This window comes from Hippopotamus amphibius, chromosome 13, assembly GCF_030028045.1.
Source record: "Hippopotamus amphibius kiboko isolate mHipAmp2 chromosome 13, mHipAmp2.hap2, whole genome shotgun sequence".
NCBI lineage: Eukaryota > Metazoa > Chordata > Mammalia > Artiodactyla > Hippopotamidae > Hippopotamus > Hippopotamus amphibius.
The window spans coordinates 1,623,662-1,740,459 of NC_080198.1; the positions used below are offsets into that span (position 1 = coordinate 1,623,662).

General features: G+C 49.5%; 1 protein-coding gene and 1 long non-coding RNA gene across 3 annotated transcripts; one reads left to right on the forward strand and one right to left on the reverse strand.

The window, feature by feature from the left end:
- Nucleotides 1-25,455: 25,455 nt before the first annotated feature.
- Nucleotides 25,456-87,155, forward strand: RAB7A (RAB7A, member RAS oncogene family). Of its 2 annotated transcripts, none has more exons than XM_057705564.1 (6): nt 25,456-25,673; nt 71,965-72,025; nt 74,101-74,227; nt 82,048-82,266; nt 83,168-83,296; nt 85,754-87,155. In XM_057705564.1, the coding sequence occupies exons 2-6, from the start codon at nt 71,973-71,975 to the stop codon at nt 85,847-85,849; spliced, it is 624 nt and encodes a 207-aa protein (XP_057561547.1). In that variant the 5' UTR covers nt 25,456-25,673; nt 71,965-71,972; the 3' UTR covers nt 85,850-87,155. The 2 variants fall into 2 exon arrangements, with proteins under 2 accessions (XP_057561547.1, XP_057561549.1); XM_057705566.1 differs by lacking the exon at nt 25,456-25,673 and adding an exon at nt 64,556-65,984.
- On the reverse strand, nt 86,231-109,491 carry LOC130834784 (uncharacterized). The gene is made up of 4 exons (XR_009048763.1): nt 107,102-109,491; nt 104,922-105,145; nt 103,678-103,988; nt 86,231-87,113 (listed from the first exon to the last, which is right to left on the reverse strand). It is a non-coding gene; the product is annotated as an uncharacterized LOC130834784 (long non-coding RNA).
- Between the last annotated feature and the right edge of the window lie 7,307 nt (nt 109,492-116,798).

Sequence of the window (116,798 nt, forward strand, 5' to 3'; positions counted from 1 at the left end):
TTAGTACTGTATATATGGCAATCCCAATCTCCCAATTCAGTCCCCCCCAACCGCTCCCCCCACTGCTTTCCCCCCTTGGTGTCCATATGTTTGTTCTCTACATCTTGTGTCTCTATTTCTGCCTTGCAAACTGGTTGATCTGTACCATTTTTCTAGATACCACATGTATGTGTTAATATACGATATTTGTTTTTCTCTTTCTGACTCACTTCACTCTGTATGACAGTCTCTAAGTCCATCCATGTCTCTACAAATGTCCCACTTTTGTTCCTTTTCACGGCTGAGTAATATTCCATTGTATATATGTACCACATCTTTTTTATCCATTCATCTGTTGATGGACATTTAGGTTGCTTCCATGTCCTGGCTATTGTAAATCGTGCTGCAGTGAACGTTGGGGTGCATGTGTCTTTTTGAATTATGGTTTTCTCCCTCTTGGCCATCCGTATGTCATCTTTGGAGAAATGCCTATTTAGGTCTTCTGCCCATTTTTTGATTGGGTTGCTTGTTTTTTTGATATTGAGCTGGATAAACTGTTTATATATTTTGGAGATTAGTCCTTTGTCTGCTGATTCGTTTGCAAATACTTTCTCCCATTCTGAGGGTTGTCTTTTCGTCTTATAGTTTCCTTTGCTGTGCAGAAGCTTTTAAGTTTCCTGAGGTCCCACTTGTTTATTTTTGTTTTTATTTCCATTACTCTTGGAAGTAGGCAGTATTATTATTTTTTAACCCTATGCATATATTGCTTTGGTTAAACAAAAACTTAAAAACTATCTTAAAAATCAAATTGTAGAGTAACATGTAATCTATGACCCCATTTTTTTAAAAAAGAGATAAAACCCCAGAAAACCAGAGAAATAGGTGAAAGATCATGCTTGTGTCTGGGAGGTGGCAGCAGAGAGTGTGGGAGAGACCTCCATGCTCTCTTGTCTGACTTGACCATGGATTATTTAGCTATGTTTTTGTCTTTGAAAACATCTTGGTATTTAACGTTAAACTTCAGGGTTTATTTCCTAAGATCAGAGACATTGTGGTACGAAACCAGAGTACAACTATCAAAATCTGGAAGTTCAGCATTGATACAATCCTGTTATCTAATTCACAGCCCATCTTCAGGCTCTTCCTTGGTCCCAGTCATGTCCTCTTTATGTTTGCTGCTGCTGTCATTGTTTTTTGCTGGTCCAAGATCCATTCCAGGACCATGCATTGCATTTTGTTTTCATGTTCCTTAAGTCTCTTAATCTGGAACCGTTTCTTAGCCTTTCTTTGTCTTTTTTGACCTTGATATTTTTTAAGAGCATATGCTAGTATTTTGTAGACTGTCCCTCAGTTTGGGTCTGCCTGATGTTTCCTTCTTATTACATGCAGGCTTTGCATTTTTGACAGTAATACTGTATGTGATATTGGGTCCGTGTCAGTTCATCTCGTCAGGAGGTCCATGGTGTTACTTTATCCCCATGTTGCTAGTGTTAGGTGGGACCATTCGGTCACAGTGGCATCCACTCGCTATTTCCATGGTCAAGTTACTGTTTGGTAATCAGCGAGTAATTGTGGGGAGATACTTTGAGACCAACTTGTATTTTTTTTAAGTCCTTTAAGTTACTTTATTGATGTATTTTTTATTGAAGTGTAGTTGATTTACGTGTTAATTTCTGCTATTCAGCAAAGTGATTCAGTTATACGTTCTTCTTTTTTTAAAAATAAATTCCTTTCCATCATGGTTTATCACAGGATACGGAACATAGTTCTCTGCTGTACAGCAGGACCTCGTTGCTTATCCATTCCATGTACAAAAGCTTGCATCTGCTCACCCCAACCTCCCACTCCATCCCGCCCCCTTGGCAACCACCAGTCTGTTCTCTGTGTCCATGATTCTGTTTCTGTTTCATAGATAGGTTCATTTGTGTCATATTTTAGATTCCACATATAAGTGATATCATGTGCTATTTGTCTTTCACTTTGTGACTTATTTCACTTAGTATGATTATGTCTAGTTGCATCCACATTGCTACAAATGGCATTATTCTGTTTGTTTTTATGGCTGAGTAGTATTCCATTGTCTGTATGTACCACATCTTTTATTTATTGATTGACTGATTGATTTAGCCCCGCTGTGCGGCATGTGGGACCTTAGTTCCCCCACCAAGGATCGAACCCATGCCCCCTGCAGTGGAAGTGTGGAGTCTTAACCACTGGACTGCCAGGGAAATCCTGACCACATCTTTATTCATTCATCTGTCGATAGGCATTTAGGTTGTTTATAAATATTAATTAATTAATTATTTAAATTATTTTTTGCACCCGGACAGGGACTTGAACCCTGGGCCCTCAGATTAAAAGTCTGCTGCTCTAGGGGACTTCCCTGGTGGTCCACGGGCTAAGACTCCATTCTCCCAATGCAGGGGGCCTGGGTTCGATCCCTGGTCAGGGAACTAGATCCCACATGCTGCAACTAAGAGTTCACATGCCACAACTAAAAAAAAGATCCCACACGTGGCTGTGAAGATCCCGCATGCTGCAACAAAGACCCAGCGCAGCCAAATTAATTAGTTTAAAAAAAAATGTCTGATGCTCTTAAGGGAGTTCCCTGGTGGTCCAGTCGTTAGGACTCAGTGCTTTCACTGCTGTGGCCCCAGGTTCAGTCCCTGATCAGGAAACAGATCCCACAAGCCACGCGGCCAGCCAGAAAAAAAAAGTCTGATGCTTTACCCAGGCATTCTCCCAGTGTGTATTTTTTTAAGCTAGGCAGGAGTGACAAGGAAGCACTTTAGAAGAGGATTTGGTAAAGGCCAGTGTCTGGAACCGACTGTCCTTCCTGCTCACCTGGTTCCCCAGACCCCTTGGTCATCACTCACCATCACTCCTCATCCCTCCCATCCATTTCCGCCCTGGGTATCTTCAGAGGTAGCAGAGGCCTACACACAGTTCTTCAAACCCGAGGCCTAGGAAATGCTATGGCAGTGGTTCTCAAACTGTTGGTTTTTCTTTAATGCTTTTAGGCCGTGCTGTGCAGTTTGCAGGATCTTAGTTCCCCCCACCAAGGATGGAACCTGTGCCCCCTGCGGTGGAAGCACAGAGTCCCAACCACTGGACCACCGGGGAAGTACCCCTCAAACTGTTTTTAGAATCTGAAACAGATGAAATGGAAGTTGTTTGGGTTGGAGAAGAGCATTGAGCTTCAGCCGTGCCTGGCAGACCTGCTTCCTTGCTGATTGGATTCTGAGGGCCCCCTGCTGGCATCCTGAGACAGCATTGAAACCTCTGGTACAGGAGGCACACTGATGGTCACTGGCCCCTCAGGAGGGCTGGCTCTAACAGCTCTGACCCTGGAACTGGGCCACACAAATCATTGGCTTTTGAGAAGGGACCCCATCAGCCTGTGCCCAGGCAGCATCTCATCCCCCCACACCATCCCAACTGTACTTTCTCTTTGGTTTTCCTGGGATCTTGACTAGAGCCCAGAAAGGAGACTAAGAAGAAGCAGCAGAGACCCAGACAGGCCTTTCCCTCCTCTCTGCCCCTGAACCTGAAGGTGGCTGCTTCCTTCCAGCCTGCACCCTGGGGGAGGCGGCCAGCTTGGATGTCCAAGCCACATCTCCTGAGCTCTCTCTGCAACACACCAGCCCCATCAGAGGGGAACCAGGATCTGTGGATGACTGTAGCCACCAGGAGGAAGTGGAATGGAAGAGTTTTTCACTTCTCCAAAGTTATTCTTACTGGTGGCATTTGGAGTCTGTATGTGACAAAAAAGGTGGGGGTGGGAGTGGGGCGAAGACCACACCAGCCAGGAGTGAGTCCTGACTTCGTCACTGACCACGAGCAGCCATGTGACACGGACGGGTCACTGCAGTCTTCTGACCCTCACTCTCCACTCTACAGTGGGGCAAACATTCGGCAACCCCCGCATTTGTCACAAGGACCAGATGTCACCTTGTAGTGCGGTTTCCAAGTCTTGGGAATTAGCATGCCACCTGCATGATTTTGGCCATATCTTCATGCCAATTCTACTGTTACTTACTTAATAATCCCCCCTAATTGGTTTGCCTTTTAAACATGTCCTGAAGAGGGTTTGTTTCACATGAAACTGGGTTTGTTTCACATATTATATTTTCCTACTCTACCTTAAAATAAGTAGACAGTGATTAAAATTTAAAATGTTCCTGTGTGTACCACAGCTGGGTGATGGTTGCAGAGTGATGGCCCCTCCTCCCTGCTTCCACACCACCACCAGCCCCCCTCCCCAACCCTCTGCCCAGAATCTCCGATTTAACCTCATGGCTTTGTTTGTAGCGAAATGAAAGAGGACCCAAATCTCTGTGATGATAGGTATTTTAGCTCATTCCATGTGTTGTGGCAGACACTCAATTGGCCTGAGTGATGGCCAGGATTGTACAGCCCCTGCCTCTGGCTATGGAAGGAGGACAGATCGGTCAAAAACAGGATCCCTTGCTCTAAGCCACTCTCAGAAGTGGCCTGTTCTCCACTGAGGCAGGCCAGGCCAGGGGAGCTTTTTGGTGGGGGGTGTCCATGCTGCTTCTTGGGCATAAGAGCAAGAGGCTCTCCAAAATGTAAGCCAGAGCCTGGACTTGAGCCACATTTTAGGTGGAATGCAGCTGAATGGTCAGTTCTAACTGCAAGCCTCTGCATTAATCAAAGTTCAGTTAGAGGGAACAGAAGACATTCTAGCAATTTTAATCAGAAAGGGATTTAATCCAGGGTGTTAGATGCTTACAAAGTCATTGGAGGGCCTCCAGGAATGTCTCTGAGTGGGCGTCCAAGAGTGCATCCAGAACAACACAGCAGAACTGGCCTACTAGGGGAGCTGCAGCCTCTCCCACAATCAAGAAAAGGAGGCATCACTGGAGCTGTGATCCAGATATAAGGGAGCCTCTGCCATGGCTGCAACTTTCTCACTTTCTTAGCTCCCACAAAGCTGACTTGCTGCTGAAACCTAGTGTTTCCCTGGCCATGGTACCCAGCAGTAGCAACCATGGAAGCAAAAAGATGGCCCCAACCTCACTCCTAGCTGCATCAGTGCACTTAACTGGTGGAGCTAACTCATCCAGAATTCTAGCTGTAAGGAAGACAGTGGAAGGTAGTTTTCAGCTTTCTCACTTCTGCAGCTTGTGCAGGCATGCAAGGAAGTGGAATGGATGATAAGAGCCAGTTCACATACCCATCACAGTTGGACAGATGCGGTGTCTTCCCCTCCAAGACCTGGGCCCAGCCTCATCTGTAGCCACCATCCACCCTGTGTTCAGTTGCTGGGGTGCCTCCAACATGCAGTGCCTTTGCTCAAGGTGTTCCCTCTGTCTAGAAGGCTCTTTCTTGTTTTTTTCTGGATGAATTTGGATTTCCTTTTCCTAGGAGCTTTCTCTTACTTCCTGGGAAAAGTCTTGTTCTAAACTCCTGTAGCTTTTTTGTGTATTCCCATGTAATGATTTATTTACATATTTGTCTCCCACAGCAGACCTAGAAAGCAGAGACTAGGCTCATCTGTCTTTGTTTACACAGCTGAGCAAGGTCTGGGCCAATTCCTTTTAGCTCCCGGCACCTAAGAAGAAGACGAGTGAAACAGGGTAGCAGATTTTCTGGTATAGTGTAAAGGTTTCAATTTACCAACCTAATGCTTTTATCATAAAGATGATGATGCAGTATAACTGGGATATTTTCAAAGTAAGTACAGAAAAAATTAAATATATAAATCTGTAGAACATAAAAAGTATTAATTCATTTAAAAAATATATTGGAAACTGTAGGAGAGAATGCTAATTTTGCCCCAGATCAGTTCTCCTCTGCTATATGGGCAACCAGATCAAATGCTACGTTTCCCAGACTCCCTTGCCGCTATGTGAGCCATATAATTAATCCTGGCTTACAGGTTGTGGGACCAAGTGACACGTGCACTTCAAGTGCTCAAACAGGAAAGAGGCTTTTTCCCAATAGGCAGTCAGCCACATGGGTCACACAGACCAGGGCGCACCAGGGACAGTTGAGCAACAGTATATTTGGATCCTGGCTTCCTGATACTGCAAAGCTGGGCTATTAATAGATGAGAAAGAAACTTCTGTCAAGTGTACAAGTGTTTTGGTTCTATTAGAGTAGCTGAAGGTACATCCTGGTTATTCCTGTTTCAGAACTGTGCAGTTATGTGATGAGCACCACTGTCTTGCAGATACAACTTAATCTGGAGACAGCATTAAAATCCTAAATGTAGCACCTATTTGTGAATGGGTGGTGCAGGTGTGTTCTTCCGGAGTCCCTGTAATACGGAGCTGGACCCAGAAAAGACATTCACTGTGTAAAAGAGTTAATGATCTAGGAGGTCATGTGTGTTTTTTACTCTGTCTTAGGTGTTCTTTTGGCACGGTAGCCTGTTCCCAGCTTTAAAGGAGTTTCAACAAGATACAGAAAGCTCTTTACGTAGAGACATTCATTGCCATGAACTGTAGGCAGTGACCTAATAATAAATCCACATGGGCGGGATTAAAGAAATAATTGTTCATTTAGTCAAAGGAAAATTGCAGCCATTAACATAATGACAATTAAGTATCGATGTATAACATGCTTTGAAGTCATGCTAAGTCAAAAAAGATTATAAAATAAGGCTCAGGTTGGGAATCCACTTATGTGGGGGTTCCCTGGAAGCCCTTAGTTGCAAGGCTGCCTTGGAGCTCACTCAGTGTGAAAAGTCTTCTCTCTAGGGAACATTTTTAAAAAACAATTACAGGCATGTGTTTTAACCGTGTGATCGTTAGAGGCAGCGGATAGGAGTTGGGTCAAACAATAGACCTAAAACAAGAAAAAAGAAAAGAAACGATTACGGGATAGAGATCCGCAAGGACTTTGGAAGCTTTGACATGTTCCGGGAAGTCTCGGTGGTCGTGCACACGTGTGGGTCTGTGTGCCCAGGGATGTACACTTGCTCAGAAGAGAACTGAGAAGGACCTAAGCTCTCACCTTTGGTTGACCTTGAAGCATTGCATACGCAGGAAATGAAGTCTAAGGCAGAGTTGTAAACTGCTTGTCTGCACCCTGAAAGCCTGTGCTAATACACGCTCAGAGCCCCTTGGCAAGGACTGGGAGATTTATTTGTTCCAGGCATTTAAAGAAATCTCTATCCTATCATTAGCTGACCACTAACCTAACTGAATAATTGAGACTTCAGTGCCCTTATGTGGCAAAGAATACAAAGACTGTAGAATTAGTTCAGGTTAGTTACTTAACAAACAACTACTACAAGAAGCAGTGATGACTGATGCTATGAATCCAACACCCAAATTTTATTTTATTTTATTTTTTTCCTTATTGGAAATTTGCATTATTTTCATCCATAGCATTTCTGTTTATATACTTTGCTAATTTTTGTTAGGCTTCTTTCTTGTACTTTTCAAAATAAATTTTGCATACTGACTAAAAAAAAAAAAGCAGTGATGACAACAGACCTCGGGCATGGAGAAAATCTTATTTCTCGAGCTGTAATTCAATTATTTAAAATGTCCAGTTTTCAACAAAAAAATATGAGAACATTTCCCAACTCATTTTCTGAAGTCAGGATTACCCTGACACCAAAACCATACAAAGACATCACAAGAAAACTACAAACCGCTGTCTTTTGTGATTGTAGATACAGAAATCCTGAGCAAAATACTAGCAAACTGAATCCAGTAGCACATAAAAAGGATTATACACCATAACCAACTGGGATTTATCTCAGGATGCAAAGCTGGTTCAACATATGAAAATCAATTAATGTAATATACCACATTAATTGAACAAAATGGGGGAAAAATACACGAGCATCTCAATAGATGCAGAAAAAGCATTTTACAAAATCCAATACTCTATGATATTTTTTTAAAACCACTTAACCAAATAAGAATAGAACTTCCTTAAGGGGATAAAGAACATCTAAGAAAAACATTTTCCCTGAAATTAGGAATAAGACAAGGATGTCGGCTTTTGTTACTTCCTTTCAACATTGTTCTGAAAGCTCCTGCCAGGGAAATTAGGCAAGAAAAGGAAATAAAAGGCATGCCGATTGGAAAGAAAGATGACATGATCTCACATATAGAAACTCCGAAGGAATGAATATACAGACACAACACATACAGAATTAGAGCTAACAAACAAGCTTAGCAAGGTTGCAAGATGCAAGATAAATACACAAAAAAGTTCTATATCTGTACACTAGCAATGAAGAATCTGAAAATGAAATTAAGAAAATTCCATTTGTAATACATTTTAAAGGATAAAATAATTAGAAATACATTTAACAAAAGAAGTGCAAGATTTATACACTGAAAAGTTAAAAATATTGTTGCAAGAAATTAAAGAAGTTGTAAATAAATGGAAAGACACTTTGCATTCATAGATTGGAAGACATAATATTGTTAAGATGACAATCCAGGGACTTCCCCGGCGGTCCAGTGGTTAAGACATGGTGCTTCCACTGCAGGGGGTGCAGGTTCAATCCCTGGTTGGGGATGCAGCCAAAAAACAAACAGAAAACAAAAGGTGAGGAACTGCTCCAAGTTGATCTACAGATACAATGCAATTTGTATCAAAATCCAACTGCCCTTTTTTTTTTTGTAGACACTGGCAAGCTGATCCTAATATTCAAATGGAAATGCAGGGGACCCAGAACAGTCAAAGCAATCTTGGAAAATAAGGACAAAGTTAGAGGACCTCACATTCCCCAATTTCAGAACTTCCTGCAAAATAATAGTAAGGCAGACAGTGTGGTTACTAGCATCAGGATAGATGGGTGGATTAATGGAACAGATTAGTGAGTCTGGAAGTAAACCCACACATCTGTAGGCAACTGATTTCAAGAAAGGTACCAAGCCCATTCAATGGGATCAAAATAGGCTTTTCAACAAATGGTACTGGGACCACTGCAAAAGAATGAAGTTGGATCCCTAACCATACCGTATACAAAAGTTAATTCAAATTGACCAAAAGCCCAAATGTAACTGCTAAAACTGTAAAACTTTTAGAAGAAAACATGGGAATTCCCTGGCAGTCCAGTGGTTGGGACTGTGTGCTTTTGCCGCTGAGGGCCCAGGTTCCCGAAAGCTGCACAGCACAGCCAACAAAACAAAACAAACAAGATAAAAAAAAAGAAGTAAATGTAGATGTAAATATTTATGACCTTAGAGTGCACAATGGTTTCTTAGCTATGACATCTAAATCACAAGCAAGCAAGGAAAAAATTAATGGGAGTTCATCAAAGTTTAAAACTTTCATATGTCAAAGAACACTGTCAAGAAAGTGAAAAAATCCACAGAATGGAAGCAAACATTTGCAAATCATATATATATATCTACTAAGGATATATTACCTGGAATATATAAAGAACACTTACAACTCAACAATAAGAAGACAACCCGATTGAAGAATGGACAAAAGATTTGAATGGACATTTCTCCAAAGAAGATATACAAAAGTTCAATAAGCACATGAGAATATACAGAACCTCATTGGTCACTAGGAAAATGCAAATCAAAAGCACAAGAAGCCACTTCACACCCACTAGGGTGAGTACAGAAAAAATAAAATGGATAATAACAAGTTTTGTCCAGGACATCAAGGAGTCGGAATTCTCATATGTTGCCGGTGGGAACGTAAAATGATGCAGCAGTTTTGGAAACCAGTTTGGCAGTCCCTAAAGAAATTAAACCTAGGGTTACCATGTGATCAGCCAGGTTTATACCCAAGAGAGTTGAAAACATATGTTCACAAAAACGTGTCCATGGATATTAACAGCAGCGTGATTCCTAACAGCCAAAAAAGAGAACAGATATCCATCACCTGATAAGTGGGTAAACAAAACACGTCTGCCCACACAGTGCCGTCTTTCTCCCCAGCCAAAAGGAAGGAGTGCTGATGACACACCACCACATGGTGACCTTGGAAACATTGTTACTCAGAAGCCGAAAGCAAGAGGCCGCATAACGTATGCATACATCTGTGTGATGCGCAGATAGAGCATCTGTGCGTTTGTATGCAGTATTCAGAACAGGCAAGCCCATCGAGAGAGAAAGGAAGCCAGTGGTCCCAGGGGCTGGGAGGGGGGGATGGGGAGTGGCGCAGAGTTTCTCGATGGGGTCACGGAAGTGTCCTGGAGAAAGTGGTGGCGTTTCCACAACCCTGCGAACATGCTAAAAACCACGGAGTTGTACACTTTAAAAGTGAATGGTTAAGTTTTGTGGAATATGAACTATATCTCAAATAAAAAAACAAGTACGTTACAAAATAATGTTTCATATCAGCAGTAGGAAGGCAGCCTCTGAAATGACTCCCAGTGATTTTCACCCCTTGTGTCTCCCTTGCCCTTTGATGTGGGCCAGGTTTAGCGATTCACCTGTAACCAAACACAGCAGCAGTGCTGGAATGTCGCTTTTCCCTCCTTTGTTTTTTTTTGGCACACGGGCTTAGTTGCTCCATGGCATGTGGGATCTTCCTGGAGCTGGGATCGAACCCGTGACCTCTGCATTGTCAGGCGGATTCTTAACCACTGCGCCACCTAGGAAGCCCCTGGAATGTCGCTTTTGATGTGAAGTTGTAGAAGGATGGAGAGGCTCTCTCCGTTGCCCTTGGTCTCATGCATCTCCCTCGCTCTGCTCTGGGGAAGCTGCTCCCGGTCCTGAGCAGCTCTGTGGAGCTCCCAGGTTGGGGGGCAGCTGCTGGCTCAGACCTACCGTCTGCCAACCGCCACGGGAGTCAGCGTCCAGGTGGGTCCTTCCCCAGTCAAGCCTTGAGGTGACCATGGCTTTGGCCAGCACATCAGCTGCAGCCAGATACACACAGCCAAGTTACTCCTGGATTCCTGACCTTCAGAAACCATGAGATAATAAGTGCTTGTCGTTTTTAACTGCTAAGTTTTCACGTGATTTTGATATTTTCTCAAGGTAACTAATGCAGTGTGTTCGATCAAACATAGACAAAACACGTAAATGATGTGCACCACATATTGTTTTACGAGTTATCTCTAGATGGGACGACTGTTGGTCCCTCATTTTCCTATTGCCTGATTTTTCTAAAATGTTCAATACTGAACATATGTTGTTTACATAATCAGGGAGAGAGTGAAAGGGATAGCTAATTTTAGAATGCTTAGGGACTATTTGGTAACATAAGCGCATTTGGTATAACATTAGGTAAGACAGGCAGTATAAAAATGCTCTGTAGGGAATTCCCTGGCGGTCCCATGGTTAGGACTCCACGATGTCATTGCCAAAGGCTCGGATTCGATCCCTGGTTGGGGAACTAAAATCTCACAAGCCACGTGGTATGGCCAAAAAAAAAAAAAAAAAAAAAAGAAGATCTGTGGACTTCCTAGGTGGCGCAGCGAGTAAGAATCCGCCTGCCAATGCAGGGGACATGCGTTCGAGCCCTGCCCTGGGAAGATTCCACATGCCACGAAGCAACTAAGCCTGTGCACCACAACTGCTAAGCCTGTGCTCTAGAGCCCGTGAGCCACAGCTACTGAGCCCATGTGCCACAACTATTGAAGCTCACGCGCCTAGGGCCCGTGCTCCACAACAAGAGAAGCCACTACAATGAGGAGCCTGCGCACCACAATGAAGAGTAGCCCCTGCTCTCAGCAACTAGAGAAAGCCTGTGTGCAGCAACGAAGACCCAACACAGCCAATAAATAAATAAAATAAATAAATAAATTTATTTAAAAAAAAAAGATCTGTATACTATTATTATTGCATAAAAATTCCATCTGCGTTTGGACAAGGCCTGGAAAGGAAAACTCAAAACAGTTCTTTGGAGTTTTGAATACCAAATTCATTTTTATCGCAATGTTCAATTATTGAGTTCCATTTGGCCAGAACATTGAAAGTAAAGTAAGATCCTTCTGGCAGAGTGGAGGCCAGGCCCCGGGAGGAGTGTGGAATGGTGGTGCCCTACAGGATGCAAAGGTCAGGGGTTGGAATGGAACAAAGGATGAACCCAGGAGAGGAATAGGAGGTCAGATGGGTGGATCCTGGTGCCTGGTTTAGTGAAGGGCAGAGAGATGGTCCAGATAACTGTCCCACACCTGAGATACCTCCAGAGAGCAGCACTATTAAAACACCTTTCCCCACTATCCCAAAGTAAAGCGTTCCTAAGAAACCCTTCATAAGCCAAGTGGCGTAAAGCGAAGAAGCCGTTACCTTAGGACTCATCTTGCTCATGGATGCACAGACTACATCAGGGTAAGATGCTCACAGACACAGTTTAGAGCTCTGGCGGCTTGACGCTGAGATGCTGAGTGTGGTTCCCGGGGAAGGAGATTGGCGGGGCCCCTCCCGCTGCTCAGAGTGTGCACTGCCTCTGTAACAGCTCCCTGCAAAACACATGCTGAACGCTATTTCCGCTTTTTGCCTTTTTTTGTAAAAGTGAAAATCCTCTTTGGATTTCTTTTGGTTAGTGAAATCAGGTACTAATGTAGGTCTTTCGTAAAAGTGAAGTGGCACAAAGCGAACTTTCAAAAAGTGGGGAATACCTGTTAGGTTATTTTGAAAGTTGTACGTAACTGTGTTCTATTTGCCTTGTTTATTTTTTAATTTTTTTTCTTATTATTAGAATCAGACACTAATTTCTGTACTTGGCAGAATTTCAGGCAGTCACAATGATGAAAGGGCTTGAAAAGGAAAGGAAATTGGCTTCACTAGGTTTACACAAGTTTGAACGTCTCCATAAGTACTGGAGAGGGGCTTCGTGGATTAGGAGACTGCAAAGGGAGATCTCAGAAAGGGAGGTTGGGGTGGAGCTTCTGCAACTCTTGACTGAGGGAGCAATGGAACCTCTCCTTTGGGAAAAAGCTAGATGCCTGTGGAGAAGAGGCCGGTTGCTTCTCCGTGCTTTTTTGCTTCCTAGGACTCTTGTGACCGGGCACTCTGTCCTTTGCTGAGGGCAGTGTCCCCCAGACCCTTTGCAGCGCACCCCGCCTTGTTTCTTATAAGAATGGATTAGAGACCTGGCACTACGGTTCTCACCAGTGCACTCCATGGGAGAGAAGTGTGTAAGCGCTGTGATAGTGGTCATCAGTATCCAGATACTGTCTGAATATTCACTGCCGTCCGTTAACGCTCAGATTCTCTCCTTTCAGGGACATAGTGAGATCATGCTTCCCTGCCTCGTGGCCATGGTTGTGAGCAGGTGACTGGAGGCATCACGTTCCCGTGTGGGTGGAGGCCTTGAAGGGGCGCGGCGGGAGTTCCTACAGCCTCATCCTGGGACGCAGCAGTAGGTGGTCTGCCGCGGTGGAGGCTGGTGCCGTCGGCCTGGGTTTCTGAGTGAGGAGGGTGTTAAAAAGCAGTCTGGGGCGTCCCTGGGGGCGCAGGGGTTGAGAACCCGCCCGCCAGTGCAGGGGACATGGGTTCGAGCCCTGGTGCGGGAGGATCCCACATGCCGCGGAGCAGCTAAGCCCGTGCGCCACAACGACTGAGTCCACACGCCACAACTACTGAAGCCTGGGCACCTAGAGCCTGTGCTCCGCAACAAGAGAAGCCACTGCAGTGAGAAACTCGTGTGCCACAATGAAGAACAGCCCCCACTCTCCACAGCTAGAGAAAGCCTGTGTGCAGCAAAGAAGACCCAATGCAGCCAAAAAAAAAAAAAAGCAGTCTGGGGGTGGATACACAGACCTACACGGTAGGATCCAGTTATACAGCATGTAGCACGCACAGGACTACAAGAAAGACTGAGCAGCTCCGAACACAATCAATGTCGGGGTCCTCGCAGTGATGCGCTGTAGCTTGGGGGACGTTCAGTAAAGTGTTCAAGCCATCTCCCTGGGTTATTTCTTTTCTTTTTAAAAATTATTTATTTATTTATTTATTTATTGGCTGCGTTGGGTCTTCATTGCTGTGCACAGGCTTTCTGTAGCTGTGGAGAGCAGGGGCTACTCTTTGTTGCAGGGCAGTGGCTTCTCTTGTTGGGGAGCATGGGCTCTAGGTGCCCAGCTTCAGTAGTTGCAGTGTGTGGGCTCAGTAGTTGTGGCTCACGGGCTCTAGAGCACAGGCTCAGTAGTTGTGGCGCACGAGCTTAGTTGCTCCACAGCATGTGGGATCTTCCTGGAGCAGGGCTCGAACCCATGTCCCCTGCACTGGCAGGCAGATTCCTAACCACTGCGCCACCAGGGAACCCCTGGGTTATTTCTTAGATCTGCATGTGGATCTACAATTAGCTCTTTTAAAAAATAGAGACACAATTATTCCTTTTCCAGTTATTTTCCAGTCTTTCTGATGACCCCAAGGAGAAGTTCTAGGTATGGTGGCAGTGTGTATGTTGCATTTCTCTGACACTTGCAAATACTCATTTTGAACAAAGAAAGAGCAGGCTTCCTTCTCGAGGCTTTCAGCAGACAGTGCCCAGCTATAATTCAACAATGCTTATTGTCATTATGCTTATTTTGCCAGCTATCTTCTATGTATTTTGAAAGGGACTCATTATCCCCTTATGATGGTGACACAAAGTTTTCCTTAGAAAAAAAGTTTAAAAATGTAAAATATCAACTCCCTTTCAGTAAAGAGCAGTACTGATGGCGTGGGAATATGGTGTGCAAACAATGGAATCTGAGGGAACAGAGACACCCTGGGAAAAAAGGTAAAATTAAAAAAAAATTTAGTGTTATTTGGTTGAAGGATCTCAGTGTCTTGTAGTAGAAATATGAAATATGCTCTGGGTAGCAGATTTCTTAATGACAGTAAATATTTTTGAAGTGTAATATACATAGGAGAAAGCATTCAAGTAAGTGTACAACTCAATAAAATTCTCCCCAAGTGAGTTATAAATGCCACACAATTCCAGTCTATATTCCAGCAGAATTTTTTGTGTGTGGAAATTAAGTTGATTCTAAAATTTATATGGAAATACAGAAGGCCAACGATAGCCACGGCCATCTGGGAGAGGAGGAAGAAATCTGGAGGACTTATTCTGCCAGGTACCAGGACCTATAAGGTAAGTGTAGTGATTCATCTGGTGTGGTATTGGCATAGAGATGGGCAAACAGATCAGTGGAGCAGGATGGGCTAGAAATAGACCCGTAAGTGTACAGGCATCCGATTTATGGCAAAGGTGACACTGGAGAACAGTGGGGAAAGGGCCATCTTGTGAACAGAGCTTTCAGGTCGAGGCTGCTTCTCTGGCTGTGCTCTGTGAGCACCGACATCTCCGTGGGGCCTGCATTCCACTCAGGGCAGGCGGCAGTGATCCGCAGAGCCCCTGGGGCCGTCCCACAGCTCAGGTCCATGACGAGGGAGAGCTGACTCAGGCTTGAACTCTTCCTGCCCCTCTGGCTCATCCTCCTCAGGCGCCCCGTCCCTGGGCAGCCCTCCTGGCTGTGCAGCCAGCGAGAGAGCTGTGGTCACCAGCCTCCACCCTGGCCCCCGTGGTCCTTACCACCGGGGGTGCGTGTCCTTCCATGGTCCCCTCTCGCACCGAAGGGGAGCCGCCCCGTGCGCCCAGCCGAGTTCTGTGGAGGTGGTGACCGAGGGCTTCTCAGGCTCGGTCATGTCCGATGTTACAGCGTCTCCCTCAGGCCTTTGGATCGTTTCCTTAGGTGGAAGCCAGCTGTCGTGTCGTGTGGACACAAACAGGCCTGTGGAGACAAGCTCATCGGTCAGCATCCATTGGCCAGCGTGTGAGCGAGCCCCAGGCGGGCCTTCAGATCACCCTAGTGCCCAGCCTTTGGGGCTCAGCCGAGGCCCCAGACGGCGAGGGCACAGAGTAGACGTCAGTCTGACCTCCTGGCTGGCCCACGGGGATCATGAGATAAGAAAGGAGCACAGGTTTATGGCACTCGGGTTTGGGTTGTTCGTTTTGCAGCAGTAGACGACTGAGACAGTGACTCAAGCCTGCTGCCCTTTGGACCAACCGCTTGCCTCTGGGAAGACCTGCCCAGTGGCTTCACGTAGGCAGGTCTGCAGGCAGCTGCCCGCAGGCTTCTCTTAGAGCCCCTTTCCTGTCCCTGCCAGGGGGCGGAGGGCCGGATCCACACATCTGCTACCGACGCAGAGCTTCCCTTGGGAAATGAGATGCCCATTGGTCCTGCTTCCCCCCCCCAGCTTTCCGTCTCATAGAACCCCCCTTCCCCTTGGCAACGGGGGGGGGTGTCCAGTACTCCCCAGACCCTGTGTGACCTTTGAGTTCCCTCTGCCGCCTCTCCCCACGCCTCTGCTGCTGCTGCTTCTGCTCAGTGGGGGTGGGGGGGGAGCGAGCCGCTGTGGCAGGGCCCGTCCTGCCACTTCTTCGTGCGTGTGTGCCGAGGCAGGGCCAGTTCTTGTCCCAGTCTTCGCCGATGCCCTAGTCATCCTAAATGTCAGGTCTTCCACGCTCTCTGCCCTCAATTCTGGGTCTTGGCTGTGCATACCAGGAAAATGGGAAGAGGCCCGTGGACACCTGGCTCACAGGTACTCACGCCACGCCATGGCCTGCTCTTTGCGCGTGGGTTTCCGTGCTGCTCCCCCTTCCTTCCCTTGAACTCTGTTCTCCAGGGACACTGACCCGTCAGCAGTTTCTGGAATGAGTGAGGTCGTGCTCTGTCTCTTCTCTAAACCTTGGCACACAGCTGTCCCTCAGGGCAGCCACCGTCCTCTTGGCCCAGCGGGTTCTTAATTATCCTTCATGAGTCACCTCAGCACCGCCTCCTCTGGGAAGCCCTCCTTGACGACTCTGTCTCCCGGGCTACCTCTGCTGTTTCTCCTGGGCCACCCTCACTCCTTAGCTTCCTGAATCAGGGGCATAGGCAGACAGCTCCCCAGCGAAGTTTTCGCTCCCTCTTCCAGAGCACACAGCTGTTGCCGTGCCTGGGCCCCTGTTCTGCAGGTCCTCTTGAATCCAGGTGTGCAGCATGACTAGCTCTTGCCAAAGGAACATGAGCAGAGGTGGCATGTGTCACTTCCGCACCCAGGCGTCAAGAAGCAGATGTGCCACCTCCACAGAGTTCTGCCCCTGCTACCAGCTCCACTGAGATGATGACGAGCCCTTTGGGGGTGTTCGAGCAAGCCTCGTCCCCACATCAGTGTGTGGAGGAAAGCCGCCTGCTTCTGTTTTGCTTGAGATCTGACTCATTTGGAGGCTTCTTTGTTACAGCAGGTAGGGTTACCTTCTGAAATACAGTACTGTGAGGGTGTGCTTACTAATATATTCTCGCTGGCCTAGTCTTAAAGGAAAGGGGGCAGGTCTTTACATGAAAGGAGAGGAGTAGGGGATGGGAGAGCAATGACTTTATCAGTCGCTCGGTGAAGATTCGCTGAGGATCTGTCATGTCTCACGCACTCTTCCAGGCATTGGAATCACAGCAGCAAACCAGGTAGACAAGGTCCTTGCTCTCAGGAAGTGGGAACTCTAGGACGGGTGAGAATATCCCCCTAAAACAAGGAAACAGATGACAGTGCATCTTTGCTCAGAGAGGTGCTGTGGAGAACATGTTACAATGTAGCAAGGTTATATCACAGGGACGGCCTCCCTGTAGTGTCGAGTTAATACTCAGTGGTAAGAACCATCCGACCCCAGGAAGATGTTTGGAATGGGGGCGGAGGACTGTCCAGGACAGAGGAGCTGGCGGGTAGTGGCAGGAACCAGCGTGCTGTATTTGGGAGCAGGAAGAAGCCTGTGCAGCAGGAGTGGCCTGACCCCAGGAGACGGGGCGGCCGGGGCCGTGTTCCCTCGCCACCCAGAGCCCTGCTTTCTCTCTCTCTGTCACACTTATCACCATCTAATATTCTACGAGGGTGAGTCAAAAATTATCCTCACTCGGGCTGTAGAATTTTATTAACTTTTAGGAAAGACAAATACATCATTTTTTGACATAATCTCCTTGCTTTTCAATACACTTTGTCCATCTGTCAACAAGCTTTCCTACTCCCTCATTAAAAAATGTTTTAGGCTGAGCTGCGAGCCACGAATGCACACTGTCTTCACTTCTTCATTGGAAGTGAATCTTTGTCCTTGCAGGGCTGCTTTCAGGGGACCAAACAGGTGAAAGTCTGATGGAGCAACTTCTCTATCCATTCATACACAATTCTTCTCAACAAAACACTTTCACCATACCGCACACAAAGTCTTCAGTAAATAACGGCACCAGGTACACCCTCAGACCACAAAAAATAAATCACTGCACGCTGCTCTTTTTTCATTCAGATCATGAGTGGGGCATCCATTTTTGCTCCCACTGCACTTACAAATGAACTGATGTAACACGTTCACACCTGCACAGCAGTGACTGGGGAGACAGTAGCCTTGAACGGAAAGTGCTGATAAAACAGTGCGGCCAGCAGAAGTTTTAATATAACTGGAGTGCGGATAATTTTTGACTCACCCTTGTATGTGTTCTGCTTATTTACACGGTTCATGTTCTGTGTCTGCCACTGGCATGTAGGTTCCACGAGGACAGGGACTTTTGTCTGTTTTGCTCTAGGCTCTCTCTCCAGTGCCCGCCATGCAGTAAGTGCTCAAGTTACATTTGTTTAATGAATAAATAGATGAAAGGTACAAAGGCCAGGTGATGTGGGTCCTTGAAGCCATTGCAGGGGGATGGAAGGAGCATGCAGGGCTTGTGCTGACAGGCACGTGCTGGTCAGGTAAAGGCAGGACGGAGTGCCCATGGCATTGTCAGAATGGAGCCCCAGGGGTAGCGGGGTAGCGGGCAGCTCTCTAGCGGTGGCAGCAGTGACCTGTTGGCTCTGGCCTGGCCACCTTGCCCTTCCTAAGGTCACTTGACCTGCTCATCAGTCCTGGGCTGTGAGTGGGGCAGGAGTTGTCATCCTCACGCCACAGAAGAAGAAGCTGAGGCTGAGTTGTCACCAGGGTTGTTTTGGATGCAGGTGATAAACATCTGCTGGAACTGCCTTGTCTTACCTCAGCGCCCCAGAAAACAGAGCCTGAGACCCAGCTTCACATGCTGCCACTCTATCATGGGTTCAGGGCCCAGCAGCCAGGGGACGGAGAAAGGACGGCGCGGGAGGTGAGTGCTACCACGCCGGGCCCCAGCTGACACAGGGCGCCATTATGTGTGTGTTCCGATGCACACAGATGCTGTTTAGTACGAGTATTTTATTTGCTAATTCCGACAAGCTTCATCGCATGAGCCATCTGCAGGGAGGCCGTGCGGAGCAGCTACTGGGGAAGGTGAAAGCAGACTCTACTCCCAGCTCCTCCACACACAGACACACACACACACCCAGTGGCACCTGCTGGGGACCAGGGACTTGGGCTGGTTCATTTCTGTGCCCCTGTGGTCGTCCTGGAAGCTGATTTTTTTCTTTTTCGGCTGTGCCACATGTCATGAGGGATCTTAGTTCCCTGACCAGGGATCAAACCCGTGCCCCCTGCAGAGGACGTGCGGAGTCCTAACCACTGGACCACCAGGGAAGTCCTGATTACTTTTGAACGAATGAGTGAATGAATGGATGAACACATCTTGAAGAAATGTGCCTGAGGCCACCCCCCAGAAATCGACACGTAGCTCCAGTCTCCCAGCTGCATGTGATGGGCCACTTTGTAAGTTACTTTCACATCAAGTCCCACAGTGATGCAGCGAGGCAGCGTTATCAGCACCATTTCAGAATGAGGAAACTGAGGCCTGGGGGCTCAGCAGGGCAGCTCAAAGGCACAGGGGCCCAGGCTGGGTGCTGGGGGTCAGGGGCAGTACCAAGGAGGGAAACCAGAGCAGGGTTGGAGGCCAGCCAGCCTGAGGTCTGGGCCAGTGAAAACTGCCACGGGTGGAGCCCTGGAGCCACACTAGCCACGCTTCAGCAGAAAACCTCAGAGAACTTTAGAAATCACACACAGATGCGTCAGATAGAAAAATTCAACATTTTGACCCTGCGTTGAATTGGTCAGTCAGGTGTCCGGTGAGTGCTGGCCCTCGAAGAGCCCCCCAGGCTGGACGAGGAGGGAATGAATGGGCAGAAATCCAGTGAAGAGTGTCCCGAGGCGGTGGCAGGGGCCTGCCAGGGCCATGGGTTGCCGTGGGAACAGGGGAAGGGCAGGTGGCGGGCAGGAAGGGCTGCAGTGAAGCAGCCGGCAAAGGGAGACACACCTCACACGCAGACACGCACACGCCCTGCTTCAAGCCGTCCACGGGCTTTTCCTCACATGTGACTCGCATGTCAGAGGCCTTCCCACCGCCCACGACACCCCACGTGAGCTGGCTCTGCCCACCTCCCCACCCCTCTTTCCACCCTCCCTCCCTCTGCTCCAGCCAGCGGTTGAACAGGGCACTTTGTCTCTGCACACAGCTCGTGCCTCTGCCATGCCCTTTTCCTGCAGCATCTGTCCAGGTGGGCTCAGCAGGATTGCTCCATCTTGTCAGCAGGTCTCTGCTCAAACGTCGCCTCCTTAGAAAGCCTTGCTCAGCACCTCCCCTCCAGCTCCCGTCACTGTCCTCGAAGCCCATCTTGTCACCTGCGTCCCACTTATCACTCTATGGATTTCTTTTTTACTTTTAATATTTTTTAATTAAAAAAAATATTTATGTAGGCTGCACCAGGTCTTAGTGTCAGCACACGGGATCTTCGTTGCCGCGTGTGGGATCTTTAGTTGTGTTATGCGGGCTCTAGTTCCCTGACCAGGGATGGAACCCGTGGCCCCTGCATGGGGAGCGCAGTCTTAACCGCTGGGCCACCAGGGAAGTCCCTAATTTAAATATTTGGTAGTTAATACAGTCTCATGGTTAAAACCTAAAGATCATGTATACACACTAAGAATCTAGCCCCCGTGTCTCCCAGTCATCAGCTGTGCTGGCTTTGTTGGACACCAGCCATGCTGGAACTACATTTCCCAGAATTCTCTTCCCTCTATGGATCTCTATTCACGTCGGTCGTGTGAGACGTTTGCCTGAGATTCGGGAGGCTAAAGTGAAACAGCAGTCCCATCGCTCATGCTCTGAAAACCACGCAGGGCCCCAGACACTGGGGCCGCCCGTGCGTGGTGCCCCTGGCGTGCTGGTCGTGGTGCTTTGGGGTAACCCCCAGACCCACAGCTCCTCCAGCCCCCATCAGACGTGTCCCTTCAGCTTCTCTGAATCGTGGGCTGAGCGTGGGCGCGACTCTGTGGCACAGGGCACCGCGATCCACACAGGTCACTCACATGCGGCACCAACGCTGCAGGTCATGAGACACAGACACGGGTTCCAGTGGGTCCTTGTGGGTTCCGGTTCTCCTCACAGAGTCCCACGTGGCTTTGTTTTCCTGCCCGCTCTTCCTGACTGCTGGTCTCGCTGACTCGTGGCTAACGCTGGGCTCCACGCTGGGACAGAAGCGACAGCCTGCACAGACTTTCTACCGACTATGACAACAAGGTCTCAGCCTTGCCGTGAGTTCCCGAGGCTGCCTTCGCTGATTAAATCGTAATTCATACACCAGATACCATATTTTATTTGCTGATGTCTGTTCTTATTCCACTCTCACTTTTTTTTCGAAAAACAGAACATATAGTACATACTTTTCTGTATCTTGCTTTATCACTTGATATTTCTTGGAGGTCTTTCCACATCAATATATGGAGAATTCTCATTCTTTCTTTAGAGTTGAGTAGTATTTCACTGATGGGTGTATCATGCTTTAGTCCCCCAGCTCTGTCTTGATGGGAATTTGAGCGAAATGCTCATTTCTCTGTGTGTGTATGTTTTGCTTACTTATGCATTGTTTCCTGCACAAAATCATAAGGACCCTGACAGCAGAGGCCTTGTTTTTCTTGTGTCCTCAGCACCTAACAAGGCCTCGCACATAATAGATTCTCAGTACATAGTTTACTAAAAGAATGAAACCCTTCTGCACTTTCTCGATGGGCTATCTTATTGACATCCATACCCATCACTACTCTCAAGTCTCTATTTTCAGCCCAGGTTACTCTGAGGGACCCAGATACCCAACGGCCCCATTTCTGCCTCAGCCCAGCATACCAAGCTGCCTCCTCCACTTGGATGTCCCGCCGAGGTCCTCTGAATCAGCTTCCAGAACTGAACTCCTCACTCCCAGCCTCCTCCAGCCTGCCCTCCTCCTAGGCTCCAATCCTCTCTCTCCCTCGGACCCCTCGGCTCATCCAGATATTGCCAGATCCCATCCCCGTCCCATCGCTGGGGCACGTTTCCTGGAGTAAATTGTATTCATGGGCCACTGAGTCGCAGTCCCTGCCATTCGCTTCCCACCCAGCCACACATACAGCCTCAGCTCGGGTTTCCTCCCCTCTCCCCTTCAGCAGGACTCGGAGTTACTAGAGCACTCTTAGAAAGCTGTGATCACGTCATTCCCTTGACTATCTTTTCTGTGAGATCTATCCCCCCCACCCACCACACCTATTTTACCAAACGTCTTTTACATCCCTCTTCCTTTCACGTTCATTTTATACAGGCTCTATCCTTTTTATCGATTGCTGTGTAACAGAGCAGCCCAAAAACGTATGGCTGAAAACAAAAATTTATTAGTATCTCTTAGTTCTGTAGATTAGCTGGGCTCAATTGGGCAGTCCTCACTCGGGCCTCTTGTATGATTGCAATCAGTTTTTACTGGGGCTGCAGTCAGTTTCATGTGAAGTTTAATATGGCTGGACACTTCAGATGACTCTGTTACGTGGCCGGCAGTGGGTGCTGGCTACCTACCAGGGGCTCAGCTGGAGCCCTTGATAAGAATACCTATACGTGATCTGGGATTCTCACAGCATGGAGGCTCGTTTCTCAGCCTTCTGCTGCCTGAGCATTTCAAGAGTGCTGGGTGAGAGTGGTAAGGCTTCCGGTGGTCTAGCCGTGGAAGTCACAGGATATCACTTCTGCTACATTCTGTTGGTCAATCAAGTCAGTAAGGCCAACCCAAATTCAAAAAGAAGGGAAGTAGCTTCCACAACTCAAAGGAAGGAGGAGCCAAGAACTTACCACCTTCTTTAATCTACCATTGTCTATCTTCAGGACACAGGTTATGTCTACTTCTCCTCTGCGCCACATATACTCACCTCCTCCCAAAGGCCCGGAAAGTCTCATCCCAATACATCATTGGCTCATACTGGATCTTGTCGTGTCAGTCAGGTCTAGGTGCAGATGAAGCTCCTCAGAAGATGAAGTTCCTGTGATTCCTCAAGAACAGCTTCTGGAGTATGTTCCTCCTGATCTGAAGACCTGTGAGCTACGCACATGTTTTCTGCCCTCCACAGACTCAACAAATAGTTGACAAGCATAAGACAACCAGAGCAGACACTCCTGTTCAAAAGGGGAAAAATGGGAGTGACGTAGCTACCACCGGGTCACGGCAATTCTTTTTTTTAATTAATTAATTAATGTATTTATTTTTGGCTGTGTTGGGTCTTTGTTGCTGGGCGTGGGCTTTCTTTCATGGTGGTGAGTGGGGGTTACTCTTCATTGTGGTGCGTGGGTTTCTCATTGTGGAGGCTTCTCTTGTGGAGCACTGGCTGTAGGCGTGCGGGCTTCAGTAGTTGTGGCTTGTGGGCGCAGCAGTTGTGGCTCGCAGGCTCTAGAGCACAGGCTTAGTTGCTGTGGCACAGGGGCTTAGTTGCTCTGCACATCCCGATTCTGAAATCCAGTTAGGCACATGTTATCAGTTTCCTGATGAGGGTCCAACCCTGCTTCTTGAGAATGATGCTCTGTGGCTCTTGACTCCACCTTCTTGGCTGATGGCTTTCTTCTGAGTAGTCCTTCCTTTTTCATGAGAAATAGCCATGTTTGCATTTGAATAGCCTTCTTAGTCTGCTTCTTAGAAAGCTGGGGGTTCACAGGTTTCTTTTTATTTCTGTGCTCTGCCTTTTTCTGTGTTCTCTAGTTGTTTATCTTTAAACCTAGCATTTTGAATGGCTGCAGAATGGGATGGAATTACCATAATTCTTGGCCTGTGAGTCCATTTCTGATTTCCATTCCCCTGCATATTTTATAAATGGTACTCACTGAGGATCTATTGTGCCCCAGCACTGTTCTTATCAAGGATATGGCAATGAATGAAACAGAAAAAAATCCCTACCCCTCCGGAACCGCCATTCCAGTGGGGGAGATGGACAGTAAGCAAATACGAAAGCAATATGAAGAAATAAAAAAGCAGGAAGGGAGATAGCAAGTGGATGTTTTATGCCTAGTGTGATAGGAAGGGGAACTTCGGTGTTATTTAGGGAAGGCCATTCTCACTAAGATAACATTTCACTCGAAACATGAAGAAAGTGAGGGAGTGGCCGTACAGATATCCGAGGGAAGAGCTGTCCAGATCGAAAGAAGTACAACTGCAAAGGCTTTCGTGACACGTGTGCCTTCTCTTTTCTTAAACTAGTGTAGTCTGAGTAGACTGATCAGAGGGGATGTTAGAAGGAGATGAGGTCCGAGAAGTATCTAAGGGTCAGGACTATTTGTTTTGGCGGCTTGTGGCATCTTAGTTCCCCAAGCAGAGATGCACCCTGGGCCCTGGGCAATGCAGCAGAGTCGTAAGTGCTGGACCACCAGGGAATTCCCAGGATAGGATCTTTCGTCTGTAAAGCCTTTCGTTCTTCCTCTGACCTATGGGAATAGTTTGAGCAGGAGAAGGACATGGCCTGACATTTTTATAGAATCGCTCTGGCTGCTGTGTTAAGACAAGATAGGGAACGGGGTGGGAGCAGGAGACCAAGGTTGTTGCCATAATCTAGGTGAGAAATGATGGCGGTGCAGACCAGGTGGGAGGGGCAGCGGTAGGAAGGTGTCCCGTCCTGGGTATCCTTCCAAGGCTGTGAATGAAGGGTCCCCGAGGTAGAGAGGGGGGTTGAGCTAGTTTCCTCGAACTGCTGTCGCAAGTCACCACAAGCCTGGTGGCTTAAAGCAAGAGACGGATGTCGGCTCACATCCTAAAGGCCGAAGGCGGCAGCCGCGTCCCCCTGCCGTCGGCGCTCCTTGGGTTGTGGCTCTGCGCTCCCGCCTCGCACGCCGTCCCCACGTGGCGCCGGGCAGTCCGGGACGCGCTGCTCTCCAGACCCTCAATCACACCTTCAGACACCCCTCCTCCCAGTCAGGTCGCGTCCGCAGGGTCCAGGACGTGGACATATCTTTTTGGGGGTCACTATTCAGCCCGCTACGGGAATCAAGAACGACAACAACGTTTTTGCACCCAGAAACCAAAAGAATGAAGTCTGCGTGAACCGGCACAGGAAAAGGCCAGGAGAGGAGCGTGCTGTGGGGACGCTGCCAGAGTTCTGAGCAGGTCCTAACGTGCGCAGGCGGCGCTGGAGCTGGAGAGGGTGCCCCACAGAGGGTTCCATCTCTTGGCTTCTCTTCCGACGCTAAGCTCAGGGGCCGAGGCATCGGTGGGTGGCTCCATCATGGCGTCACCCTGCTCCCGTCAGGGCCTCAAAGATGGCCGCAGCCACTGGGGGCAGACATGGTTGCGCCACGTGACCCAGGTCCGGGCCGGAGGCCGCGGAACGTGACGCACGGTTGAGGCGGGGCTCCTCCCCCGCAGCCCTGGCGTGGGGCGTCTCGTGACAGGTACTTCCGCTCGGGGCGGCGGCGCTGGCGGAAGTGGGAGCGGAGCCGGAGTCTTGGCCATAAAGCCCGAGGCGGCGGCGGCGGCGGCGACGTTGGAGGCTCGGACAGGCCGCGGAGCCCGGCGGAGTCAGGACTCGGACTCTCCTGCGCCCTCGTCGTCCCCGCGTCCCCTCCTCGGTGGAGCCCTCGCCACGCGCCCGGCCCGGAGCCCAGCGGAGCGGCCGCGGTAATGGGCGGCCCGGCCCCATCCCCCTCCCGGCCCTCGGTCGCCGGCGCGCGCCGCCCGCGTCTCGGGCAGGCCCGGCGCGGCCTCGCGGGCAGCTCAGCGTCCCGGGGCCCGGCGGCAGGCCGGCCGCGCGCCCGCGGGGGTCGGAGGTCGCCGGGTGGGACCCCGGCCGGCGCCGCGCACGCCCGCTTCCCGGGGCGGCCGGGCCCGGGCTCCCCGGCGCTGGGGCGGCGGCCGGCGGGACCCCGCCCCGGAGCCAGGCCGCGCCGCGTGCCCGCCGTGCGGTCCGGCCGAGGGACCGCGGCGCCGGGGGTCCGCGGGGCGCCGGTCACGTGCCCCGGGCGCCCTCGGGCAAGGCGACGGGGAGGTTTTTGCCACAGACGCGTCACGGTGAAGCCTGGGAGAAGTTTCCAAACTTGCTGGGGGGCAGACGGCGCCGGGCCAGAGCTGTGTTTGGTTCGGGCCGCGCCGGGCCCGCTGAAGGCGTGCGGTGCGGGCTCCTCCGCGAGCGGTGGTTCGCGAAACTGGGGAAATTGGGAATAGCGATGGCAAACGATGGAGCGCTTCCTGTGCGCGGGGCAGCGTGGTGATGTCTCTGCAGCACTTATTATATTTAGTTCTTGGAAAAAACCTTCTTAAGCACGGTTATCGTGCCCATTTATAGACAGGGAAATCGGAGATCGGAGAGCTTAAGTCGTTTGCCCAAGGTCGCAGAGCTCGTCGGTTGTGGAGCGGAGATTCGAGTCCAGGCGCTCAGACCCCACACCACTGCTCAGCCTCGGGGTTGCACTGCTTTGTGAGGCCCCTGAAGCCTGTGATTTATCTTTTGCCACCTGGTATCTCCCGCTCTCCGCCTCCTTTCTTTCTAGTGATATCATTTTGGAAGCTTTTTCTGGTAGCATTAGTTCTGCCTTGAAACCGTAACAGGTTCCGTTTGCAGTTGTGACTTTTAACTTTTTTTTTTTTTTTTTTTTTTTGGTCATGTAGCGCCAGTAAATTAGGAGCTCTAGAATTATAGCAAAGTGCTTAACTGAGGTTCGAAGATTTTTGTTACCTGCGTCTTTTGTCAAATGAGTTGGGCTGGCACTCCTGCCATGTGGACCCTCCCTGAAGCCTGAGTGCATGGGTGTGCAGCCAGTGGTTCTTTCCTGTTGAAAATACTATATCTTCTCTTTGGATTCCAAGAGAACAGGCTCTTGTCTCTTCCTTGTGACTGAAGCAGCTGATTACCCGCATGACTTCTCATCCATGGATTAATAAAGTCTCCTATTAGTGTGCTGCTCTCTTCAGACTTAAGAGAGTTTGTTCAGATTTGAGTCTAAGAACTAGAAAGTGAGTCGTGAGTACTTCTCCTGAAGATCCTATCCAGGCTAAAATTTGGTGCCTACTACCCTGTTGTAGTCTGATTTCTCTCTCTTTTTTTTTAAACTTTGTTACCCAGCCTGATATATTTGAGTAATAAGTGTGGTGGCGTTAAATAATGTTTACTTTTAGAGGTGAGCAATGATGAGTGGCTGTTCTTCCATTCATCAGATGTTTCAAATATCTACTATGTATCAGGCATTGCCGAGTATTGACTCAGGGAGATAGGCCTGGTTCCTGTCCTCAAGGAATTTTTTAATTAATTAATTAAGTGAATTGGCTGTGTTGGGTCTTTTTTTTGTTGTGTGCGGGCTTTCTTTAGTTGCAGTGAGTGGGGGCTACTCTCTGTTGTGGTGCGCGGGCTCCTCGTTGCCGTGGCTTCTTTTGTTGCGGAGCACGGGCTCTGGGTGCGTGGGCTTCAGTAGTTGCAGCACATGGGCTCAGTAGTTGTGGCGCACGGGCTTAGTTGCTCCGCGGCATGTGGGATCTTCCGGGACCAGGGATCGAACCTGTGTCCCCTGCATTGGCAGGCCGATTCGTAACCACTGCGCCACCTAGGAAGCTACCTCAAGGAATTTAAAAATGGTGAGTGATCATGGCCAGGAATGTTCTTGTGGAATGGCTTGGCGGTAGAACTTGAAGTTTTTTGTGAAAAGGAGTTATTTTTCATCTCAGCAAGTGCATCCGTAGTAATCCAGACAGCATGGTGTTCGGGGTAACTTGAAGGCTTTGTTAATTTTAACAATGGCATTTGGTTTGGTTTGCTCTTGAGGAGAGTATATAGAAGATAATATCACAGTTTCTAATAGATGGTGTTTTTGAAAGAGTAACTTTCAAGTCTAAAATTGTTTCTCCTTTTGCCTTTGGGCACCATCGTCTTACAGTGGGTGTGTTGGCTGTTGGGGGCTTTCTGAGCAGAGGCTTACTTCTCAGGCTGGGGCTGCTTCTTCAGCTGACAAGGAAAGTTTCACGTGGCGCCTACCAGTCTCAGTACCAGTATCAACCTCGGGAAAACCCTCTGCCACCCTGTCTCCCACAAGTCTTCTTTAAGAGTGGATGTGAGTTTTGCATTTGTGGTAGAATTACATGAGTAAACAAACAGAAGGGGGAGTGGAATGAAGACGATGATCTAAAAATAACCTTATTAGTATGGTTTTCCAGGTAATTGTTAGTGACCTGCTGGGGCAGAAATAATTTTTGGTGCCAGCCGGGCCTAACACCCCGCCCCAAACCTCAGAGTCAAGGAGCATTGCTTTGTAGTCAAGTGTGGCTTTGAATCCGATTCCTGACCCCACCACCGAGTGAAGCAAAAAGGTTTTGGTTATTTGATTAGCTTTTAATAAATTTCCAAAGGGACTTGTGCTGAGAACATCTTTGCCCTTACCTTTTGTGTTAGTTTTTCTGTGCAAAGGTGTGGCAAACCCAGACCACACACATGGGACAGTCGTCTTGTGCACTGTTCCTCTCCGAGATTTGACATAAATATGTACCATCATTCCTGTCATGAGCTGTCTAGTTCTCCATCTACGTAATTCACATATGGCTGAGGAGAACTTGAGCAGCTACTGGACTGGAAGTTACAGACAAGGTGTTCCAGGCAAGTTGGGAGGAGTCCTCCTGCATGAGGCCCAGAGGGTGGTTCCCCCGGCACTGATATCATCCTTGAAGGAGGCTGGAGCTCTGGAAATTAGCTCCCCCCGCCTTTGCAGCTCCCGGCTTTCTGCTGCCTCCTGTCTCCCCTGTAAGGGCACTGTTGTCTTCCTGGCATCCGTTCCTCTGTGATGGAGCGTGCGTCTGTGAATGTCGTCTCCTAGAGCTCTGTGCTTCTCTGTCTGCAGTTTGCTGCAGTGTGTTGGTCTCTTTAGTTGTTTGCCCTCTTACCTTCCCTCTATTTTCTGCTTTTTGCTTCCCACATGTGACATTAAACGCAGAAAAATGGTTTGCATTTATGTTTTAAAACTTCTTACTGGTGGTTATGGTCAGTGTGATTTGTGAATCAAAGGTAAAAGTGACGTGGTGGGGGAAATCAGAACAGGCTTTTTAGCACTGTCTCCAACTAGTTTCAATTTTAGTACTCCAGACTGTGATTTCAAAAACAAATTTAAGAATAGCTGCTTGCAAAATGTCTCCGTGGGGGAGGAAGAGAGCTTGGGAGTTAGTTCCAGTGGTGACATGCAGTATTGGCCTCGTTCGTTTGCCTGAAGATGCAGTACTTAATGCAGGGGATCTCAGGCCTCCCCCGGGGCTCTCTGTTTTGGTGATGTCATCACCGCGGTGCAGATCTGTCTCACTGAATCTGTTGGCCATTTCCTGGTCACCCAGGCCTGCTGGCTGTCTGGACAGAGCAGATCTGAGCAAGCCTGTGAAGGGAGGTGGGGACCTGGCTTGCCTCTCAGGTGGGCTTGTGTGGGTGCCCACCGCCAGGTGCAGGGAAGCACGGAATCGGCTTCTCTGGTCTCCCCACCCTCTCAGGTGTAAGGTGGCTTGCTTCTTACTACTGGCTTTCCTGGACTTACCCTGTCCAGTTAGAGAATACTTTAAAAATTATATTTCGAAGTAAACAGTTACATCATTGGTTTCCAGTCTTGGTATGCAGTTTTAATTTTTTTAAAGAACGTTTATTGAGATAAAATTGACATGCAATAAACTGCATATATTTAAAGTGTACAATTTGATTTTTTTTTCCTTATTAGTAATGTGTATATTGGCAGCCCCAATCTCCCAATTCATTTTCACCCAACCCCCAACCCCCCGCCCCACTTTCCCCCCTTGGTGTCCATATGTTTGTTCTCTACATCTGTGTCTCTATTTCTGCCTTGCAAAGCGGTTGATGTGTACCATTTTTCAATTTTAATTTTAAAAATTTATTTCCATTTGAGTTTGAGAGTACTACTATGAATTAACCTTTAAAAAACCCGAACGTAACAGCAGAGACTTTATGAAAAATAGTGCCTCTTACATGTGGCATTCAGGACTGGGGGCCACAGAAATAACTCTGGGGGGCCCTGAGCCGTTTGGGCAGCCCACAGGTTAAGAGCTGCACTAAAATCCTCTGGCTTGTGCCATTCAGTTGATGGTTGGTAAAGAGCATTCGTGAACAGCGTGTGTAAGAGCCTTCCTGCACAAGTATTTGTCTCTAAGTGTTTTTGTTCATATTTGTATAGTGCTTACGGTGCACGTAGGGTTTCAGTCGGTGCTCACAGCAGCCCTGCAGGCTGAGAGGGTGGTCGAGCCTGGGGCCCAGGTGGCCCGGCTACTCTAGTGCTAGTCTCCTGGGATACAGCTGAGGCTCTTTCTGATGCATTCGTGATTGCTGTAAAGCCCTCAGCATTTGACTCCTTATAAAAATATATCTTTTTTCTACTACCTTTTATTTAAAATGACATTTCTCTTTTGCTGATTATTAAACGAGTCATTTCTTTAGAGGAAAAAAAAAAAGGCTAGGAAAATACAGAAGTGAAAAGAAGAAAAATTCAATTCAATTGACCTGTGGGACCTCTGAATAAACACCCGGTAGTAGGAAGCTGGGGTCAGGAGACGAGCTGTATTTTTCAAATGTTTAATGGCAACAGGCGAGGAGCCTGATGCATCAGTGCCATGATGAGGTTTATTTGCCGTGGTGACAGTGGGTCAGTAAGGTGTTGCAGTTGTCATTTCTATATTTTAGTAAACTCTGAATTTGCAGTGGGACATTTGAGAATTGTACAGGTAAGTGAACAGTTTGGAGAGTTTTCATAAACTTAGAAGTCCCCTTGTGCTTCCTTCAAGTCCTTGTCATCCTCTCCTGCTATTTTTTAACACCGTAGGTTAATTTCGTCTGATTTGGACTTTGTGTAAATCATATACTAAGTACCCTTTTGTATCTGTTTCTTTGAGTCAGTGTTGCCTGAGAGATTTTCTGTTGGGTGCAGTGGTAACTCCATTTTCATTGCTTAGTAGTATTTCATTATGTGGTATACCCTAATGTATTTATTAATTTATTGATGGGCATTTGGGTAGTTTGTAGTTTGTGGCTGCTAAAAACAATGCTGCACCAGGACTTCCCTGGTGGCTTAGTGGGGAAGACTCTGTGTGCCCACTGCGGGGGTGCGGCTTCCATCCCTGGTCAGAGAACTAGATCCCACATGCATGCTGCAACTAAGGAGCCCGCCTGCCACACTTAAGGAGCCAGTGAGTCTCAACCAAAACCCAGTGCAACCAGAAATAAATAAACGAATGCATAAATCAATAAAATTTTAAAGAGTAAAATAAAATTATGCTGGTTCGGGATTTCCCTGGTGGTCTAGTGCTTAAGACTCTGTGCTCCTGCTGCATAGGGTGCAGGTTCAATTCCTGGTCAGATTGCCACACTGCGTGGCAAGTTCCACATGCCACGCAGTGTGGCCAAAGAGAAAACAATGCTGTATGAGCATTCTTGGGTTTGTCTTCTGAGGAATACATCCACGCGTTTCTGTGGTGTCAGCACTGAGGCGTGGAAAGGCTGGGTTTTTAGCCTGTGTAACTGTATATTGCTAGGGCTGCCATAACACACACGGCAGCCTGGATGGCTTAAACAGCAGAGACTTATTTACCCTTAATTCTGAAGCCTAGAAGTCCGAGATTGAGGTGTTAACAGGGTCGGTTTCTTTAGAAGCCTCTTTTCTTGGCTTGTAGGTGACCGTCTTTTCCCCGTGTCCTCACGTGGTCTTTCCTCTGTGCGGGTCTGTGTCCTAACCTCCTCTTATAAGGACACCACTCAGATCGATTAGGGTCCACCCTCATGACTTCATTTAACCTTAGTTACCCCTTTAAAGGCCCTATCTCCAAATACAGTAACATTGTGACATTTTTGAGGTTACGACTTCAGCGTGGATGCACAGAGGGACCACAATTCAGGCCGTAGCAAAATGTGCTGCACTTTGGTGGACACTCCTGATTTTCCAAAGCTGTATCACTTTACACTCCCACTAGCAGTATGTGAGAGTTGCAGATGTTCCACATCTTTTTCTTTTTTAAAATATTTATTTACTTATTTGGCTGCAGCAGTTCTTCGTTGTGGCACGTGGAATCTTTAGTTGCATCTTAGTCGCGGCACCTGTGATCTTTAATTGCGGCATGCAGCACCTTTGGATGCTGCATGCGACCTCTTCGTTGCGGCATGCGTGTGGGATCTGGGTCCCTGACCAGGGATGGAACCCGGGCCCACGTCTTTGGGAGCGTGGAGTCTTAGCCACTGGACCACCAGGGACGTTCCCAGGTGCTCTACATCTTTGCTGACACTTATTTTCATTTTACCCCGTGGTACTAGCGTCGTACTCTCATCCAGAACCAGCACGGGCAGCCTTGAGAGGGTGGGGAGGCTGTTTCTGGAGCAGAATGTGTCATGATTTGAGGCTGCCTCTTGTGAATACTTCTTAAATCCGTTGGGGCTCGAGATGCAGAATGACTTCAGTCTGGTGAGCAGTTAGCCCCCCCATGGTTGCCCTTATGGGTCAGTTTTTTGCATGTATAATCTGGGCTCATTCCTGGGGGTGGAACTGGCTTTAAAGTGCCACCGGTAGGATATAAATCTAGCTATGGTAGAGAGTGCTTTCATTGAGATTCTTCTTTGGTTTGACACTTGCATCCTTAAAATAGTGGATTCCCTCATACACATGCTAGGAATAGGTCTGTTTTGTGTGTTCTGACGGACCATTTAGATATTAGTTGGCGTTGGACCAGCAGCTTCATGGCTGAGTGATCTTGAGCTCTGTACATCCACTGTAGACCTTGGTTTGATTGGAATAATATTACATGCCCCTGCCCCTCCCCCACTCTAATCTCCTTGAGGGCAGGGATGAATCTTTATTCTAGAATGGTTCTGGAAATATTACTCAGTAAACTTAAAAATATTTTTCCAGTTCTTACTTTGTGCACTAAGTTCCTATCTGTAGAATATACGTTTTGTTTCTGGGCCAGTGATTAACATGGATCGCCTTCCTGAATGATAAATTATGTGTTCTGTGTTCATTTGACGCTGTTTTATTGTCTACCCACAGAAAATACTGCTGGCAGCTGTGGGGCGTATCAAATAAAAAGCACTGGAGGTTTAGGAATAACTGTTAAAACAAGGCAGATGAGAGTCACAAAAATGCTAGACGTGTTCAGTGCACTGGGTTAGGTAGTGCTGAGAAGATTTTGGGTAAATTGACATGGGAGACTTGGGAAAGCCATTGCAGTTGGAGAGACTGGCATAAGCAAACGAAAGCAGGGGGGAGACGTAAGGCAGATCCTCGAATTTGGGAACGGCTGTATGTGTGGGGGCCAGGCTGGGGTGGGGAGGCGAGGAACTCCAGTGCCACGTGGAAGGGTTTACATTGAACAGAGTGGTCCCCCACTGGGTGGTGCTGGGATGGGGCATGATCCTTTCACTGGAACCTCACAACCCTGTTGGGTAAGACTGATAACGTCCCAGCTGTGGATGAGGACTTTGATTTATAGTTTACCTAAAGAAACACCTGTTAAGAGGTGGGTGGGGTCAGGACTGAAGTACAGATGGCATGCCTAAACCTTCAAAGAGGTACTTCCTCAGAAATGCCTTTAACACAGGTTAAAAGCAGGAGCTGGTTTGGGGGGATGGGATGGAGAAAGAGCAGTTAGTCTGGTTTTCTTCTTGAGCCAGCCAGCCGCCCATGTGGGCTTTTCTTACCAGTTTATGGGCAGTGTTTTATTGGGTAAGTGCCTGAGATAATCAAGGGTTGATATCAAGCTTCAAGCTATTGAAAAACATTTGTCTCTCTCTCTTGTTTTCCAGTCTGTCTTACCAAAAAGGGGGGGAAAAAGGCACTGTCATCCTGGTCTCTTAATAAAGACTCTTAGCTCTTGGTTTGGCACCTCCGTTTAGAAGAGTGGGAACATCATATTCAGGAATCTAGTGGTCAGGACTGCAGAGTCCTCGTAACAAGAATGGCTTTCCAAGGAACCTGGTTCTTTGTGGAAGTGACCTTAGTTTTTCCCCTCTTCACATGTGAATGTGATACCTTGAACAAAGTATATATATACACGTAAACATAAAACAATCTCTTTACATTTTATAGAGCTTAACGGTTACTTTGTTGGTGCTTCACTTCAAAATTCAAACTAAGCAGCATTTGAGTTGTCAGCATTTTTTTCAGATGTGAGACCCGCCTGAAAGAGCATGCTCAGGGTCGCAGAGGCCCGGGACTAGCGCTCCGTGGTTCAGGGCAGCACATGTGTCTTTAACCCCAAGAGTGGTGAGAAGAATAGCACCTTCTGTGGAAGGTGCCTTTGTGAATTTTAGTGTTTGGTTTTATTTTTATTTTATTTATTTAAAAAAAATAAATTTTATTAATTTATTGGCTGCATTGGGTCTTTGTTGCTGCACATGGGCTTTCTCTAGTTGTGGCGAGTGGGGGTTACTCTTCGTTGTGGTGTGTGCGGGCTCCTCATTGTGGTGGCTCCTCATTGTGGTGGCTCCTCTTGTTGCGAAGCATGGGCTCTAGGCTTCAGTAGTTGTGGCACATGGTCTCGATACTTGTGGCTCATGGGCTTAGTTGCTCCGTGGCATGTGGGATCTTGCTGGAGCAGGGATCGAACCTGCATCCCCTGCATTGGCAGGCAGATTCCTAACCACTGCGCCACCAGGGAAGTTCCAGTGATGGGTTTTATAACAGTGTTTTTGAAAAGAGGGGTGCTTTGACTGTTCTGTTTGTTTTGAAATGTAAATTTCCAGGCAGCATTGTCCAGCGGCCTGTGACTGAATTGGCTGGGTTATTCTGTCGTGACAAATAACCTCAAAATGGCTGAAAACAAGCGAGGTTTATTTTCTGCTTGTGCAGCATGTTCAGTATGGATTTTCCAGGGGCTCCGCGTCGCTCTTACTCCAGCTGAGGAAGCAGCCACAGCCGTACGGGGTGCTGTTGGCTGTCTTGGCAAAGTAAAGAGCCGTTGCAGGGTCTTGCTCCTGTTAAGGGTTCCTGCTCAGAAATGACGAGTCACTTCTACTCGCAGCTCACTGGCTGGAGTGAGTCACAGTGCACAAGGGATGGAGAGGCACTCGACTTGGAAAGCACAGAGTTGGAAATACTGGGGAAATGGTGCTCGTTTTACACTGGCTGGCCTCTGTGGGTGATAGCTGTTGGGGAAAGAGCCTCATTTGTACATTCTTGTTCCATCAGCTGGTAATTTAAATGCAAAAAAGGATACCAAGTTGACCATAATCTTCACTCACAAATCACCTTCCTATGGTAAGAAGTCTATTTCTTTTAAATGATAAGTGGGGTAACCTCAATTCTGGTGCCTTGCAGTATCCCCCTCAGGAAGTAGGTGTGAAAGAAACGTTTGAGTCCGAGCCCTCCCTTGCCTTCCACATTTTCAGTGCCTCTCCCCTTCCCCCCATCCTTTGGTGTGAAGTAGTATCGGAGAGGCTTGAAATGGTCCTTAGGTCCTGTTCCTTCCCTGGCCACAGAACCCTGTTTCTCCTGTGCCCTTCTCTGTGGCCCTGCACAGACTGTGTCCAGCTTGTCTTCCTGGGTTTGTCCTTTTGATGCAGACCCCACGTTGCCCTGACTTGATGTACTTACCTTTCCTGGCCGCACTTTGTTCCCTGCTTCCTTCAGTTTGTTTCCTGCTGCTCCCCTCATCTCTGTACTCTGTCTCTGGGCGTTGTGCCTCGCTCAGGTAACGCTAGCTTCATTTCTTAAGCTTTTCCTGGCCACTTCCCCCCATAGTATTGCCATTGTTCACTGAATTCCTGGGACCTGTATTTTATATATATATGTCTTAAACGTGTTTAATAGATGTTTTACTTGTCCTAGGAGAGGGTCTTAGGGTAGATCCTAGATTGATTGATTGATTGATTGAAACCAGTATGCCTTTGGAGGGGTGGGGGGTGGGGAGGCGGTGCGCCGCGCAGCTTGCGGGATCTTAGTTCCCTGACCAGGGACTGAATTCGGGCCATGACAGTGAAAGCCCTGAATCGTAACCACTGGCCACCAGGGAACTCCCCTCCCAGATCCTAGACTAATTTATGTTTTCCCCCAAAAGGTAACCATATGAAAGAAAGAACTAGAAGTACCTTCCCCAAGTGGCTTTTGATAGGTACATATACATGCACATCTGTTGTGCTGCCTGGCTGAACATCAAGACATCTCTGTAAATCCCTCACCTTGTGTGAAATGGGTGGACCAGAAGCTGGAGGATTGTGGAGGCTTCCTTAGCAGGGCCACAGGATGGCTCTCAAGGGAGCTGCTAAGCTTCAGTTTCCACTGCTGGAAAATGAGAGTGCAGTGGTCCCCCCGTATCCCCAGTTTCACTTTCTGCTGTTTCAGTTACCTACAGTCACCATGGTCCAAAAATGTTAAATGTGGAATTCCATAAATAAACAATTTGTCATTTTAAATTGCCTGCTGTTCTGAGTCGTGTGATGAAATCTCATGCTGTCCTGCTCCTCCCCACCGTCCACTTCCTGTGCTCCAGACGTCCAGGCCCCGACACGGTCACGGCCCCACCATGCAGGGTCACTCCCAACGATGGTCCTCCCTTTGATGTAGAGTCGGAGGGTCGGCAGTGGCATGAGGCCATGTTATCCTCTCACGGCACAGGGAGAGGCAGAGTGAGTACAGTGCAGGAAGATATTCTGAGAGAGACCACATTCGCATACTTTATTACAGCGTATCGTTGTAATTGTTGTGTTCTACTCTTAGTTACTGTTGTTCATCTCTTTCTATGCCTCACTTGAAATTAAACGTTACCGTAGGTGTGTATGTGCATGGGAAGCATGGTGTATACAGGGGTGGGCGCTGTGTGTGGTTCCCGGCACCTGCTGGGGTCTGCCCGAACCTCCCGTGGGTGAGAGGAGTAACTGTCCACAGCATCCTTCATCTTCCGACTTTCTTTGGGTCTTGCTCAGACTGCAGTGGCTTTTGCAGTATCCTAACTGGCACGACAACATCACTGAAACATGAAGGACCCTTTCAGTCATTTGAAAGGCTGTCACCTATGTGGAGCCCTGCTCATTCACTTTATGAGGGGCAAGGGTGACCTTGCTGCTAGGTGGTTAGATTTTTCCTAGAATAACTTGTTTCTAAATTACAGAAGCAGTATAGCAGTCTTAAAGTGAATGGTTCTGTCATCCTTCTAGATAATTTGGTGACTGTACTTGCAGACTTACATTTTTCTAGTTGTGGGGGATCGCACAGGACACACTCTGTGTACTTGAAGACGTTGCTTGTGAAAGACGTCACTCGGCGCCTTCCCTTGTCATCCATACTGTTGATCGTGGCTGTGTAATCCTGCTTCTGCCATAGTTTAACCATCCTCTCAATGGACATTTCAGTTACTTCCACCTTTTCTCCTTAACAGAATTATTTAGTGTTTATCTTTGTCCACTTACCTGATGATTTCCCTAAGATATAGTGGTCTTCATTACTGTACTGCCTCCAGGAAGCTTGTGTACTTGGTATTTGTAGTTGGAGAATTCTATTTATATAGTTGCCAACTGTGAATGTTCTTAGTGGTTGCCAGTTTAACTAGTGAGGAGAATTTGAATGGTGTCTCATTGTGTGACATTTCCACTTCTTTGAGAAATGAATTAAACTTTTAAAAAAGATTAGCCTTTTTTTTTTTTTTTTTTTTGGTGAATTGGCTTTTGTTCTTGAAAGCCCAGGTGAGGGTTGTGTGGTTTTTTTTTTAAATATATAGTAAGAATGTTTCTTTTTTTTAAGATTTACTATTTATTTGTTGACTGTGTTGGGTCTTTGTTGTTGCGTGTGGGCTTTCTCTGTGGCGAGTGGGGGCTACTCTTCATTGTGGTGTGTGCGCTTCTCATTTCGGTCGCTTCTCTTGTTGCGGAGCACAGGCTCTAGGCGCACGGGCTTCAGTAGTTGTGGCACATGGGCTTAGTTGCTCCGTGGTATGTGGGATCTTCCTGGACCAGGGATCGAACCTGTGTTCCCTGCGTTGGCAGGTGGATTCTTAACCACTGTGCCACTGAGGAAGTCCTAAGAATGTATCTTACATAGTAAGAATGTTTTTTATAGGGGAAGAATATTGACCCTTTTTCATGCTGCAGTGTTCCTGGCTTGTTTCTCGTGGCTTGGTTTGGTGGTTGTTCTGTTTTTATAGTATAGAGACTTTTCTGTAGTCACATCTGTCAATTTGTTTTGTTTTCGGAGTTTCATATTATACTTAGTCCTTCCCATTCCCTAAGACAATAAAAAACAATGTTTGATTTTTATTTCCTAGTAGTTAGCACGTTTGGAATTCTTCTGTGTGATGCGATGTCAGACTTTTTTTCCAAATGCATAGTTGCCCCAGTATTTCATTGTATTGTCATCCTTTCCTCACTGACTAGAAATTTTTTTTTTTATCACACTCAGTTATTTCCCACCTGCGTGTGGTTTTTAAATGCTTCTGTCCCATTCTTTGTCTCGGGGACAGTGCCGCTGTCCTGCTTGCTTCTCTGCTTCATGCTACGTCCTGATGAGCTCGGCGGGTTTCCATCTTTTATAGATCTCTGTTGAAGCTATGCTCCAAGACATGTTTGCTTCTGATTAAGTTGATGTTCCTTCTATCCCTTGTCTTGTTTTTTCGATCAGTTTGTCTGGCAGATTCATTCATGAGGAAATTTAGAGAAAGCTTTTTCCTAAGATGCCTTGGTGGAGGGAAGGAGCTATCTCCACCCCACTCGCCATGTGTCTGGGACAAACACCATATACTTGCTTGTTGGGTCAGCAGGTTTCATTGAGCACCTACCATGCCCCAAGCTCCCCTATGGCACGAGCTGTACAAACAGTAGAAAACCTTGTTCCTGAGCCCTGGGGAGCCTTGGGTTGGGGGGGCAATGTACATGTATCTTTTCATCCTCTTATGTACCCATATTGCCTTGTGTAATGGATTGGAAAGCAAGTATCAGGTTTTAAACTATGTTCATGATGCTTTTTTCCATTTTATTTATTTATTATATTTTTTGGGGGTACAAGTTCAATCATCTGTTTTTATACACATATCCCCGTATTCCCTCCCTCCCTCGACTCCCCCCCCACCCTCCCCGTCCCAGTCCTCTAAGGCATCATCCATCCTCGAGTTGATCTCCCTTTGTTATACAGCAACTTCCCACTGGCTATCTGTTTTACAGTTGGTAGTATATATATGTCTATGCTACTCTCTCACTTCGTCTCAGCTTCCCCTTCACCCCCTGCCCCCCCAAACCTCGAGTTCCATGATGCTTTTTTAAGCATTTTGTGTTTTGCCATCTCTGGTCTCTTCTCGTGGTATTTGAGCATACACAGTTACTTCATGATCTGCGCTCTGGGTGAAGTTTTTTCTTAAATTATATTTATTTTTTGGCTGCACCACACTGCATGGCATGCAGGATCTTAGTTCCCCAGCCAGGAATCGAACCCACGCCCCCTGCAGTGGACGTGTGGAGTCCTAACCACTGGACCACCAAGGAAGTCCCCTGGATGGATTTTTGTTGTTAACGGTCCTTGTCTAACTGTGACAGGTTAGATTTCCTTGTTGTTCTTAGTGGAGAGCCGTTCATAGCAGATTCTGTAAGAATGTGGCAGGCTTGGCATGCATTAAAAGTGTTTCTCTTTATTAATTAGTTTTCACAGGTAAAGAATAGACTATTGGGCCAGTCTTTATTTTCAGGGCTTTTGAGGAAATGTTAGCAGTCTGAATTGGGAAAACAATTACGTTTTTGACAGAAAAAAGTACTGTCAACCAGTTCTTCCTTTTTTTCTTCTGCTTGCTATCTTCTAAAGGTGTAGCTCGTCCTTTGTACGTGTTGTGGTATGGAGTCCTGTCTGTGGTCTCCTGGGTTGCAAGTACCCGCACGCTGCGGGGGGAGACTGAAGCCTGTTGTGTCGGGTCCCCCCCAGCCCCAGCCCAGTGGAGAGGTGAGGCCATGTGAGCCAGAGTCTTCCGGGAGGGTGGGGGCGGGAGAGGAGCTCGTGTGGTCCAGTCCTGTCAGCTGCCCCTTCCCTGGGCCGATGGTGCACAGAGTTAACCCGTAACTTCACCTGCAGCTGCTCACAAGCCTAATCAAACACTGCGTGTCTGAATCTGAGAACTAAGTTGGTTTTTGGCTTCCCGTCCCTGTGGTGCGTGGAGTGGAAGTACGGTCTGTAGACACACAAGCTCACAAAGTCTGCACCGGGCCGGCACCGCCCTAGGGAAGTGCCCAAGGAGGAGGCAGCCCCTGTCCTGGAGGGGGCTCCTTTTGGCCGTGTGACGCCTGAAGAGCTACCTACAAAGGGGATTATGTCACATGAAAAAAGATTTGCTAGGAGGCTTCTGGACAGGTGAACAGGCGATGGAATATTGATCAGTCCAGAAAGAAAACCTTGAAAACAAATCTGTGTCCTCCCTCAATCCCTCCTACCTAGAGATGCTGGTGAACCATTTAATGGCTTGATTTTGATCTACAAAAATGGCATTTTGTAGGCTTCCAGCTAATAAATACAATGGGAGCATAATTTGTTCTGTGCCCCTTTTAAAAAGAATCTAACAGTGCTTTAGAAGGTTCATTAATAATTCATGTAAGTCCGCCTGGTATGCGTTTGTGTGTTTTGAATATGTATTTTGAAGTGGGGGCAGAGTTTTTTCCCTACTTGGGTTATTTTTTGGCTGAGAGAGGTGCTTGGAGGGGAGGAGAGAAGCAGACCTGTGTGTGGCCTTCCAGACAGGCCAGTGCGGGGAGCCTGGGAGCAGGCCGTGTAGATTCTGGGCGTGGTTGGCTGAGGTGGTGGCAGGCCTGGAGGGTGAGGGGGGGGGATTGGGACCCAGCGCAGCGCCGGAGCGCGCCTGGTGTGCAGCGCTGCACGCCGGGCTAAAGGGCTGGCGGGCTCTGTGCGCTTCAGCTGTGTTATGATAGAGCCCAGGTAGGAAGTATTGTGATGGGGCTAAAAGCAGTTTTGTGCTGCTCTCATCTTCACATTCACCACATTTTGTCATGACAGCCCAGCCACATTTACATATTTGAAGGGAAGTGACAAGAATATATGAGGGAGATCATTCTGGTTGAAAGGATTTGCAACGAAATAGCTGGGGTGTGATGGGTCAGCCTGGTCCTAGACAGTGGCTGTGGCTGTGAAAGCAAGGAAGCCTGTTTGGCAGGTTTGGGGTAGATAGGGGGTGGGCAGGGCAAGCACCGCAGAGTCAGTGATGGAGGAAACAGAGCTGACCGCTCCCGAAGAAAAGGAGGAACCAGAGATGCCGGGGCAGTGCTGGTGTGCCAGTGCTGGTGTGCCGCGGTACCGTGGTCTGTGTCAGCTTCCGGTGACACAGGGAAGTTCTCAGCTTCCTGTTGCTGCTCTTCGGTGATCACTGTTGTTATTGGAGGAAGAGCTCCTGTGGTGGGAATTGCTGACTGTGAGCACATCCGTTTTTCAAACATTGTAGCCCCTGCCTTACCCACTGATACAAATTAAGTGCCTCAAAAAGGGCATGTTTTAGAGAGAGAAGGTTTCTGGGGTAAGAGCGAAGTACTTCCCTTGCATAGAGCGTTGTTGTTGTTTTTTTTCCCTTATGTGTGCTTCCAGAAAGATGCTTCTACTAAGACAAAAGAAGCTAAGTATTCTAGCGAGTATTCAGGTCCCTGATGTGGTTAGGGTTTGGGCACAGAGCTGGAGGTATTAACTTCAGTTGCAGCCTCAGGCACTGGGACATTGTCCTGGGAATAAAGACTCTCGAAGTAGATTCTATGTCATGCTCTGTGTCAGCCACCTCTTAACGAGCACGTTCCACTTCTAGTGTTTTGAGCGGTGCTTAAATGCAGGAGCCACTAGTTTGGTGTTGGGGTCTGTGCTTTTAGCTGAGATGATCTTTGCCTTCTGCCACATAATGAATCCCTTCCTGTGGTCACAGGAGACTTAAGGAAGAGTGACTCATCCCAATCCTTTACTGAAACTAGAAGACAAATCACCCCTTATGCTTAGAGAACACGCAGGTACCTGGCACTTTCTGCTGAGATAACGAGCAGCAATTCCAGGGCTTGGATGCGTTTGGTCAGGATCTAAAGATTGGACCAAGTCACTGATATTTAAATTAAAACATTGTGGAGCACAGTGATGTCACGTAAACTGACGGACTAGGAGGCTTTAGCGGCAGGTCCCTGCACCCGGTGTGCCGTTGAGCTGGAAAGCGCGGCTGGAGCTCCGGGGCCTGGTTGGGTGGAGCCTCCCCGAGGGCGCAGGCTGCTGGTCTTTCCTGAGCGAGTGGTGCGCGCACAGGGCACAGTCGCGGCTCTCAACAGGCAGCATCAGCGATCCCTGGAGAGTGGAGAGTCAGAGTTCCAGCACGCCGCACTGTAACACTCAGAGTGTCCGTTTCTCTACAAAAAGGTGACGGAACATGCAAAGAAACAGGAATGTGTGGCCCATTCACGGGAAAAAAAGGATTTGACAGAAACCACCCCAAAGGAGGTGCAGAGGTTGGAATTACTAGTCAAAGATATTAAATCAACTGTCTTAAATATGCTGAAGGAGCCAAAGGAAACCACCAGCAAGGAAGTAAAGGAATTGGATACAATGTCTGAACGAAATGGGAGTATGGAGAAAGGGTGATTAAGGAAAGGAACCAAACACTTCTGGAACAGAAAAGGACAGTAGCTGAAAGGAGAAGCCTGCTAGAAGGGTTTAAGAGCCACATGAGCAGGCTGAAGAGTGAACCAGCAGGCTGGACCTGAAGACAGCTGAGGTTACTCAGTGTGCGGAAGAGAAAAAGAATGGAGAGAAACGAACACACGCTGAGTGTAAATGGGTTAAATGCTCCTGTTCTAGCTTGGACTAATGGGTGGAATAAGAGGCAGCCACGGCCCAGCCCAGGCTGGAGGCTCGAGGGAGAAGAGAGCTGAGCACTGCGGCACCGGCGCGCCCGGCTTCCAGGCCCTGAGCTGGAGCCACAAGGACAGTGCAGCAGTGGGGTTGGTCCAGGAAGCAGGGGTGGTCGGTCCGACCCCGACTCCCAGCCTCGCTTCCCATTTCTGTCCTGCGTGTGCCTGACACCCTGGCTTCCTGCCGCCCGGATGCCTGCTCTGTGTTTCCTGTGCTCAAACCCTTACATCAGGGCTCAGCTGGACTTCACCACTTTCACGAAGCTGCCCTGATCCCTCCCACCGCAGGTGAGCCTGTGCTGTGCTGTGCTGTGCTGTGCTGTGGAGTGTCCTCCTTGGTGCCTGTGAACAGGCGACTGCACTGTAGTTGGGTCCCTGGCTCATCTTCCCAGCTGGACTGGGAGCTCTTCAGGTGGGATCTGTGTCTGATTCCTCTCTGGGAGCCCAGTGGTGCTTGGCCAGGTGTGTGGGCTCCCCGAAGAGGAGACCGCACATGCAAAATGTCCGTGGGAAACTGAGCAGTTCAGCGAGTAGAGTGCAAGGTGGGGGCAGTGCTGAAAGGTCTGCAGGGGGCCAGGCATAGAGGGTCCCGAAAGCTCAGTGAGGAACTGGGACTCGCTGGGGAGGGGATGAGGGGCAGTGATGGATTTCAAGGAGTGCAACACTGGTTGACCGCACATCGGGCTGCTTAGCATAAAAAAAACAAAACTGGGGAGATAAAGAGCAAGACCCCCAGCCCATCCCAGCCCTCCTCTTGCTCCCCAGCTGCACTTTCAGGGCACCAAGAGGATCCTCTCTGTTGCGCCAGACGCAGACTCGTGGGCAGGGTTGCTGCGTGTTGAGAGGCTGTGTACGCAGGGCCGCCGTGCCTCGCCGCATTCCTCAGGCTTCCCAGGAGCCCACGCGGATGCTCGCAGGTGGACATTTGACACACAGATTCACCGCCTAGAGTGGAAATACCATGTTCCTGGGAATCTGGAACTTGCTTTTTAAAAGGCACCTTTCTGGATGTCCCTGGTGGCGCTGTGGTTAAGAATCCGCCTGCCAATGCAGGGGACATGGGTGTGAGCCCTGGTTTGGGAAGATTCCACATGCTGTGGAGCAACTAAGCCCGTGCACCACAACTGTTGAACCCGCACTCTGGAGCCCATGAGCCGCAACTATTGAGCTGTGCACCGCAACTACTGAAGCCTGCACTCCTAGAGCCCATGCTCTGCAACAAGAGTAGCCACCGCAGCGAGAAGCCTGAGCACCGCAACAAAGAGTAGCCTCTCACTCGTCGCAACTAGAGAAAGCCTGTGCACAGCAACGAAGACCCATCGCAGCCAGTACATACAGACAGACAGACGGATTTGAAAACCCACCTTCCACCATCCTCTCCATCCCTCTGGGCTGCTGTGTGCTGACTGACCCCTCCTTCTGGACCCCGGGATGCCTGGCTCATGTGGAGCTCCCCTAGAACCTCAAGCTGCTGAACAGCCCATGCCTCGGTCCAGGCCTCTTAGAGGGGCTGCTTCACGCCACTGTTATGAAAAGGAGAAATCACAGTGGAAAGGCCCAACTCCTGTATTATAGTCAGGGAACTCGGCTGCACAGGAAAGTGACCCTAAGCCTCTTTGGGGGACCACACCCCCACCACGTCTCTGACTCCCCACACAGGCCGGTTCACGGGGCTTTGTTATCCTGTGATGAACCTCTTGGTTGTAATGAACACAGGCCACATTTTCGGAAATAAATCGTACCAGTTTTCTTAGGTCATTTTCTCAAGGCAATGGAAATAAAACAAAAATAAACAGGAACTTCCCTGGTGGCGCAGTGGTTAAGAATCCGCCTGCCAATGCAGGGGACACAGGTTCGATCCCTGGTCTGGGAAGATCCCACAGGCCACGGAGCAGCTAAGCCCATGTGGAACGACTGCTGAGCCCACATGCCCCGGCTGCTGAAGCCCATGCGCCTGCAGCCCGTGCTCCGCAACAAGAGGAGCCACCACAGTGAGAAGCCCGCGCACCACAACGAAGAGGAGCCCTGCTTGCCGCAACTAGAGAAAGCCTGCATGCAACAATGAAGACCCGGTACAGCCATAAGTACATAAATAAACCATAGAAAGTTACTTTAAAAAAGTAAAAATAAATTAACAAATGGGACCTAATCAAACTTACAAGCTTTTGCACAGCAAAGGAAACCATAAGCAAGACAACCTACAGACTAGGAGAAAATATTTGCAAATGTTGTGACTGACAGTGTCTTTATTTCCAGAATATACAAATAGCTCACACAACTCAATAACAAAAAACAACCCAATCAAAAAAATGGGCAACAGACCTGAAAAGACATTTCTCTGAAGAAGACATTCAGATGGCCGGTAGGCACATGAGAAGATGCTCAACATTGCTAATTATTAGAGAGATGCAAATCAAAATACGAGATACAACCTCACGCAGGTCAGAATGTCCATCATTAAAAAGTCTACAAATAACAAGTGCTGGAGAGGGTGTATAGAAAAGGGAACCCTCCTATACTTTCGTGGGAATGTAAGTTGGTGCAGCCATTATGGAAAACAGTATGGGGGTTCTGGAAACAACAACAACAAAAACAACTAGAGATGATCCAGCAGTCCCGCTCCTGGATATATATCCAGACAAAACTCTAATTCAGAAAGATACATGCACCCCTGGCTTCTCTGGTGGTCCAGTGGTTAAGATTCCGTGCTTCCACTGCAGGGGGCACAGGTTCAATCCCTGGTCCAGGAAGTTCCACATGTTGTGCAGTGTGGCCAAAAAAAAATACATGAGCCCCTGTGTTCATAGCAGCACTATTTACACTAGCCAAGGCACAGAAACAGCCTACATGTCCATCGACAGATGAATGGATAAAGAAGATGTGGTATGTATACACGGTGGAGTATGACTCAGCCATAAAAAAGAATGAATTAATGCCATTTGCAGCAACATTGATGGACCTAGAGATGATCATACTAAGTGAAGGCAGAAAGAGAGTGACAAATACCGTATGGTGTCATTTATACGTGGAATCTAAAACATGGCACAAATGAAACTATCTACGGAACAGAGACAGACTCACAGACACAGGAAACAGACGTGTGGTTGCCAAGGGAGAGGATGGGTGGGGAAGGGAAGGATTGGGAGTTTGGGATTAGCATATGTTGTACAAACTACTGTATATAAAATAGATAAACAGCAAGGTCTTACTGTAGGGCACAGGGAACTATATTTAATATCCTGTGATAAACCGTCATGGAAAAGAATATAGGAAAGAATATGTATATATGTATAACTGAATCACTTCACTGTGCAGCAGCAGTTCACACAACATTGTAAATAAACTATATTTAATTTAAAAAATAATTTAAAAAAAAAACCTTCCTGCTGTGGACTTGATGGAAAGTGCTGGGGCGGGAGGATCTGCTGATTTTCTTTTTAATGACCTTGACGGCCAGCTGGGCCAGCACCACCTTGGTGAAGCTGCCTTGGCCCGTGGTCTTGAGGAGCTTGAAACAGTCCATACGCGCCTCCTGGTCAGCAGGGAGGCCTCAGTGGGGCCCTGCGCCATGGTCACCTGCTAACTACACTGCCTGACAGTATTAACCAGCAGTGCTAACTTGCTTACTGTGCTAGCAATGCTAACTACCTACCTTGTTTTATTGCACTTAGCAGATAATGTAGTTTTTACAAATTGAAGGTTTGTGGCAACCCTGTGTTGAGCAGTCTATTGGTGCCATTTTTCCAACAGCATTTGCTCAGTTTCGGGTCTCTTTGTCCCATTTTGGTAATTCTCAAAATATTTCAGACTTTTTCGTTATTACTGTATTTGTTAAGGTGATCAGTGATCTTTGATGTTACTGTTGAAAGATTACAACTCCCTGAGGGCCCAGGTGATGGTTGGTATTTCCAGTAATTAAGTATTTTGCAGTTCAGGCATGTACATTTTCTTTTTTTTGTTTTTTTGGCTGCCTTGGGTCTTCGTTGCTGCACGCGTGGGCTTTCTCTAGTTGGGGTGAGTGGGGCTACTCTTTGTTGCAGTGCTTGGGCTTCTCAGTGCGGTGGCTTCTCGTGTGGAACGTGGGCTCTAGGCGTGCGGGCTCAGTAGTTGTGGCTCGAGGGCTCTAGAGCGCAGGCTCAGTAGTTGTGGCACATGGGCTTCGTTGCTCCCCAGCACGTGGGATCTTCCTGGACCAGGAATCAAACCCGTGTCCCCTGCATTGGCAGCTGGATTCTCAACCTCTGTGCCACAAGGGAGGTCCCCAGGGCATGTACATTTTCTTAGACATAATGCTATTGCACACTTAATAGACTGTAGTGGAGTATAAACATAACTTTCATGTACACCAAAAAGTTCACATGACTCAGTTTAATGTGGTATTCACTTTATTGCAGCAGTCCAGAACCAAGCCTGCAGTATGTGAGGTATGTCTGCTGCCATCTGTGCTAACCAACTACACTAACAATACTAATTATGTTAACAAGGCTAACTACACGAACTATACTAATAAAAAATTTTTATTTTAAGAAAAAAAATGAGCTAAAGATCAAATAAAGATTATTGTAGATTTCTCATCAGAAACCTTGGAGGCCAGATGGCATGGGTTGATGTATTGATGCATTCAAAGTGTTAAGGGGAAAAGCTGTCAACCAAGAATCCTGTATCTGGCAAAACTATCCTTTAAAACTGAGGGAGAAATTAAGACCTTCCGAGATAAACCAAAGCTGAGAGAGTTCTTTACCTCCAGACCTTGCCTGTGTGGTGGGGCTTGTCCTTCAGGTTGAAATGAAGGACATTGAACAGTGACCCATAGCCTTGTGAAGAAATAAAGATCTTTGGTGAAAGAGGACACACAGATGGTTAGAAAAGCTGTAGCTGGAACTAAGAGACTGACATACTTAAAAACCCAGTTGTTCATCTTCTGTGGGGGGCACAAGGGACAGAGATGTAATTCTGTGACGTCAGTAAGTGAGAGAGAGTGGGGCCAGTGTTACATAGTAACAGTTTTTGTATGTTATTGAAGTTAAGGTGGTATACATTGGCCTTTTACTGTTACAACTTTAGGTTGTTAAATGTAATTCTATAGTAACCAGGAAAAAAAGAGCCACAGGATATACACAAAAGGAAATAAGGGAATTAAAATGTTTCACTATAAAAAATTAGCTAAGAACAAAAGAAGATGGCCATGCAGCAAATGAGGGACAGAAAAGCCATAAGACATGTGAAAAACAGGGAAGTGACTGAAATAAGTATTTTCTTATTAGTAATTCCTTTAGCTGTAAGTGCATTAAACTCTCCAATCCAAAGACAGATTGACAGATTGGTTAGAGAAACACAATTATTTACTTGTTGTCCACACAGACTGACTAGAGCCAGAGACATCATGTTTAATGTGCAAGGGTGGGGAAAAGATGCACGCAGATGATGACCAAGACAGAGTCAGGGCAACTGTACTAATCTGAGGGGAAGTGCGCTTTAAATCAGAAAAAGGTTTACAAAACAGAAGGAACATGTATTAAGAAAAGATTCAGTACAGCAAGAAGATAAAACAGTGAGAAACGTTTACACACCATTTCACAGACCATCAAAATATATGAAGCAGAAATTAGCAGAACTGAAGGGAGAAGTGTTCTGGCAATAATACTGAGACTGGATAGAGCCAGACAGAGGAAAAGCGGGGAGGTGGAGGACATGAGTGACACAGTGAGCCCACTCGATCCAGCAGACACGCACAGGGTACACTACCCACCACCAGCACAACACATTCTTCCCAGGTGGACGTGGGACATCCTCACGATAGAGTACATGTTGGGCCGTGGTTTAAGTCCTTAGTAGGTTTAAAGAGATGGGTTGTCATACAGGGTACCTTTCTGACCGTAATGAGATGAAGTTAGAAATCAGTAACAGGAGGAAAACTGGAAACCCCACAGATGTGTGAAACAACACATTCCTTTTTTTTTTTCTTTAGAATTCTTTGTTAATTTTAATAAGAAGCAACCCAGGTGCCAGTTCCTGGGTGAAACTCTGGGAAACGCTTTACATGGTGTCCTGACCCTTCCTCAGGGCTTGAGGGGCCCAGGGGCTGATGTGTCTGGCTTCATGACCCCCGTAAACAACACATTCTTAAAGAACTAATGGGCATAAGGAGAAATCACAAGGGAAATTTTAAAGTATTTAGGGATAGGGAATTCACTGGCAGTCCAGTGGTTAGGCACTTTCACTGCTGGGGCCTGGGTTCAATCCCTGGTTGGGGAACAAAGACCCTACAAGCCTTGCAATGCGGAAGAAAATTTTCAGGGATGGATAAAATGAAAACACAAGATTCTAAAACTTACAGGATACAGCAAAGAAGTGCTAAGGGGGAAATTTATAGCTATAAATGCTAACATTAAAAAATCTCAAATCAATAACCTAACTTCCTAAGAAACTAGAAAAAGAATAATTTAAACCCAAAGCTAGTAAGAGGAGAGGAAATAATAAAGATGAGAGCAGAAAACTCTAGGTTACTAAGAACCTTTAAAAAGCTCACATTACTAACATCAGAAATGAATGTGGGGATGTTACTTACTACCCATTCTGTGAATAAAAAGGATTGTAAGAGTCCTAAAAACACTTGTACCCCAGGTGGGATAGCCTGGGTGAAACTGACAAATTCCTAGAAACACACCAACTACCAAAACGAAATAGAGAGTAAAAAACAGTGCTTGTTGTCAAGTTGGGAGGTTGAACTAGTTATCAAAACCTCCTGACAAAAGCCCTGGATCTAATGGCTTTACTGGTAAATTCTAACAAACACGTAAAGAACTGACACCATTTCTTCTCAAATTCTTCCCCAAAATTGAAGAAGGGGGAACATTTCTTAACTCATTCTGTGAGGCCAGCGTTGCTCTGATACTAAAGCCAGTCAAATACTACAAAAAAGAAAACTACAGATTAGTATCTCTTATGAACAATGATGCAGAAGTTCTTAACAAAATACCAGCAAAAATCAAACTCAGCAGCATATTAAAAGAGTTGTATACCATGACCAAGTGGGATTTACTCCTGGAATGCTGGGATGGTTCCACAACCAAACAGCGGTCATTAGTTAATACACCACAGTAACAGAATGAACGGGGGAAAACGACGTCATCTCAGTTGATGCAGAAAGAGCCTTTTACAGAGTTCAACACCCTTTCATGATGCAAACACTCAAAACACTGTGACTAGAAGGAAATTATTTCAGCATAATAAAAGCCACATGTGAAAAACCCACAGTGAACATATTCAGTGGTGAAAGATTGATATGCTGTCTTCTAAGGTCAGGAACAAGGCCAGCATGCCCACTTTTACCACTTCTATTCAAAACAGTACTGGAGGGACTTCCCTAGTGGCCCAGTGGTTAAGAATCTGCCTGCCAGTGCAGGGGACACGGGTTCCATCCCTGGTTTGGGAAGATCCCACATGCCGCTGAGCAGCTAAACCTGCATGCCACAACTACTGAGCCCATGTGCCACAACTACTAAAGCCCACACACCTAGAGTCAGAGCCCTGCAACAAGAGAAGGCAACGCAATGAGAAGCCTACGGACTGCAATGAAGAGTAGCCCCTGCTCACCACTAGAGAAAGCCCGTGCACAGCCACGAAGATCCAACACAGCCATAAATAAATAAATTACTTATTTATTTAAAAAAAACAAAACAGTACTGGAAGTTCTAGCCAGAGTAGTTTGGCAAGAAAAAGAAATAAAAGACATCCAAATTGGAAAGGAAAGAGATAACATGGTCTTACATGTGGAGGACCTTAAAGATTTTATACCAAAAAAATTTAAGAACTAAAACCTGTTAGAGCTAATAAACTAATTCAGCGAAGTTTCAGGACACAAAGTGAACACAAAAACCAGCTGCGTTTCTATCTACTAAAAATGAACACCAAAGAGGAAATTAAGGAAACAATTCCATGTACAGTAGTATCAAGAAGAATAAAATGCCTAGGAGTAAATTTAACTTGGTAGGTGAGAAAGACTTACAAACTAAAAACTATGAACATTGCTGAGAGAAGTTAAAGATGTAAAGAAATGGAAGGACATCTCACATTCATGGATTAGAAAAATTAATATTTTAGGGAAACCATCTACAGATTCAGTGCAGTCCTTATCAAAATCCCAGTGACATTTTTGTAGGAGTAGAAAAACCCATTCTAAAATTCATATAGAAAATAATGGGATCCTCAATAGTCAAAACAATTTTGAAAGCTTAAAATTGGATGTCTGCCATTTTCTGATTTTAAAATATTTCTTTGAAACTATAGTAATCAAAACAGTGTGGTACTGTCATAAGGATACACATGTAAACCAGTGGAACAGAATAGAAAGCCCAGAAATGAATCTTCACATTCATGGTGAATTGAATTTCAACAAAGGTGCCAAGTTCATTCAGTGGTGAAAGCAGTGTCTTCAACAGATGATAATGGTGCAGGGAAAACATCTACCTGCAGAAGGATTTGGACCTGGACTTAGCATTATATACAAAAATCAAAACTAATCAAAGACCTACATCTTTTTTTAAAAAATTGCATTGATGTTTAGTTGGTTTACCTTGTTGTGTTAACGTCTGCTGTACAGCAAAGTGACTCCACATATATATTCTTTTCCATCATGGTTCATCACAGGATATTTCAATATAGTTCCCTGTGCTCTATAGTAGGACCTTGTTTTTTGTTTTTTTATAAATTTATTTATTTTTTATTTATTGGCTTCATTGGTTCTTTGTTGCTGCACGCCGTCTTTCTGTAGTTGCGGTGAGCGGGGGCTACTCTTCATTGCAGTGCGTGGGCTTCTTAATGCGGTGGCTTCTCTTGTGGAGCGCAGGCTCTACATGCGCAGGCTTCAGTAATTGTGGCATGCAGGCTCAGTAGTTGTGGCTCACGGGCTCTGGAGCGCAGGTTCAGTAGCTGTGTCGCACAGGCTTAGTTGCTCCTCGGCATGTGGGATCTTCCCGGATCAGGGATTGAACCCATGTCGCCTGCATTGGCAGGTGGATTCTTAACCACTGAGCCACCAGGGAAGTCCCAATTATTTGTAGACTTTGTAATGATGGCCATTCTGACTGGTGTGAGATGGTACCTCATTGTAGTTTTGATTTGCATTTCTCTAATAATTAGTGATGTTGAGGCTCTCTTCATGTGGCTGTTGACCACCTGTATTTCTTCTTTGGAGAACTGTCTGTTTAGGTCCTTTGCCCATTTTTTTATCAAGTTGTTTGTTTTTTTGTTGTATGAGCTCTTTGTATATTTTGGCAGTTAAGCCCTTGTCAGTTGCATTGTTTGCCAATATTTTCTCCCACTTCATAGGTTGTCTTTTTGTCTTGTTTATGGTTTCCTTTGCTGTGCAAAAGCTTGTAAATTTGATCAAGTCCCATTTGTTTACTTTTATTTTCATTTTTATTGCTGTGTAAGACTGACCTAAGAAAACATTGTTATGATTTATGACAGAGAATTTTTTTTAATTAATTAATTTTATTGGCTGTGTTGGGTCTTTTTTGCTGTGCATGGGCTTTTTTTTTAGTTGCGGTGAGTGGAGGCTACTCTTCGTTGTGGTGCACGGGCTCCTCATTGGTGTGGCTTCTCTTGTTGTGGAGCATGGGCTCTAGGTTTGTGGGCTTCAGTAGTTGCAGCACATGGGCTTGATAGTTGTGGCGCACGGGCTCTAAAGCGCAGGCTCAATAGTTGTGGGGCACAGGCTTAGTTGCTCCATGGCATGTGGGATCTTCCTGGAGCGGGGATCAAACCCATGTCCCCTGCATTGGCAGGTGGATTCTTAACCACTGCGCCACCTAGGAAGCCCGACAGAGAATGTTTTGCCTGCGTTCTCTTCCGTGAGTTTTATGGTGTCATGTCTTATGTTTAAATCTCAAAGACCTAAATCTTAAGAATTAAAACTGTGAAGGACTTACGTAGTGGTCCAGTGATTAAAACTCCACGCTTCCAGTGCAGGGTGTGTGGGTTTGATCCCTGGTATGGGAACTAAGATCCCACATGCCACATGGTGTGGCCATAAATAAATAAATAATTTTTAAAAAAGAATTAAAACTATGAAACCTTTAGAAGAAAACAGGGAAAAATTTCATAACATTGGATTCAGCAGTGATTTTGTGGATGTGATACCAAAGACACAGGCAACAATAGAAAAAATATACAAATTGGACTTTATCAAAATTAAAAACTTTTATGTTTCCAAGGACAGTGTTAGAGTAAAAAGACAATCTATAGAAGAGGAGAAGATACTTACAAATCGTACATCTGATAGGGCTGAATATTCAGGACATGTATTTAAAGCTCCTACAACACATCAGACAAGCAGTTTGATTAAAAATGGGTTCAGGATCCGAACAGACATTTCTCCAAAGAAGATACAGACATGGCTGATCTACACACAAAATACACAACATCACAGGTCAGTAGGGAAATTCAAAGCAATGATATACTACTTCACACAGATTATAATGCCCCCCCCCCCTTTTTTTTAAGCTGTGGCATGCCAGGTCTTTGTTGTGGAATGCAGGCTCTTAGTTGTGATGTGAGAACTCTTAGTTGCAGCATGCACGTGGATCTAGTTCCCTGACCAGGGATCAAACCCCGGCCCCCTGCATTGGGAGCACAGAGTCTTACCCACTGCGCCGCCAGGGAAGTCCTTATGAAGGCTCTTATTTTTTTTTTTTAATGCACAAAATACATGTTGGTGAGGATTTAGAGAAATTGGGATCTTTATGTATTGCTGGTAGGGATGTAAAGTGGTGCTGGAGTTGTGGAAAGCAGTGTTTCTTCAAAGATTAAACAAAATTACCATGTGTCCTGGCACTTAAGTGTATATACCCACAAGATTTGAAATCAGGGTCTCAAACAGATACTCATGCACTATCGTTCATGGTGGAATTATTTACAACAGTGAACAGGTGGAGAGAACCCACGTTCTCATCACCTGATAAATGGATAAGCAAAATATGGTCTCTAGATACAGTGGTATAGTGTCCGCCTTATAAAGAATGAAGTTCTGGTGTAGGTGGCCGCTGGGCGAACCTTGAAAGCACGCCAGGTGAGGTAAGCCAGGCAGGAAGGACAAGTATTCTATGACCCCGCTTACAAGAGCTGTTTAGAGAAGGCCGGTTCAGAGACAGAAGGTAGAATAGAGGTTAGCACAGGCTGGGGGAGCAGGAAGTGGGGAGTTATTGCGTAATCTGGGTAGAGTTTCTGTTTGCCCTGCTGGAAGAGTTCTGGAAATAGATACTGTGATGGTTGCTCCGCAGGGTGCTGTTCCTGCAAATGAGGAGATTCAGATCAGTATCTTCTCTTCAAACAAGGTCTTTCTCCCAAATAAAAGCCAAACAGCCTCTTAAATGACAGACCTCTGATCTTGACATGATTTTGTAGTTACATCAAGGTTGGTAGACAGCAGCAGGGAAACTGAGAACCTCTATTCTAAAGCACCTGTCCTGACTAAGGAGAATTAAGTCAACCACATATCCCCCACCTCACAGTGTGCCCAGCAGTGCTGCGTGGACCGGTGGTGAAGCACACAAACCTGACCTAGTTAGAAATGCTGGGCCCTTTCCCTTCTAAGCATGGTACTACTGGTGTGTTTCCCCCATGAACTAGTATCTAGCAGTGATGTTCCTGAAGGTTATCTGAAGCAAGCTGTGCACTGGTGATCTTGTGATATGCATGGATTTTTTTTTATAAATTTATTTCTGTTTTTTTGTTTTTTGGCTACATTGGATCCTCATTGCTGCGTGCAAGCTTTCTCGAGTTACACAGAGCAGGGGCTACTCTATGTTGCGGTGGGCGAGCTTCTCATTGCAGTGGCTTCTCCTGTTGTGGAGCACAGGCTCTAGGTGCGTGGGCTTCAGTAGTTGCAGCACATGGGCTCAATAGTTGTGGCTCACGGGCTCTAGAGCGAAGGATCAGTAGTTGTGGGGCACGGGCTTAGTTGCTCTGCGGCATGTGGGACCTTCCCGGAGCAGGGATGGAACCTGTGTCCCCTGCATTGGCAGGCGGATTCTTAACCACTGCGCCACCAGCGAAGCCGTGCATGGATCTTTATTTTGCCAAAATCTTGCAAACACAGTTTGAGTCTCTTTAAACCTGCACTTCAGTAATAACCTTTGGATAGTAACCTTTGAAATGGAAGCAGAGTGTTCGGAAACTTCTGACATCCTGTTCTTTAGCACTTCCTCCTCCGTCAGAGGAGCTGGACTTTTGCCTGAGCCCTGATGGGTTTTCACATCTACCTGGTGTGAGGGTTAATTCTGTGTGTCAAGCTAACCCGGCAAGGGACGCCTGGTATTTGCCTAAAGCATGGTTCTGGGGTGTCTGTGCTGTTTCTGGATGAGAGTCACAGCTGGGTGTGTAGACTGAGCAAAGCCGACTGCCCTCACCCAATCCTGGGAGGCCCAGCTAGAATGAAAAGCTGAGGGAGAGAATTCATGTCTGCAGGTTTTGTCCTGTGTTCTGTTGCAGACTGGGTCTCGCACCACCAGCTGGCCTGGTTCTCAGGCCTTCGGACAGCAGATTGTGGGACATCTTGGCCTCTGTAATCACACGAGAACTTCCTTACTAAATCTAAGTACTAAATCTCATGTATGTATTATATAATCTCACACGTTGTTATATAAATCTAAATCTCGTATATGAAATTTATTATTTTGTAATATATTTTTATTTATTGGCTGTGTTGGCTTTCTGTAGTTGCAGAGAGCAGGGGCTCCTCTTCGTTGTGGTGCGTGGGCTTCTCTTTGCAGTGGCTTCTCTTGTTGCGGAGCATGGGCTCTAGGCGCACGGGCTTCCGTAGTTGCCGAGCGTGGGCTCAGTAATTGCGGCTCGCAGGCTCTAGAGCACAGGCTCAGTAGTTGCGGCACACGGGCTTTGTTGTTCCGCGGCATGTGGGATCCTCCCAGACCAGGGCCCGAACCCGTGTCCCCTGCATTGGCAGGTGGATTCTTAACTACTGCGCCACCAGGGAATCCCTGTGAAGTTTATTTTTAACAACAGATTTGAAATCTCCCTTTAAGGTAACTAGTAAAACGTGGGTCTCTGTATGGTGCCAAGGCTCTGTTCCTTCATCCTAATGGCTCTCTTTCTGTGGAGAACCCTAACTAGGACATCCGGGGTTAATAGAGTCACTCTTCTTAGAGACAGGCCTCAGAGCATCCTTCTGCTGCTGTCTTCCGTGCCTCTGCTTCACAAGCACTTCTTGCAGTTCAGGGAACTAGTCTGATTTGTGAGTGGCCGGATGTACTCTGGCTGGGAAATAGGCCAGTGCAGTCACCGAGCCAGCAGGCTTTTGATTGTTAGGCCTTTGAGTCCAAGTGGGGAAGTTCATCCAGCAACCATAAGAGCGGTGGGAGGTACAAATGAGAAGCTCGTGAGAGCTGTAGGAAACACTCGGTCATAAAGGTGGCGGCTTTGAAATCTTTTCCAGTCTCATCGTCGTTGTAGAGGGAGCAGGGCAAAATCATGTCATTCCCTACTGCCCGTCTCACAGCGACTTCAGGTAAGGTGCGGACTGGCGTAAAGTGTTTTATTGTTTATAAGGCTATTTCTCCTGTCTTTAAATGTTAAGGAAGAATATATCTTAATTTTGTATTTGGTGGAAGATTCCCTAAGTCTTGGGGCTCATCTCAGTGAGAAGGGAGGAGACTAAAATAGTTTCTGTAATTACAGTGGTCACAGCACAAGGAGCCCCACAGCACACCCAGTTGCAGAGTGTTGTACTGGGTTCATTTCACCAGCACCCAGTCGTGGTCCCGGGAACTTGAGGAGTGGGGAGACATTGGTCTCTGGGTCCTCTGCCTCTTCACTCTCATGTCCTCACAGGAACATACCCACCTTTTACAGAGTTAGGAACTCAGTGTAAGGCCCCAGGAGAACAAGGTACTTACCTCAGCTTGCACAGCTGGTAAGTTTCAGGGCCCTGATTTGAACCAGAGCCTTCAGGTCCCAAGCCCTTGGTTGGTCTCTCATCCCCAGAGCTCCTCTTGCACGTGAGTGGGACGCAGATCTGAGCCCCTGTGGGGGAAGAGAATTGGGAACACCCCTGAAGCCATAGCATTCTGACCAGCCTGTGTGACCATCTGTAGACTAGTAGGAATCTCCTCACTCTTCACATCCTCTTCAGAGCATTGCATTTTTGCCTCTGAAGATGAACCACAATGGTTAAGTTAGTTGGAAATGTTGGCTGTTACGTCTAGGTGATGGGTTTTGTTGTTGTTTATGTTTTTGGGGGGATGGAGGGCGAGTGGTGTGCGGGATTAGTTCCCTGCCCTGGGATGGAACCTGTGCCCCTTGCAGGGGAAGCGCAGAGTCTTAACCACTGCACTGCCAGGGAAGGCCCTAGGTGATGAGTATTGTTAGATAATTTTCGAGGAAAGGTGAGATCATGACTCCTTTAAATATGAAATGAACGAGGAACAGACTTCCATGGAAGTCAGTCATGTTCAAAGGAACCTGCAAATGGACACAACACTGGGTTTTCCACGGTGGAAGTTTGTCCAGATAGAATTTATTTGTGTAGACGAGGCATTTGTTCTACCATCATTTTTACAACTTACAGTTGATCAAGGGCAGTGAAACCTGGAGTGAAATAGCTCAAAAAGTACTCTAGAATCTAGTCTAAGTAGTGCATCATTTCCTATTGGAGACATCCCATATATATATATTTTTTTAATATATATATATATTTATTTATTTGGCTGCGCCAGGTCTTAGTTGCAGTACGCGGGCTCTTAGCTGCAGCATGCGTGATACAGTTCCCTGACCAGGGATCAAACCCGAGCCCCCTGCATTGGGAGCATGGAATCTTAACCACTGGACCACCAGGGAAGTCCCTCATACTCTCTTTTTTTTTTTAAGAACTTTTATTGAGATATAATTGACATACAATAAACTGCATATTTTTTAATTAATTAATTATTTTTTGGGGGGTACACCAAGTTCAGTCATCTATTTTTATACACATATCCCCATATTCCCTCCCTCCCTCCACTCCCCCCCCACCCTCCCTCGAGTCCCCCCCACCGTCCCCGTCCCAGTCCTCTAAGACGTCTTCCATCCTCGAGTTGGACTCCCTTTGTTATACAACAACTTCCCACTGGCTATCTATTTTACAGTTGGTAGTTTATATATGTCTGTGCTACTCTGTCGCTTCGTCTCAGCTTCCCCTTCACGCCCTGCCCGCCTCCCCCAAACCTCGAGTTCTCCAGTCCATTCTCTGCATCTGCGTCCTTGTTCTTGTCACTGAGTTCATCAGTACCATTTTTAGATTCCGTATATGTGAGTTAGCATACAATATTTGTCTTTCTCTTTCTGACTTACTTCACTCTGTATGACACTCTAGGTCTATCCACCTCATGACATATAGCTCCATCTCATCCCTTTTTATAGCTGAGTAATATTCCATTGTGTATATATGCCACATCTTCTTTATCCACTCATTTGTTGATAGGCATTTAGGTTGCTTCCATGTCCTGGCTATTGTAAATAGTGCTGCAATAAACATTATGGTACATTAAACTGCATATATTTAAAGTGTACAATTTGGTTTTTTTCTTATTAGTAATGTATGTGTGGCAATCCCAATCTCCCAATTCATCCCTCCCCAACCGCCCCCCCCCACACACACACCCTGCTTTCCCTTCTTGGTGTCCATGTTTGTTCTCTACATCTGTGTCTCTATTTCTGTTTTGCGAACCAGTTGGTCTGTACCATTTTTCTGTATTCCGCATATATGCGTTAATATACGATGTTTGTTTTCCTGACTCACTTCACTCTGTACGACAGTCTCTAGGTCCATCCATGTCTCTACAAATGTCCCAATTTCATTCCTTTTTAAGGCTGAGTAATATTCCATTGTATGTATGCACCACATCTTCTTTATCCATTCATCTGTCGATGGACACTTAGGTTGCTTCCATGTCCTGGCTGTTGTACACAGTGCTGCAGTGAACATTGGGGTGCATGTGTCTTTTCCTCATACTGTTTTTAATTGCAAGTTTCCTTACAGAATGTGAGTTTATAATGGTATTCTATTTTCCTTTCATATTACAATTTTTGAACCCTTGTTTAAAAATGTGTTTGGTGGGGAGGCTTTGTGAATTGAAGCCCGGGTGGATGCATATTAGGTTTAATGCACTTTGATGACATGATATGAAATATTGAAATATGGTCTTTCATTTAAAGCTGGTATACTTGGGACCATTTTCTGCTTCAAGTATCTTTTCTGAGGATGATGGGCCTTGTGACAAGGTATGGGGCTCCTGGTACTCCTGTGTTCTCGTATCTGACTTGGAAGTAATTCTCAAGGCTTTCGAGCCCGTAAAGTCTAGATGTTGGGCAAGAGTTTGCTGCTCTACCTTGCATTGCACCTGGCGGTAACTCCGCCCCCCTGCTTCAGTGTCAAAGAGGTACATGCTGTGTAGCCACGGTTTTATATTCCTTTGATCTTATTCTTTGGAGAAGCGGAGGGATTTGGGTGGTGTGATGGTGCAGAAGTTGACATTGAAGTTGACTCTTTGGAAGAAACAAACCAGACTTCAGCTGGAACATCTTTGGCACTAAAGGGCTTGGATACCCTGGACACCCTGGGGCCATTGAGAGTCCTTCTTATGTCCTTCCGTGAAATGTGAGGAGGGGTGGGCCGCCTTGCAGGGAGAGTCCTGCTTGGGGCCTGCTGGCTGAAGAATGGCAGGAGCTCTGGGGAGGAGAGGTAGCACAAATGCAGCCTTGACATTTGTAGCCTGGCGTTTGACCGCAGCTGGGGTTGACTTGGGGAGGAAGGTGGCCCGGCTTGACGGTGCTCTGCCCCTCGCCCTGCTGTGGACTGTGCTTGGGCCTGTCTCCCTCTAGTTCCCACCCTTCCTCTGCCAGGAGGGTAGAGGGCACATTTGTTTTTCACCTGATAGCGCCGAGCCTCCCTCTCTGACGTCTTTCTTTCCTCCTGTCTTGGTGGCCGTGTTGTACCACGTGACCTGGAGGCTGCGCTCCCCCGGCCCGTCCACGGCCTCTGGACCTGCATGGCCTTGCGGGAATTGCCCCCCAAGCCCTCACATGCGGGGCTCTGTAGGGGAGTGGCAGGCGCGCCTGAGACAGGGCCTTTGAGGGGAGACGGGGTGTGTGCAGAGCAGTGCCGCCAGGCTATGCCAGGAGACTCCCTCGCAAGGTCCCGCGTGTCTTGGCCCCAGTCCTGACCCTCCATGGTCTGGCTCTTTCTCATTCAGTCCCCTAGCACTTTCCCCTGGGCTTCCTGGGACCGTCTCTGAAGCTTATAAGGGGTTGAAAACACGTAAACCAGGGCTTCCCTGGTGGTGCAGTGGTTAAGAATCCGCCTGCCAATGCAGGGGACAGGGTTCGATTCTTGGTCCAGGAAGATCCCACATGCTGCAGAGCAACTAAACCCGTGCGCCACAACGACTGAGCCTGCGCTCTAGAGCCTGAGAGCCACAACCATTGAGCCCATGTGTTGCAACTACTGAAGCCCACGTGCGTAGAGCCCATGCTCCACAACAAGAGAAGCCACCGCAATGAGAAGCCAGCGCACTTCAACGAAGAGTAGCCCCTGCTCACCACAACTGCAGAAACCCCGTGTGCAGCAGTGAAGACCCGACGCAGCCAATAAATTAATTAATTAAAAAACAACAACAACAACAGGTAAACCATCCTGACATTTTCGACACACTGAATGCTGCTTCGGAGGCATTGCGCGTGCAGCTGTTTCGTCTTGCTTTGGAAAATGTTTGGTATCTGTGCTGGTTGGGTTCTCTCTCTTCTCCACTGCTCTTGTCGTGGAGTCTGTGTTTGCCCCGCCCCGCGTAGTGGTGGTGTCTTCTAACCACTACACAGCACGCTCTAGGAGGCGAGGCCGCCAGCATTGTCCTTCACAGTCTGTGTCCCCAAGTGCTGGCGCAGATGTATGGGCTGAAGTCAGGAAAGCCAGCACAGTTAACAGTGAAACTTAAGATGTAGCTAAGGACAACCATATCTTTTAAAAATAGATTTGACTGGGAGATTACCCCAGGCCCTCTATCTAGTATTGGAGGAAAGGGGAGTAGGATAAAATTCAACTGAGCTCATATTTTCCCTCGTCTTGGAAATCCCTGTAAACTATAACATGAAAGTAGGTGAATGTGAACCTCAAAATACCTATTCCTTACCAGATCCTTGAGTCAGTTGAAGCGGTGGCTCTTGAACTTTCTAAGGTACAAACTGACTCAGCAAGACAAGAAGTCCCACAGGCCCTGTCACCGCCCCCAGCCATCTACGACCGTGGTGTGCGCACCCTCTTCGGGCAGATTCCATTCTGGTTTGGTTAGAGCTACTGGCAACGCCTCTGCTCTTAGTGGGTTTTTCCTGCAGTGAGAGGTAACTGTTACTCAGATGCTTTATCACGTCTGTGTTTTGATCTGTGTCTGTCCCCTGCTCAGGTATGTGTTGGCCACTTAAAGACACTGAGCGTTAACCAAGCAAGCCACATGCTTAATTGAGTGAAGACCGTTTCTTCTTCATGTCAGGGTCACATCAAACTTAACATGTCTACGTCACACAGAATTCCCTTCCAAAACCACCTGGCTCTTCTCCAGGCTTCCCTGTCCCGAGTGCCTGTTGGGGACATTACGCGTGGACCTGCGCTTCCCTGTCACACCCCTTGGGTCCTGCACTCTTCGGAACCCAGCCTGGCACTGGGCGCCGTGAGCACCTCCTCTACCCCGGCTCCGCTGCGCTCTCCTTGCCTGGAGGTTACAGCAGCCTCTCCACTGTCTGCTGCAGGGCCTCCTTCCGCTCAGCCCCGCTGCCCCCGTGGCAGGCAGGTGGATGGCTTCACAGCATGAACACTACTACTGTGTAAGAATCCACAAAGGGTGGGCTTCTCGGCGCTCTGGGTTCAGGGCCCCGCCGAGGCCTGCCAGGTCCGCTGTGATCTGGCCATGAACCCCCAGGTGTTCGTTTCTTCCTGCAGCAAAGCCCTTGCATGCTGCATGCACTGGTCTTCCTGCCAGGGAAGCCTTGGCGCTCTTCTCCTCCTTCAGATCCAGATTCAGTCAGTCCTTCCTGGAGGACTCCCTCCCTGACTCTCAAGATTAACTTACTGTGTCTTGATCACAGTAACTCTTTAATGTGCTTCTCTCACTAGGTGTTTATACTGGGTGATGAAAGAGCATCTGTCCCCACACCCTGTGCCCTCAGAGTGTCCTTGTGAGGCTTCCTGTGACTTCTTCCTGCCGAGTTCACCCCTGGAGGCGGTGGCTCTGAGTGGACCTTAGACCAGCAGCCTGTTTGCTGGCATCGTCACAGTAGAAGTCTTGCCCGGAACACACAGATCATGTATGTCAGTGGACCACGTGTTTCAAGCTGTGTGAACCCCCATGTCAGCACAAACAGCACCGCCGCGCGGGTGGCACGGGTGCAGCAGCGCTCGGTTGGGGGACCCTTCCAGGGCGGAGAGCCTTTCGGGGCTGGCAGCCGACGTGGCGGTGGTCTTGTAGCTGACTGTCATCCTGGCCTGCGCTGCCCACAGGCTTCCCCCGGGCAAAGGGCCACCCCTGGAGGTTGACCTCTCCTACCCAGAGGGCCCTGTCGCGCCCCAGCCGCCCCCGGCAGCGCAGGAGAGTGTAGCAGACACGGTGGAGGGAGGCTTGGGTCTGTCCTGGGCTCTGGGGGGGGTCAGAGGAAGCTTCTCAGTGAAGGCAGCGTGCGACCTGGAGGGAGTGAGGAACAGCTCGCCGCAGACAGAGCCTGGTGCCCTGGGAGTTTACAACCGAGATGTGAGGGTTTAGGGTTCTTCTGAGACAGTTGTGTGGATGAAGGGAAACTGGGAACTGGACAGTGGAAGAGCATGGAAGGTGCTCTAGGCCAGGCCGATGGCCCAGGGGAGAGCAGAATAGCGAAAACAAGGGGAAGGCCGGTCACAAGTGAAAAGGAGGCTTAACGGCCTAAATGCCTGTTGTACGTTCGGAGGTGGTGATCATCCTGACCAGTTGCTAAGCTCTGCTGTCCAGTCCACTCATGTCTCCGTTCCTAGAACACCAGCACTGTCCTGCGCTCGCGAAAGTGACTGGATGAGCCCACGGAAACGGCTCTTGGCCTCCTACGTGTTTCTCTCCTTCACTTCCTTGCAGCTGGTCCCTGTACCACCTAATTGTGGAGTTTCAGAGCATCTGCAGTTTCCATCTTTCTTTATTGGTGGGACATCTTTGCCACCGTTTGAAGTTATGACTACAGTTTTAATTCTGTAACTTTCAAAACATTATTCAATGGTGTTTTTTTCTGCCTCTTCCCTGGGCTTAGAACTTGGAAGCCATTTTTATTTTTCACCCACTCCAGTCTGTCATGCCCTGTCCTTTTCCCTCTTGCTTATAGTACAGTATTTCCTAGATTTGCTAACCCTTGGGTTGTTAAAAGTGGCCCCACTTCTACTCCCATCCCCAAGGACACACTGGCCATCATTAGAACCTCATAGTAGCACTCAGTTGTCTCAGCCTTCATCCTTCCTCAGGTGAGATGAGTGGACAGGATGCGTATCAGCCTGGGGAGGCACTCAGCGAGGTTGCAGGGGAGGCAGTGGGTGATGAGAGCTTATTACACACATCAGAATGGTCTCTTGGAGCTCAGGCCTCTGGGTAACTAGTTGTGCTTTACGGATTTGTGACCTGTGTTCTCCAGGCCCGCCAGGCAGGCCTCCCTTCTGCAAGCGGCATGGCTTCCCTCCTCCCAGCTCCTGGCTGGGCGGTGCTGAAAGCCGTGTGTATTCACCTTACCGCATTTTATGATTGCTTCCTGCTGCTTCAGAGCCCTGCATCGTGTCTTTAGCCACTGGGATTGACGTTGCCTGGGTGGTGTTCTTTGTTGAGATTTCTGATCTCATTCTGACTTTTCTCTTTCCTTCTTAAGCTCCTCTGGGACAGGGATCTAAGTTCATGTTTGTGTTACCCATTTCTTTGTCTCAGACTGATCTTAATAGAAGTTACCTGTTCTTATTGAAACCCTAACCTAGGTTTTTATTTAGGCCTCCTTTGTGGAAGGTACATGCTAGATGCTTCTAACCTCAGATTTCTGTGGTGGCAAAGCTAACACGCCTGCTTGCCCTGCAGCCTCTCACAGCGACCAGAGACGGTCACCAGGCCTTCGTCTGGGATACGTTTGCCATAAAAGTTTGTCAGAGTATTTTTATTAATGAAAACAAGTTTATACAGTCTCTATTTTTCTTACAGATATTCCTAGCATGTTTGAAGTATGAATCACCTTTACAGCTTTTACTGCAGGAAATCTCAGACGTGTACAGGAGTGACGGGACGAGCGTTAGGAACGCCTGCCGCCACCGTCCCTCAGCCTCAGCTGCCACCTCACCCTGATGCTCTGCTGTGCCCGTGGTCTCCCCTGTGGGTTATTTGAAGCATGAGATGCCGCTGTGATGCTGGCGGTCAGCCCAGCGTAGTGGCTGACGTGAAGGCGTTGCTGATCAGTCCTGGGCTCCAGTCTCACATCTGAATATTTTTAGAAACCCAGTGATGACTTAGGAGCGTCTGTTTCCTTATCTGTTCACTGAGAGTTCGCCCTGTGGGCCTGTCGTGAGGGTGGAGTGGGCGGCCTGGGTGGGGCCTGGAGCGCAGGTCCCTAGGTGGGCTGTGCGTCCTGCCCTGCCCGCGGGCTGTGCGCCCCCGCTCTCCAGGGCCTGGTCTGCTTCCTCAGTTTGGAAAGTTAAAAAAAAAAAGAGTCTGCCTACGAGACACACGACTGTTGAGCTTGACGACTGGCACAGTAGTATTACGTGAATTCAGATGGCTTCCCCGTCTCTCCGTGTAACTGTCTCCAAAATTTTATCAGCAGACATCGCTTGCCTCCCTCCCTCTGAGCCTTGAAGTCCATCAGTTTGGAGAGCAAGATGACTGCTGGGTTTCTCTGAGGGTCAGGCACAGAGCCTGGACTCTTGGAAGGCATTGGGATGCTGGTTAAAGTTCAGAGGGGCACTTTTCATCTGCTCAGAAGCCTACAGCTTGTGAAGGCTGTGTCCCAATGGGGCTTCCTTCCCAGTGCTATTTTTAGACCATGGGTGCAGTAAATCACATTCTAGTAGGTAAAATACACAGAGACCATCAGACAACTGAGAAATACATGGTGGGAAAAAAATTTTTTTAATATTTATTTACGTGTTTGGTTGTGCTGGGTCTTAGTTGTGGCATGTGGGATCTTTAGCTGCAGCATGCGGAATCTTCTTCCCTGAGCAGGGATTGAACCCGGGCCCCCTGCATTGGGAGCGCAGAGTCTTAACCACTGTGCCACCAGGGAAGTCCCATGGTGGAAATGGTTCACTCTGCCAGACTAAGAAATACAAATAGGGACTTCCTAGGTGGCACAGTGGTTAAGAATCTGCCTGCCAATGCAGGGGACACGGGTTCGATCCCTGGTCCAGGAAGATCCCACATGCCTCAGAGCTGCAACTATGAGCCTGTGCTCTAGAGCCCGTGAGCCACAACTATTGAGCCCCTGTGCTGCAACTACTGAAGCCCCCACACCTAGAGCCTGTGCTCGGCAACAAGAGACGCCCGAGCACCGCTGTGAAGAGTAGCCCCCACCCCCACCCCCACCCCACTCGCTGCAGCTAGAGAACGCCCATGCGCAGCAGCAAAGACCCAGTGCAGCTGATAAATAAGTCAGTGAATTTATTTAAAAAAGAAAGAAAGAAATACAAATAGAACCTGTTGACCCTCGTTTCTAGCTATGTGACTAACAGCGATTTGTGCTGACGATACCTGGGTGTGATGAACATGAAATAGTGGTTCATTGCCGGTGTGGGTGGGAATAAAGGTATTCTGGAAGAGAACTCGTCAGTGTGTTTCAAGGGCCTTTCAGATATTTCTGTCGTCCAGCTGAGTAATAGCTCATTTGTGAGTCTTGATCAGATCATATTCCTAGGTTCATCTCACCATAATTAAAAACAACCACTTAACACCAGAGGCGCGGGATTGTCCCCAGGCTGTGGTGTTGCTGACCTTCGACCTTCGTGACACGGGAAGACGTTGAAGGCCAGGTTACGAGCGGAGTGATCTCAGTCGTTTGAAGGAAAACTGGACAGACTTATACCCTGATGCTAAAGTGACTGCTTCTCAGAGGTGGAATTGTGTCTGGCCTTTTGTCTTTGCTTCATTCTTTTTTATTTTTCTGAATGTTCTGCAATTCAGTACTTTAATGGGAGCAGGAAAGTCAACTCTTTGGTTAGGCTCTAGCTGTTACAGGTCGGCAACTTGGAAACACAAATCAACTAAAAATGTTACTGGACTGTAGAAAATCAGTTGGTTTAACGGTCCTGGCCTTGTTGAACTTTTAGCACGCGTCAGATATTTCGTGCCATCATCAGTTTTGTATCAGGCACACATGTAAATCAGAACAGCAGTCTTTGACCTCATGTCACTGGTTTCCAAACCTGGTGTGTGCACCTCAGTCCCCAGAGGGAGCTTTTTTTAAAATGCTTAGTTCCTGGCGAACCAGGAGAAAGCTGGTATTGCCAAGTGGCAGGGCAGTCAGGTGTTGGGCCTGCGCTTACACACCTGGTGACGCTGGCTCTGCCACTCAGTTGCTGTGTGACCTTGGACGTGATGACACCTCGTTCAGTTTCATTCCCTGCATTTTACACTGTTGTATTGATGGCTTTGCAAACCCTTTGCTCTCTCGTCCTTGGCCCTGCATCTCCGTATAGAGCCTCACCTCTACTTGAGCATAGTCAGTGTTTCTGATGAGCAGACAAAATCCTTCTACCTCCAAGAATTCAGACTTTGAAGTGGCTCACTGACCCCCTAGCTTCATGCTCTCCCCCCCCCCCCCCCCCCCCCCGCCCCAGCCCTTTGTCCTCATTGCCCTCCGCCAACCAGTCTCCATCAGCCCCTTTCTGTCCTCGCTGACCCTGCCCAGCCCAGGGCTGGCAACAGTGTTTTCCTGCTGTTGTACCTGCTTGGGGCTTCTTACTGTGTCTGCCTCTGTGGCCAGTTGGCTGCTCCGCTTCAGAGCCGGGGAGAGTGGTGCCTCCAGGCTAATGAGGGAAATTCTAGCTTTTGATTCATGACAGGAGAAACATTGTACTTGAGAGAAAGAATTGATTCAGCATATGGAATAGGTAGTGTTTGCTCTAAAAAACGCTCATTCTTCCAAAGAAGAACATACTCCAGAGCTCACTGATCAAGTTGAGTTTGATCGCAGAAGGAAGGAAATGTGTTCTGAATGTACCTTATTCTAGAAAGCCTTTTGGAGAGATTTCTAGATTAATGGATGTTATCTAAAATGTTCATTTCCAGGCAGCAGGGGTTAGGGACCTCATACAACTCCTTCCGTTCTCTCTGCCTGCTTCTGTTTCTCTTGTAGAAGTGTAAGAGGAAGTGGTCTGGACGTTAACAGTTTTCCGCTTAGAAATTTCTAACTTTGTAGGATGTTTTAAAGTGATTTCAGTCTTCAGAAATCCATGAAGATGGTGATGGAAATGGGTAACGGGAAGCAGAAACTGGCAGAAGATTTTAAAGCCACTTTTTGTGGCTAGAGTTGTGTTTGGGATTTGGTTTGGTTTTGTTTTTAGCTGTAGTGCCCCACTCTTGATGCTGGAGAACACCAGGTACAAAGAGCTAGCTCTGAGCTGTTGCCAGCTGAAGGCCTCTGGCATGTTGGTGAGCAGCTGGGCTTCCTCCGGGGCGGTGGCCTCACACTGTTTGCAGCAACCTTGACTGTGTACAGGCACCGAGTGAAGAGGAAAGTCTGCGTTGAGGTGCGGCTCTTGGTGGACAGGAATATTCTTATAAGCAGAAGAGTTATTTGAAACATCAACAAGCGAACATTTTCCTCCAAAATGGAAATCGCTTTTTGAGTTTAGAGGTAATGTGCTCCGTCAGAGGTCACAATGAGCAAATATAGAGAAAATGAAATCGTTTGTGACCCCTCCACCCAGAAAGCCTGCTGATGCCGTGTGTGTATTCCTTTCAGCGTCAGGCACAGCCATGCTTACATTTACATCTTTACTGCTTTGGGAATCTGTTTTGGAAGATGAGGTTGAAGGATGTTAATTCTGGCTCTCACCACTTAGTCAGCCGTCATCCTTTTGCTGCTGAACTTTGTAACACTGGACATGCCCACATTGTTCATTTGTGGAATCTCTTCTGTTTATTCCAGCCCATGGTGTTAATACTGCACTTTTATAACATACTTTACGAGACTGTTAGGCACGTCTCCTGTCATTACTCTTTTTTGAAAAGAATGGGAGGGACTCTTGTGCATTTGTGTTTATGAATAAAGTTTTAATTACTTCATCAAATTCTCAAAAAATCCTTGTAATTGTTTAAACAGGGAAGAATTCATATCTTTACATTAAAGCTTCCTGCTGGAGAGATCTCTTCACTTACTCAGACTTTCTATGTCTCAGTAAAATTGTCGTTTTTCTCATTTAGACCCTACATGCTGTTAACCGCAGCAGCAGTGGCTATGATAAAGATTTGGAAAAGCCTTCAGGAAAGTGAGTTAGCAAAAGTTATGGACATGTGTATTCTTTTGACGCGGTTGCCCCTTCCTAAACAAGACCTGTGGGTCAAGATGGACCAGACCTTTTCCCCTGAGGGAGACTTTGACCTTTGCTTAACTTGCTGGCTGTTGCCTGGGAACCCCACTAAAGGCAGGCTCTCACCTCTGTCGCTGGGCAGCGTTGCTTATGGTAAAATGTCTCCTGGTTGGTGGTTGTGTCTGGTGGACGGGGAGGGGCTGTGAGTACCCGATGGGCCCCCAGGCTTGGGTTTCTCAGAGCCCAGTGGCTCGTGTGCTAGATGTGCCCCTCGTGGGGAGCCCCCCAGGAATGTGGGCTCAGAGTCAGGGTGTGGAGTCCACGCCGCCTCCCTGTGCCTGAGCTGTCTGCCCTGTGGGCTGTGGCCAGAACAGCCAGTGAGCTGTGTTCCTCCCAGTGCTCCTCAGGGCCCAGGGTGGCCTAAGAGACCTCTCTCCACTGGCACCGCTGTGGCGTGAGAAAATGACCCCACAAGTGGGAGTTCAGAAGTGTTTTTTACGGCATTGTTTTCCCAGATTTTTTTTTTTTTTTTTTTTGGTTGTGCTGGGTCTTAGTTGTGGCACATGGGCTCCTTAGTTGCGGCAGGCAGGCTTGTTAGTTGTGGCACGTGAACTCTTAGTTGTGGCATGCACGTGGGATCCACTTCCCTGACCAGGGATGGAACCTGGGCCCGCTGCATTGGGAGCGCAGAGTCTTAATCCATTGCACCACCAGGGAAGTCCCTCCCAAGTTTTTGATATATTAAACAAAAGGTAGAAATGGCTCTTTAAATGTTTAATTCACTCAAAGAAATATTAGACGCTGAGACCCTCGTGGAAGTGAATAGTGGAACCAAGCTAAATAGTGACGTGGGAGAGACAGAATACCGGCTTGTGTGCAGGGCTCTGCGAGCTGTGATGGGGACTCGGGACCTCCCGGCTGTGCCCTCGGGTGGGTTCTGGGGGTTCTGTGACAGGTGTGCCGCGGAGGAACGGCGCTCAGGGCCGTCATGCTCCGCTGCCCAGGAGGGCAGGGTGGCCACATGGGCCCACCTGTGAGCCTCTGAGCAGAAAGCCGAGAGGAAGCAAGCGTGAGCTCTGTCGTGTGGGGACAGGGCGGGTGAGTGTGTTTCTCGTTTGTTTTCTTTCTGATATGATGAAATCATACTCGGTGCACCATGACACGTACTAAGCCAGGTCGTGGAAATCCGTATTCCCACTCTCAAAATCAGTGACTGTCTTAAATAGTCTTTAAGAATTTCTTTGCAGAGCTCATCTTCTTTTCATACTTTTCCTTAATTTGCCCTTTGGATTTGAAACTTGTCCCAGCTGTCATAATCTGATCTCTTGCTCCAAATAGCATACCAGACTTTGGGATGAGATTCTTAAACTTTGGTCACGGCAGTCCCTAGGGAAGAAGGTGGGGCTGTGGCTCTCACGGGTGATCGTGGGTACTTGGGGGTCTACCTCTCACCGCAGACGTCAGAAGCCCACACCAGCCCTAGGTCTGATGGAAGACTGAAGGAAACAGGCCTGGCACAGCTGGGCCCGTCTCACACTGCCCTGACTAGCACCCGTGAGCGCTTCGCAGACGGAACCTGGTGGGCTGGGCTCGACAGAGGCGAGGCTCCGGGCGCCGAGACACTTGCCGCAGGCGAGGCCGTGGGCCTGGTGACGGCCTCAGGGTTGGCCCCCGTTCCCACACCGTGTCTGGAGGCGTGGAAGACACCAGCTTCCGGAGCATCGTGCTCGCTGTCCGGTCCTGCTCTGGGGGGCACTAACCAGCGCTGATAGTTCCTTGCCGTTTCGATACCTGCCGTGGGGAGAGCAGTTGACAGCCAGGCATCTGGAGACGGAGGCGTGTCGTTGAAGTTGCTCGCCTGGGCTCCGGGACTCACTGCGCTCTCCCCGCCTGCTGGGCTCTGCCCTGCCGTTTACGCATCTCTGTGTCTGGCGCACGTTAAAATGGCAGCGCCAGCGTCCACTAACCACTTACTGTATTCTAGTCCCAGTGCTGAGCGTTTTTCTCGTTCAGACCTCTCGTCATCCATAGGACATAAGGACTGTTATCCCTGTCCCAGCGGAGAGGTTAGATGACCTGCCCCATGTCCCACAGCTGTCAGTGGCAAAGCCCGAAGGGTATGGGGTCAGGGTTTGCGTGCTTCAGTCACACCCGCTGTAGGTAGGCGGTGCCCTCAGCCTTACCTTCAGGAAGCCAGGTGGATAAAGGTGAAACCCAAAGGAGCTCTTCTCAGATCCAGTCTTGACCTTCTTGTCTTCCCAAACTCTGGAAGAATGACAGGCTTTATTTAATCCACATGCTCCCCTGTGCACGAATGTGTGAACACTTGCTCCGCCAGCTCCACTGGAGGGGGGAGTGGATGCTGCCCCTTGCCCGTCACTGGTCGTCTCCTGCCTTGGCGGTTCCGGTGCCTCTTGAGGACGAGGGCCAAGGCTAGAGGTTCTCAGGAGGCGTAGGTGTCGTTTTTGAGGAAGTTCACATCCAATCTTAAATTCCTGGTTCTGGAGGAGGTTGCAGCCCTCTACTGGGATGTGCTCCTCTGGCAGCGTGAAGATAAGTCACTGACATCGGGGTCCAGAATTTAGGGCTCCTGCTTTCCTGAAAGTCATTCGTCTTCTGAAAGCGACTGGGTCAGGCCCTGAGGACTGAGGGGCGATTAAGTCAAGAGGCCGGTCTTGATAAGTAAATCGACCGCGGCGTCAGGTTGTGGCAGAGAGTTGAGCACAGATTCGGGCTCTTACGTGCTGTCTGGTCGAGGCTAGGGAAGGCTACCCCAAAAGCTTTCGGGGAAGGGTGGTCTCAAGAGCTGTGAAATCCAATACTGTTTCTGCACTAACCCAGTATTTGATAATTCTCTACCCGGCACTGGAGATAGAGTGGGGAATAAAAGCATCTTCTCGGAAAGTATTAGGAAAGGGAGAAGAGAGGTGAATTCAATACATTAAAATGTCAAGTACAGTGGACCCTGGAACAGCACGAGTTTGAACTGCACGAGTCTGCTTACACGAAGATTTTTTAAAATAAATACGTACGCGATGACCCTGCTTGGTTGAAGCTGCGGGTGCGGGGCTGTGACTACGGAGGGCCAACTGGGAAGTTATAAGTGATTTTCAACTGCGTGAAGGGTCAGTGCCCCTAACGCTTCTGATGTTCAGGGGTCTGCTGCGGCGTTAAGTGCTCTGAAGGAGAATAAGGCAGAGTGACAGCTCAGACGGCAAGCGGGAAGAGGGTGTGCTGCTTTACTGTAGGCAGCGTGGGCGCCTCCGAGGAGCGGTGTTTGAGCAGAGACCTGCCTGAAGCAGAGCCCAGCATCCAGGCGGGAGAATGCTTCCTGCAGGCTCCTTCCAGGGGCGGGGTGGCCCTGGCACGCTGCACAGCCGAGCGCTTGGGGCCAGAGTTCCAGTACTGATGCTGTGCTCTGGGGGGCCCCCGGGCGGCAGGGAGCAGCCGGCAGGCAGGCTCAGGCACGGTGCTCTTGGGGCTCCCGAGGCGTTTGTGCCCAGGGAGGTGGTTCCCCGTGGCGTTTGCATCCTGCTCACGTGCTTTCTCCTTTCTTCCAGTTTGAAGGATGACCTCGAGGAAGAAAGTGCTGCTGAAGGTTATCATCCTGGGAGATTCTGGGTAAGTGTCCCTCGTGGACTTGAGCTAACACATCGGCCTGGATTTAGGGTTCACCCCCTTGGAGCTCACGCCCTCTGTGCTGACTGACGTCTGCTGCTTCCATCTCTAATAGCCGTGGCGTTAGGGCCCTGTGTCTCCCTGCTGCTAGGGGCACAGCAGGAATCAGAAGGATCCCTGGCCGAGTAGCTCTTTGTTCCCCAATCTGGGGGAAAGGGTGGCTGTTTGAACTCAGTTGATAATAGTGTAATGGAATTCCTTTTCCAAGCTGGTTGGACTGGGGAGTCCTTTTCAGGGTGCGTTTGTTGTCATTGGTCTCATGCCTCCGAGATGGAGGTTTGGGGAACCCTGTGCAGAACAGGCAGACCCTGGAGACACTGCAGGTTGGGTTCCAGACCACCGCAACGAAGTAAATACTGCGGTAAAGTGAGTCACGTGAATTCTTGGTTTCCTGGGGCCTATCTGAGTGATGTTTGCACTATAGTGTCATCTCTTAAGTGTACAGTAGCCTTTTGTCTAAAAAAACAATGTACTCACCTTAATTTAAAAATGCTTTACTTCTAGAAAACGCTAACCATCATCTACGCCTCCAGTGAGTCGTAGTATTTTTGCAGCAGTAACATCAAAATCCCGGGTCATCATAACCAATGTAATAATAATGAAAAGGTTTGAGCTATACCGAGAATTAACAAAACGCGGCACAGACATGAAGTGAGCAAATGCCGTTGAAAAAATGGCACCTATAGACTAGCTCAACACAGGGTTGCCGCAGCCCTTCAGTGTGTGAAGAACGCGGTTTGTGCAGAGCACGTTGAAGTGAGGTGTGCCTGCGTCCGCCTCCTGCTGTGCCTGAGCCGCGAGAGCCTGGGGCTGGAGAGCTGGGTGTGGGTCCTGGATCTGCCGCTCACCCAGGGACTAACTCATGCTTTCATCACTGCGAAGATTCAGGGGGTTGCGGGGGCACTTTTCAGACTTGGCATCTGAAGTGACCCATGAACACTTACACTGGAGGCTACATGTTTTAAAAAATAATATGATAATAAATGTAGATGTGCCTCCTTATTTCAAAGTTCTTTTTAAAAGGCAGTGATTTTTCTACCCTGGCTGACTTTTTTAATCACCTGAGGAGCCTTTTAAAAACTAGTGTTTGCCCAGACCAGTGGTTAGGAGCTGGTGGGCAGTGCTTAAATACATACACATTCTCTCTCTCTCTCTCTCTCGCTCACTAGCTCGCTCACTCACTCTCACACACTCTCCTGGTGCCTCTCGCACGCTGGTGGGATCGAAAGTACTGCTTTTAGGCTGTTACCCAGGCTTTCCTGGTTACAGATTTCCTGTCTTCTCCCCCTGGAAATTCAGGCACAGGTGGCCGGGTGGAGAACACTGCCTTGGGCCATGTCTGTACTTCCAGGTCCTCTGCATGTGAGATGAATGTGTCCCTTTGTGAAAAGGAAGGTGTTGCTGGCTGTGAGGAAGGCTTGCGTGTCTTTGGCCTGTCCTAACTACCTCTGCACCAGAAAAGTCACACATTGTCTCTTGCTGAATTTTTTTAATTGAAAAACACCTCTGGAGGAGCCTACTTTGAGGTAGATTCTGGTTTGGTGAAATATTGGTGCTTTTCCTGCTTCAGATTCTAAACCTTGAAGCAGCAGATTGGCTGACTGGTATAACTGTCTGCTCAGAGCCCATAGCTTCCTCTGGCCGTTGTTTTCTTGGACTGAATAGCAACCTCTAAATGGAGAGACACCCAAGACGGCAGAGGTATTTTTGGACTAGTGGAGTGATCTTACTGCTGGAGCTTCTTTTAGAAGGAGCGTGTCTGTTGGCATCCTTCTGGAAGGAGACAAATAATAATAATACTAGGCTCTACCAGCTGTACCAAAACCTAGAAGCAGCTCGTGCAGACCTGGCCCTGTCTGTACCCTGTGTGTTCGTCCCAGGAGAACGCGCATTGTCAGCTGAGTGAACTGGGAAGTTTCTCCTGCCGGACGGACAGGTTCCTTGCAGGCTGCAGGTGTCAAGTCAGTTCTCTGTGCCTTCCTAGCTGACTTATACTTGTGGTTTTTCTCCAATTTCAGAGTCGGTAAGACATCACTCATGAACCAGTACGTGAACAAGAAATTCAGTAATCAGTACAAAGCCACAATAGGAGCAGACTTTCTGACAAAGGAGGTGATGGTGGATGACAGACTAGTTACAATGCAGGTAAGTGCACGTCTCACCGTTGCCAGCCAAGCCTTGGTCATCAGTCTTTACCCCTTTTCCTGCCCAGGCATTTCTCCTCCCTGTTCTTTAGATCTCACTCTTACATTCATGGGTAACTGACTTACAGGTAGGATTGCCAGATAAAATACAAAGACATCAAGTACGTCCCAAATACTGCATGAGACATAGTAAAAGTTTTTCATTTTTTCCAAAGTTCAAATGTAACTGGACTTCTTGGTGGTGGTTGTTTGTTTTGGTTTGGTTTTTTGTGTGTTTGCTATAAATTTGGCAACCTACAGGTTCCTGTCTTGTGTCTCCAAAATGTCTAACTCGTCTCTTTCTTCATACCCTTGCCTAGTGCTTAGGCCAGAAACTCTTTATGTCTTTCCTAGGTTCTTACAGCAGCTGTTAAAGTAGTTTTCCTGTTTTTCTGGCTCCTTATACTCTGTCCTATCTGTAGCCCTGAACGTTGTGTTTCTGTTAAGCCAGGCTGGTTTTTCACATGTCAGCTTAATCTGATTTCAAGGGCTTCCCTTTCAACAGTTAGGATGAAAACAGATTCCTTCACACGGCTCTTTAAAAGCCTTCATATTCCGGCCACAAGCTATTCTTCACTTCCTCGTCTCCTGCCAGTCCTTCCAAATCACGTGCTGCTCTTACGAAGCTGTCCTTGCACGTGGCTCTGCTTGCCAGGCCCATGGTCACGGCTGCATCCGTCCTGAAGTCGCCAACTGTCAGCCCAGGTGTTGGCTTTGGAAGCTCCCACCTCCACAGCAGTTGTTCTGCTAAATGATGTCCTGGGGAGCCTAAGCCGTGGGGTTCCTGGAGAGCACCTGGCTCGCTGACATGTTTGGATGGTACAGGTTACAGGTAGTTTTTACATGTGTTGATCGCAAGCTGTCGCGTGCTCCCAGGGGAACTCACACCTCCAGGGTGGGGCTCCTGTGCCGCCCCCGGCCCCCCCCCCCACGCGCATGCACACAGAGGTGTCCAGTGTCCAGCTGGGGCGGGGTGGGGGTGGGGCAAAATAGGTCAAGGGGATTAAGAGGTGCAGACATCCAGTCATACAGTCAGTCAGTCATGGGAAAGTCATGTACAGTCAGCAATATTGTAATAACTGTGTGGTGAGAGATGGTAGCTAGACATCGTGGTGGTCCTTCCGTAACGTTTACAAATGTAAAATCACGATTTTGTACACTTGAAACTAACATAATAGTGTAAGTCAGTTATACTTTTAATAATACGTTTGTGTGTGTGTATAACGAAAGTTTGAATAAGCCAAACTTGGGAGAAAAGGAAATTTCCAGATAACAGAAAAGAAGAGAGAACTGAAAGCTCGTAATAAGCTAAGGGTCTCCTGCCGTCGTGACGTGTGAATTTATAACAGGGGCTAAAGTTCTTTCTGTCATCAGGGACAAGCGGTTGTGAACTGAGAACCCTCTTGGACACACAGACACACACTCATCTAGGACCTTCAAAAGATGTGAAAACAGGACCCAGAACCTCAGCCCAAGGAAGTGGCAGAGCTGGCGTGTACGCTGGGGCTTTGCTGCTCTGCCCCCCGGCTGGAGACTCCCAGCCCCACCGCGCCAGGGGCGCACTTGCAGCGGCTGCTCTGCCAGGCACAGAGGGTTTAGTCTGGAGGATTTGCTGTAACCCTTGTCACTCCTGGCAGAAACAGAGATAAGATCACCTTAGAGGGAGATGTACAACTTCGGGACAGAAGATGAGCTCATGAGGAAAAAACGTACTGCAGAAAATGCTCACAGTGACTAGAGGTTCCTTAAAAAGGAATGGAAACTATAATGAAAAGGGACACTATAAAAAATGAGGATATGGAAAACAGAACTTCAGGTGAAAAAGTAGTCATTGAAATAAACCGAACAGTTAAACCTCAGATTAACACAGCTGAAGAAAACAGTAAACTTCAACAAGATTAAGATGAGCAAATTACCTCAGAGAAAGCTCAAAACTGGAGTGCCAAAAATCAAAATCCTAAAAGCAACTGGGGAGAGAAGGTTACAGAGAAAGAAATAACAGTTAGATGAGTTCTCACCTGCAGCAGAAAGCAGAAGGGGATGGGTGCATTCAGGGTGCTGGGGTCAAATGCCACCTGGAGATTGCCCACCTCCCGTAGCCTGAGGTGCCGAGGGAGAGCCACGCTGTGGTTCTGACGGCCACGTGGGCTGATGAGAGGCGAGGCCCAGCCCCTCCATTCTCGTGGAGCCGCACAGGCACCGTGCGCTCAGATCTTGGAGTTTCCTGGAGTCAACCCCATCGGGAGAACCCAGGGCACTGAGCAGAGTCTGGAAGGAGTGGGAGGGACACCGTGGTTCTCAGGTGCAAACAAAACACTGGCCCTCGTGCTTCTGCAGCCAGTGTAAGAGACGAGAATTAAATGAAAAACGTCATCGCTGGACAAACTCATCATTGTTCTGGATCTTGAGGAATCCTCACCTGTTTTTCACGGGCATTTAGCAGCTTGCAAAAAAAGATAATTCAAATAAGACAACAAGGCAAGAACCAGTGGAAACCTCACTGGCAACTTAGAGTGATTTTTGTATTGAAAGAAATCAGGCAATCTTGTGTATCTGCATAGAAGAAACTAAGCAGGTGGGATAATAAGGTCAGTAGAACTTCTAAAAATGAAATACAATAACCAAAATCTGGAAATATAAAGAGTGTTTTTAGCAACAGATGGGATACATCAGAAGAGGGCTGAGAGGAAGAAGAATGCTGGGAAATGGGATAAAGAGGTAAAAACAGGATTCATTGAGTAGGTCTGACTTAATGAGCCTCAGAAGAGCAAAGAGATCAAAGGTGTTTGCTGAGGATTTTTCAGTACTGACGGGGCACCGATCCACAGATTCAGGAAGCCCGCATTCCGAGAAGGATAAATAAAGAAGTCTAGAAAAATCATATGGAAAAAATTTTTAAAGACAAACGTGAAGGCAGCCAGAGGAGAAAGAACGACCCAGGGGAGCAGCGGTGAGGCTGACGGTGGCTGCGGCAGCTGTGGAGCGGCCTCTGGCGGGGCTCTCGGCCGAGCGCTCCGTCCCCCGAGACACCCTCCTCCAAGAAGCACAGGCGCCTCCTCAGGCCCAGAAATCCTGAAAGACACACTGCAGGCAGAAGTGGGAAGCTCTGAGATGAGAGGGTAGACGCAGATAAACTTAATTGTGTGCATGTATCTGCCGGACATTAAGAGTATGTGGCTTTGGTGTATGCAGAATCTAGAAAAATGGTACAGATCAACCGATTTGCAAGGCAGAAATAGAGACACAGATGCAGAGAACAAACATATGGACACCAAGAGAGGAAGGCGGGGGGTTGGGATGAATTGGGAGATTGGGATTGCCATATATATATCACTCATAAGAAAAAAAATATCAAATTGTACACTTTGAATATATGCAGTTTATTGTATGTCAGTTGTATCTCGATAAAAGTTATTTAAAAAAGAAAAAAAGAGTATGTAGTTTCGGGACGTCCCTGGTGGCACAGTGGTTAAGAATCTGCCTGCCAGTGCAGGGGACATGGGTTCGATCCCTGGTCCCAGCAGATCCCACATGCCGCGGAGCAACGAAGCCCATGCGCCACAACATTGCACGGAGAAGCCCCCGCTCCCTGCAACTAGAGAAAGTCCGTGTGCAGCAGTGAAGACCCAACACAACCAAAAATAAATAAATAAATGAAAAATGGGGGGAAGGGGGTGAAAGAGTATGCAGCATCAAAGTAGTACACGGAAGCCGGGATTGGAACTATGTAATTTAATGTGTAGGGAAAGATGGTGGATTTTTAAAATTTCTTACATTGTTCAGAAAGAAGCTAGAAATCGATCCGTGTTGAATATTAGGTGGAGTCAGGTGTGCGTGAAAAACCTGAAGGTAACTTGTGAAGCCACAGTAATGTAAACAGTGTGGTACTGTCACCGATCTGCAGCTCGAGAGGATGGAGGACACACGTCGCTGGACCCTGGGTACATAGAGGTGGCTTCGCAGACGCATGGGGGAAACGACCAGTCGTGCTGTAGACGGGCCAGGGCCGGTGGCTTTCCACTGTGGGGGAAGCAGCCAGAGGGTTCGAGACCCGAATGGAAAAAGCAGAAATGAAAACCTTTAAAGTGAACATGGAGAATTTTTTTTTTTATTTAGGCATTTAAAGTAGAGAAAGCACACATCATGAAAGATTAAAGATTAATCGTTCACCACGTTAAACATCAGAATGACACGATTCTAAATAACAAAGCAAACCACAGACTGGGAGAGACTGTTCATAGTGCCTCACAGTGTGTCCACTCAGCAGAGGACGTCGTGGATACCTGGGCGAAGGCCGTCAACAGGCAGCTCTCGAAAGAAACGGCCCCGTGGCCGGACGTCAGGGAGTGGCAGGTTTAAAAGGCGGACGCGGTCGCATGTTGGCTGGGAGTGGCGTGTTCTCACACCCATGCTGGGGAGGTGTCTGCGCAGCCGTTGCCGCGGCGCGTCTGTTGCTGTCGGCTGTGCCCCGTCACATGCGCGTCCCAGACGCGCAGCCCTTCTGTGTCTCGGTCCAGAGCCGGGGACACGGGGCCCGACGGGGAGGCAGGAAGAACGCTCCCTGCGTCCTGTGTGCCGCCACGAGAGACTGCGGGTGACGCGGAGGACCCGGGGGCAGGTGGTGGGCTTGTGAGGCAGTGGGGTGCTGTGCAGCTGTGAGCATCTGGAGGAGACAGGTTGCACAAAGATGACGAGGATGTCGCCCGTGGTGTGCGCGACTGTGTTACGTGCACTGGCCCCGTGATGAGGGGCGCCGGAGCCGCGTGCTTCTGGGGGAAGGGAAGGGAGGAAAGGCTGCGAGGAAGGGCCGACTCTCTTTCTGAAGAATTGATGTAAAAACGGCAGGGTTCATACCTGTCACCTTGGAGTTGCGGGTGGATAGAGAGATGGGTGTGTTTTGTATTTTGAGTGTAGCAAATAAAGTATGACAGATTTTGCAAGAGCCTAGCCACAAGACTGTATTCTGAGTTTGAAGTTAAATTAATTTTAGAAACTTGCTGAGAATACCCGTGATGTTTCAACTTTTGTTTTCAATTCCTTACTTTGCCTTCTCAGTATCTGAGTTCCGAATACCCATTTGCTTCCACCAGGAGTCATAAAGTTCCTGTGTAATTCTGCTCTTGGATCCTGTCCTAAAGAAGCCATCTGAAATACAGCAAAGGCTCTGTGTTAAACCTCATTACTGAGTCACTTATAATGATGGAAAATCAGCAGCAGTATTTTTTTATGACAAGAGTGAAGGGGCTCGCGGAGTCGGTTGAGCGGTGGTGAAGGGGTGCGCTCCTGCCGGGGAGGGTGCTGTGTGTTGCGTGGGGGCAGAGAGGAGGGGCCTGTGCGCTGAGATTCCAGCTGCACGAGCGGCCCCCACAGCTCGGGCGCCTAGAGAAGGCTGTGTGCTCGTGAAGACCTCTGGGTGGGAGGACACCAACAGTTTGGGTCATATTTTGGCTTTTGTTTTACTTATCCAAATATGTATATAGTGACAGTGTTATTCTCTAATGGGATTTTTGGTGGTGGTGGTCCAGGCCTATATTTAATCCGGTTTTTGCATTTTTCTTTCCTGCGTTTCTCTGCATAGGAGTAGTTGTCAGTTTTTACCTGTGTGTGATGTGACGGGGGTCTTGATTCCCCTCCACCAGGTCCTCTTTCACGAGAAAGGGCTCACGTTTCCGCTCAGGGACACCCCTTCAGGATAGGACATTGGACAGCAGGAGAGCACACAGGTGACCCTCACAGGGTCCCGCTGCTGGCGTGCTGTCCAGAGAGACCCTGCTTCTCCGCACGTGTGTGCTCTGCGTGCACGTGGGGCGGGGCCGCGCGCTTCCCCGTCCGCTGAGAGCAGGGAGGGTCTTGGCTTTGTTTCTTTCATTGCCCTTCACCTGAGCTTCTAGGCACTTCTGCTTCCCAGTGGCCTGAGCCCTCCCAGCCCCCGTGTGGACTACAGCAGCCTCCTGACTCCACTCCTGCATCCTGGGCTGCGTCCCCGTGGCCGCCAGGAAAGGTTCTTCCCAGAGCGATGAGTGCATGTGTTGGCTGGCGCTTCCTGGGGCCGGGCTGGGCTGCTGTGGTGGGGCTCCCGGCGGCCAGAGCTGTGGCCCGGAGTCCGGTCGCCCGTGTCGTCGTGTGCTGATGGTGGGGGGCCCCGTACACGGGAGGAGAGGGCTGAGGGGCCTTCGCAGAGGAGCAGCCCTTGGGCTGGCGTGGGCACTCTGCGCGGCCCTGACAGGTGGCCACGGCAGTCCCCTTCTGCCTGTGCTGTCCTTGGCCTGCAGGGTTTAGCCTGTGTCGTCCCACGGCGTTCTTGGCACTTCTTGAAGGGGTTCTCATGTTGCCGTTTCCAGCTTTAGGCATTTCCCGACAATGTAAGTGCTGGCTCTGCTTCTGTTTGCCGTGATGACGTTTGAGTCAGTTCTCAAGGGAAAACCAGCCTTCTGAATTTGCATAGTATGTTTTAGGACTGCTTTTGGAGAACATTTTGGGAGGTATTGTGTGGGGTTTAGAACATCACGAGCTTGATAGTATTAAATGTGACGGTGTTAAATCCCATAACACTGCCCTGTGTACTGGATTGGCCTTGTGTGTATTTACTCACTCTCAGCAAGCTTCCTGTCCTCACTTTGTGCAGTGAGGCTCTTACCAGAACTGGGAGCTGTCTGAATGGCCACGGTGGGGTTGGCATTGTCCCCCGCGTGCTGCGGGTCTCAGGAGGCGGGACGGGCTGCCTGGGAAGGGTGTCTCGGAGTTCAGCCCACCTGCAGAGTCTGGTCCTGGAGGTGAGACTGTCATGGCTCCATCCATACTCCATGCTGATCTAAAGCCCGGGCCTTCGCGTCAGTGGCTGGTACTCTGGGCGTGACGTTGACGTTTCTTTGGGTTGTGAGGAGGGTCCAGATTCTCATGTGGTTCTGAAGCTAAGTGGTTTCCTGCAGACAGACAGTGGACCCCAGAGTTGCGACTCCGGTCAGCTGGAGGTAACTGTGAAGCGCTTGGGACCCCGGCTCCGTGGCTTGCTGGGGGTGTGGCGCTGTTGTGAGAACACGAGTCCTCTCTCCAGGTGAACCAGGGGGCCCTGTGGGGTCTGGGGCATTGAGGAAATGCCCCCTTGCTCCTGGACCCGCTGTGGCAGTGAATGATGGGAAGCTCTGTGAGCTGAGGGCATGCTGGTCCTTTGATTAGAAGCGACTTTCACCTGCCCCCCCTCGGTGTGGTGTGTTCTCATTGCTTTTCCCTGTGTTTCTCTCTCCCTCTCTCCTTCCCCCTGCCCCCCACCAGTACTTTTTTTGTCTCTTAATTGAGGTGTAATATAAATGAAACAGTGGGGTTTTTAGGTCAACGTTATATACAGTAAAATGCATAGATTTAAAGGTACAGTTTGGGAGTTCCCTGGTGGCCTAGTGGTTAGGGCTCGGGGCTGCCACTGCCGTGGCCCGGGTCCCGTCCGTGCTTTGGGAACTGAGATCCCGCAAGCAGCACGGCATGGCCGAAAAGAAAAGAAAAGAAAAGAGAAATAAATGTACAGTGGAGCGCACCATCACCTCCCTGTATCTGTGTCCGCCCAGAAGTCCCCAGGGTGCCGCACAGACGTTTGGGTTAACACCTGCCTAGCACCTGCCAGGCTCACGGGACACGTGTGCTCACACTGCTGTCTGTCCAGTGCTCTGGACACTCGGTGCTGAAACCCGTTCCCCGGCTCCTGAGTGCTTGTCTCCAGGTGGCCCCGGCGTCCCCCACACCCCCCTCCCGGGGCTCTGCCCCACGGGACCACCACTGTCTCTCCTGCAGATCTGGGACACAGCCGGCCAGGAGCGGTTCCAGTCCCTGGGGGTGGCCTTCTACAGGGGCGCAGACTGCTGCGTTCTGGTGTTCGACGTGACCGCCCCCAACACGTTCAAAACCCTCGACAGCTGGAGAGACGAGTTCCTCATCCAGGCCAGCCCCCGGGATCCTGAGAACTTCCCCTTCGTCGTGTTGGGAAACAAGATTGACCTCGAAAACAGACAGGTACGTGCTGGCCGCGGCGAGGCGTGAGGCCGGGGCGGGGGCTCCTGAGGCACAGAAGAGGCTTCTCGTAAAGGCAGCTGAGTTTCGGGGTCAGGTGCTGTTTCTAGATTTGACAGGTTAAAAAACCACGTGCCTCACGCGTCTACACCCGTGGTTTGTGTGTGTGTCCTGCCCGGCCCTGGAGATGGGGCCTTGCTCCCTAACCCGTGAAGACCTACCATCTGGGCTTCCTCGTGGAGAAACGGGCAGCAGAAGTGGGCAGGGGTCGGTATTCCCTTGGGAATTCACGCCCGCCCAGTAGGCCGTGTGCCCTGTGGTGCTGCCGGCCCCGGGCAGCCCCCTTGGGCCCACGGACGTGCTGTGCCTGGAGGCGGTGTGGCATGGCGGTCTTCTGGGCTCAGAGGCAGACTTGCACTTAGTCTGGCTCACGTGCTCTGAGGTCGAGGACGCTTCCTGCGTCTGATGCTGGTTCCTCTGACGAGGACAGTCAGGGGCCCGATGACAGCGCGTCTGGAGGCTGCGGCGCCCGGGTGGGGGCATAGCTAGGCATGTTCCTCACCACGGACCTCCTTCTCTCTCTTCTCCGTGACCTCGTCCTTCTCTCGTGCCTGTCGGGGCTGGGGTGGGGTGCCGGCCGGGGGCTCCGGCGCCTGGGTGTGCGGCCAGGTGAGGTGCCGCGTGCGGCCTGTCCTGCGCCGAGGGCCTCTGGGGTCCCAGGAGAAACGGCCGCTCCCTCCCGGGCTGGCGTCTCCCTCCTTTCACAGGCTGCGTCTGAGCGCGGCTGAGGGTCGGCAGCTTTGCCTCCCAGCTCTGCCTCGTGGCCCCCGGGGTGGTTGGGGGGGGTCCTCCCCGGGCGGCAGTGCTGCTGTGTCCGGCACACACGCCCTGCCTCCTCTTCCAGGTGGCCACCAAGCGGGCACAGGCGTGGTGCTACAGCAAAAACAACATTCCCTACTTCGAGACCAGTGCCAAGGAGGCCATCAACGTGGAGCAGGCGTTCCAGACGATCGCCCGGAACGCGCTGAAGCAGGTGGGTGCCCCGCGGCGGCGTGGCTCCCTCCGCCGCGGGGCCGCGGGGCCGGCCGCGGCCTGGCCGCCTTCTCCTCAGTCTGCTTTCCTGTGTCCAGAGACCCCCCCCCCCGTGTCTACCAGGGAAGGTAACGGCACGCTCTGCTAGAGCATCCAGCAGCTCCACTCGTGTGTGTGTACAACCTCCACCACGTGGGGCAGGGTGACAGCCGAGGCCCCCCTTGTGTGACCGGGCGCCCGTCCCCGCTCTGAGCTGTCAGGCGGCCCGGCTTCCAGGCAGCCCTGGTCAGAGGGCTCCTCCTCCTCGAATCTCACATCCAGCCCGGCTGCTGGTCACTGCATCTAGGTGGGAGTGGTGTTTGTTGTTTGAAATCACATCTGAGCTCTAACAGGCTGCCTGCTTTCAGGGTGTTCACGAAGATTAAACGAGACACCCTGACTTTGGAATTCTCCTAAATGATCCCTGGAAAGGTTAACCCACAGCTCTAGGAGAGTATTTCTTGGATAAAGTTTTCCTACATTTTCTTATGCTGTTTATTCAGCTGTCCCGAGAGTAACAGTAGCTTCTTGTTGGCGTGTGCCAGCTGAGAGCTTTTAATGCAGCCGCTCTGTTGGGGCTGGTGGCTCAAGGCACGTCCCAGGGTTGTCACTGGACCGTGGCGGGCAGAGGAGGGAGGGGGCGGTCGGAGGGCCACTTGGCGGCTGCAGAGGGCCGTCGGGGCCCCTGGCCTGCAGGCAGGGGGATGTTCAGACCGGTGGGTCCCAGGACTGAGCAGGGATCGTTTTCCACCGGTTCCCTGGTGGCCGGCGTCCATGTGGGGTTTTCTCTCTGAGTATTGCTGTCCCTAGAGCCTTGTTATACTGCTATTATTTGTACAGCTGGCTCTCGGGAGTAAGACTGTTAGATGGAAAGGTTTGTGCCGTTTTGCGGGAGGGCGCCACCCAGCGCTCCCCGGGGACAGGAGTCATCCTGCTGCCCTGGCAGCTCACAGCGGACCTGCCGGGCACTCCACGGACACGCTCGGCAGCAGGGCCCACGTGCAGCCCTCGCTCAGGGCCCACGTGCTCAGCAGCGCTTTGGGAATTGAAATCAACGTCACCTGTACTGCAGTGGTTTTTTTCTTTTTTTTTTTTCAACTCTTCTGGCCATCGAAGAGAATTTGTTAGCCGAGTATTTAGCCATTTAGTCAAAAATGTAGCCATTTTCCTTTGTTGTATCCAATACTCAGGTGTGCTGGGGTCTGTCCGCCTGCTCCCTGCCTGGCCCGTTTTGATTTCACGGCCTCTACACCTGACCTCTGCCGAGGCAGGCCTCTCCTCACTAGTGTTGTCTTTTCTCTTGACTGTTTTTGGTTCATTCTCCATTTAGACTAAGAATTTTATCCCAGGTGCAACTTTTTCCTTCCTCCCCTCCCCCAAAATAAGACCATATTGAGGTTCTGATTGGAGCTGCATTACAAGAGCTGTCACCAGTCTCCTGTGGGGGCCTTAACAGAATACCACAGGCGGGGCGGCTTAGGCAGCAGGCTTTTATTTTCTCTCAGTCCTGGGGCCAGAAGCCCCTCGTCAGCGTGCCAGCAAATCCCATTTCCGGTGAGGACGCCCTGTTAGGACAGAAAGCAGGTGAGAGTTAGTGAAGGGCTTAGGGCATCGGTAGGGATGGGAGTGACCGCTGGCGGTGCAGACTTTCTTTTGGGGGTGATGGAAATGTCCTGGCACCAGAGCGTAGTGACGGGTGCCACTTGGGATACTGAACCACACGGCACACACACTCTGTGCTGTATACTCTCAGCAGAGCTGTTTTTTCAAAGTAGGTAGTCCTACAGGCTTTTACTTTTATAGCAGTTGTGGATGCAATGAATCTTCCTAGAGAACTTCTGATGGATAGAAACTTTTGCTTTACCTCCAAATCCTTGAACAGGTCTTGACACACAGGTGCTCAGTGTTTAAGTGACAAATGATTTTTCTACACCAGGAAGTAGAAAGCTGCTCCTTGCTGAACTTACGCCAGTCTTTGTCCTGTGACCCCACAGACAGGGAGTCATCCTTGGCTGGGCTTCACATGTGCAGTGTTAAGAGACAAGCCCTCCTAAACCTCTGGAAGAAAAGGAATCCAGAAAGATGAGAGCAGGCAGGGAGCTGGGGGCTGAGGGGGGCTGGAGTTCAGCTCCAGCCACGGCGCCCCGTGGCAGCGCTGGCCCAGGCCACGGGAGAGGCTGCCTACTCAGCCGAAGCCTCCAGAGCAGGCGGTGGGCCCCAGGTTGCCGTCAGGGGGAGGACACATCAGCCATGTCCTGCCTGCTCCTGTGTCGCCTTGTCCTGTCTTCTCCTCGCTTCGCCTTGGCAGGTTGAGCGCCTTCTGCCACCCCCCACCCCCCCCCCACATCTGCCCGGGCTCAGCTCAGGAGTTGTCCCCCAGGCCCGGAGTGACCCGCCTGTCTTCTTTCTCCCTGCCCAGGAAACAGAGGTGGAGCTGTACAATGAATTCCCTGAGCCCATCAAACTGGACAAGAACGACCGGGCCAAGGCCTCGGCGGAAACCTGCAGCTGCTGAAGGGGCGGAGAGAGCAGAGCACAGAGTCCTTCACGAACCAAGAACACACGTAGGCCTTCCACCACGAGCCCCTCTCCTCTCCACAGAGTCATCTCTCACATCCAGCTGCCAAAAGAACCCCCCAACCACACTCTCCCCTGCGCGTGCGCGCACACACACACACCTGACACAGACAGACTCCACAGCCGAGGCCCGTGACGGCTCCAACGGGGCCCCCGCGTCAGCCCTCGCGTGGCCGCAGGACGGGCCGGCTGCAGAAACGTCCCGGTGTGGAGTTGGCATCGGAAGCTTCTTCTTGTCCACTGGAGAGAGAGAACTGTTTACAGTTAATCTGTGTCTAATTAGTTCTGATTTTTTTAACCGTCTTGTGGTCTTTTTACCCCCCCCCCCCCCCACTCCCCTCACCCCCGTGAAGGCTACCACTCGGGAAGGCCGTGCCCTGCGCTGCATTACAGGCTCACACCCAGTCTGGTCAGGCTGAGTTTTGTATGTATCTGTTAATGCTTGTTACTTTTAACTAATCAGATCTTTTTACAGTACCCATTTATTATGTAATGCTTCTTAGAAAAGAATCTTATAGTACATGTTAATATATGCAACCAATTAAAAATGTATAAATTAGTGTAAGAAATTCTTGGATTACGTGTTAAGTCCTGTGATGCAGGCGTAAAGATGGAGGCTTGAACCCTGTCTGGGTCACAGAGTGTTTAGCAGCTCAGACCCAAGAGGCCCAGCTGGAGGCAGTATTCTGTACAGTAGACACGAGAATTACGTACGCCTTTTATCAAAGACTTCAGAGCCAAAAAGCTTTTCATCTCTCTGGGGGGAAATTGTCTAGTTCCCTTCTGTATCTAAATTTTCCAAGAGGTTGATTTGCATAATACCATGGTGTGTGCAATGGAGAAACAGCTGTTTCAGAAATTAAAACTCTCACTTTTCTTTTGTTCCCCCCGCTCCACACTTTGAAACTCCCCTATTAGATCAGCATCCACGTCCACGAGGGAAAGGAAAACCCTACCACCCCGTCCTAGTGACTTTACCTTTGTTCTAGAAGGCGCTCCTTTTGGGGTTGTGGCATCCTTAGGTGAGCAAACCTTTTCTCCTCCTCCCCACCGACTCCCCAGCACTGCCCGCCCCGTGACTTCCCCGTGTCCTGGGGGTGGAGCCCGGCAGCTCTGCACCAGGACCTGCCCGCGCTGCAGCTTCTTCTCAGAGCACCTCCCTCTCTCCAGAGCCTGCATTCTAGGGTGTGGGCCAGGTTCTTCTGTAAAGAGACGAGCGTGATGCCAATAAAATGTAACAACAAAGACCGTCTGTCTGCGCCCTTTCTTCCCCTGGTAGCTGATTGCCGCCATTGCTTTTCCTGGGCCCGCAGGCCGCTGGGGCAGGAAGGCCTTCTCCTGTCCAGCCCTGCAGTACCTGTCCCTGGCTTTTCTCTTTTGAATTTTTAATGGCTGGGGGCACAGGCCAGGGACCCTGAATGGAGAGCATCGTTCCTTCAGAGGAGCAACCACAAGCTGGTGACCCAAGGACCGCGTCCAGCCTGCGGGGGTGTGACTCGGCCTTTCTGCTGTCTTGCTTTGTAACTGCTGTGGTGGCTAATGCTTGGCCATCATGTAGTTCTGGATTTCTGATTTGTCACAGGACGGGAAGGTGGGGCAGCAGGGGCCCATTCTGCAGCATAGGGAAGCCACAGCTGGGGCCGCGTAGGTGCCGCCCAGGACCAGCTGTACGAGGTAGTCACGTTTCTGTCCGTGGGATGCCATCGGTTTTACAGACTCAGCCTCCGGATTCTGCGTGGCTCCACCCCTCAGTGGGTTCCTTCCTCGCGCCGGCTCCGGGCTCACCCAGGAAGCTCAGCCACTGCTCCGCCGCGGTCGTGGCACACAGCTTGCCTCTTCTCTGCTGCTGTTTCCCAGGCTGGGCTTGGTGGGTGTGCCGTTGGACTTGAGCGGCGTCCGTCCCAGCGGGGGGCCCGGCTGCTGTTCTCAGACAGGGTCCTTCTGGTCCTGGCCTGAACGTAGGCAGAGATGGACTGTGACCTCTGACCCTGACCATATCCTGAAACTGATGATCCCCCGTACACCGACCTGCCTTATTTTGAAGTGATCTTGAACCTAACCTTGTGGCCCTGATCCCAACCACAGCTGGCTGTTTTTTTGGGTCTTTTTTTTTTTAAGTTTTTTTTTTGATGTGGACCATTGTAAAAGTCTTCATTGAATTTGATACAGTACTGCTTCTGTTTTATGTTTTAGTTTGTTTTTTGGCCATGAGGCATGTGGGATCTTAGCTCCCCCACCAGGGATGGAACCCACACCCCCTTCATTACAAGGCGAAGTCTTAAGTGCTGGACCACCAGGGAAGTCCCTAGCTAGCCAGTTGTAAATTTGACTTTGAACCGACCTTGACTGATCTCAGCTTCATCTTGTCACCGACAATTGTCCTAAACACGGTCCCCCTTGAAATGACCTAACAGTGAACCCCACCTACTCTGGCCACCTTACTCTCCAGCCTGGAACGAATCCACTTGCTGTCCCATCACCCCAGTGTCCGGCTGGCCTTGATGTCACCTTACATGCCTAAACTCTGCACATAACAGCTCTGCTTCGGGAGACTTGGCTTAACCATAGTAAGAAGTAAGGCTGAGACTGAACTCTGCACTAATAAAGTATCTTTTCCTATATTCCTACTAAGGGTCACCATCAGCACGTGCTGACCTTTTGGGAGAAACAAGTTTGCTCCAACAAGCAGTGACATTTGCTTTTGAGGAGAATGGGATTTGGAGTGTTTGCACTGGTGCACGTTCTTTTCAGTAATATTGCTTGGGTTCGTTTGAATTTGCTCTGCCTCCCAGAGAATGTGAACTGAGACATTCACCCCAGTCTGTTCTGACAAACGAGGAAGGTGCTCGAGCAGAGTGGGAATGATGTGCTGCACCGATAGCAGACACCTCAGGGGCGCCGCAGCTGGGTGCAAACCCACTGTGTGCATGTGGACGTGCACCGCTGTGCTCGCATGCAGTTCACCCCAACACGCCAGAGGGAGTCTGGGACTGGCCTCGCTGCACTCACGGGAATTCTCACCCAGTCCCTATTCAGGTTGATCCTGATCCCTCCGACCTCGGTAAGAACGTGCCTTTCCGTGAAGGTGTGTTGCATTGCTTAGGTTCATGTTCACACAGACCACCAGTGAATGAGGTTTTACCTGTGAGAAGAAGGCCTGAGGCTGAGCTTGTCTGCACCTGATGACTTGATGGCTGCGCTCTGCAGCAGCACTAGGGAGGTGAGTGCGGCCTGGAGCTGAACGCAGGTCCCTTGCGGTGCACGCTAACGAGCAGCGGCTGGGCTGAGCTTGCTCGCGGGTTCCCCTCCTCACCACTCGCTAGGCTTATCCTAATCGCCTCGGACTCTCAGCACGAGCTTGCGGTTGCGGTGGACGCCTGTTGCTGAGTCTGTGCATCTTGTTTCATTCATCCTGCCCCAGACCCTGATTCTCAGCCAGACACACTCTAAGGTTGAACCTCTCACCTGCATCATGACCTTCAAGATCTTCCTGGACCTCGCACTTCTTTGCCTTGAAATGACCTTGAAACATTCCAACCACGTCTTGTCCTGATTTTAGGTTGACTTCTTACTTTACCTCACACCGAACCTTTATGTTGAAGCTGACCTTAAGCCTGACCCTGATTTAATGTCTCACCCTGTGAACGTGTGTTCCTCATGAATTGCCCTAATTGTGACCTGGACCTAAACTTAACCCTGAGTCACACTTATGTTACAAACTTGGAATGACCCTCCTGATGCTGCACGTTTACCAACCTCAGTGCTGAACTTGTCCTTGAACTTGATCATCTTGAAGTTTGCCTTCAAGTTGATGCTCACTCCTGACCCAGGTCATGCTGCCAGCCTCTCACACTGAGTTACTAATTGTAATCTTGAACTTCTCAGCTCCACTCTTGTGCCTCATACACAGATGTTCCTGACCATAATCCCCTTGTGACCTTGGTTTAGCTTTCAAATTAACCTGTAACCTGACCTTGATCCAATGTTCTGTCTCTTTTCAATCTGATCTTGAACTGGACCTTGAACCTGACAGTTACCCTGACCTTAATCCTCATTGGATTTCAGATAACCAAGAACTTGATCTCACATTTGAAAGTGGCCCTGTATAGCTCAACAACAACAAAAACCAACCAACCCAATCGAAAAATGGGCAGCAGATGTTAACAGACACTTCTGAAAAGACATACGGATGGCCAAGAGGCACATGAAAAGCTGCTCCACATCACTAATTATTAGAGAAATGCAAATCAAAACTACAATGAGGTATCACCTCACACCGGTCAGAATGGCCTTCATCAGAAAGTCTACAGGAATTCCCTGGTGGTCCAGTGGTTAGGACTGCACGCTTCTATTGCAAGGGGCACAGGTTCGATCCCTGGTCGGGGAACTAAGATCTTGCACGTGCGGGGCCAAAAAATAAACAAAATTTAAAAAATAAAGAGAGCTATTCTTTAAAGGAAAAAAAAAAAGTCTACAAATAACAAATGCTACAGAGCGTGTGGGAAAAAGGGAAGCTCCTACACGGTTGGTGGGAATGTAAGCTGGTGCAGCCACTATAGAGAACAGTATGAAGATTCCTCACAAAACTGAAAATACAATTACCATGTGATCCTGCACTCCCACTCCTGGGTGTATATCCAGAAGAAACTAATTCAAAAAGACACATGCACCCCTATGTTCATAGCAGCACTATTTACAACAGCCAAGACATGGAAGCAACTTAAATGTCCATCGACAGATGACTGGATAAAGAAGATGTGGTACATGTAAACACTGAAATATTTCTCAACCACAAAAAAGAACACCACCAAAAAAGAAAACTGCAGGCCAATATCTCTGAATACAGATGCAAAAACTCTCAACAAATTATTAGCAAACCAAATCCAACAACACATAAAAAAGATCATACACCACGATCCCAACTTTGATCCCAAGTTCACAAGGATGGTTCAGCATTTGCAAAATCAATGTGATACACCACATTAACAAAAGTAACAAACCACATGATCATCTCAATAGATGCAGAAAAAGCATTTGACAAAATTCAACATCCATTCATGAAAAAACTCTTACCAAACTGAGAACAGAGGGAACATATCTCAACATAATAAAAGCCATTTATGACAAACCTACAGTCAATATAATACTTAACGGTGAAGAGCTAAAAGCCTTCCAGCTAAAACCTGGGAGAAGACAAAGATGCCCTCTCACCACTTCAGTCCCACACAGCACTGGAAGGCCTTGCCACAGCAACCAGACAAGGATAAGTAATAAAAGGTATCCACACTGGAAAGGAAGAGGTAAAATTGTCACTATATGCAAGTGACATGATACTGTATACAGAATCCACACAAAAACTACCAGATCTAATAAATGAAATTCAGCAAACTAGCAGGATACAAGACAACATTCAGAAGCCGGTTGCAGGGACTTCGCTGGTGCTCCAGTGGTTAAGACTCTGCCACTCCACTGCAGGGGGTGCAGGTTCCATCCCTGGTCGGGGAGCTAGAATCCCACATGCCTCACGGACAAAACAAAACAACATGAAACAGAAGCAATACTGTGACAAACTCAATAAAGACTTTTAAAAAACAGTACACATGAAAAAAAATGCCTTAAAATAGCACCAAAATAAAACAAACAAACCTAGTAATAAACCTGACCCAGGAGGTGAAAGACTTAGATGCTGAGAACTATAAAACATTAATAAAGGAAATTAAAGAGGATTCAAAGAAATGGAAAGATATTCCATGCTTTCGGATTGGAAGAATTAATATTGTTAAAATGGCAATTCTACCCAAAGCAATCTACAGATTTAATTCGATGCCTATCAAGATTTCCAAGACACTTCTCACAGAAATAAAACAATCCAGAAATTTATATGGAACCGTAAAGGACCCAAAATTGCCAAAGCAATCCTGAGGCAAAAGACAAAGCTCTCCCAGACTTCAGACAACACTACAAAGCAACAGCAATCAAAACACTTCCCTGGTGGCGCAGCGGTTGGGAATCCGTCTGCCAATGCAGGGGACACAGGTTCAATCCCTGCTCTAGGAAGATCCCACATGCCATGGAGCAACTAAGCCCATGCACCACAACCATTGAGCCTGTGCTCTAGAGCCTGTAAGCCACAACTACTGAGCCCATATGCCCCAACTGCTGGGGACCACATGCCTGGAGCCCGCGCTCCACAACAAGAGAAGCCACAGCAATGAGGAGCCTGCACACCACGACGAGGAGTGGCCGCCCACTCACCACAACTAGAAAAAGCCTGTGTGCAGCAACAAAGACCCAACACAGCCAATAAATAATTAAAAAACAACAACAACAAAAAACAAACACAGTGGTACTGGTACAAACACAGACGTACAGATCAATGGAACAGAACAGAGAGGCCGGGGACTTCCCTGGTGGCACAGTGGATAAGACTCTGCGCTCCCAATGCAGGGGGCCGGGGTTTGATCCCTGGTCGGGGAACTAGATCCCACATGCATGTTGCAACGAAGAGTTCGCATGCCGCAACTAAGGAGCTTGCCTGCAGCAACTAAGAGCCGGCACAACCAACTAAATAAATAAGAATAGAGAATCCAGAAATAAACCTACACACCTACAGTCAATTAATCTTCAATAAAGGAGGAAAGAATATACAATGGGAGAAAGACACTCTTCAGCAGTGCTGGGGACGCTGGACAGCTGCATGTAAATCAATGCAGTCAGAACACATCTTCACACCATGTACAAAAATAAACTCAAAATGAGTTAAAGCCTTTAAGGTAAGATATGACAGCACAGAACTCCTAGAAGAACTTAGGCAAAACATTCCCTGATGTAAATTGTACCAGTGTTTTCTTATGTCAGTCTTCCGAGGCAACAGACATCAAAACAAAAATAAATGGGAGCCAATCAAACCTACAAGCTTTCTGCACAGCAAAGTAAACCATTTAAAAAACACAAAACACAGGGACTTCCCTGGTGGTTCAGTGGTTAAGACTCCACACTTTCACTGCAGGGGACACAGGTTTGAACCCTGGTCAGGGAACTAAGATCCCACATGCTGCGCAAAAAACAAACAAAAGACAACCTACAAAACAGGAGAAAATATCAATATTTGCAAATGATGTGACAGACAAAGGCTTAATCTCCAAAATATACAAACAGTTCATATAACTCAACAAAACACAAACAACCCAATTGAAAAATGGGCACACGACCCTAACAGACATTTCTCCAAACAAGACATACAGATAGCCAGTAGGCACATGAAAAGATGCTCAGCATTACTAATTGTTAGAAAAATGCAAATCAAAACTACAATGAGGTACCACTTCACACCAGTCAGAATGGCCATCATTAAAAAGTCAACAGGGGATTCTCTGGTGGTGCAGTGGTTAAGAATCCGCCTGCCAATGCAGGGGACATGGGTTTGATCCCTGGTCTAGGAAGATCCCACATGCCGCAGAGTAACTAAGCCTATGCGTCACAACTACTGAGCCTCCGCACCACAACTATTGAGCCTACGTGCCACAACTACTGAAGCCAGTGCACCTAGAGCCCATGCTCCGCAACAAGAGAAGCCACCACAATGAGAAGCCCTCACACCACAACGAAGAGTAACCCCCACTTCCCACAACTAGAGAAAGCTTGTGTACAGCAACAAAGACCCAACGCGGCCAAAATAAGTAATAAATAAAATTTAAAAAAAAATTATAAAAAGTCTACAAATAACAAATATTGGAGAGGATGTGGAGAAAAGGGAACCATCCTGCACTCTGTTCATGGGAAACTGGTGCAGCCACTACGGGAAACAGTATGGAGGCTCCTCAAAAAACTAGAACTAGAACTTGAATTACCATATGATCCAGCAATCCCACTCCTGGGCATATACCCAGACAAAACTATAATTCAGAAAGATTAACATGTACCCCAGTGTTCCTAGCAGCACTATTCACAATAGCCAAGAAAGACATGGAAACAACCTAAATGTCCATCTACAGATGAATGGATAAAGATACAATGAAATGTTACTCAGCCATAAAAAAGAACAAAATAATGCCATTTACAGTAACAGGGATGCAACTAGAGATGATCATACTAAGTGAAGTAAGTCAGAAACAGAAAGAAAAATACTGTATGATGTCACTTAGGTGTGGAATCTAAAATATAGCACAGGGGCTTCCCTGGTGGTGCAGTGGTTAAGAATCTGCCTGCCAATGCAGGGGACACGGGTTAGATCCCTGGGCTGGGAAGATTCCACATGCCACCGAGCAACTGAGCCTGTGCACCACAACTACTGAGCCCATGTGCCGCAACTACTAAAGCTCGCTCACCCAGAGCCCATGCTCAACAAAAGAGAAGCCACCACAATAAGAAGCCCACACACCACAACTAAGAGTAGCCCCCACTCACCACAACTAGAGAAAGCCTGTGGGCAGCAATGAAGACCCAACACAGCCAATAAATACATAAATAAATAATTTTATATAAAGAATACAAAAAAACTATACTTCAATTAAAAATAAATTAAATAATTCAGGGGCCCAATACTATTTTTTTTAAATACTATTTTTTTAATCTGTAGCCTACTCATATGGAAACACTTGTAAGCATTAAGTGTTCTACTTACAAGAAATTATTATTGTCATTAATCATTATCTTTGGAATAAGGAAAAATGAATCAAAGGTTAGTAAAGATTTCTTATGGATGGAAGGAAGGAAGGCGAGAGGGAGGGAGGGAGGGAGGGGCCCTGAACCAGGCCCTGATTCTGAGCCTTGTCCTGTTACCACCCTTGCCATATTTTGTCCTCATCTTTAACTTCTCCTTGAAACTGACCTTGACTGATATTGAACCAAACACTGACACGGATGCTTTTCATGACCTTGAACCTGAATCACCCTGCTCATGTCATGCCCTAAGTTTACGCTTCTCCTTGAACCTGTCATCCTGTCCCTGGTGATAGTCCTGACTTTGAGCTGCCCTGGACTTAAAATGACTTCGACCCTGGCCCTAAGCCTTAGTCTTGTTCAGACCTTTGACCTGATGCCAACCAGCATTCTGATCTTACCCTAAGTTTCATGGGGTTTTTTTTTGTTTTTTGGCCTCACCACATGGCTTCCGGGATCTCAGTTCCCCCACCAGGAATTGAACCCAGGCCTGGCAGTGAGGGCACTGCCTCCTAACCACTGGATGGCCAGGGAAGCCCCAGAATCACCTTAACTTTGAAGGGAATTTGAGTTTTTCCTTTAACCTAAGTCTGATTCTGGCCCTGAACATCATTATGACCATGTCTTGCCTTTGTTTTGAACCTGACCTTGACCCCTGCCCTTAACACTGACAACCATCCTGACCTTTCTCAGTTTGACCTCAAAATAACCTGAGAGGAGAATCAAGTGGCGGAGTAGGAGGACGTGCGCTCACTCCCTCCTGCAAGAGCACCGGAATCACAACGAACTGCTGAACAATCATGGACAGAAAGACACTGGACCTCTTCAAAAAAGACACCCCACATCCAGAGACAAAGGAGAAGCTGCAATGAGACAGTAGGAGGGGTGCTATTGTGTTAAAATCACATCCCATAAATGCTGGGTGGGTGACTCACAAGCTGGAGAACAGTTACACCACAGAAGTCCACCCACTAAAGTGAGGGTTCTGAGCCCCACGTCAGGCTTCCCAACCTGGGAGTCCAGCAGCGGAAGGAGGAATCCCCAGAGAATCAGACTTTGAAAGCCAGTGGGATTTGATTGCAGGACCTCCACAGGACTGGGGGAAACAGAGACTCCACCCTTGGAGGGCACACAAAAAAGTGTGCTCACCAGGACCCAGGGGGAAGGAGCAGTGACCCCATAGGAGACTGAACCAGACCTACCTGCTGGTGTTGGAGGGTTGCCTGCAGAGGTGGGGGGCAGCTGTGGCTCACCAAGGAGACAGGGGCACTGGCAGCAGAGGTTCTGAAAAGTGCTTATTGGCATGAGCCCTCCCAGAGTCTGCCTTTAGCCCCACCAAAGAGCCTGTAAGCACCAGTGCTGGGTCGCCCCAGGCCAAACAACCACCAGGGTGGGAACACAGCCCCACCCATTGGCAGACAAGCAGATTAAAGTGTCACTGAGCCCCGCCCACCAAATTGGATTAAAGTTTACTGAGCTCCACCCACCCAGCCCTACCCACCATCAGTCCCTCCCATCAGGAAGCACCCACAAGCCTCCTAGATAGCTTCCTCCACAAGAAGGCAGACAGCAGAATCAAGCAGTATCAGCAGTATTTCGTCTTGTGGAACTGAAAACCACAGCCACAGAAAGAGAAGATGAAAAATCAGAGGACTTTGTACCAGATGAACGGACAGGATAAAACCCCAGAAAAGCAACTAAATGAAGAGGAGATAGGCACTCTTCCGGAAAAGGAATTCAGAATAATGATGGTGAAGATGATCCAGGACTTTGAAAAAAGACTGGATGCAAAGATCAAAAAGTTGCAAGAAAAGTTTACCAAAGACCTAGAAGAATTAAAGAGCAAACAAACAGAGATATGCAACACAATAACTGAAAAATATACGAGAAGGAACCAATAGCAGATTAACTGAGGCGGAAGGGAGAATAAGTGACCTGGGAGACAAAATGGTGATAATCACTGATGCAGAAAAGAATAAAGAAAGAAGAATGAAAAGAACGGAAGACAGCCTAAGAGACCTCTGGGACAACATTAAATGCACCAACATTCGCATTATAGGGGTCCCAGAAGGAGAAGAGAGAGAGAAAGGACCTGAAAAAATATTGGAAGAGATTATAGTTGAAAACTTCCCTAACATGGGAAAGGAAAGAGCTACCCAAGTCCAGGAAGCACAGAGTGTCTCAGGCAGGATAAATCCAAGGAGAAACATCGTAGTCAAAATGACAAAAATTAAAGGCAGAGAAAAGTTATTAAAAGCAACAGGGGAAAAACCACAAATAACATACAAGGGAACTCCCATCAGGTCAACAGCTGATTTCTCAGCAGAAACTCTGCAAGCCAGAAGGGAGTGGCACGATATATTTAAAGTGATGAAAGGGAAGAACCTACAACCAAGAATACTCTACCCCAAAAAAAAAAAAAAAAAAAAAAAAAAGAATACTCTACCCAGCAAGGATCTCATTCAGATTCGACGAAGAAATCAAAAGCTTTATACACAAGCAACAGCTAAGAGAATTCAGCACCACCAAACCAGCCCTACAACAAATGCTAAAGGAACTTCTCCAAGCGGGAAATATAAGAGAAAAAAAGGACCTACAAAAACATAAACACAACAATTAAGAAAATGGTAATAGGTACATACATATCAATAATTACCTTAAATGTAAATGGACTAAATGCCCCAACCAAAAGACACAGACTGGCTGAATGGATACAAAAACAAGACCCATATATATGCTGTCTACAAGAGACCCACTTCAGACCTAGGCACACATACAGACTGAAAGTGAGGGGATGGAAAAAGATATTCCATGCAAATGGAAATCAAAAGAAAGCTGAAGCATCAATACTCATATCAGATAAAATAGACTTTAAAATAAAGAATGTTACAAGAGACAAGAAAGGACACTACATAAAGATTGAGGGATCAATCCATGAAGAAGAGGTAACAATTATAAATATATATGCACCCAATATAGGAGCACCTCAATACATAAGGCAAATGCTAACAACTATGAAAGAGGAAATCGACAGTAACACAATCATAGTGGGGGATTTTAACACCCCACTGACACCAATGGACAGATCATCCACACAGAAAATGAATAAGGAAACACAAACTTTAAATGACACAATAAATCAGCTTGATTAAATAGATATCTATAGGACATTACATCCAAAAACAGCAGATTACACATTCTCCTCAAGTGCACATGGAACATTCTCCAGGAGAGATCACATTTTGGGTCATAAATCAAGCCTTGGTAAATTTAAGAAAATTGAAATCGTATCAAGCATCTTTTCTGACCACAACGCTATGAGATTAGAAATCAACTACAGGAAAAAAAGTGTAAAAAACACAAACACATGGAGGCTAAACAATACGCTACTAAATAACCAAGAGATCACTGAATAAATCAAAGAGGAAATCAAAAAATACCTAGAGACAAATGACAATGAAAACACAATGATCCAAAACCTATGGGATGCAGCAAAGGCAGTTCTAAGAGGGAAGTTTATAGAGATACAATCCTACCTCAAGAAACAAGAGAAATCCCAAATAAACAATCTAACCTTACACCTAAAGAAACTAGAGAAAGAAGAGCAAACCAAACCCAAAGTTAGTAGACAGAGAGAAATCATAAAGATCAGGGCAGAAATAAATGAAATAGAAACAAAGAAAACAACAGCAAAAATCAATAAAACTAAAAGCTGGTTCTTTGAGAAGATAAATAAAATTGATACACCTCTAGCAAGACTCATCAAAAAAAAGAGGGAGAGGACTCAAATCAATAAAATTAGAAATGAAACAGGAAAAGTTACAATGGACACCACAGAAATATAAAGCACCCTAAGAGACTACTACAAGCAACTATATGCCAATAAAATGGACAACCTGGATGAAATGGACAGATTCTTAGAAAGGTATAACCTTCCAAGACTGAATCAGGAAGAAATAGAAAATATGAACAGACCAATCACAAGTAATGAAATTGAAACTGTGATTAAAAATCTCCCAACAAACAAAAGTCCAGGACCAGATGGATTCACAGGTGAATTTTATCAAACATTTAGAGAAGAGCTAACACCCATCCTTCTCAAATTCTTCCAAAACATTGCAGAGGAAGGAACACTCCCAAACTCATTTTATGAGGCCACCATCACCCTGACACCAAAACCAGACAAAGATACTACAAAAAAAAGAAAACTACAGACCAATATCACTGATGAATTTAGATGCAAAAATCCTCAACAAAGTACTAGCTAACAGAATCCAACAACACATTAAAAGGATCACACACCATGATCAAGTGGGGTTTATCCCTGGAATGCAAGGATTCTTCAATATATGCAAATCAATCAATGTGATACACCATGTTATTAACAAATTGAAGGATAAAAACCACATGATCATCTCAATAGATGCAGAAAAAGCTTTTGACAAAATTCAACACCCATTTATGATAAAAACTCTCCAGAAGGTGGGCATAGAGGGAACCTACCTCAACACAATAAAGGCCATATACGACATACCCACAGCAAACATCATTCTCAATGGTGAAAAACTGCAAGCATTCCCTCTAAGATCAGGAACAAGACAAGGATGTCCACTCTCGCCACTACTATTCAACATTGTTTTGGAAGTCCTTGCCACAGCAATTAGAGAAGAAAAAGAAATCAAAGGAATCCAAATTGGAAAAGAAGAAGTAAAACTGTCACTGTTTGCAGATGACATGATACTATACATAAAAAATCCTAAAGATGCCACCAGAAAACTACTTGAGCTAATCAATGAATTTGGTAAAGTTGCAGGATACAAAATTAACACACAGAAATCTCTTGCATTTCTATGCACTAACAATGAAAGATCAGAAAGAGAAATTAAGGAAACAATCCCATTCACCATTGCAACAAAAAGAATAAAATACCTAGGAATAAACCTAACCAAGGAGGTAAAAGACCTGTACTCAGAAAACTATAAGACACTGATGAAAGAAATCAAAGATGACACAAACAGATGGAGGGACATACCATGTTCTTGGATTGGAAGAATCAACGTTGTGAAAATGACTATACTACCCAAAGCAATTTACAGATTCAATGCAATCCCGATCAAATTACCAATGGCATTTTTCACAGAACTAGAACAAGAAATCTTATGATTTGTATGGAAACGCAAAAGACCCCGAATAGCCAAAGCAATCTTGAGAAGGAAAGATGGAGTTGGTGGAGTCAGGCTTCCTGACTTCAGGCTATACTACAAGGCTACAGCAATCAAGACAGTATGGTACTGGCACAAAAACAGAAATATAGATCAATGGAACAGGATAGAAAGCCCAGACATAAACTATGGTCAACTAATCTATGACAAAAGAGCCAAGCATATACAATGGAGAAAATGCAGCCTCTTCAATAAGTGGTGCTGGGAAAACTGGACAGTTACATGGAAAAGAATGAAATTAGAACACTTCCTAACACCATACACAAAAATAAACTCCAAATGGGTGAAAGACCTAAATATAAGGCCAGACGCTATAAAACTCCTAGAGGAAAACATAGGAAGAACACTCTTCGACGTAAATCACAGCAAGATCTTTTTTGATCCACCCCCTAGAGTAATGGAAATAAAAACAAAAACAAATAAGTGGGACCTAATGAAACTTCAAAGCTTCTGCGCAGCAAAGGAAACTATAAGCAAGACGAAAAAACAACCCTCAGAATGGGAGAAAATATTTGCAAACGAATCAACAGACAAAGGATTAATCTCCAAAATATATAAACAGTTTATCAATATCAAAAAAACAAACAACCCAATCCAAAAATGGGCAGAAGACCTAAATAGGCCTTTCTCCAAAGAGGACATACGGATGGCCAAGAGGCACATGAAAAGCTGCTCTACATCACTAATTATTAGAGAAATGCAAATCAAAACTGCAATGAGGTATCACCTCACACCGGTTAGAATGGGCATCATCAGAAAATCGACAAACAGTAAATGCTGGAGAGGGTGTGGAGAAGGGAACGCTCTTGCACTGCTGGTGGGAATGTAAATTGATACAGCCACTATGGAGAACAGTATGCAGGTTCCTTGAAAAAACAAAAATAGAACTACCATATGACCCAGCAATCCCACTGCTGGGCATATACCCAGAGAACACCATCATTCAAAAAGACACATGCACTCCAATGTTCATTGCAGCACTATTTACAATAGCCAGGACATGGAAGCAACCTAAATGTCCATCAACAGGTGAATGGATACAGAAGATGTGGTACATACATACAATGGAATATTACTCAGCTGTAAAAAGCAATGAAACTGGGACATTTGTAGAGACGTGGATGGACCTAGAGACTGTCATACAGAGTAAAGTGAGTCAGAAAGAGAAAAACGAATACTGTATATTAACACATATATGTGGACTATAGAAAAATGGTACAAATCAACCGGTGTGCAAGGCAGAAATAGAGACACAGATGTAGAGAACAAACATATGGACACCAAAGGGGGAAAGCGGGGGCAAGGTTGGGGCGGGATGAATTGGGAGACTGGGATACCCAATTGTACGCTCTAAACATATGCAGTTTATTGTAAAACAAAACAAAACAAACCTAACTGATCCTGCCGTTGTACTGACAATGATCCATTCTGACCTTGAACTTTACCTTAACCTTGATTTTAACCACCCTTTGGACAGACCTCACCCACAGTTTGAATTGCCCCAACCTCAAAGTGATCTTGTCCTTAAAAGTGACCTTAACCCTGACTCTGACCCTTTTCCTCACTCCCGCCCTCGTCGTCACCGATGATCATAGACCTGCCACACCTTGAACTCGACCTCGTGAAGCGACTGACCGCAATGTGTCTGCCTTCCTAGGGGCCTTTCCTGGGTCCCCAACTACTGTCACCTTCCAGATCTACATGCCACCTTCCATGCTGTTCTTGGTCATGTGGCTCTTTTCTTGGACGTGTCCTATGTTAGTTTGCTAGGCCGGCCGTTACAAATACCACGGTTTGAGTGGCTTAACCCACAGAATTTCTCATGGTTTTGGAGGATAGAAACCTGAGATCAAGGTGTCGGCAGAATCTGTTGCTTTTGAGGCCTCTCTCCCTGCTTGTAGATGGGCAGCTTCTCCCTGGGTCCTCACATGCTTGTCCCTCTGGGCCTGTCTTGTCCTCATCTCTTATGAGGACACCAGTCATATTGGGTTAGGGCACCTAGTGACCTCATTTTAACCTAACTGCCCTCTAAGATCCTGTCTCCAAAAACAGTCACACTGTAAGGTACGGGAACTAGGAATTCAACATGTGGATTCAGAGGGGACACATTCAGCCCCTGACAAGTCCTGCCTGCATGCCAGCTCCCATGTCTGTCACTAACTTTGCTTTATGTCTTAAAGCTGGCGTAATGCCAGGTTCCGTTTCCTGACTTGTTTTGATCCTTAAAAACCTTGTAAGGTACGAACTACTCTCTGTAAAGAGGAGAAAACAAGCTAAGCTCTTGCCGAGAGTGGGCTGGGAGAAGCGTCCTTTCTCTCGAGGCTGCCTGTGTAGTAGAATCGACTGAGGGCCCGGACACCACCGAATTTTGCTGGACTTTAGGGTGCTGGGCTGGGGGCCCAGGTGTCCTCGTAAAACCTCTCCAGGTGATTCTAATGTGTAGCCAGCGTCAAACTGGTGCAGAAACATTTCCCTAAATATTTATGGGCTTCAATTATGTGTACAGCTCACTGCTGGTTCCTAAGAGACAGAAGATTTTGCCTAAAAAAAAAATTAAGGATCTCGAATATGCACTCGCTTTCCTGACCACCACCACTACCCTGCAGTCGTGCATGTATGTCTTTGGTCCACTTCCCTACGCACATCTCACCAGTTTTTTGTTTTGTTTTGTTTTTGGCTGTACCACGCAGCATACAGAATCTTAGTTCGCCGACCAGGGATTGAACCCGCGCCCCCTGCAGTGGAAGTGCAGAGTCTGAACCACTGGACGGCCAGGGAAGTCCCTCCATCAGTATCTTTAAGTTGGCAGATAACCAGGCCGCCCAGCTTTCCAGCTGCTCCTAGTGACCTCTAATTGAGGACCCGCCGCAGCGCACGCATGCCTGCCTCCCCCATGTGCCAGCTGCACGCGACGGCCACGCAGCCTGTGATCCGACTCCGGTGCTGAGGTGGAGCGAGGGGCGGGCGGGCTGCTCTGCCAGGTGGGCTCCGTCTGCGAGAGAAGCGAGCGTCAGCCCGGCCCTCCGCGCTCCTCCCTGTCGCGGGTCCTGCCTCAGTTGGCGCTGCAGGGCTGGAGGTGGCCCGCCGCTCGGCACTCCAGGCAAAGCAGCCAGTGACCCACTTAGGGTTTAGTCTAGCTCATGGGCAAACTGCGAGTCCCTGCTTTAGACCCGGGGGGAGGAGGGGTAAGGGCTGCAATAAAGCCCTGGCGACAGGGGAGGAAAGGCCAACTGACTGCAGTGGGGGCTGCATGTGTATCATGGCTGTCAGATCAGAAAAGGACCTGGCGCTCTCCAGGCATCCCTCCACGCCGGAAAGGCCTGTGTGGGGTTCTCTTGTCCAGCGGCTGCGGAAGGACAGGGAAACTGTCTGCCACCCCCCATTCCTGGCCCTGGGATAGGATCCTCCAACTCTGAGATCAACTGAGGTTACCCTGGGGATCACCAGAATCCTATAAGGTCACTGATTCTGTGGCTATTTTCACTGGAAAAAGGGAAACTGCGAAAGCATTTTAAAAGCATTATGCGCTACACCCAAGTGGAGCTCATTCCTAAAATGAAGGATGGTTCCACATTTGAAAGCCTATCAGTACATTTATAGGATGGAGACAAAAAAAACATGATCATCTCAACTGATGCAGGAAAAGCATTTGAAAAAAATTCAACTAAAAAGTTTCTGCAAAGGAAACCGTGAACACAATGAAAAAGCCACCTACGGAATGGGAGGAGCTATCTGCGAATCATATGTCCGATAAGAGGTTAATATCCAAAAATATATTTAAAAACTCACACAACTCAAGAACACAACAAACAATCCAATTTAAAAATGGACAAAGGATCTGAATAGGCATTTCTCCAAAGACACACAAATGGCCCACAGGTACCTGAAAAGATGCTCCACGTCACTAGCCATCAGGAAAGCCAGTCAAAACCACGAGGTACCAGCGCACACCTGTGGAAATGGCTGTTCCTCAAAGACGAGAAATAAGACGTGTTGGTGACGATGTGGACAAGCGAGCCCTCGTGCGCTGCCGGTGGGAATGGAGGAGAGGATGCAGGTTCCTCAAAGGAAACAGCTTCACGGGGCACCTGGTGCTGAACCGCTGGCAGACGACCGCCTTCCGGGTGGGGGCCGCGCAGGCGGCGCAGCAGCTCCCTCGCCGCGATCCACTCAGTCAGCCCTCAACGCAAGGCTCTGCAGAAAAGGAAAACAAGAACTTAGAAACGTGCAAAGAGAACTACCCACCCGTCCGGCCATTCCCCTGCTCGGTGTGTGCCCGAAGGAAGTGAGAACACCGCTCCGAAGCGCGCCCGCACCGCACGTTGCCCGCAGCGCTGTTCGCCACGGCCGGACGGGGCCGCGTCCCGGACGCCCGGCGGCAGGGGAGCGGACAGAGGGGAGGCGCTGGCCGCGCGCGGGGACCCCGACGGGCACGGCCGCGCGGGGGAACGGCCGGCGTGACGCCGCGCGCGCTCGCCTCCGCCGCGGAACCCGGGAGGAAGCGGAGGAGCCGAGCTCACAGACGGCGCCGCCGGGATGTGGCCGGGGGCCGGGGGCTGCGGGCGGGCGGCACGCCTGGGGCGGTCAAGAGGGACCGGCTCCCCGCTGTCAGGGTGCTCCTGGGGTGTCACGCCCGGGACGGCGACCGGAGTTAATCGCAGGCGCCTGGACACGTGGGAGGCCTGGGAGCAAGCCTCGCGCGGGCGCTGGCGGGCGAGGGGCTAGGGGGGAGAAGGACGCGAGCAGCAGGGCGGGGTCCGCGCGTGGGGGGGGCGGGGCAGGGGACGGGAGAGGGCGCGCGTGGGGGGCGGGGCAGGTGATGGGAGAGGGGCGCGCGTGGGGGGCGGGGCAGGTGATGGGGGCGCGCATGGGGGGGCGGGCAAGGAGACGGGAGGGGGCGCGGAAGGTGATGGGAGGGGGCGCGCGTGGGGGGCGGGGAAGGTGATGGGAGGGGGCGCGCGTGGGGGGCGGGGCAGGGGACGGGAGGGGGCGCGCGTGGGGGGGCGGGGCAGGGGATGGGAGAGGGGCGCGAGGCTGCCGGCCTCCGCAGGTTCAGACGCTCACCCCGTGGTCACCCCGTGGAGAACCGCGCCTGCCCGTGCGGGGGGGGCGGTCCGTGGCCCTCACCAGTTTTAACCGGCTCGGCTCAAACAAGGGGCAGCTGGCTGCGAGCGTCTGGAAGACAGCTCGGGCAAACGCGTTGCTTAGGCTCCGAGCTGCAGCTGCGCGGAGGCCACGCGAGTCTTTCTGTAGCAACAATTAAAAGCGCTTGGATGTCACGGCAGCTTACGGGTGAAATGGATTCACCTACGGATTCCCTGCGGTGTCGCCAAGAGTGTGGCTCTTAAAAGCTGTCATCAGAAGGAAAAAAAAAGTTGTGTAGCTGTGTATGGTGACAGATTTGACTGCACTTAGCTGTGATCATTTCACAGTGTATACAGCGAACCGTGTGGCACACCTGAAACTCATATAATGAGAAGCCTGCACACTGCAAAGAAGAGTAGCCTGCGCTTGCCACAGCTAACAAAAGCCCACACACAGCAACAAAGACCCAACATAGCTAATAAATAAAAAAATTTATTTAAAAAATAAAACAGTCAAAAGGGACTTCCCGGTGGTCCAGTGGGTGCCACTCCGTGCTCAATGCACGGGGCCTGGGTTTCACTCCTGGTTGGGGAACTAGAACCCACATGCATGCCATGCATGGGGACTAAGAGTCCCCACACCAGAACTAAAGATACTGCGTGTTGCAACTAAGACCTGGTGCAGTCAAAATGAATAAACAAATAAAATTTTTTTCTTAAAAAAGGTCAAAAGACTTGAATAGAAAGAAGATACACAGGTGGCTGATAACTTGAAAAGATGCTCAATGTCAGCAGTCGTTTGGGAAATGCAAATCAAAACCACTTTACACCTAGCAGTATGGCTATTATTCAAAACAAAACAAACAAAATAAGTGTTCCCAATGATGTGGAGAAATTGGAACCTTTGTGCACATGGAGGTGATGCAAAATGGTACAGCTGCGTGGAAAACAGTTTAGTCATTCCACAAAAATTAGAAGACAGAATTACCACATGACCCAGCCGTTCCACTCCTAGGTATTTACCCAAAAGAACAGCAAGCTGGGACTCAGAGAGATACTGGTACAGCGTGTTCACAGAACTATCATTCCCAACAGCTACAAGGTGGAGACCATCCAGCGTCCAGCAACAGGTGAGGGGTGAACAAGACATGGTGTACACGTACCATGGAATACTATTCAGCCACAGAAAGGGAATAAAGTCTGAAGCACCCTGCAACGTGGATGAACCCTGAAGCCATTACACTAAGTAAAACAAACCTGACCTAGGATATATATTGTATGACTTCACTTAGATGCAGGAGCTAGAATAGGAAAAATCCTATCAACCAAAAATAGATGTTGTGGGCATGGGGAAAAGCCCTGTAGCTGGTACAGAGTTTACGTAAGGGATGACGGAAAAATTCTGGAAATAAACAGTGGCGAGTAGATGTTATGACCCTGAACTGTACACTGAAAAATGGTTAAAATGCTAAATGTTGTTACATGCATGTTATTTTTGTTTTTTAAAAAAAGGAAAAAAAGGAAACTGCTGAGCTGTATAAAAAGGTCAATTAGTATCTAAAGCCCATAAACCTGAAGGGAGGGCTCAGCCTCACCGAAGCCCAGGAGCCCTGGCTCGCAAACGTCCCCCCGCCCCTTCCTTCTCCCCGCGAGGGCTGCCCTTCCAGCATCCGCGCCTGTGGCGGGAAAAGCCACACCGCACACAGGACGGCTCCTTCTAGCTCTGACCTCTGCAGCTACTCCCCGGTGAGGACAGAGAACACAAGCTTCTTCCAAGGCGTGGGAGGGAGCGGCGGGTGGCCGTGGAGCTCTGAAAGAGCCCAGGGGCAAGGCCTGCCAGCCTCACTCACTACCTGAAGGAGGAGGAGGCAGAGGGGGCCAAGAACGTCCCGCAGGCACCCTCCGTTCCCCTGAGAAACGCCCCAGGGCAGGGGGCTGCGGAAGCTTCCCTTTCCTCCCAGACTCAACCGTCAGCCCTTGGGGTGGCTCTCACCCACCCGGCATCCTGGAAACTGGACGCCCCAAGGCAGGTGTGCGCCACTCGGTCTTCTGGTGTCGCCCTAGACTCCCTGGGGGCCCAGAGCATTTTAAAATCCTCCTGTCCGTCGCGTATACCCCAATAAACTGGAAGAAAAAACTCCTCATGCCCGGGCCCTGCCTTGGGTGCTTTGGATTTAACTGCCCTTGGAGAAGGCACTGGTGTTTTTTATTTTTAAAGCTCACCGGGGGACCTGAGCGTGCAGCCAGGCTGAGAACCGCGCTTCTGGATGGTGACCGCTCAGCAGAGGCCTCGGCTGCAGGCGCCTTACAGAACCAGGGAGGGGGGTCCTCGTGGTCGCCGTGTTCCCGCCTCCGTGGCCCTGCGAGATGACGGACAAGGACTCGAAGCCACAGTGGCTGATTTCTATGTCTGCTTTATGTGTTTTTGGAAAGGGAAAAAGAGAAACCCCTCTCCTTTCTCAGGCAAAGCCTGAAGCCTGCGGAACAGCCCCTCGCTGTGCCCCCCCCAGAGGTGGGGGCGGCAAGGGCTCCCTGGAACAGCAGGGCCCCCGAGCTGACCGCTGGTTTATACACAAATGCAGGTGGCTAGTTAGCACATACACCACCCGGAAAGGGGCCAGGAGCTAGGTGTGGATTTTCAGGGCTGAGTCTGGGAATTCCGGTGCTGGTGTGAGCCGGGGTTGGAGGTTGCCGGGAGCTGCCTTGGATGCCAGGTGGCTGTGCTGCTCTTTCTGCCCTGACCTCTAGGTTCAGGGGGTTGGAGGAGCCTTTGAGAAAATCCGCTCCCAGGTCTGGGGCCAAAGGAAAGGGGGAAGCGTGCCCCCACGGCCAGCCTGGCACACCGTGGTGAGAGGCCCAGAGACCCGCCTCCCTCCACACCTCCTTCTAGACTGGGTTCTGGGAACAGTTTGGTAAAGAATCTTTGTGCAGGGACTTGCCTAGCGGTCTAGCGGTTAAGACTTCGCCTCCCAATGCAAGGGGTGCAGGTTTGATCCCTGGTAGGGGAGCCAAGATCTAGATCCCACGTCTCGCAGCCAAAAACACCAAAACATAATACAGAAGCAATACTGTAACAAATTCAATAAAGACTTTCAAATTGGTGCATATTCGAAAAACCAAAATCTTAAAGAAAAAGAATCTTGGGGCAGCCCTGGCTTCTCAGGGAGAAGCAGGTGAAGGAGCTGGGCCTGGCAGGGTCCCACCCTGAGGAGCCCCCAGCCAGCCAGTAACACAGAAGGCCCTCTGGGGCTCAGGCCCACGCAGAGGGCAGCCAGGGGGTCTGCACACAGCAGGTTTCAGTGGAGTTTCCACGAGATCCTGGGCAGACGGGGCTGGACCTGCGCTGACGTTCAGGGCAGCAACCCAGGCCAACCCTGAGCTGCAGCAGTGCCTTGTTTTACTTCCTGCAGTTTTTTCTTTAATCTGAATTCTGAATACTCTAAAGAACAAATCAAGAGATTACATACTAAAAAACACCGTTTTCCCACTTCTCTTCAGAGTGTTGTGCAGCCCTGGGCCTGCCCTCTGCCTGGCACAGCAGCGGGGCCTACTCTCGCCGCCCCCTCATGCACTCACCGTGCCACCCAGGACACCGCTCCCTCGCAAACCACCTCACTCATTGATGTTTTCTACCTGACAGGTAGGCCTGTCAGTCTGCGGACCCTGCGACAGATACAAGTAATGCTTTTGTCTTCTGTTTTGGTTTGCATTTTTGTTTTTGTTCCCTGGGACAAAATCTGAATAGAAAAGCATCCCAGACAGAGGAACAGGTGGCATGGACAAGAAAGGCGCAGAGGTGTGGAGTGTGGTCGTCCCACATAAGGACACACCATTACCATCAGGCAAGTCTGGGAAGCTCTGGTCCCCAGTGTCCAGTGTCACCACAGCGGCTGGTGGTGTGGATTCCGGACATGCTAAGGGCAGCAGGTGCCGACTGTACAGGCCTTGAAGGCAGCATCAGGAATGGCCAGTGAGGACCGGTTAAAATGTAGGTCATTCTGGAAGCCAGCTCTGCTGGCTGGTGTGATGGCAGGTCAAGTGTGCACCAGCTGTCACTTGGCCAGATCCCGGGAGAAGTCTGCTCTCAGGTAGGCCAGTCCTCCATTGGAGCTGTGGACATCGAAAGATCTGTGCAGGGGACTTGTGGGGAGACCAGCAGCCCAGACGTGGCCTAGGCTGTTCTCTGAGCCTCCCAGGCAGAGATCAAAGATCACCGTCAGCTCTGCAGAGCTTCTGCCATAGCTTGGCTGAGATGTGGGAAGAAGCGGTCCCCGGCGGCTGCCCTTGGAGAGGAGGGCCTCACAGCGTCCTCCACACAACCTCATCTCAGAGCCTCCTCCAGTGCAGCCTGGTGCGGGACAAGTGACTGGGGGGGATCTGTGCCCAGGGAACAACGTCCTGCGTCTGGCCTTGACGCCTTCCAGGGAAGCCTCAGTAAGGCCTCAGGAGGACGTGCAGCAGGAAAGCCCCAGTGCAGGTCCTGGACCAGAGACAATACCCAAGAGTCCAATCTCTCAGTCACTTCCTTCCCCAAACCTGTCGCATCGTCGAACGTACGACCCCCCTTGTTAAATGAAAGACCCCCACGCCACTCCCTGGGCCTGTGGAGAAGGGCGTCTGGGGGCCCGTATGTTAACACGCGTCTCCGGGTTTTAGGATCCGCGCGTCTGGAAATGTTGCCCGGCCCGGAGCAGCGCGCGTCCCCGGAGGCTCGCAGCTGGGGACGGTTGGGAGGCGCCCGCGCGGTCTCCATGGAGACGGGGCGAGGCGCGCGCCCAACGCCCGCCTGCGTGCGGAGCGCAGTGACCCGCCCTGTGGTCCAGCCGCACCGCACCGGCGGGGCAGGAGGCAGGCGGGCGCGGCAGGGCTGGGGGCGTGGGTGGGACCGCGCGGCGCCCCTCCGTAGCCAGGAGGGCACTCGGGCGGCAGAAAACACAGGGGCTGGGCTCCTGCTCCCACTCCCCCTGAAGCAGAGACGAGCATCCTTTCCCAGCATCTCGGGGATCTTTTTACGTTCTGTCCCCAAAGGCCTCCACAGCGATTGACCCCCGGCTGTAGTCGTTACTTACCCTAGGGGTGCAGACTTTGTCCTTCCCAAGAACTGTCCCCACTCCCCACATGGAAAGCTGCCCGAAGGCCCCATCCTCGCTCCCGTTTGAAACGCTTGTTCCTCCAGTTGAGCCAACTGCTCACTCATGGAAGGCGAAGGCCTAGGATGCGGGAGAGGGCAGGGGAAGACGCTGTCTTGGTCCTCACCCCCAAGCTCTCCAGGCACGCACTTCAGTACCCTGGGCAGAAGAGCGGAGGCCGAGTTTCTGTAACCGGTGTGGGAGCCCTTTCTTTGTCCCTTATTCAAACAAATGTTTATTGAGCATCTACTGTGTGCCAAGTACAGAGGACCTGGTGACCCACATGCCAGACAAGCTGACTCAGGGCGGGGGGGAGAGACTAGGCTATAAAGGCAAAAGCTCAAGTAGAGATTAAGTGCTGTGAAGAAAAACATGTTAAAGTGACGGTGAAAGATGGGGGTGGGTGGCCCTACTTCCGATGGGGTGTTTAGGGAGGGCTTCCCTGAGGAGGTGATATTCACCTGATTGGCAAGAAGGGATGGGGCCTGAGAGTCCAAGAAGGAGAGAACAGCAGCACAGAGGCACCGCATGGGGTGGGCCCGCTGTCCAGGGTGGCAACAGGACGGCAAGCCGCATCCACCTCCTGGGCCGTGGGGAGACGTTTGGATTTTATTCCAAGTGTGATGGGAAGCCGCCTGAGTGTCTGAGGAGGGGCAGGCAGGGTCCGATGGGGTCCGACAGGAGCTCGGAGAAAACCCCGGCCTCTGTGCAGAGCCAGGAACAGGGAGACCCATTCTGAAGCTTTCTAAGTCTCCTGGGTGAGGTGGCGCCTAACTGGCAGCTGCAGAGTGAGCCTGGATGCCTGAAGAGCGCGGGGACCCTCCTCCGGCTCCCCTTCCGCCCTTCCCGGGGAGGCCTGGCTCTGGGGCCTGGCCCGGATGAACAGCCTTCTGCATCCAGACAAGGCTGGCACTCGGCAAACGCCCGTTCTCAACCTGGGGCCTGGCTTTGGCCTCGCTGTCCCTTCCCCGCCCCAGCTAACCGGACAGATGAGGGCTGAGGAAGGGCCAGAGCACTGGGCTGGGAATCAGGCTTGGAGTGCAATCTGAGCGCAGCGCCTGGGCCCTGCCTCCTCTCTGGACCTCGGCTTCTTCATGTAGAATGGGGGCAGGGCAGACAGGACGAGACAGGGTCTAAGGACCCTTCCCACTGGACCCCTCGACGGTCCCAAAACGTTCCAGGGCCACCTCTTTCAAGAATCAGTATCTGATTAGAGGGGAATAAAAGAAGGGAACTCGTTTCTGGATAGCCGTTCATGTCAGGCTGGGAGTTAGGTGCCGGCTTGGTGGGTTCTGTTTCCCCCTTTCACAATATAATTCTGAGTCCTGACGGACCTAACTCCTGAGTTAGGAGTTCGATTGCTTTCCAGATTGTCATCATTCGATGCTACACAAGACAGACAAGGTCTTGGGGGTAGGAGACAGATATTAAAAGATAATTTAGCTGGAGAAAACTTAGAAGAAAGGGAATCGGGATGACAGGATTGAAGGAGCTGGTGGAGATGAAGAGCTCGGGGGTGGGAAGTGGGTTCCGGGAGAGGCCGCGGGGAGGGCAGGGGTGCCGGGAGATAAAGTCGAAGAGGTCAGTGGGGCCTGGAGGCTGCAGGCCCGTCAGGAAGCCCTGGAGGGTCCTGAGGGACAAGCTCTGGTGCCCCTCTTCACAGGCCGCTCTGCGGCCTCTGAGTGGGGAGGACGAGGACAGGGACGGGGAGGCGGCGGGGAGGAAGTGGGCCAGGCAGGAGCAGTTAGGAGCAGAGTCTGCTCCTTTCCAGGCAGCTGCAAATTGTTCCAGACCAGGAGAGGATGTCAGGATCCCTGAGGCTGGGCAAACCAACCACTCTGAGAGGAGCCTCTGCAGGCCCTGCGGGCTCCCAGCTCGGCGCTGGGATGGGAAGCCCTCCATCTCGTTCATTCGACAAATATTTATTGAGGGCCTACTACATGCCAGGCCCTGTGCGGGGCTGACAGGGTCCCTGCTCTGCTCTCGTGGGGCTGATAGGCATGTGACAGGATCATCTCAGAAAGTGAAAGGCGGTATAAAACCAAGTGCTAGAAGCGGGGCAGTAGAGGGGGCTCCTTGAAATGAGGTAAACAGCAAAGGCTCTGCCGTCTTTTCCCGGCCGGGGGGCACCAGGGACGTCACCCAATCACTCTTGGGCCCAGGTTTCCTCATGCAGATGTGGAGGCAGAAATACGGCCCCAGCCCTACGGGATCAGTGGGTCCCAGCACCTGGGCCCAGGCTGCCCTCACCCCCTTTAGGGCTTTTTGGTCCCCCCCGCCATGCACACACACACACAAGCTGAGGCTGCTTATAGAAAAGGGAGATAAAGCTAATATTCCTTGTCGGCACCGCAGCCCAGCGCCATGTAAGGGTGACACTGGAAGATGGTTTCTGTTTGTCCGCTTTTGTCCTGGTCGACGGGGTCCCTCCCAGAATGGTCTCTCGATTCGATTCCACCCCAGCTCCTCGGGCCTCCTGGAGAAGAGATGTCAAGCTCTACCACAGCCCGAGGCTGGCCAGCTCCCTCCCCGGGGGCAACGGGGGCGGGTGGGCCAGCCTGGGGCCCGGGAGACCCCTGCCCCAAGGAGGGACGCAGACAGGGGGGCCGGGAGCCAGCCTCTCCTGGCCCGCGAGAGTCACTGGCTCCCCGTCCTTGAAATACTGGCCCGAGCCACTCAACTCCGCTGCCCCCCTCCTCCCCCCACACCTGGCCCTGCCGGGCAGAGACCCCCACGGGGGAGGCCCCTGGCGGGGGAGGGCGGGCCAGGCTGTGGCTGCTGCCAGAAGGAGGAAGGGGAGGGGAGGTTGGGGGGACAGAGCCGGGCTGGGAGGGGGGCATGACGCCATGTCCCTTCAAGCCCTCAAAAGGCTGGTGGCAGTGGCTCAGAAGAGATGGGCGGTCAGGGAGCCCTGAGGAGGTGGCCGGGTCACTGGGGGTGGGGGCATGGTGCAGCTGGAAAGGCATGGGGCGGAGGGAGGGAACGCACACGCAGGCCAGGCCGAGCTGGGCTGAGTCCCAAAACCCAGGAGGCGCGCTTACGGGGGCCGGGGCGGGGGCGGCGCTCGGAGGGCTGCCCGGTAGAGGGGATCGGGACGCGGTTCTGAGCCAGTGAACAAAGGACAGTCACGGAACCACCTTAGAACAGCCCCGCCCGCCCCACGGGTGGACACGACCAGACCGCAGGCGCTGCGACTGTTCAGAAGCACAGGCCGCTTGGACGCAGAGCCGGTGCCCAGACCCAGCGCCGCACAGCCCTGCGCACGCACGGCTCGCCGAGGGCGGGGGCTGTGGGTTTCACACCACAAGTAACTTCACCGCGAGACAACTCCCCAGCTCTTAAAGGAGTGAAAGGGAAAAAAAGTAAGAGGCCAGGAGAAGGGCCGCGTGGCTTCAGCGGGTCCCCAGCTCGGGCAGGAGCGGCAGGGGAAGGCGGTGGGCCCCTCCTGGCGCCGCGCCACTGTGCACGCGTGGACCGGGGGCGCCAGCCGCCAGGCGCTGCAGGCCCACCCCGAGGTTGGGGGTTGTCACGCGGCACCCACGGTCCTCAGCCCCTGGAGGGGGGGCTCTCAAAGCACAGCGCTCGGTGGCAGTGGGTCCCACTGAGGTCCGGCTCCTTCCACACTGAGGAGCACCGACGTCCCTTCTTCACAAACCGCGTTTTAAGCACGGCAGCACCTTGGGGGCGTCTGCAGTGGGGGACCCTGGGGGGGAGCGCAGGTGGGCGGGCAGCCGGGGCCTCCCTGCTCCCTCCGCTGCCCCTGGGGACAGGACACGGCGGCAGCTCGAGCCCCTATCCTGCCTCCTCTAAGCCTCAGCATCGAGGCGTCTGCGTCTTTGATCTCAGCCGCCCCGCCTGGCGGGCCCACCCGGTCCCCCCACCCCCACCCCCACGAACCGCTGGCCCTGGGGGCGAGGGGCCTGAGGCCCTCACAACGTCCCCCATTCAGGGCTTCACAATACACATTTGCATCTTAAAGGCAGCCTTCCCCAGTCTCGTCTGGTAAATTCCCCTTTGTCTCCCCTGAAACACTGAGAAGCACTAAATGCCTCTTATGTGCACCGTGAACCCCAAACGAGGCCCAGCCCAGGCCAAGGCTGGAGCCAACCTCAGTTTAAGACACATTGTGGGGAAGACAAACCCTCTGGCCTCCTGTTACCCCAGAAGCCCAGCCGGAACCGACTGGGCCTTTCCTACAAGGGGGCTGATGGTGCCACGGTCCTCTCACCCCTCCTGCCCTGGGCTCCAGCCCAGCCTGTCGGAAACCCTCTGAGGTGGAGGTGCCTCCGGCTGCCCTTCTGTGCACGTACCCCTTATACAGACGGCAACACCGAGCCTGCCCGGGGCCCAGGCAGGCGGGTCACACAGGGATTCTGTGGGAAAGCCAGGGTCCAGGCCAAACCAGGAGCTCCTGACTCCCCGTCCACCTTCCTGCTGCTGCATCACCGAGCAGGCTGTGCCCAGGGCTCGGGGCTGGCAGGAAGAAAGGCAGACCCAGCTCTGCTCTCAGAGCCCCCCGGAAATAGGCAAAACAAGGTCAGATGATGATAAGTGCTATGAAGAAAATAAAGCAGGGTGACAGGAATCCCGGGAGGGTGTTTCGGCCCGGCTGGCCTGGAGGCTGCTCCGAACGGGCTCTGGGTGAAAGCAGCCAGCCACACAGCAGGCGCAAAGGCCCTAAGATGGGAAGCCCCCAGAGCGCCCTAGGAAGAAAAAGGCCAGTGTGGCTGAGCCCTGGCCAGAGTGGGAAGGCAGCGAGCACGGCGGCTTGGGGAGACGTGGACGCAGGCACCGATGGGCTGGATGAGAGGGGAGAGGGAAGAAGAGATCCGACCGTGCTTTCTGGAAGTTTGCGAAGGAGCAGGATCGCAAGAGAAAACGGGGAGCTTCAGTTTTAGCGACGACACAGAGGAGACCCTTTTTAGACACCTCAGGGGAGGCAGCCTCCAGGTCCCAGCCAATTCTAGACGCTCCCCTTCCTGTATTTGGTCATCATTCTATGGGCCACATGAGGCCTTCCCCACTTAAGATGTCCTTAGAGGGACGCAAGGGGGCTGAGTGGGGGTGTGCGGTTCCAGAGGCATCCCTGAAGGCCTAGAGTCCTAGAGAACTGGATAAAGCCACTCACTGCCGCCCGGGCCTCAGCTTCCTCATCTGTATCATGAGATCAAGTGGCAGGAAATCACTCCATCCCTGTCAGCTCCCAAAGCCTGGACTTAGTCTCCCTGAGCCCTGGGCCACAGGGCCACAGGCAACCCAGCTTTGGGCAGGCCACGGATGCCGCCAGGGCTGGTGTGGACTCTGGAGCGGTGTCTGCTGTCCCCTCCGTGCTCGGGGCCACATCGCCCTGTCCACGTGTGTCCCCTCCCTGCTGATCCCTTCTCTCCTCCGGTGATGGCCAGGCCTCCCCCAGGGCAAGAGCCCCTCTGCGCCATGCTGGCCGCACTGCCTCCCTCACTGACAGGGGCCGGGCATCTGGCCCGCTGGCCCATCGAGGTGACTGTTACTCAGGCCCTACCCCTTCTGCCCTCAACCCAGGTGGAATCTTCAGGTTTTTTAAAGAGAAATCTGAAATCCAGACTGCACTTTTACCCGAAGTCGTCTGATTTTTTAATCCTGGAACTACTTTAGGTTTTTGTAAAACACCAGGCGAAACAGGAGGGTCCAGGCAGAGGGTCTCAGAAGCTGAAAGCCTGCCAGCCGGCTAAGTGTCAACCGTCTTCCTGGTGGGGCTGCACTGGACAGACCGGCCCTTCTTTCTTGAAACTCTCTCCTCCTAGGCTTCCAGAACACCAGCCACGCCCGGCACCTTCCTTCCTGACTGTTCTGCCTCCGTCTCCGATAGGGAGCCTCCCTCTCCTGCCAGCCCTGCGTCTCCCCTCCCCTCTTATGACCTCTTATGACCCTCTTATGACCTCTTATCACCTGCGGCTGCAACCAGCTCCAGATTCACATTCCCAGTGACCTGCCCCCGCACGGACGCTGACAGTGACCGCGGGCATCACCCTCTGCTCTTTCAGAGACCCAAGGTGGAGCTCCTCTCGACAGCCACCTGGTTGCCTTTGGCCAGCTCTCTCCTGGGTGCCCCCGCTGCCACTCCACCTCCAAGCACCCTGGGACACCCCGGAAGGGCCGCCTCGCCCAGCTGCAGCGGGCCCTCCGCTCACTCCTGAGGCTTCCACTCCCAGGCAGACTCCTCGGGGGCACGGGAGGGATCTACCTCTCGCCGCTTCTCCCCCTGCACACACCCTGCGTCTTCAGACCCTGAGGTCTTTGCTCAAACCATGCAGTGCCTGCAAAAGCCCCACAGCACGGCTCCCCATTCCTCCCAGGGCTCAGCTCTGAGGGACCCACCCCCCAGGAAATTCGAATGGTCTTTGGTCCCCTGGGCTGGGGTCTCTGAGTGGCCCTCCTCCCTGGAGAAGAGCCTGGCCTTCTCTGCAGGGGCCTGGGCTGAGATCCATCTTCGCTCTCCTACAGAGTGTACTCACTGCACCCTTTTGTGGCTCCAAGTCCCTGACCCCTCAGGAAATCCCACCGGCTCCCCGTCTCCAGCCTCCACGTCCTCCTCTCCTGGGGCAGATTCCCGAGCTACTGGGAGGGCAAACGGGGGCCTGGGCACGCGCTGTGCCAGCGGTGAGCACATACCGTTCCGGGGGCCTGCTGGGGCTTTTCTGGAGCGCGGGGCCTGCAGCTCTCCTTCCCCCTGGAGCCCCAATCCTCTACTCCTCCGTGCCCCACCCCGCCCATGAGCGGGCCTCGGGGGGCTGTTTATCCTGCCGTGACCACAG

Excerpts from the sequence above, each read along its gene's own strand:
- RAB7A (XM_057705564.1), top strand. The coding sequence starts at position 71,973 with ATGACCTCGAGGAAGAAAGTGCTGCTGAAGGTTATCATCCTGGGAGAT. Across the intron at positions 72,026-74,100 it reads ATCATCCTGGGAGATTCTGG|AGTCGGTAAGACATCACTCA; the intron begins GTAAGTGTCCCT and ends CTCCAATTTCAG. Across the intron at positions 74,228-82,047 it reads ACAGACTAGTTACAATGCAG|ATCTGGGACACAGCCGGCCA; the intron begins GTAAGTGCACGT and ends TCTCTCCTGCAG.